At 39.2% G+C, this 113,004-nt stretch overlaps 2 protein-coding genes across 3 annotated transcripts; one reads left to right on the forward strand and one right to left on the reverse strand.

Annotated features, from left to right (window-relative positions):
* Positions 1 to 6,011: 6,011 nt before the first annotated feature.
* SMPX (small muscle protein X-linked) lies at positions 6,012 to 45,157 on the reverse strand. 2 transcript variants are annotated; one of them, XM_066313966.1, is made up of 5 exons: positions 44,992 to 45,157; positions 41,406 to 41,465; positions 36,305 to 36,394; positions 32,510 to 32,657; positions 6,012 to 6,210 (listed from the first exon to the last, which is right to left on the reverse strand). In XM_066313966.1, the coding sequence occupies exons 2-4, from the start codon at positions 41,442 to 41,444 to the stop codon at positions 32,523 to 32,525; spliced, it is 264 nt and encodes an 87-aa protein (XP_066170063.1). In that variant the 5' UTR covers positions 41,445 to 41,465; positions 44,992 to 45,157; the 3' UTR covers positions 6,012 to 6,210; positions 32,510 to 32,522. The 2 variants fall into 2 exon arrangements, with proteins under 2 accessions (XP_066170063.1, XP_066170062.1); XM_066313965.1 differs by having other exon boundaries at positions 45,012 to 45,156.
* Positions 45,158 to 55,545: 10,388 nt separating this feature from the next.
* Positions 55,546 to 96,414, forward strand: MBTPS2 (membrane bound transcription factor peptidase, site 2). Its single transcript, XM_066313962.1, has 11 exons — positions 55,546 to 55,785; positions 60,617 to 60,765; positions 62,495 to 62,633; positions 66,460 to 66,563; positions 68,946 to 69,073; positions 73,124 to 73,242; positions 74,091 to 74,271; positions 76,803 to 76,897; positions 79,101 to 79,296; positions 89,208 to 89,283; positions 90,614 to 96,414. Exons 1-11 carry the CDS (start codon positions 55,711 to 55,713, stop codon positions 90,834 to 90,836), a joined length of 1,485 nt encoding a protein of 494 aa, XP_066170059.1. The 5' UTR covers positions 55,546 to 55,710; the 3' UTR covers positions 90,837 to 96,414.
* The last annotated feature ends 16,590 nt before the right edge of the window (positions 96,415 to 113,004 follow it).

The following is a 113,004-nucleotide window of genomic DNA, read 5'->3' on the forward strand; positions in this document are numbered from 1 at the left end:
GAGATCTGAAATCACTCTTCTCCCTAACCTGTTTTTTAAAGCAGAAACCTACACCTAGACTGTCTTCTGCCTCTCAGCCCCACCTTGCACATCTCATTTTCTATGAGTTCATCCCACTTGCACTATTCTCCTGCAGTTGATGAGTTCATTTATTGTATTGGGTTTGCATGGCCTGGCTTTTGGTAGTGGGGGGGACACAGAGACAACTCTTGTCAGAACCTGCTGGAAGCTTCCACTATGTCTGGTAGAGCCAGTCCCTGGTGGCTCCAAAGATGGATGGGCCAAGGCCAGGCCAATTAGAGATGGTAGTGACACCTCTGTGATAACATATTTAAGAAATCAAAACAAAAGTTGTGGCACAGTTGTAATTTTCGGCCAGAAGAGTCAAGTGAGAACATGTGAGACAAACAACCCTGCAGATACCAAGGTCAATGAAGAAGGAGAGGCAGGAGGCGCCCAGATGCTGGAGTAGAGATTCCCCTGCAGCCCCTGGTGCAGCCCATGGTGGAGCAGCTGTGCCCCTGCAGCCCATGGAGGGCCATGGGGATGCAGAGATTCGCCTGCAGCCCGTGGAGGAGCCCCACACAGAGCGGGTGGATGCCAGAGGAGGCTGTGATCCTGTGGGAGGCCTGTGGAGAGAGGGGTCCTGCTCCCATGCTGGAGCAGCCTGTCCTTGGAGGACTGCACCCCGTGGTAGAGTGACCCACACCGCAGCAGTTTGAGGGGGATGGCTGTCCATGAGATGGATTCACATTGGAGAAGGTCATGGAGAACTGTCTGCTGTGGGAGGGACCCAGGGTGCAGCAGGGGGACGACTCCTCTCCCTGAGCAGCAGGAGAAGCCACAGGAGATGAACTGATCATAACTCCCATTCCCTGTCTCCTTGCACTGCTGGAGTAGGAGGAGGAGCTGAAAGGAGGGAGGAGTGCAGGGAAGGGTTTTTTTAAGGATTTACCTTACTTCTTATTATCCTGCTCTGGTTTTGTTAGCAATACATTCTCTTTATATCTCTAAGTTGAGCCCATTTTGCTCTTGATGGTATTTGGTGAGTGATCTCTCTCAGTCCTTACTTCAGCTCATGAACCCTTCATTATATTTTCTCTCCTCTGGCCAGCTGCACAGAAGAGTGAGTGGCTTTGGTGGGTCCCTGGCAGCTGGCCAGTGTCACCCCATGACATCTACTCAAATGGATCCTCGTCATGCCCAAAAATATGAGTGAATCCTACCCCTTGTGGCCAAACTTGCCTCACATGGTGATCAGCTATGTGTTAAGGATAGAAGATAATGTACCTCATCATTACAATGTTCAGTTCTGCTGCATGCTGACTTCGGCATTTCTTCTCCTGCCAGGGCTTGGATTGTCAGTCTCCTGTTGGAAGGGAGGTGTGTTATGGACCACTAAGACCCTGCAATTGCTCAGCTAGGAAAGCCTGAGATGGAAACGAAGAACCACTGTATCAGATGAAGATTACTCTCAACCAAAACCATTGCAGTACCTGTAAAAAACATTTACTATGTAAGCAGCACCTGTAAGAAAGACAAATTTAATTCCAGTTTCATTAAAGATACAGCAAAGGATTAAATCACTTTTTGCAGTATGACATCCAGACAGAATCAAATTTAATTAGTTACCAGACAAGATTTAGCATCCACCAGTGCTTAAGAAACCCACAGTTGGTATCAGGGCCAGAGAACTCTCACTTCATTTGCAGTCAGTCACCAGTCTTCTGCAGGATGCCTTTGAAAGCATCCACCTCACAGATTACTGCAAAGTAATGTAGTGGGAAGTAAATATAACATATGGATAGGTGTGTTTATTTATAAATGGCTTTAAACTTTTTCCAAAGACACAGCAAACAGTATTTTATCAGATTTGACTGATCTTATAGCCAACCCTCAGGTTTTTTTTCTCTACAGAATATTTTATCTTGGGGCTGCAGTATCTTTTGAGCATTGAAAAACTGGCTTTAGGGGAAGTTTTCTTTGTATTTATTCATGCACCAATAGTACTAGGCAGCCCATATACCAAAATTAGGATCTTTCTTCCAAATGCATTATTTAATCTGCAAAAACTCACTCAAATTAAATATGCACACATTAGAGAAACTGGGACTTAGTCACAAGGGCAAAAGAAAATTGTTTCAATATTTTGCCCCTAAAGCAAAAAAAAAGACACAATTCTTTTCCTTGGACCATCTTCCGTGATTCTCTTCTCTCAACATCAATTTTTTATAATAAAAAAATGGCCAAAGTGCCAGATTTTTTAACGCATTCTCATAAATAATTTACAGACTGCATAAAACAAGAAACAAATAAAAGGACCTTCTCTATCACCCTTGTGAGTACACTGAGCATGGTCCTGGTGAGATGCCATTGGACTCAGTGAACTGTGTCTCTAGGCTTTGGTTTGGGGAACTCACATCCATGAACACAATTACATGTAACTACAGGTGTTTTACTGATACAGTATGTAAAGCAGTACAGTGGGGCCTTGCTTTTACTGCTTTTTTTTAAAAACTACTTGCTTTTACTACTAGCTTACATCATCACAGAAAAGACAAAACTGCCAGTTTAGTTCTATAATTCAAATTAATGCATAAATCCAAGACCCCAGAGTTTTAAGACAAATAACACTATTTGCCTCAGAAATGCAGAAACCATATAATCTTTTAACTGAAAGTGATTAAACCAGAGTAACCAATGGAGAAATATTGAAACTCCCCAAAATTTTCAGGTTACAGTAATAATTATTATTATTTTACCTCTATCTTTACTTCAAAGCTAAACGTGTTTAGATTTTTCTGTGCAGATAATCAGAAAAACCCTTAGGGTGTGATTTTGTTCACTGGCCAGTGGCTAAAACTCTCTTAATGTGTCAGGGTCCTGCTCTCTCATTAGACTAAAGCCTTTGCTGTGGGCACTGCATGATACCCATTTCTGTTTTTTCGAACAGAACATATTGTCACAACATTGTTGAACAATTTCTCTTAGATTAACAATTTTTTTTTTTTTTTTGCATTAAGACAAAAAAAAAAATTACAATGCAGAGCACTGGGTAGGGAGTTAACAAAAGAAACTCTCCCCCACCATTCATACCCAGTGCCTGGTGACACAGGGGCAGTCCTGTCCCTTTGATTTACTCTCACACCAGCACAATACAGAGACCAGGGCACAGAGGTGACACTGAAATCCAGGTATTTTGCTTTATATCATGAGTCCCACTCTGAACAGGTTAGGGATAGGGGCAGAGGGGAGCTTGTCTCTCTGGTTCAGCTGGAAGTGTTTGCTTGCAGCCATTCCTCTGGCTCCACTCTCTAGGGATGGTCATTAGGGAGGTCTGAATTGACACCTGCCAATGAGTTTGGCTCATACCCACAAAGACTCTCATGTGACCACAGGAAATGGGCATGATTTCAGTATGATCTGTTATCATGTATTTCTGTGCTTGTTCTTCATTGTAAGACCTCAATCCTTCCCTAAATTTGTGCCAAAATCTAACATCTGAGGGATAGAACTTGCCATGCCAGAAGTACTAGACTGCAGAACTACTGGGGGCATCTTTCACTGGTCTGTGTGTGTGCCCTACAGTCAGAACCTTTGATGCCTTAAATTTCAGCTTTCATGTTTTTCAGATTCTGTGCTGCCCAGGGGTGCAGTTCTGAGCCTCATAGTAAGTGTTAGCTCTCTTCACAGAGTAGGTAGATAAAACAATCCTTTTCCAGCTTGAGACCAAAGACAATGGTTTTCAGGCCCAAAAGCACAAACAAACTGAAGAGAGTAAACAAAAATGATGGAACTCTCCAATCTGAAGCTGTAATTGGACAATTAACCCCAATATGCAAATGGACCAAAACTTATAAAAGTGTGAGACTTTGTGACCAGTTATCCATTTTGGGTCTATCTTAGACGTAGCCCTGGCCAGGCTCTTGTGCTGCCCAGAGTGTATCCTTTAAGAGCGTATCCTTTAAGACCTTTTAATAAATACCTACTTTATTCTCTTACCACTGTCTAGTCTCTGTTCCAGGTCAGCCTTCCCAAGGCATCATCTTCAATATGGTAAGATGAAAAATAACTTCACTAGCACAAGATGGCTCAGACCAGTTGTAAACCCTTTTCTAGCTGAGACACAGAGAGTCATAACAGCTTTTCTTCCTAGTATTTGGCTGCTAATTTCATTTTTTATTAAGGATTTCTTGCAGTCCTAAGGCTTAACTCAGGGTTCTCACTGATGCCCACTCACCATTAGCAGTCAGCCTCAAGGGAGTGTAAAATTTTCATTTAAAAGAAAAACAAAGCTTAGAAAAAGTATTCTTTTCCTCTGACTGGTCCCTCCCCACTCCAAAGATGTTTCAGTGGTCCCTGGTGTTACCCCTCCATTTGGAAGCAAGGATTTGAAATCTGGCAAAAGAACCACACTTCTCTGTCAGGGATGGGATTTTTTTTCTTTCACATAGACATTCAGGTATGAAGACTGGGATGTGGCAGCAACTCTCTTCATCCCCTGGAATTTCCACTATGAAGTGTCCTAACTATAAAAGGAGGGAGGAAATGAGTCTTTACCTTTCCCCAGTTCTCTGAAATAAATATTTTTGAAGTGAGTAAAGAAAGCAAAAGCCAAGGCCTTGACTCATCTCACCTTTGGTGTGGTTTTGGATCAGGGGATTATGTCTTTTCTCCTTTTTATCATTTCCATACTGGTGGGAACGATACAGTCCAGTATCACTGACTGATAATGCAGTGTTGGGAAAAATTGCTCACTTTTGATTGAACAGACATGTTAACCTCCTCGGGATGTAAATGAAAGGTGCTCCTGATGCATTCCATCTCTTGACATTTCCATTTCAACCTGTCCTTCAGGGATGTTCACCTCCAGGAAATGCATTAAGGGAAATCAGAGCATATAAGGACGAAGCAGGATAGTAAGCAATGTTGATACTACATATTCAAAGTAAAAAATACAAGAATGTAATTTTAATTGAGTTGCAGAGAATACAGCTCCTTTCTAATTTCCTGTATGAAGTAATGCAAATATATGGAAACTTAAAATTCAAAAATCATTTCAGTTAGCTCTTGTATTATCTGATAGAGCAAACAAGAATTAAATGAATGTCATTGTAAGTAATATTCAACTTGAAATCTGTTTTCTAACCAGAATAATTATCTTTATTTTATTTGAATAAACAAGAGCCAGGCAGAGAGTTTCAGAGTATGTAGAATAGTTTAAATTAACATTAGAAGAATATTATTAAAAACAGCTTCTCATATCTCTTTACAGTAAGTAACATAAAAGAGACCAAGGAGACACAGTGTATTAAATTTCTCTAACAATAAGATCTCGTTTCCAAAAATAGAATATGCAACAAACAGTCTTCTTTTATGTACAGTCCATATAATGCAAGCATCAAGGATTAATCACTCCGTGTAAAGAGGTGCTGTGATCATACATTACTTTTGCCCAGCATCCGTATTACAGTGTCCCCTTTTCATTTGAGCTTTTGAAGATAATGATCCTTCAAGATATATTCATGAACATGTTCCATCAAGGCTGGATGACTCTTTATTTGAATAAGGGTTGCAGATTTTCTGTCAGCTACCTCGCATCTTGTATATTCATTGCATGAAGGTGATGCATAAGTATCAGAACAACAGTGCATTTTAGTTTCTGGAGGAAAAGAAACACTTTGCCTCTGCAACAAAAGCTCAGCTCACCAGAAAGACCTTTTAAGATTTTAATTTCCTTTATAACACATGATACATGATTCCTCTTCTATAACTAGGAAGTCACTACAGGACAAAAAATGTTATATTCCTCATTTATTCTGCATTTTGAGAAGTCATTTAAAAACTCTTTTGTACACATTGAGACTTTTCAAAAATAAAGAAACCAAATTAATCAAAAATAATGATGTAATTTTTTAAAGTTTTTTCTACTTTTGCTCAAATTTCAAATTACACCTCTCCCCATTCTCAGGTCAAAATCATTCCTGCACATACACATATTCATTGCTAGCTGTTTTGTTTTATTTCAGCACGCACTACTTTCCTATGTTAAACAAAATGGACAACAAGAGAGCATTGATATAAATGTACAAAGAAGATACTTCCTATGGGGTATTGAAGAGTTGGGAAGTTCATAGTCTTCATACAAATATATAAAATATTTGAAAATTTCTCCACTCATTGGAATCCATTCAGTTTCACTTGTCAGACCTGTGCGACAAATACAAGACCAGAAATTAATCATTATCAGTGCACCCACGGGTATTTTCAGATCATGCAGAAAAGCTGTGAGGGGGAGGACACTCCCCACCTCCTCACACCTGCAATTTTTCCTGTGCTGACAGCACTTGTTTACAGCCCAGCTCAGGGAATACAAATCTTGGTGATCCACTAGCTTTTCCCACTTACTCTCCAGGTCTCTGTCCGACAAAGCTTCATGATTCTGCCAAGACTTCAGGCCTTTAAAGCCTTGAGTTTTGCCCTTGGCAGAGGGTGCTGCGGCTCTGCCCCACCCCGCTGCCCACCTCAGCCACCCTGCAGGCTGTGGGAGATGGGCAGCTCCAGCCCTGCACAGACCCTGAGTGGGACTGAGCCCCAGGAAAGCCCTGCCACTGCTCCAGCAAGCACAGGAGGCAAATCCTGCCACGTGGCCACGTTGCAGGGTGTAGGGATGCATCAGTTCATAAAAATCAAAACGGTATTTAATTTTACCATTAAATACTACTTATGGATATATACATATATATGTCTGTGGATTTTTGATGTTTTTTTAAACTGCTTTGGTTATCCTCTTCTCTTGTCTTTTCTGTTCTGCCCATTAGAGTCCTCAGTTTGGTGAGATTCCATCCAAATCGAATAGTCCTGGGGAATTTTCAGCCTCTCTTCTTTTGGTAGAGTATATCTTCCTGTAACAACTTTTGTCACAGCTCCAATTCTCCCCTATTTTTGCTTTAGTTCTCGTGACTGGCCAGCACTGAGGACAGTATTCTAGGCATAGTAGCAAAGTATTTTCTGTGTTCTTTTCATAAATCCCACCGATTTATTTATTTATCTAAAGCAAGATTGGGAGGGGCACCTAACTTCTGACTGGCAAATGATGAGCAATTTCCCTTGACCTGTCCACTGTGACTCTTTCCTGCATAGTTTGAAGCCCAGCTTAAGGCTTATTTCTGTTCTCTTTGAAGTTAAAAACTACCATGGTTGCTATTGATATAAGTGATTCCAGACAGTGCAATATTGAAAACCTTAAAACAAGTTTTGCAATTAACTTTCAAAAGGTCAAGACACTAACTTTCTCAGCCTATATGTTTAATCAACTAAGGTGTAAGTATTTGAGGGGGAGAAATATGTCTACTTTTGGTAAGTTTCATGGAACTTATGAACCTTGAACAAATACTTAGAAAACAGAGAAAAAGTCACAGGACAGAACAAAAAATGACAACTTTCTATATCTCACAGTGTGTTACATGAAGGGAGTTTTTGCTCCTGAGCACATGCAGGCTGTGCACATTTGAGCAAACAGTGGAGGGACTTTCTAAAAGCTGGGATTGCTCAGCTTTCAGAAGAATCTCTTCCCTTGAGAAGACAGGTGCTATTAAGAGAAGCTCTGCATGGCTTAAACTGCATGGCATGACAGCTTGAAAGTGATGGCAACCTTTAAATAAAGAAGTCAAATGTTAATTTATTTGTCTTGAAAGAAAGTGAGAGGGTGCCATTGCCCATAGTGAAGCAGCCGTAACACCACATGTAGTGCTACCAACACTCTCTGTGGCCACTAGCAACCAAACCATGTAGCCATCCCATAGCTGGGCTCACTGAGACAATGCCCTGTTCTGTTTCAGCTGAAATTTCCTTCCAGTCAGGTAATTTCAGGTATTTCTCTTTCTGATCTCAAAAACAAAATCCAGCTTCAGGGCTGTATTTGATGGCTCCCTGGGATACACACATACATGTAATCCTGTCCTATATAATTACCTCCTGCCTACACAAGTTCTCCATGTACTTCAGCATTCAGGATTATTCTCCTTTCTCTTTCAAACTCTTCTGTGCCTGTTCCTGAGTATCACAGGGTGGCTGTTTTCAAGTGGTATGTGAATAAAACATTGCTGGCTATGACTGAACTCGAGGGCTCAAGCCTGGGATCAGGAGAAAGAGTGTGCAGGGCACAGCTGACAACTCTGAGCCCAGTGTGGTCCTCAGCATCACAAGTGTTTTCTGATCCTTCTGCTGCAAGAGGCCAATGACAGGTTCTGCCTCCAAACACATCGTGGGCAGATTATGGCACAATGGGCAGCTGTAGGTTTTGTTTTGGTTTCTTGTTGTTGTTTGTTTTTTGTGGTTTTTTTTTTTTTTTTTTTTTTTTTTTTTTTGTTTTTTTTTGTTTTGTGTTTTGTTTTGTTTTGTTTTGTTTTTGGTTTGGTTTGTTTGGTTGTTTTTTTTACCTTTCTAGCAGATTCAGCATCTTAGATTTAAGATTGTATTTTCTGCAGATGTCACTCTGAAGGAGATATCTGCCATGCATGGGAGCTCCATGCTTGTCTTCTTTAAGTGGCTTAGCCTTTTCTTATTTCCTGAGTTCCTAATGACAGCCATCCTGTGCTGGGTACATCAAGCCCCCAAGGATCGTGGTAATACAAAGAAGATGGGTACAAAGCCCTTGGGCACAAAAAGGATGGAGACAAACTTCCCTCACTGTGCCAAGTGACAAGAAAGGAGACAACAGGCACAAATTGAAATACAGGGAATTTCATTAAATAGGAAATGAAACTTCTTTTACCATCAGGGTGGTCAAACACTAGTCCAGGATGCCCAGGAAGGCTGTGGAGACTCCATTCTTGGAGATATTCAAACCCTGACTGGACATGGCCATGAGCAATGGCCTGAGCAATGGCCTGAGCAGGACATTGGACTGGATGTTTTCCTGAGGTGGTCTTGAGGCTCAGGTAGTCTCTAAGTCTGGCAGAGGTTTTCTTTGTCCCAGGGGAAGCTGTCCTCTACTCATGAGGGCCAAGGTGGATTCATGGGCCATGTGCAAGGCCCCTCTTGCCCCTGCCTCACTGTGGAGCCATCAGTGAGTTTACAAACTAAAACAGCAAGGTGTTATAAACAATATTACTGTGTTGCTAATAAGACAAGTAATCTGGTTGACGGGATTGCTTTTGGTCACTTGCTCCATTTTTTCAAATACTTCATTGTCCTTTCTTTGTTTCTTCATAGTTGCCACGTCTTTGACCTTCAGCTCCCACTGAAATCAATATCAATATCCCTTAATACCTTCCTGACCTCAGGGCTGGAATGTCCAAACTGGCATTGTATCCCATCCAGCCAAGCAAGCACCTCTCTTCTTTCCTCCTTCCATGACACAGGTCTCTGACTAGGCAATGGGCCAAAAGACCTGCTGTGTCCAGTTCTTTCAGTCTAGGACAGAACTGGGACACAGCAGCTCTAACCAAAGGAAACCCAGTCATCTAGGAGACCATGTGCCTACAAGATTAGCTAGTTAGGAGGAGGAGAAATAAAAACCAGAAACCCAGGACCCCTGCCACTTGCCATTCAAAAGATGCAAAAATCAAATTGCCACAGTGATAAATCTTTCCTTAGGGTTCAGATGATGAGGAAAATCAAGCCCATTTTTCTCAAATTTTGTCTAAAGCATGCTGCTCGCAAGTGGTGCTATTTTAACACCTGGTAACTATTATCTTTCTCTCAGGTATACTCTCTGCTCTCTAGTTGCTTATAATTACTACCTGAGCTCCCTTTGCAGTCAGTGGACCCTCTATTATCTCCCTGTGATGCTCTAATCCACTCAGACCTCCCACTGGCCAGCTCCAATTCTCCCTGTCCCAGCTCCCAAAGGCACGTTATTTTTAGAGCACAAACTCCTCCAGAGATCAATGGGAGCCTGTAAACTCAAAAATAGGTTGCTTATGGTACATTAATAATCCCCACAGCTATGTTCTCTGGTGATTCTTTCAGCTGCTGCAGGTTATCACCAGACTCCCTCACTGCTCCAATCAACCTTGCACTGAACAACACTCAGCCATTTAAAAAAACCAGAATATACTCGAGAGCAAATGCTTAAATGTTGTCCTGATTAAGGGTGGACATAAGCACATCCTTAGGAACACTTTGAATCATGGAATTAGAGGGTTTTTCAGCCCTCAAGACCTTCTGCATTCCCTGAGTGAGAATCTGCAAGGCTATGATTGCAGTTGGTTGGATGCCAGTGTCAGCCTCTGGAATAAAAAAGACTGGATCCCTGAGGTTTCTGACCACAGAAAAAAGCAGTAGATGTTTTTATATAAGAAATTATTTAATGTATGTGCTGTTCAACACAGATGCAACTTCAAAAACAAATGCAAATTAAGAAATAAATTGCAAAATCTCACTATTTTTTTCCTTTTTCAAAATTACGGTTTTTAATGCTGCATCTCCCTTTTATTCTCTGAAAACACCCAACTAGTTAATAGCAAGCAGACAAAATATTTATTCCTAAAAAACACTAGTGATTCCAGTTGTTATTGTATTCTGTTCTTAGAGAGCATGCTACATGAAAGAAGAAGAAACATGGAATCCATTCAGATTTTGGATGTATCTCCACATACACAATAAAGTTACTACATTTAGTGCTAATATCATATAATTAAAGAACATGCATGAATCACCTGGGCACTAAATAATTTTTTCCTCATTTCAATAGTTTCCAGCCCTATATATTTAACCCCAAAATTCTGTTAAGGCATCCTCTTTTATGAGAAGTAACTTTACACAGGAGAAAACAGACATTAGCACTTCAAAGAAGATCAGTGATTATAGCAAGTGCACCAAGGTTCGGTAAATGCCTCCCACTCAACAAGCTTCCAAAGTGAACGACCACATGATGTTTACTCCTCACCAGAACCCATTTATAGATCTCTTACTCACCACTATCTCAGTCATAAATACAACCCTCAAAAAGAGGCAGCAAGGAGCCCTCTATTTGGGAGCAGACAAAGAGTTCAGAGTTGGAGATCTGGCCCTTGTCTTCACAATACTGTTCAGCCAGGCTGTGGATCATGATTTAGCTCATCCACACTCTAAAGATTTCAAACTGGAAGTATTTTTTACATACCATGTGAACTGCACACAGACAACAGGTATGGCTGCTGGAAGAAAATTCTGAACCAATTGGAAAAATTGATAAAAAGGGCTAAAAAATGCCCCTTCAAAAGTGCAACTGGGAAATGGAGGTAATGACTTCTTATGGAATTAAGAGGCCTAGGAAAGAGTTTTGTTCCCATTATGTCATTTAAAAGACATCTGGCCATTCCCAGCAAATAGCAGAGTGGGAATGAAAGGGGTATCAGTTACAGTAAGGTAAGAAGGGGACAGAGGTCATGAACGTCTGTTAGTCTGGAGCAGAATTAGCCTAGAATTACAAACACACTGCTCTACAGAGGGAAAAACCTGGGCAAAAGGTAAATCCAGGGACATGTCTCCTTTCATTGCTCTAGTGAATTGTCAAAGTGAAATAAAGCCAGACTATCTCTTTAGACTCTCTAATTCTCCCACACATCTGGTAAAAGCCTTGACCTTTTGGAGGCAGTGACCTGGAGTGCCAGTGGATCTGTTCTAATTCCTCTCTCCTCACTTCCCTTTGACGGGCAGCACTTGTTACAACCACCTTCTCCATGCAACTTCTTTAATATTTATATCACATCGAGATCACTGTCCACACAGATGCCAGAGGAAGCAGTAGGAAGTCAGATGTGCTCCAGGTTAACATATTAATACTGCGATGGAATGCCAGAGAGACGTTTTAAGTTGCAAAGGGGAGTTTCATCCCTTGACTCCTTTCCAAAGATATCTGATTGACTAAATGAAAGATCCTGCTTTAAATTAAATTATGCTTTCCTGCATGGTTTTTTAAAAATATTTCAACACATTTGTTATATTTCTGTCAGGATAATGAGAGCAACTCTCATATAGCTGAGCATATATCATATGTCTTTTAAAATATGTTTTCTCTCATTTATATTTTCTGGGCATTGTTCCTGTGAAATACTGGAAAGATAAACATTTATGCTTTTTTAAAAACTTATTTTTAACTTCTTTTTTTTCCCTTTACCTACAGTCAATAAAAATATGTCAGAAAACAGCTGAAAATGGAAATGTAGGTTGCACATACACCTACATGCAGGGTTTTGAAGCAAAAAGAGAAAGGTCAGAATTTTTATTCTTTCAGTTTTTCTGACAAAGAATGCTAGGCAAAAAATATTTTCAACCAAAACGCAAAAAGAATCTTTTTAATAACAAACTTTGCTGTCTTCACTATGAAGAAATTATTGAAAGCCATATGCTCCTTTTGACATAGATATGTCCGTCCTCTTATTTACATCTCAGTTCAGGCGCTGTGACATGGGGAGTGAAGGAGAGTTTTGATCCTTTCACTGTGTGCAGCTTGCTAGTGCACACACAAAGGAGCTGCAGCCAAGGGCTGTGTAACAGCAGGTCTACTCAGACACAATAGACCCTTTTATTTAAGTCAGGGAAAGTCAGGTGGAAACATTCCTCCTGTTATACTGTTATCAAAATTTCTTGTTACCTGCTCAGACACAAAGCTTTGACACCAAAGGAACTTGCAAAAGAGACACAATTTTACTCAGTGGTTCTGAAATGACACCTGTCAAATAGAAGTCTTTCAGATCAACATAAATTCTAAATTTTTGTTCTCTGAAAGACCTAATGTCCATAAAGACATGATACTTTATGCATACTTTAGTTTTTTATTATTTTTTTTTTGTAAGTGCAACTCAATGCTGATGATCCACATGTATGTGGTCCAAGATGTTGCAATAAATTGCAGTTTCAAAAGTGAAGAAACCCCCCCCACCTCAGATATCAGCATTTCTAGTGAAAAGTAAACAAGTATCCTTACCTCTTGACTTGTACTAATTCAAGACTTTTGGGATTTGTAGTGTGTTACAAACACTACAACCTCTAGAGCATGGAAATATATTCTGAACTTCCACATCTCTTTAGACTTACCGCATATAATTTTAATTTTGTTTGGGCATTTCTTGGCTGAGATAAGAAACCTGCCTAAAATGTTATGCTGGGCTGCCAGTTCTCATTTACATGAAGTAGAACCCTAATGAGCATGGGGTTTTTTAGCTAATGAATTCACTGCAAATGCTGATATAAATACATTGTCTATAAAGATAAAAACCAACAGTTTCTTAAAGCTGGCAAAGCATATCTTGAAGTTTATCATATCTGAGTTGTTCATAAAGAGACAATTTTAAAGGACTGATTATGCAGAGCACTTTGAAATGTTATTACAAAGAAAACCCTATACAAATTCTGGTATATTCTCTGTTATTGGTATTATTACTACTTCTGCAATGACTTTTTCTGGAGCTACCCTTTACATTTTCCCTCCATACTGTACAGGCTTTAAAGCACAGTGGCTGTAACAGATGCTTACCCCACACAAAATGCGAGTTTTCATTTTAATTTTCTGCTTTTCATTAACATTTTCACCACAAATTCTTGTAACTTAAAGTGTCTCCCCTATAAAAAGATTTTGCAGACCCATCTTCAGTGACTTTGGGACTGTATGAGATAATTTGTGATTCATAATGGCTAGCAAAGATTAAGCAGTATACACCATATGCTGTGATTAAATTTGTTGATAAAGAGCTGCAGTGGCTCTTTTTACCTCTGTTAATGAGAACTATACTGCAGCACTTTCTACCTTTTAAATTAGTGTCTTCTGAAGGATAAAAAAAACAAAAAAAAGCTTTTCTTTTCCAGCACTTTAGTAAGCTCTGCCAAGTCCATGCAGGTGTGTACCTATAATTATTTTACTGTGCAATTATTTATCAATATAAATTGTGAGTTTATGTTCAGTGGTTCTCATTCACCTATACAACCTCTGTTAAAAAGCATTTGTTTCCAGTGCAGGCATCACTCAAGAGCTCGGTCACAGCTGTCAGGTATCATCCTGACCATATTAGCAAGTACACCCAAATAGTCTGTTAATGAAGCCAAATGACTTAAAGAGCTTAAGTAGCAAAAAGTTTATGTTGGTGAGATTAGAGAGGGATTTCTTGGACAGTTTGGTTGTATTTCATTTTCATTCCCCATAACAGCAAACAGTGAAACTTCATTAATTACCATTGTAGCAAATTCATCAGTAAGGAAACCAAAACCTAATGGCTGATCCTGCAAAGTGTTTATTACCTCCTTTGAGGTGCAACAAATCCTATTGATTTCTCCAATGATAACCAAATCCACTCCACTGCTTGCAGGCACAGGGTGGAAAACAGCCAGTAGCAATACACCTGGGTGGTGGCATGGTATAAAAGAGAAAAGAGGTTGCTAGGAGCCCTTATGGACTGGTAACTGTGACGTCTACAAGGCAAAGATCTATAGAGAGGGCACCAGGAAAAGCACTAGTACAAATACAATAATGATTGGTAAAATATTCAGTTGAGAAAAACAGACAAACAAACAAACAAACAAAAACCCAAATTAACTATAAAAATATTAAAAGAGGAAGTCAAAAAAAGCTGTGACATCTAAAACAATGGGACATCTTTCTTGTACTGAGAGTAGTGATGCAAATATGAAATTCACCCTCTGAGAGTTAATTGCCTGACTGAGGTTTCTCAGCCAGGGCATGTCTCTGAAAACAAAATTTCCAGCTAGGAGAAAATGTATATGGTGATGAGTGTTCTTGCTGCAGAGGCTCCCTACAGTCAGCACTTGGCAGCCCACCACGGAGATGACGTGGGGAAAATACCTCAGAGGTTGTCTGCAGCTGAAGTACAAAGGCAAGAACATGATTACTGGTACTGAACTCTGTAACCTGGATCAAACATGGTCAAATTATTATACAGCCAAAACACGGAATTCCTGGATTGCTTCAAAAGTGACTTGTGAGTGTAGGGGCCACAGCCTTTGGACTGGATCATGAGGGTTCCCACCGGAAGCATTAGAGCTCCAAAAAGCCAAACCATCTCACATCCTACGTAGGAAAGCAGGATCAAGGGGACCAAAGCCATTTTGCACCTCTCAAGCCCTCTCTGCCTGCTCCAGTGGCAGCCCCACTCTGTCCTGTGGAAGCCTCAGCCCAGCAGTGCCTTGGCCAGAGACCCAGCACAGAGAGACCCAAGAGCAGGAGCTGTGCCTGCCAGAGGAGCAGGACGTTTGGTGAGGCATCTCCCAGCCTTGTAAACCCTCCAGCTGCCTGGGCTGTGAAATTCCAAAATGGTCCTAATGGCTTTTGCGTCTGCACCAGACCCACAGCATCAAGGTTTGAACAACAAGCTGCTGAACAACAGCTGTTGCAAATACTTAGAAATCTTATTTGGGGTGGACAGAAAGCTGGAAATCTAACAAATCAAAGCTTCTTGAGAAAAGTGATTTAGTTTAAAAATTTGGATTCATTCTCAGGAAACTGAAGATCCCCAGATATTCTGTGCTTTTCTGGGAAAATTCAGGCCACCCAGTTTTGTTTTTCTAGAAAAATATTTGATTTGGGAAGGCTGAAATTTGGAGGAAGATGATGTTATTTTCTACTGACATTTTTATGGTAGGGTAGAGACTCTTCCAGGTGAATCCTTTCAGCAGTCTTACTGCAGTCCCTCAAAGAGCGCAAAAAAAGCCATTGTAGGAGTGGGCTATCACCCTCAAGATTGTGCTGCCTCATGCCATATGGACTCTAAAATGCACAACTGTGCTACATAACTAAATTATGAACAATGATTTTCAAGCTGTTTTGTACAAAAGAGGTTCTGGAGGAAGGCACTGGCCTTGGACTTCGTTTATGCTGGCACTTCATTTGTGCTGGCTCTCCAATCAAATATTAAAGCTTTACCCGAAAATATGTATTAAACAGTCTCAGAAATCCAAGTGCAGCCTATCACACAACAAAATGCTGCTGCTGGAAAGGTTCTATGATTTCACACCCGAATGCTCATGTCTTTTGCTATTGTCATGCTGGCTGCCATTTAAAACTCCTGATAAGCTGGCATTTTCTCCAGAGACACACTCCCACTGCTAGGCAACACTGCTTCATGCCTGCATGGTTTTCACATACAGAGAAGGGTTGAAATATTGTTTGTGTTTTTTAAATTAAAAAATGGTAAGCAAAAGGTTAAGAAATTATTTTTGCTGGAGATGGTAGAGCTGCAGGGACAAAGACTGGAAGCAAATATTTGGCACACTGCTGATTCCTGAGTCCATCACTAACAGCATTTCTGAAGTGCCACTGATCTTTGTTGACAGCTGACTTTTGTGGAGTCAATGGCTTTTTCTTTCTCCAAAAATTGAGGAACTCAATGATAAAAAGTACATATTAAAATAATATTGAGTTGATAAATGACTCACATAAGCATCAGTTAATTAGTGAAGACTGAACACGAAACCTAATAGTGGTTATTCATATTCAAATATTAAGATATCAATACCAAGTTTTCTTTCCCCTATACTTTAAGTGAGGTAGGCTACTTCAGAGACTTACTGGTATGTAGAAAAGATGATTCAGCATTGCTGTGCTTGTTTTGTACCCACACATAATTTTGTAGCTATGAGATGGTATGAGGAAAATTGTTATGAATCATAAAATTCAGGCAACACAATATAAGGCAGACTGTACAGTATGTTAATTCATGTGCAATGACAAACACATAAACACTCACCCTTACCTTCCATACTGCTTGATTTTTCACTTCCTATCAGACTTTAATATTGCCTGAAGATTTTTACTTCATTACCCATAAGAATTCACGTATTTTCTAGGATCCAAGCTCTGCCACTGATTTTTTATTGCAAATACTTTCTATTTTCGTGCAGCTTTAATGGTTGAGAAGAAAGGTCTAAGCACTGGGTGTTGACTGGTTAGACTTTCAAAAGCCATACATTCAGACTTTGCCAAGGCAGACTGTTGTCTTATGTTTGTCCCTGAAAAACAGTCATTTCTAAATCCAACATTAAATGTGCCTATGTTTAAAAAAAGTTTTATAAAACAAAGTCTGATCATGTGTATCCTGAAGGTAATTGATTTTTGGGGTTGTTTGTATATGCTTACTTTGGGGTTCAAATTATATATATATTTATATCATGACAGTTTATGAATTTCAAGTTCAAGGGCAGTGAAATTAGAAGCAAACAGCATCCTGGTGTACTGCAAACATGCTCTTTCTTCCTTCAGTGAAGCAAAAGGTGAAATGACAAGAGAATTATCAGGTTGGATAATTACTGGAGAAAAAGCCGAGTTTGGTTGATTTGTTGCTTGAGAGTTGGCATGGGCCGAGGTTGCTGAAATTTATTTAAAATGCAATGAGTTTTTGTACCTTAGAGTATGCCAAGAGTCAAAATGGTCCAACATTTTTCTGATGGAACATTACTCCACTGGGAAAGTTTTGTGCTTTGAAAATATAACTTTTTATGGAAACATTTGGCTTTCAGCAATTCTCCTGATGCAACACTGAGCATGACTGATCTGGCCAGTTTTGTATCCCAGCAGCTGCCCAAGAGACTGGTGCTGCTCTTTGACTTTGGGGGCTTCCAAGGGTCATCAATTTCAGGTCTGACAGACTCAAAACCCCTAATCCCTGTCCAACACTCCTAACATTCAGAAGCTGTTGGACATAGCTTCCCAAATCAGAGGAGAAATATCCTGTTTTTTGAAACTGTAAATAGTATGGTTTAACCCTAGTTATTCCTGCTCCCTTGTGGTTCAGCTGAGGGCAGGGCCTAAATCTGCAGTGTAACATAAACTTGGCATTCCCAAACTGGTCCCACAGCCTCTGCCTCATCTCAGTCTCCTGCTGCATTCATCTGCACCTTCATCCAAGTGTGTGATGCCAAACACTTTGATGCTGCCCCTCAAGATTAATTTTGACAACTACAAGCTCTAAAAATGAGCTGTATACCCAGTTTCCCCCAGGATCAAAGACTGACCCGTAGGAAGTGAAAAATTATTTTTGTGAATGGGTCAGAAGCCAAGCCCCGTATAGATGGTAAGCAGTACTCACACATAACAATAATGATAACAATTATAATAAAACCCTATTTGGCCCACAGTGATTTCTAGTACACAATAAGACACAATTCATGGCACAAAAATTTGAGACAAATGGAAGGATAAGCAAAAGACAGCTCAATTATATTTGGTATAATAATCAGCAGACTTACAGTAGGAGCTGCTTGACTGCTGACACACAGCAATGACTATTATTTTTATGCAGCAGGCTTCCTGAGCCCTCCCAGGGCAGTGTTTTGGAAGCATTTAGCTGATTAAACACGTAAGCCCCTAGGAGTGAAGCACTTAGCATTTCTTTGGGAAGCTGAGGAGATACCTAATTGCAGGTTTACAGAGCTCAAAGTACTTTAGAAGCTTGCCCTCTAGTTTCCCTGAAGAGTTATTGCCACGATGCAGTATTTACTGATGTATTTTGACTGGGATTTATCTCACTTTAACAGTTTCTTGCCATCCTTTTTTTTTTTTCACCAAAAAAATAAAATTAAAAAAAAATTAGTCCAAATCCACATCCTACCAACAATCAACAGTGCAAATAAACTAGAGTCACCATTAACCCTTTGGGCAATGTTCTGTACTAAATCATTTTATCAATAGAGTTGACAAAACCACAATTCATTTGGAAACTAGTGCTTGAGAAAATAGAGTCTTTATTAACGGCAAACCCAGAAGCATGAGAAGACAAAAGACTGTCAGAAAAGAGTCTTCTGCAATTTTAGCACTTCAGATTGCTGAAGCAGCTGAAGGACACACTGTTCCTTTACATAACTACTTAGGAGAGGCAGGGGAAAGTAAAACAACCACATTTCTGTGGTAGCCAGGGAAACACAGAAGAGCAGCAGCACAACCTACCTGCTTCTGCTATTGGAATTAAAGGGAAAAAATGCAGCAGTGTAACCTCTACAGACCCTTTTTGAACAGAGAGCAGCTGCCCCTTTGATCTGCCACTCTAGGGAGGAGGGATCCCCCTGCAGATGCTCCCCTGCTGCTGCCTGAAGTGCTCCCCACTTTAAAACTAAACTGCAATTAAAGCTATAAAGAGAATTCACTTCAGAAATGTCCTAGAGCTGAACGTGAGGGCTTTGCCAGGATCTGTGTTTGGAATCCTCAGGAAAGAAACATAGCTCTGCTGTAATTTCAGCTCTTTCAGGAGTTTTCATGGGCACTTGGATAGTTTGAGGCTCTGTGAGAGCAGCACACACAGTTGTGTATTGCTCTGCTACTGAAAGAGAAGATGTGCTCAGAGACACCAGCCAGCTGGAGTGACATTTAGTGGTCCTTGCTGGGCTCTGAAGGCAGGGGAAGTTAATTCTTCTCAACTATGAGGCTGGTGTGGAGCCAGGTAGCTCCTCAGTACAGCTCCACTGCAGGAACAAGGATGGGCAGCATGGGGGTGTTGGGGCTGGGGCCAGCCAAGGGCTGCTGAACCTGAAGAAATCCCTATCCTTAAACTCTCTAAGACTCATTTCTTTTCTCTCAATGCATTAGCAGCAAGCTTTGTGATCTTGAAGACCCCGAGAAGAGGCTCCTCTCCAAGAAAGAAAATAGAAATCTCAACTATCTCTATTTGGGCAGCAATATCCAATTTGTTCATCATGAATTCTGCCTGTTCTGCCCAGTCTGTACTGGAAATAACCCACATTTGACTCTCTGTGCTAGTTACAGCTTCTAAAAATGCTACTTTCTCCTGGTCATATGGCTTCTTCTCACAGAATTCATAATGTATGAGTGAGTGTTGTTCCATATAAATATAGTGTACATGTGATATGCCTACAAATAATATCACAGCACAACTGAACGTGGTACTAATCATCCACCTGTTTTCTTTCAATATAACCCTGGCACGTGCAATAAAAAGAGAGGGCCTGAAACAGTGGTCACATCCCTGCAAATATACTCACAGATGAGACAGAAGTTGGCTATGGTTTTATTTTCAATACATTTAAATCAAGACTTAGTGGTCTCTGTGCATTTTGCAAATACTTTTCCTGAAATTCTTAGCATTTTGTATGAAGCAAAATACATTGAAAAATATAGGAAATGGGAGGAAAAGGAAGGGTTGCTAAGAAAATCATTGCCAACTCAAAACCCAACATAGTTTTTCCATAACCCACATTCTCTGCAGCCTGTTCTGCATATTTAAGTCTCATCCTAGGTTTTATAGCTGCTTTGCCATGGAAAAGTGAGAGTTCTTAATCAGCTCTGGAAATTTGACAGCCGTCTTGCACCTAACCCAGAGGATCTCCTCAGAGATGGAGAAGCACGAAGCCAAGATATCATGTACAGGCTGTTAATTTAACTTGGCATGTTACTGACTGCATTAGAAAACTGTGTATTCTGACATCTGGTTCCATGCAGGATATGCTCAGTTCTTCACATTATATCACTTCTTCAAAGCTACTTCAGGTACTGGGGCAGTCTGTCTCTGCCTTTGGACAAGTAGCTTAATATTTGATACATAAATCTACAGTACACGTGTAGTTTTTTTTCACATCAGTAACCATTATATATATATATGCACACACATACATGCTGTGTTTATAAAATTTTGTCATTTATTAGAGCTTCAAAGGTAAGCCCATCCTTTGCCAAGGAATACATAGGTTTCTTTAAAACATAAATGAAAGTGTTACAACATGTTGCCTGTCTGTTAATACTTGATTTGCAATCTGTGACAGGTGAGCATTTAGAAATGAGTTATTAGGATTGACTGGAAGACATATGGGAGAACTAAACTTTCTCACGGCACCATGTTTCAAACCAGAAAATTGTTTTTTGACTAAACAAATTGAAAAGGAAAAAAATATGTTTCCACAGAGAAATAGAAGTAAAAGCTGAGAGGAATCACCCACTGTCAAAATACAGACACCAGAGACCAACTATATTTTGGTTTTGAATTTGCTGGCCATGATTTACAGTTTCTGTGGAAAAGATTTCTTTTGCTCAGCTCAGCAGAAAGGCTCCTCTCAGAGCGTGTGCAGCAGCTCCTGCTGGAGCACAGCTGTACCAGCACAGCTGCTGGATCTGACTGCAGAGAGACAGAGCCCCATTCACTGTTAGCAGTGAGCAATACACAACGTGAAGGTTCAAAACTGGAGTGTGATTCTGAGATGCACTTAAGTGATTTATGAGCACAGTTCCCACTGAGTGGCCTCGGGATTGAGCTCCTTACCACTGGAGGACAGTCCCAGCAATTTGGATGCCTCACGTGCAAATGGGATGCAGGTACTTAAACCCAAAATTTTGGTCCTCAAAACCATGAACCAGCTACACCTTAACCTCAAACTGTGCTCATGACCATCTAAAATCACCTGACTTTAAATAACCCTGCTCATCTGAGTACCAGGGAGATGAGTAAACCCGAGCAGCACCCAGAAGCTTGGTGTGTTTCCACAACGATTGTCCTCCTCAGCACCTACATAACTGCATCAGACTGTTCAAAAACATAGCAGTAGCCATCCTGGTTTCTCTCAAATCACAGTTTGAGGAGACTGTTGCTACACAAATTAGCCTTTAGACATGGTACACAGCAATCCACAGGCCAAGGCACATGGAAGCAAATTTCCCTACTGCCAGTTGAGCTCCACATTGCTAAGCTGCCATCAGGCTGACTTGTCTACAGATTAATTTTAATTTGCTTCTGCACAGCATCTGAGCTTTAGCTCGAAGTCTAGAAAGGGCCCCCCTGCCAAGGTAGTCTGCAGTCTCCAGGGACTCAAGAATTGTGGGGTTTAATCCTTTTGAGGCAAAGAAAGACCTGACCTGGTTTATTCATGCTTCCCAGCTGTGTATGTGTGTGATAATCACTGAGCCAAGGCAGAAGGGAGAGGCCACCAGCACATCCCTTCTCTTGCATGTTTGCAAATTTTTCACTTGCTTTTAAAAAAGTTGGAGTGTATCTGAAGGAGATAGTTCACACTGTTTACCCAGAGTGATGGGAAATGTCTCCTGGCTTAACTGAGGATATTGCTGAAGCCCCAGGGGAAAAAAATCTGATTGTTTTAATTTTTTTTTCTGTTAGCTATGTCTAAACAGCTTTCCACACAAGCTTCACCATGCTGCTTGCAGAAGAGTCTCAAGGGTTCATAACAGCACATGCAAAACCATCTTGTTGAGATGGCAGAAGTGTGGGTTTCCGCAGGGCAGAAAGTTTCTGAAGGGACCTGTGGGATCAGAGGCACTGAGGACTGTGGGTGAGACCTGACTCTTTACCTCCATTTTCCTCTCTCTGTAACCTTGTACATCTCTTTACAGCCAATTTCCTGTTGGGAGGAACCAGGACTTCTCCCTGAGCAATGCTAGAGCACCCTGGCAGGGGAAGACAACACTGGCCTTTCATCCATCCCTTGGGATACAGCAACTGAGGCAAGGGCAGTGCCATAGTGTGGGCAACTGCTGTCCACTGCTGCCTGCCTGCCCTCAGGGTCTGAGACACTTCAGCTCCCCTTTTTTAGTGATGAAGCCAGCAAGCCAGTAAATGTTTCCAGAAGCTGGAGTTCAGGCAGCTGCTCCCTCTGGTAGATCATGCAAGAGGATCACCAGAGAATCACCTCCATGGCAAAGAGCACTTGGAGGCACAGAGATGAAGTGTTGCCTCAAGTTTGTCTGCTTTTCACTGTTTGTATTTTGTTCTCACGCAGCTTCAAGTAAACTATGTATGTTTTTAGAAGATTATCTTTGTTTACATACTTCTCCTCTCTAGGAGGAGAAAGATGATTGATGGTGATGTTCACCAACAAGGTCGAAGAGATGGCTACCTGTGTAGCCAATCTTGGCCTGTCTGTAAAATTGTATATATTATGGAGTCAGAAAAATAAAGTAGAAGTTTTCCTTCTTGACCTCCTGTTGGCCTGCCTCGTCCTTTCATGCTCCTAACAGCAGCCGCACGTGTGACCCTCTGTCACAATGAAGGGTCTCTCTGGGGCAGATCAGAACACAGCAGTGCAATGTGTTGTTCTGCCATCATCCATGGCTTTCTGGAGCTGCCTGCATCATTCTGCTCAACATGGATCTGTCCATATGCTGTTAATAAAATTCCAGCCACTGTGGAGGGATGTGAAGGAATGCTCCATTGGCTCAAGATATGCTACTGCCATTGCACATGATTTTCATACCATGGGCTTGCCTTGATGAAAATGGCTAAGATGCCAAAAATCTCACTGCAGATGGAGCCCCAAGGACTTGACTTTGCTGAAGATTGGTTCATTTTTAGCTCAAAAATGAGGCTCTTGACCCCAGGTCATCACAAGCTTCTCTGAGAGCCAGCCTCCACTCATCTCTGTGGTGTCTATTAAAGCAAGGCATTGCAGAAGTTGGAGTTGATCACCCTATTTCTCATACTCAAGATTTTTCAATTTCAACCAAACTGCAGATAAATTCACACTTGGACATGGCCCAGAAAGCTACTGTTTATCAACAGAGTGATGTTCTGTGGTCTGGTTTAACACAGGTTTGGCCAGGTTCTTGTTCTCTACATATGTAAGGCAGAGCACAAACATGGTTTGTGACAGACTGAAGATTCGCAAGCTCAGCAGTGACTTGGGTGTTGTCTGCTAATGTGTTGAACTGTAGTAACTGGGACAGACAACACCTAGCTGCAGAGTTAATTTGCCCCAGAGTAATTAATCACATATAGGATAGCATATCAATTCTGTTCCAGAATAAAAATTTTAGAAACATATAAAAAGCAGAAGGAGATGCAGTACTACATTATTTGTTGTTGTTTTTTTGTTTTTTTTTTTTTAATGAAGGGCTTAAACTAAAAAAAGGGTACATGTGTGATATACCCATCTGGACTCACTTTACTCTCAGCAAAATGGACTGAAAAACTGAAAATATGCCTTGTCTTCACAGAGAGAGTTCTTCTTTTCTTGAAAACTAAAAGAGAGACATATTACATATTTTTCAAAAATAAATGCTTCCATTCAAAGCCTGAAGAGACAGATCAATTCAAATCTTTTCAGACAAAACCACAAAACCAAGGAAATTGAGAAATTCAAAATTAAAAGGTTTGAGATCCTTCATTAAGTATTTAATGGAGGTCTGAGATCCTTCATTAATTTTAGCAGAGGACATACTCTATCCCATCTTTGCCAGTCTTTGGGAGGGATACTGCACTCAAGAGCAGAGTGATTTATAAATAGAGAAAAACTGAAGGTGTTCTTTTTCCCGTATTCTGCCTATTTTAGCTCGAATATTCCATTTCAAGTCTTTGTATATGCATCTTCTTCCATTTCAGTACATACTTGTGCTGGTTTCGCCTTCCCCATAAAGGCAGCACGTTTCAAATCTTTGAAACAGCAGCACCCAGTTATTGTCATCATCCTCCCCTCAGAACAGGAGCAGTTTGGCTTTGGGGGAAGCTTTTTGTTCTTTGATGTGTCCTGGGTAAAAGCGATGCGAGCAGCCCTGCTGTCCCTTTGCGCAGAGCACGGCCAGCGCCCGCTCCTGCCCTAAGGGCATCCAGGGCCATTAGGGCTCCGAGATTGCTCTCTGTGCCCTCAAAGCCTCCGCCAATCCACGTAAGAGTGACAGCAATTTTAAGGCAAGGTGTGCTCCAAGGCAATAAATGAGAACAAAAACCCAGGAAGAGCTAAAAGCTGAAGGACTCAATTTATTTCTTTTATCCATTGAATGACTGAATTATTAAATGGATGAATGACTGAATTATTAAATGGGAAGCAATGCTTCTTCAACTTTATCAAGGTGGGGGAGTAAGTTCTGAGCACCAAGACTGAGGGCTGTATTCTGCTTTTATGGAACCCATGTCTGTATGTGAACCTCAGTCAATTGCAGTCAGAAGCAAATACAGTCCTACTGTTATAACCAGTAAATGTCAGAACAAAAAAAAAAAAAAAAAAAAAACAACAGGCATTATACTTGTTCCCAAGTCGAAGTAAAGGTTAGTTCAGCTGAGTCTGCTTTCAGCTAGCTACAATCTGCAGCAAATCAAATTTGAAAAAGGAATTATGACCAACACTGAGAATAAAACTAGTATATATTTCTGCAGGAAAATGCTCATTTATGCTGTGTACTTTGTTCACATGGAAATACAGTGTATTTGAGACTCCTTTGGCAAATCAAAGGGGAATTAGGAGGTTAAACCAGCAGCAGATAGATTGTTGGATAAACCCCAACAACACTGGAAGCTTAGTATTTCCTCAGTAGTGTTGACAATGGGGCAACAGATCTTGGGATCAGTGTCGTGGTGAGCTCTAGGTACATACGATGTTCTACCTAGCACACAGTGAGCTCAAACACTACAAAATGTTATTCTCTGAAGAAATTTGCAAGCAAGTGTGAAACAGAGGTAGCCTTGGCACTAAAAAAAGCTACATTTTTCAAAAGAAGACACACCAGGAGCAATTTGGTGGCTGAAGCAGGTGTAGTCCTGAGTACAAAACAGTGCTTGGGACACTTGCAGATGGCCTGCTCCTGGACAGGGGTCACAAGGCATGCCCCATCGAGCTAGTTCTGCAAGAGATGGCAAAGTACAGTAATGCAGTAATTTATGTGGATTTTAAGCACAAGGCTGTGAGAACATAATTAGGTAGTCTTCTATCAAATGAAATGAATAAAAACTATAAAATAAAATGATGAGGCACTAAATTTAGAAGAAAATTCGTTTGATTATCACATCAGAGCTGAGATATTTCAGATCATACTGTCAGCTTAATTGGCCACAATTTATGTAGATTTGATAAAACTATCTGAGCTGTTACTAACGTGGGAAGTCACACTTCATGTATTCCAAAGCAGTTAGCCTTTTCACTCTGATGTAGCACTCGAAAACCTTGTGCTGAACACATTTTGAACCACATAAGGTGGGAATTACTGGAATAGTTTATTATTTGGTGTTTCTGATGATTTTTGTCATTACAGTGTCTGATTGCTCCAGGCATACTTAACACTGGCAGGACAGTTTCCAGGAACAGAGAAACAGCATTGCTCTCATCTCACTCATACCTCTCTAACAGTGATCAGTATGATCCTGTTCCTGCTCTCCAGTTTCTAATGCCCACAGTTCCCTGGTTACAACTAGTTCTGCACGGATCTACATGCACATGACTTGGGATAGATATCTTTCAAGTCACAGCACCTTCTCCTAAATACTTGGACCTGTTCACAAAGCAAATAACTGAAGTTTAAAGGATTCCTGATATCCTAAGGTTCTAAGATTTCCAAGGGGAGTACATCACAGTGGTACCTCTTGTTAGATGCTGTAGTTTATGGGCTAACTCTTAACACATCTGGTAGAGATAAGCAAAAAAAAGCCTGTTGACTGTATTCCTTCTTCACACTTCACTGCCCCCTCAACATCCGGTATCTTCAGGAGGCCTCCTGCCTTTCTGAGCTCCTTTTGAGATATGCCACCCCAGAAATTGCATCTCACTCAGGCAACCGAGTGTAAAGTTTATTTTTTATGAAAATCTGTCAAGAACAGCACCAATGAAAAGAGAGGGGTTATTTTTTTTTATAAAAGAGTCTAACAAGCACTCAGGACTAAGTAATCAACAGAACGACCACAGAGAAGCAGTTATTAAATAGCAGTGACCTATGAAAATTTTCAGCTTTCAAACAAAACTCTTGGACCTTTCTTCCAGAAATGGTTCTTACTTGAGAACAAAGCAGAGATTTGTAGGCCCACATTTCTAGCATTGGAATTATTTTCTTACTTTAGGGGCATTAATGTTTTAAAGTGAGAAGTTCAACGAACATATTTCTCCTGCCTGTGTGTAGAGGCCTGTTCATCTCCATGTGTCTGCAAACTCTCTTGTGTATGGTGTAGATAGAGCAGTAAGTAACATACTCATCTACTAAAAATTAGGAGAGACTTCTTCAACTTATTAATTTGTGCTTGTCTCTTCCAGAAATAAAAAGCTCTGCTTGAATATACAGTTTCGAAATAAAAGATTTTCTTCCATATATTTTGTTTTGAAAAAATACAAGCATCTGTTCCTGTAGTTTGCTTTGAAGCAAAATGTTTTCTGATTCTTCAGTGTTTGTTTTGAAGTTATTAATCAGTTTTCAAAACCACAAAGCATAATCTTTTCCTAACTAGATTATGTAGAAGAAAATTGTGAGAAAAATTGTGCTGGTTTGGCTGAGGTGGAGTTAATTTTCTTCACAGTGGCTGGTATGGGGCTAAATTGTGAATTTATGCTGAACCCAGGGCTGATAATACAGAGCTGTTTTTGTTATTGCTGAGCAGTTCTTACAAAGAACCAAGGCCTTTTCTGCTTTTCCTAGAGCCATGCTGGGAAGGGGCTTGGGGTGTCTGGGAGGTTGGGAGGGGACACAGCTGGGACAGGTGACCCCACTTGTCCAAAGGAATATCCCAGACCGTATGGCATCATGATCAGTAGATAGTGGGGGGAAGAAGGAGGAAAAGGAGACATTTGGAGTGATGGAGTTTGTCTTCCCAAGTCACTGATATGTGCAATGGAGCCCTGCTCTCCTGGAGATGGCTGAAGTCCTGCCTGCCCTTGGGAAGAAATAAGATGCAAGCACTAAACTGTGTGTCAGAGCAGGGACACCAGGAGAGGCAAATGGCTGCTGTTAACTGAGGGGCAACTTAAGAGCAATATATAGCAGGAAACTATAATTAAAGCTTTAGTGGGCAAAGTTATAATGTGCATTTTTAGGCCTGGGTAATCAAAAAATTTTTCTATGTAAATAATTAATAGCAACACCAAGGAACATATTGTGTGTATGGATATAAAATCTTTATTCCCTAAGGAACTTCTGTTAGGGTTTTTTCCCCTTTATTTTTTCTCCAAGTGATGCCAATCTCAGAAGCTGCTCTGCTGGCAAAATTTCTCATTTTATGCAGGGCAGAATTCTCTGCATAATGCAAAGGCTAAGCTGCTCTAGGAAGCTTTTGCCAGTTCTTCAGCCTTCAAAATACAGTTCCCTTGCTTCTGTAACCTGAAAATGGAATTACCTTCTGCAATCAAACCACTCTTCCCAGCAGAGCTCCAGGTAAAGACAACAATTTTTCTGCAAGTACTGCATCAGATGGTGAGAAACCATCTCATCAACATTGTGAAGGGGATCCTGACAATTCCTTTCTCCAAACACAACCAGAACATGATGCTGGGAGTGCTGCCCTAATGTCCATGACAGACTGTTTGTAACTTCAAGACCTTTTTGCCTTTTGAGAAATTCTTTTACTAAGAAAGTCTTCTCAAGAGGAAATAACTAGACCACTACAGCTGAAGGTTTAGGTCCTCTGGAACCAAAGTCCAGCATTTAGATTCCATGGCCCTTTACCGTAAAAAGATTTGTTACACAGCCCTCCACACTTCAGGACACAAAAGGTGAAGGGATACAGAATGAAGAATGGCCATGAGCTGCAGAAGTAACTGGCTGCCATTATCTGTATTCCCAGGTGAAATGCCAGTTTGTGCTCAGGCCCATTTTCAAGTACAATCACCATCCTAGTTATCACACGAGATATCACAACAACTGGCAATGAATCTCAGTCACAGCAGGCTCCATTTGCCACAAACTAAATGCTTCCTTACCATTACTTATTCAATAGGGCATATATTTTTAGTGTATGATATTTTGCTACTATTTTATTTTGCATATTCTTCACTTCTGTACATGTAGAAATGTCCAGGTGTGAAGGGAGCAGAAAAAAATATTGTAGATGGAAAAAAGGGAAATGAATCATAACTCACATTGCATATTAAAACATCATCTACAGGTGTGGAAGAAAAAAATCTTTATGACAAAGTAGAGTATGCTAATTAGCTAATTATAGATGATAGACCAGATCCCCATAAGGGATAACTACAGGAATATCTTAACTGAGGAGCACTTGATGACCTTCAGTGGATCCAGCTTCATGACATCTCCCTAATTGCATTCCTCCCACAAACTGTTATACTCACAACTATGATCTTAGCATTCTATTCATGTTTCCTAATTTGGCAAAGAGCAAGACCAAAGATACTAAACAGAAGTTTTACTCTAAAGCACAAATTATCTAGAAATGGGTTTGCAAATAATGACCCAATCTACTGCTTTGCAAGTTTCTTATTTTTGCTGCTGGGTTTGCATGCTGAACTGAACAAGAAAACATGGATCAAAATTAAAACAAAACTGATCATGTTAGCTTGCAATTGACTGAAACTAACCATGATATCTCACAATACAGGAGGTAATGTTGGAAATAGCTGCTGTGCTTGTAAAAGCTTTGATATTTGTGGCATCTTTAAGTGTAGTTTTGATTTTTTTTTATTGTATCCTATTACAGGATCACAGAATAATGGAAATTATCCAGAGTATTTGGAGAGTTATTCTGTTTCAAGTAGGTATTTCCTACAGACTACCACAAGAAAGAAAATAATACTATCAAAGGGAAATCCCACATTACTGAGTATCTGAGAAGATTGTAGTACTGATGTAAGAGAGAATTAATTTTCAAACTGTGAAAACCAAAGAATATCCTCATCTATCAGTACACATTCTGCACAGGCATATTCTATTGACCAGTCAGTTCACTATTCTTTTGAGATCATCACATCCAAAGGATGATCTCTAACCCCTTCTTGTAGGTGGAGCACAGTATCAGGCAGATGTGAGTGAGAAATTTTTGCAGACTGAGACAATCTTCTCTGATTTCCATGATCAATCATAAGACAGCTCCCTGACAATATCACATTTTATACAAGGCTTCAGGCCATGACTTAATCACCAGATCTGATTAATGTCCTCTTATAGGAGACAGTCCTTAGATTTAGTATCATTCAAGATTACTGGATGTGGCACATGATTCATTTACATCTAAATTTTATGTGGAGTTGTCCTGGGTTGTAGTTTAGGATGTATTCTATCACCATCTTCAGTTAATGGCCCATCAATGCCTTGTGCATGACTCAGAGATAACTCCCTCCGGGAGTTATCTCTCTCTTTAATGGGCCATCAAGGAGCCCCTGTATGACTCATCATCCCATTGTGAGATGCTCTGCCAAGGGGAGGAGCCAAGCATTCTCACCTGGATATAAGCTGGGATTTGGGACAGTAGAAGCAGCCCTCACCCACTGGATTCCCAGAGGACCGGAGCTACCAGACCTTTCTACGAGATCACTGCTTCAGGAAGACCACCTCACCTGGACCGCTTCCATCACCTTCTATTCTGCCTCTGTCAGTGGTCTTTTTTTTTTTTAATTACTGTATTTATTTTATTTTATCATTTTCCCCCTTTTCTTCTAATTAAATTGCATTTCTGATTTGGAGCCTCTCACTCGGTTTGTTTTCAAACCACAACAGGAATTCATGCACATGCTCAGTTCTACACAACATCCAAACTCACAGGCTCCAGTACTGTACCTACAACTACTGTAGAAATTAGATTTTCAGATATGACCTGTGACTGGACTACTCAAAATCTGTATCACTGTCAGAACCTGATAACCAGTACCTCAAAAGAAGGACAGAGACAGAAGTTACTTCATAATTACCTCCCTGCTTTCAAGATGCCCTTTACTTTGCTGACATTTCTGTAGAAAAACTTTTGAGTAAACATCTGACCATGCCCTAAATGTTTCTGTCAGATTCTCAGTAAGGTAATTACCAAAAAACTTTTAAATGTTAAAAATAGCAATCATCTGAGCATAAATATAGGGCTAAATTTACGTTGAAATATCTCTTACAGGAAAAAACCTCTTTAAAGCCTCACATTAAAAATTCATATTTCTCTGGGCAGTGCTTTAGTGAAATGACTAAAATGTTACATTTTACAAAATGTTATTCCGCCCCCCCCCAAGTTTCCTGAAGAGAAAGACTCTGTTGCATCTTTAAAATATCAGGAACATTATGACACAGCAGGGTAAAGCAAGAAAAGACTCAACAGTCTTTCCAGCATAAATGGCACATCTATGCTGTACATAAAAAACAAGTTAATGATGCAGTGTGCACTGGGGTAATTCACTCAAATTATACACCATTTCTTTTAAGATTCCTGCTTCTTAGCACTTCTGCATTCCCAGAATCCCTTTGCATTGCTTTCTGTTTTCCTCTGTTCTTCATTTATATTTCTGTGCAGTAAATTCCAGATGATTTTCTCCTGCTCAACTTAACTCCTCTGACTCTCTTCAGGATAAAAAGGATTTATCAATCAGTATGCACAACTAGCAATTCAGGTGAATATTACGTGACACAACTATCTTACTGTAGCCAGGGTGGGGATTTTTTTGTACTAAGACTCCTCTGTACATCTGAATTTCCATTGTAAGTGCCTGACGCATCTTTACTGACTCAGGCTTTTCAAAGGAAGTCAGAGGATAATTTCATGGACAGAAATTATCATTAATTTCTGTAACAATTTTTTTTTCTGTAACACATTAATTTTCTGTTCAAAACGTAGAACAACAGAGGCTTATGAGTCTTGCTTGAAATCAGATATAAATTATTCAGAAGTTGGCTCTGAAGCGCTGAATATTTTCTTTTAAATAAAATGATCATGAAATCATAGAGTGGTTTGGGTTGGAAGGGATCTTTAAAGGTCATCTAGTCCAACCCCTCTGCAATAAGCAGAGTCATTTTCCAGTAGATGAGGTAGCTCAGAGCCTCATCCAGCCTGATCTTCAATGTTTACAGGGATGGGGCATTCAACACCTCTCTGGGCAACCTGGTCCAGTGTTTCATCACCTTCACTGCAAAAAATGTCTTCCTTGTATCTAGTCTGAACCTAATGTCCTCAAATTTAGAGCCATTCCTCATTATCCTATGACAAGACCTACTGGAAATTCTGTCCCCATCTTTTCTGTAAGCCCTCTTTAAGTACTGGAAGGTCACAGTGAGGTCTGCCCAGGCAACCTCACTCTCTCAGTCTGTGTTTCATAGAGATGCTCCTTCACCTTTGTCACCCTCCTCTGGATTCACTCCAAGAGGTCCATGTCCTTCCTGTGCTGGACTACAGCAAGTCCTTGAGTGACACAAACAGCATTGAGTATGTTTGTGTCATCAAATGCATGGACACATTAGTATGTCAATTTTGAAATACATAAGCAAATTATTATCAAATAACTAATGTTCCAAAGGAGCTTTTTAAAAATATTGGCCTACTTGTCCATCACTGCAATACATTTACTTGCATTGTAAAACATTCACTTGTAGTTAGTCTGTAAAAATACAAGCTCTATATTTTGCAAAACTAGAACTTTTGCTTTTGAAGCAATATGTTATTTTTAAAGTGGCTTCAAGATTCTAAATACACTGAATTTTTAATATGTTGAAAAGACTACTTCAGGCTGGTTGATGGGTGCCATATATAATCGGATATAGTCTGCAACATGATCTATGTTTGAAATAAGAGAAAATCCCAATTAATACTTTTAATATTTTTTCTTTGAATTATAGGGTGTGACTCCAGGTCCACTGAAGTAATTCAAAACCCATCTTTTTATTAGAGAGGTTTCTGGATCAGCCTGCTTCTCCTAGAGCCATGCAGAGAACCTCTCTTTTACTCACCTGCTTTTTCCAGCTACTGTTCAGCTTTGGGGACATATTTCAGCTCACTCTTTATGTTCTGAATCTCTGACAAGTTGACAGCAGGACCTGGAAGTTTCTTAGCTCCTGGGAGCAGTTTCTTCTGTTTCTCCTCCTCTGCAGGAACATTCTGCAGAAAAGGACACCAGTGACCTTCCTGCTGCAATAGCATTCTCTTGAACACGAGCACAGATCAGTTATGTGAAAAACAGGAAATCATATTTTTATACTAAAGGCAATCCCAGTGGAAAATGGGGTGGAGGTATGCAGAGATAGGTTATTTTGTTGGTTGTTGTCTAAAATGTCTAAAACATTCTAAAAAGAATAGAAGATGCTCAGTGTAGAAGAATGAGGATTAGAATGGGTAAGAATTTACAGTGCCAGGGAATTAGTAGAAAATAACTGACTGGAGAATTAAAGGCAACTCCAAGTCCTTCATATTTTAGATGACAAAAAATTAGAAGAACCATTTTTATTATCTAATTCCTTTGAGAGTTCCACAGTTGCCAGACACTTGGAGAGGAAGATCATCACTCATTTGTGCAGCTCTGGGAAAGAGCTATGGTAGTAGGTTATGCACTCCAAAAGCTCCATGCAAGATCAATGTGAGTTGAAATTTAACTTTTCATAACCTCAGTTACAAGACCAGAAGGATTTTTGTCATTTTATGTTTGAATTAGGGTGGTGCTGCATGGCTATTTTGCTGACACAGTAAAAATGCCAGTTAAATAACAGCAATTACACAAGAGTGAGCAACTCAGTTAATTTCCCAATGGACCACAGTTTTTCAGTCCTTGGTACTTCCTCAGCTGTACTATTGCTTCTAGGTGAGTAGAGCAGGTATTTTAGAGCATTTCTACTCTAGACTGGGTAATATTTTGAAGGAGTAGACTTCCAGACATGAGTTTACTGTTGTCCTAGCCTGTTGTTTATTTTATAAAGCTGGCACACAGGACGACTCAAGTACATTCATAGATTAATTTATATTTTATTACAAATGATTTCATTATTAAATTATTTTTCATTTATGATTACTCTAAATGTTCTCGTCATGGGCTTTTTAGAGTTCTATCATTATTTAGATTTATTAGCCAACCTTCTTGAAAAGGTGCATTAACCATGAAAAGTCAGTTCTTAATATTGCACTTATTTTTTAAAGTTCCAACATTACTTGTCAAATACTATTGGCCACTTTTTTTTTCTCTGCTGACTAATGGACTACATGCTAATCAGGAAGAAGACTTTGACATGTCAAGTAGCAAACAAACAAGGTATTGTAAAAAATTGATCTCTTCTTCCTATCTGATCTTTCTTAAGATCACTGGATATAGGAAAAGGACTTTCTTAAGATCACCAGATATAAGAAAATGGAAGTGATAATTTTATTTCTTGGCTTGATAGACTTGTATTATCTTTTCTCACATTTTGGCCAATACACTAGCCAATACTACTACTACTGTTTAGCCAATACTACTACACTGGCCAATACACTATTGTTTTTGCTAGATCATTTCAAATCCCAGCCAGTAATTCAGCCCAAGATACTGCATGTGCTGCGTGATTTCTGGTTTAATGATCTAACATCCTGAAAAAGTAGCAAAGTACAGAAGGATAATAAGTAAATTGATACAGAAGCTGTTTGGAAGGATTCACAAAATTGTATCACCAGTCAAAGATGCCAGGAGTTTATAATGTTTCCTTTGACAGTTCTCCTAGCTAACCTGAATAATCAGGGTAAACAAGCACTCCCTGAAGTCCGTAGTGTTTATTAGTATGTAGCAGAAACTATGTAAAGAATACGATTTCAAGGCATACCATTGCACCAAGGTGCAATACCATTCCTCTTGTAAAACAAGTGGTGCAAGCTTTGCCCACGTTTTGGAGACTTTGTGCTCCACAAATTGCTGTCAGCGTTCCCTTCCAGCCTCAGGTGTTTCCTATTTATGGCTTCACCACTCTCTGTATCACTCACTCCATGTGCAACACACAGCTGAGATTAGACTATGGCCTTCAGTTTTATGGAAGGAAGCCTGAAGAATGACTTGAATATACAAAAAGGGTTAAAAAATAAGAGCATGGGAATGCTCTGACTGATGAAGAATTCTTTTCTGTAATTCCCACACTCCACTTTTTTCATGCTAACATGTCTGCTCCACTGAACTTCAAAAATATACATTCGTATCTGACTCCACCACCCCTTTGAGGAAGATCTATATTCTTCTCCTATGTCAAGGCTTTAAAATACAGTGGAAAATGCACTGTTAGCAGAACTTGCATCCATCAAAAACTGCTCTGAAAAATCATGAGCTGTATGGCATAACTTATGGCAAAACCTAACAAGATGAGAAAATTGAAATGACAAGTTTACTGGTAGTATTTTTATTCTATTCTTCTAACAAGATCTGTTTCTGTAGTGTTTAATCCCATTGGTTTGGTTGAGTACTGCCATAAAACCTGAGCCAAGAACTTCCATAATATCTGTCTCATACAGAGTGCTCATGTAGCTGAGAAACAAAGCAACATTCAATTGCCCAAACAAATGTAACTATCAGCACCAGTCATTTATTTTATTTCTCAAACACTACTAGAATTCACACAGGCTATATTAGTTTCTGTTTAATAACATGCACTTCTTCACCAGTTTAATTACTGCAGAGAGGATATGCTTTGATTTCTTTCCAAGGAAGAAACCCACAATATATGTCCAAAGTAATTTTGTGTGTTTGTTTTTTAAATCTTCTTAAGAGCCAAGTCAGCCTAGGTTTGATTACTTCAGGAAAGTGCTCTGTAAAAACAGGACCGTTTATATCAAAAGATGGCAAAATTCAGGGAAAAAAATCTGACTGAGACAGAAAAGGAAGAATTGGCTCTTAGGTAGCCTTTCCTGCTCTTGACTGTGAGGAGCAGTGGGACCTCTGGCCCAGCAGGATGAGTTCTCACGTGAGGATTATGAATCCAAACTAAATCAACTGGCCAGGAAACCTGGAGCACCATCTTTTTTATCTTGCTTGGAGTATCTACTACTACCTTTTCTTCCACTGTTGGTGTTAAGAGTCTCATTTAATGAGTTAATGGTAAATAAGAAGCTTAAAAATAATTCAGAAATATGATATCTGTGTTTAATCATAGCCTTTGTGATCAATGTTAGTTACAGTATAAACCAAATTTTATATTCAAAATTCAGTGTTAAACACTTCCTGTAAACTACAAGCATGAAAATACAGAACTCAGTCTAAAATGGAGTATTTTCACCTCTGGACAGGTAAATGGGTTCAGAACTTCTGTTTTAACTTGAAAGTGTCTTAACATTAATTTTCTTCTTATTGCTAAACCCTCCAAAAATGGTTGTGTTTGAAAACCTGTTCCAATACTGTTAAGCTGTGACAATAAATCACACCACAGGGGGACAGGTAGCAGCAAAGTCTTCCAAAGCCTTGCTCTAACTTTTCCTGCTGTATCTCATCAGCTCCCATCTAGACAAATACTGCTGGTGAAATCCTGGCTCTCTCTCCTGACAGCAGATATCATCCCACTGGGGAAGCAGAGCTACATACCTTCCAGTTTATACTCCTTTAGGTGCCTCGGCACCAAAAGCAGAACAATTTAAACAATTTAAACAATTTAAGTGTTAGTAAGTTGCCATTTATTTCCATGAATGATCAGTGCACACCCTAAGAGTGGTGTGCAGAGCTATAAGATCACTTTCAAGGCTTCTTTTCATTTTAAGACAGAGATTCTCCTCAGAAAAAAAAAATCAAAAACCTCTTTTTTGCTTACCTCCTCCACTTCTTCGGGTGTAAGTTCTTTTCTTTTATGAGGGTGACCTGCACCAGGTCGAAATGCTCCCATAGGGATGTTAATATTAGCCTGTAAGAAGGAAATTGTGATACATTTAATAGTGACTGATAAATAAAGATACGGTTGGTAAAGGGCAAAACTCAAAAGAAGTGGGACAAGAATACAGAAATTATCATGGTTTCCAAGCACTTATGTCTTCAGTGTAAGCACCATCACACCATTCCTGTGGATAGAGAAATGTTTTGATCTCCATTTTAAAGGGAGAATGTGAAAAAACAAACTAGAAAGCTGTTGAACTCTTCATTTTAGACTAACGCTTCCTGATTTCACTGGACTTTAGCAAATTAGTACTGGACACTAAAGTGTCTTTAGGCACCTGGGTCTGCTTCAGTTTGGTCAAGGTCAAACAGAAAGTGAGTGCCAAAAGCAACATTTAAGTGTAAATCATGCAAATCCTTCAATAACACCCAGTCACTCTGCATTCTCCAATGACACCAGCTTTCACCTCACTTAATCACAGGTATCTTAGAAGGGAAGCCTGCCCTGAGTCAGCTTAAGCCATAAGTATTTAAAATGTGATTTTACCAACAAAATTTACTCATGGTTGCTACAAACTGCAAATACTTAAACCAGCTCTAGCACTGGGCAGACCACTGGCCCCTGGCTTCTGCACACTCCCTCCAGAATGAAACTCACACAACTGTCTTTTCTCTGGGGAAGAAAGACAGTGGCCGTAACATAACTGGGGCTGATAACAGATACCTTAAAAGTAAAGGTTTTGGGGAATAGAATGGGACAAAACACTGCTTAGGAAAGTGCAGTTGAAAAGTATCCATTTCCCAATGTGACCCAGCCAAGATTATTTTAAAAGTCAAATGGCATGATCAACTAAATGCACCATTTATACTTATTCTTATCTCGTGATCTGAGAAGAGAAGCTGCTCTTAGGAAATGTCATCAAAATATCATGACTCCCACTGGCAAAACCAGGGGGTGAATTGGTAATGTTATGGAGCGGAAGCAGAGAACCTTCTAACAGCAAGCTCTGTTCTTGTCCTTTACCATCTGACTGATCTGCACTAAATGAAGACAAATAATCCCATCCTTCTGCTCCAGGTATGGTCTTTCAGATCGTGCCCCACTTGGGCAAGCACATGAAAACAGCCCACAGTTTTCAGTAACAACTGTTCTGACAGCTGTAATCAAATGATGAGCAGATTAAGAATCCATCTGCCAAGAAATGAATGCATTTCCCTGTATTCTACTTACCTGTTTCCCATTATCTTATTTATGGAAGATGATGCTGTAATTTCAGTAGGGCTGCCAAATATCTGAAGTTCACAGACAACCAGGTATTTGTTTCATAAAGCTTTCTCACTGGGCATTAGTTCAGATATTGTGAAACTTTTCACCCGTGCTTTTAAGTTCCCAGGAGACAGGGCATTTTCAGCTTCACAGTTCCTAACTCATTCTTTCATTTTTGAGTGGAAAAAAACCAGCTTTGCTGTTTCTAATTTTATGTAATTGCCCCACCAAGCTCTGGTATCTCCAGGCAGCTTTGATTTTTAGAATAGGAAACTTGTCTGCAAATTACAGCTAGCATGGTCATACAAGTTTGCAGAGTTGAAATTTTAAGAGATATCTCTCCTTGTGGTGCTTATCCTGAGCTTGGACATTCCTTCCCCTTGGAGGCAGCCAAAGCAGAAGCCAGCATCTCATGGAAGACTACAGCCCTTGCATTTCCCACTGTGATTGACAGACCAGCTGTGACTAAAAGTGGTTCAGAAAGCAAAAAAATGAACCACTAAGTCCCAGACTGCTAATTAAATTCAAAAAACCACTCTTTGGTCTGCTTCAGCACTTTCCCAGCAATCTGTGTCACATGAAAGCAGTTTGTACTTTTTAATCTGCACTAGGGATATTCACGTCAGAGTTCGGGCAAGAAGTGAGCAGTCATGACATAAAAACGTGGTAAAATGAGCATCCTTTAAGACATAGTTAAAAACTGTCTGGATCTGATAACACATAGTGTAAATAACAATATTTCCAGTATGAAATGAAAATATGACATTTCCAAACAATTCCTGACCACAGATACTTGAGCTGTAAAAGTCCTGAGGTGTAAATCTTAATCTAATGCTGGTCCTGTCTCAGAGATGAGCAGCTCTATAATGGGTGGACCAAATTCTGTACACCAGCACAGCTCTGCTGATCTTGTGATCAGCACAAGTTCACAATTTTGTTTTAAAAATATGTTTCAAGGCTTTTATCACATGTAAGTTGAGATGGAGATATGACCCTAGGGGATCTCCATCCAGTAAAATGCTAAATAGGAAATTTTAAGTTCCAGACTCTGAAAATCCTAAATTACTATTGCTTTAGACAGATTTTCTATGTGTGATTGTTATGTTTAACCATCCTAATTATGAAAACTATTGAGTTTGTCTCTTCCTTTGTTTGAAGGGCCTACCATACTGTGTGCCATTGCAGTTTCTGCAATGACTGGGTAGGTATGTGCACCAATGAACTCTTCTGGGGTTCTTCTGAACAGACCAAAGGAAAAATACCTGTAAAATGACATAGTAATATATTGCTGGTTTGACTCAATTGAACTGGTACTTAGAGATTTTTTTGGTGTGCTCTTATTTCTGTTTAGTAGAGAGAGGCTACTAAGGTTAGGATACAACTGATGCAGCTGTGCATGAGTTGAGGACTATTATGGGTAAGTCCTTCATAGCATCACAGCCATTTCTGGTTGTCCAGATGGATGACTGAGTAATCCAGAAAGACATTTCTGTATAAAAATATTTAATTAAAAAAAAAAAAAAATAAGAAGGAGAGAAAGAGACAAAGAAAGAGAGAGGAAGGAAGGAAGGAAGGAAGGAAGGAAGGAAGGAAGGAAGGAAGGAAGGAAGGAAGGAGAGAAAGAAAGAGAGAAAGAGAGAAAGAGAGAAAGAGAGAAAGAGAAAAAGAGAAAAAGAGAAAAAGAAAAAGAGAATGATAAAAAAAGAGAAAGAGAGAGAGAGAGAGAGAGAGAGAGAGAGAGAGAGAGAGAGAAAGAAAGAAAGAAAGAAAGAAAAGAAAGAAAGAAAGAAAGAAAGAAAGAAAGAAAGAAAGAAAGAAAGAAAGAAAGAAAGAAAGAAGCCATAGAGAAAATTTAATGAAATCCAGAAACAGCCAAACAACAAAAAACCGCTAGAAAGGTCCTCACAATTACCTCTGGGGAAGGCCAAGAGTGTTCAAAGATAAAATAACTTTCAGTCAGAGCTCTTCACAGCCTTTTACACAATGAGAAAAGGAGATCAGCAATTGTTTTCAGGAATCAACATACTTTGGTCCTCTATTGCCCCAAACTACTCTTGGGAACCAGTTTCTGCCTTTAATGGTCATACATCTGTATTTCATAGATATTGGGAAGTGAACATTTTTGTCTATATCTAGTACACTCAGAAAAAAGTCATTTCAGACATAGAGCACCCTGAAACATTTCAGTCAGTGAGGTGCCATTGCATTCATTGCTGCAGCATGATGTACATTCCCCAGGGCACGTCAGTCCTATTATACCAGCACACAATAGCAAAGGATCTTAATATATGAATCACAATGTATAAAAGTAATGTGACATTTTGAGTCATAGTTCTTATGCTCAAAGCGTAATAAGCATCAACTCAAGTGCAAGTCTCTCTACTAGAACCACTTATGGCACAATGCTTAATAGATATATTTTAAATTTTTGCTGTGATTTTCCTCATGATTCAAGTTACCCTTGCAAAAATTAAAGTTTCTTAAAATATTAAACTTCATGCTTAAATTTAATGCATTTTGTAAATGAACAACCTAGGAGCATTGTTTACATTTAGAAGTTGGAAGTCATCCTAGAAATAAAATGCAGCCTATCATTACATCTTTATGAAAAAAATGTAAACCAATTAATTCCTGAAAAACTTCCTATGGAGTTTAAATGCAAAATGTAAATAAAAACTTTTCAGCTATTAAAGATCTATACTTTTTAATAATGCTACAAACATCTCTACAGTCATTGTAACAGGGAGATGAAAATTTGAACTGAGTGAAATCACAGTTCTGTCAAAATGGCATTTTTTTTCTAATTTCAACAGAATTAGAGTACGTTAGTTTGCATGCCTATTTCAGTAGAATTGATGATAGAGATGATGATGATGACAAAGAGAATCTGCATTTTCACAGTGTCTTGTATTTTCAGCATGCTGCCTAGCCCCTGGGTGAGTAATCTTGATACTCCAATCCATTGCATTAGTATTATCTCAAGAAAACAGAGAACAGAGACTTCAGAGATTCCATTTTGTGTTTCTTATGTAAAGGCAACTTGAATTCGTAGTAAAATTTCATTGGAAGTGCATTTTACAATACACATGAGGATTCTCTAAGATTCTTCAGTTCAGAAGATATTTTGGCTTTTTGATAACATGAACTAAACACATTCTTCATGACATTACTTCATGATGATGTTGGGATAATTCTCCAGCTGTTTTTTTTACAAGTATGCAATAAGTAAATACCATTGAAGAGATATGTGGCAGACAAGAACCTTTCAAATTAAAAGATCAAGGTTTCTCTCATTTTCCTTTGGCTTCTAAATAAAATGCTCCTTAAACAATTATTTGAACTTCAGGGGTTTTCTCCTTTAGGAATGCAGCCATGAAAAACTTCACAATACCCATGCTATCTTTTTAGCCTAAAATTCTCCCAGCATTATATTGGCTTTGTGGAAAAATCTAATGGTTGCAGGAATTATTTTTAATTAACAGTTATACAGATGCATTACCACGTTTTGCTTAGATGATCCTCCAATAACCTAACACTGCAAAGACCATGCAAACAAGAGATTAATGAACCTATCTGATCCAGTTTTTTTATCAGCTCAGATCAAAAGATGATCTTCAGGTCACACATTTTCAGTGCTTTCATATCTACTGAGCTTTTCACTTTAACAGAATAACCCCAGCTAGCACTCCTATGGTGCTTTGTCTAAGTAAAAACGCAAAGCTATGGAGATTGAGATTTATTTTATTATATTAAAAATATAAATGCTATCTCTTACCTGAATGGCTTTGACATGTGATGCTGGTTGTTTTGACATTTTTACGACAGAGGCTTATCCCTGCAAGCAAAATTGGAAAGTGTTACAGGCTCTGACATTCTGATAGCTATGGAAGATAAGCTAGAACTTAACCCATGCTGCCTCTTGATAGGCTCCATTTCATCTACCCAGCTCCTGTTTCCATCTCAGTTTTCAAGTTGCTTAGTTATTCCTTCTGATATCAGAAGGAGACAGAACACCTGAGCTTCACCAATTAATCTTTCATAGTCACAAATGAAGCTATCTCTTTCACATTAAAAACAATAACGAGTAGAGATAAAGAATCTCTCAAACCTTAACAGCACTGTAAAATGAGTAAGAATTAAGGGAAGCTTTTGAGGATAAACAGTGTATGATTAGCCCTGTCACAGTATGTATGTGTGAATTATTAGAACTTTCAGTTTAAGCCTTCTCTCAAATAAAATGTAACTTGTTAGAAAATATTGATAAATGCAGACATAACTATTTTCTGACTCACAAATCCTTGCAAACCTTTAATGCCTGTGGACTGAAAGTGATGAAGATGGTCGGACAGAAAAGTTCTCCTTGACAATTGCTAGTGCACAAAGTAGCCTCCCTTCAAAGTTTTAGATCATATAGACTCATCAATTTTCTTTAGCAATAAGATATTGCTTTAGCAATATCTTTAGCAACAAGATAAAACAACATACTTTTTCATATAATTTTATGCAGATGGAGAAATATGGACTGATACAGTATTAATATATAACAGCAAAGAGAAATACACCAAAGTAAAAAGGAAGACATTTTATTAGCAGATTATTTGAAACACCTTCTCAGCCTTCTGTTCTCTCACTGAGAAGTTAGATTTTAACTGAACTAGGCTTTCATCAAAGTCTTGCTATTTAACAATTATAATATGAAGTAAGGTAATAATTCTAAAAGATGAGAAATTATTCACCAGAGAAGTCACTGATCACCACCAAACCACAACGCATTTTGATACTGTATTTAACCTTAGATAGGAAGTAATGAGAACAGAAATAAATGACATAGGAAAGAACAGTAGAAATACACTGAGAAATTAAAAGTGTGTCAAAGACTTAGGTACTCCAAACAGTATAACTGCCACACGAGGCAGTCCCAAAAAAACATAGATGAGTTGTAGCTTGGCTTCAACTTGGAATATCAGCAAGATCAGCTTGAAATCGTATTTTTGGGATTGAAGGCTTCCTCCTGCATATTGTCACATCAGTTTGATCTGTGTACGATACTGAGAAGAATTAAAAGTACAATGACCTGCCATTAGAGGTCTCCCTCTGGTCACACTCTCAGTTGCAAAAAGTGCTGTCCAAACGAACACAGCATTCAGTCAGAGGAAAATTATGTTCATAAATTGCTTTGGGTTTAAATTGCTTCCACTAAATTAATACATCAGAAAAAAATCCCACTGTGCAAAATAAAACCAACATTCCTTTAATGAGTTTTATACTATGATTTTGTATATTCAATCTTAAAAGGAGAGGGAGTTTAAAAAACTTCAGAATTCACTTTAGGGGATGTAATCTCAGCCACTGATGTTCATGGCAAAACTCAAACAGATTTCAAAAACACAAAAGGATTTACTACACTCTGTGTCCTTTATTTTTGAAAATCTTTATTAGGTGCATAAATAACTGTTCCATTGATCAGTGACTATATTCCAAAATAAACCCCAAACAATCCCCCAAGCGACTGGGAAGATAGGAGTCATAATACAGAATGTTTAATTAATTTTTAATCAACTTCTCATCTTTCTAATCAGAATGAAAAGTGGAAACAAAAGCACAGGAAAATAACATTAAACATTTTAAACACAGAGGATCTACTTTCCAAAGTCGGTCACAAAGAAATTCTTGCTAAGATGTGCATGCCTATGCATTGCAAAACCACCAATACACACCTCTTGGGCCACCAAGAGATAAATGGCAAGGATTTACCCTGAACCTCAGCTTTAAAATAAGCACAGCATTAGTGCTCCTCAGCGAGGTGCTCTGGGTTCACAAGCAGTCAGTGTTTGAAATTACTGCAATCAGACACCGGTTCCTAAAGAAGGATGCATGATACAATTGTGTAGGACTGCTTTTGGAGGAGGTGATTTTCCTACCAGACCGTGCTGTCCTCATTACCGCCAGAGAAATCAGGACAACAGCACTCTACTGAGTAAAAATAGATCTCTGGCTCTTTCCCTCCCTTCCCTGAATTTCCTTACAGAGCAGTACTGACCATCAATCACAGGACAACAAACCTTAGATTACAGAAGCATCCATTACAGAAGCATCCATTACAGAAGTGATTACTTAGTTTTTATAAATTCCTTTGTTCTTTCACCATGTGTCTCAGAGAGAGTCAAGAGTGCTGCACTGATGGTATTAAGTTATTTCTGGTATTCCAATCAGCTCGGCAAACTTGAAAAAATCCCACTTCACCCTCATTTCCACAGCAGGATTTCACATCTCTGGCAGGCAGAGAAATGCAGACACGCAGCCTGTATTCCCCCGTGTCTTTTTAGCCTCCCCACACCTTACCTTTTACCTTTTATGGGCTGCATGCTGAGCCAAACTTAGAAAGCAATGGCAACGTTAGTTCGATTTGGAGCTGGTTTATGGCAGCCTTCCCCTGCAAATTCCCTCGATTTGCAGTGAAAGTACTCATGAGCAGGACTACTTGTGAAATACAGGACTACTGCAGTGAAATAAATGAGTGTTTTGAAGCGAAACTTTGTAAAACAAAGGAACCTATCTTCTGTCCCTCTGCTAAAAATAATTTCTGACAGGGCTGCAGCAAGATAATAAGCTGATTTATTCAATTTGCTTTAAATACTATGAGATATCATAATGCCATCTTTTGTAATGCACACAAGAGATGTACAGTAGCACACAGACAACAGCAAGAGCCCTCCCCCTGCCCCAGCTGGAAGCTGTCCTCTCCCCCCACTGCATGCACGGCAACAAGCACAACGGGCGTTTTGGAGACAGAACTGCACTGTATTATCTTATTAAAAGGCTTTGACAGGAACTACACGACTGAGACCCAGCCAGTACAATGAAAGAAGAAAAACCCCTACTCTGCAGCTTTCAGCCTGTTACACGAAAACTTACTACAAGCTCTAGGCAAATGTGGTCACATTTTCTGTAACACATACACAATAATCTTCACTACAGTTGCCTGTTAAGCTTAGTGAAAGAAACCTCTCTTACATCAAAACCATAATGTAATATTTCACGAGCTATAAAAAACATATAGAAAACAACAGCCATCTGCCTATGTACTACAATATTTAAACTCATACACACTTCTTATGAGTCATGAGGTATTTAAGTGACTCTTTGTTTTAAATCTTTAGATTCTCACAGACTATGAAGCAATAGCAATCTGTTCTGAATACTCTGATACACTGATGAGACACTAAAATAGGCAGAAACCCACAACTATTGTAGTACACTCACAGCAATTACTAAAGAGTTTTCATGAGGGTCTTTCAAGATTTTAATTGACCCCTTCAAGATTAGCTAACTTATTTACTTATATAAAAAAAGTTCCAAACCGTCAAGTGAGTATGCACACCTCCTTTTGATGCTGAAATAGGTACCTTCTTCTACCAGCTGAGGTATTGACTGTGACCCTTTTAATGTGTCTGAAATAGCTCCGATGCTTTCAGCCTGGACGGCACTGAGTGCTGCTCCAGGCTGGAGTGGGTCTCAGCAGAGAAGCGAAGTGTAAAAGGGAATTCCTGTCATAGCTTCCAGTTGTTCTTCCTAAATATAGAGTTTGATTCACCCTGTAACTTGGTCCCCTGTGACACTTGACCATGGTAAAAGCAGGGCTCAACTGTCAAGCAGGAGGTGTTGAAGGAACACACCTTTAGGTCCTTTTCCTGCCCTCCCTCTCCCTGTCATCCCAGGCTTTTCCCAAGTGCCAGGCATACAGCAGTAGTAGGTAACATAGAACTCCTCCCATGGCATTTGGGGCAGTGTGTGCCTCCCTACAACACACAGAGAAGGAAATAATTATGAAGACGTAATTATGAAGAAATCACTTAGGAGGAACTATCTAGGGGAGGTGAATGACACACCAACGTGACCATATTGCTGCTGCTTTGGGCGCAAACTCACACAGCAGCTGCCCTGGGGGGCTGGCAGAGCCTTTCCCCCTGCAGGACAGCCCTGCTCACAGGGAAGGGCTCCTGTGCATGTGAGGCCATAGTGACCAGCTGCTGAGCCTGCAGGCATGGGCATGAAGAAAAGACAAGGGAGGAGTGTGTGTGTGTGTGTGTGTGTGTGTCTGTGTCTGTGTGTCTGTGTATGGGAGAGAGACAGAGAGTCGTTATAGCTCATGAAGGAAGTAAAACATTACACAGTTGTGCTCATGCTGGCTGGAGTATTGTGTTAGAGAGGGTTACTGATGGAGACCTCACAACAAGTTGTGTGTAGGGTATATCCTCAAGTTTCCACTTGCAGAAGTGCAGGTTCCTAGTCATCTGTGCATCCTGACAAGAATGAATTTCTCTCTTCCCCACTCCTCTGCTGCACCTGATCTCCACCAGACCCACAACAGCAATGGTGACAAGAGCAGAGTCATTACGGGCGGTAACTGTCAAGGATGTCCCTTGCCTTTCACTCATTTGACCAATGACCCTTTTCATTTCAAGTATCTCAAAGAGGAAGGTGATCAAGCAGGTTGCTTCATTAAGCCTGTTACTCACTCTCCACTGCCCTCTCTCCCAAAAATGTTGTCATCTGGAAGCTGATAAAGCTGATGACTTGCTCTGGGAGAGTGCTGACTACTTACAGCCACCCTCTTCCCAAGCAGCCACAAGAAGATGGATGGCACAGAACTAGGCACGTAACCAGGACATGCTTTGTGTAGGTCAGGACTGATGGATGTACACACAGCAATCAGCTCATTCCAAGGAGACCTCCATTCCTCAGAAAGGCCATTGCCAAAAATTTTGGTTTTGGCAGGCTGTTGCCTGTTGCCAAAAATTCTGAGGCGTGAGAGGACTACTGCACTTGAAACATGGTGGAGTTCCCAAGAGGGTTCACAGAGCTGTTCTTTGGCCAGAATAGAGCAGCCTGCAGTCAGCTGAAGGCCCAGCCTTCCAGGTGGTTGAGACCACACTAAAACAAAGCCAAAACCAGGTAAGTGACTCTACATACCTCCTTCTGAAGGTTCATACGTACAACAAAAGTACTAGAAGGCTATGGGAGAGGTGGTATATTTTGTAACACGGTCCTGTACATGAACTTATTTCAATTTATATTATTATAGTAATATTACAAACTAGCTTTTGAATACACAACTCTCTCTTGTATTTGCCATTAATTAAGCAAAGGTAGGCCATTGTTAAGATTTTATAATCTCTTCATCTTGAAAATATGCCTAAGAAATATCAGCTCAACACTGTTCCCTTCAACAAATTTTGACAGCAGTGCCAAGTAATCTAATAGTTTTAGTGATATGCAAACAAGAAAAGAGTGTCTAATCTACCTAACACCCAGTAACTATTACACCTGAACTGTATTAAATTGTGAGGATACAAGAAGTAAACTTAAATTTTATCACTAATATCCAGATCTGAGTAGATTTTGAAGGCAAAAAATAGTCACTCTTAGCATTATTTTGCAACATATCATTGCCTTTGGGTAACTTCTGGGATGCACAGCCCCATGACTTGCAGAGTCATCTGGTAAAAATACATGCAGAAGATGAATTAGTAAGTAAATAAGGAGGCATATGTGCATTTCAGATGATGGATTCAGTGTCTGGCAAGTTAGGGCCCTGTACATTGACACACATGGCATAAAAATATTATGTCTCTTGTACAGAGATCCAAATGATACAGTAGAAATGCATTTATTTGAAGTGTAAAATCCCAATATAGTTAAAAATAGACTTTTGTGGCATTGCTAGAAGCTTGTCTAATTAATATGCTTCCTGGCACAACTTACTAGTTTTGAAAGTGAAGTTGATAGTTAACAGAAATGTGTATGTGTCTTACTTCTCCACTGAGATATTTCACTGCATAATGTCAGAACTGTTTTTTTAAAGCTGTCACTGCTTAATACACTTACGTAAATGTTTTGCCTTTTGAGAAACCTCACGAGCATAGATAAAACTTCCCTGAGCATCCCAAAAGAATTTATCTTCCTATTGCAGTCCACAATGTTTTAGTGTAATGCAAACAGTGTAATACAGTTGAAAATGCACGTCCACACATAAGAAGTCATAACCTCAGCTCACTTGAAATAAGACTTCTTGGAAGTAAAAAGTTAAAAAATACATTTCTGGAATTTTGTTTTCTATTATCATATAGTAGCAACATATTATAGATCTTTAGCAATGTAAAGCTTTGCTTCTCTGTCTTAATCTCAGCTCCATAAATTACAGTTTATTATCAGGTAAGAATATTGGGTCCACAGTATTAAAGATTTGGCTAATTAATTCCTATTTTTACATTCATTTGCATTTTTATGAGGAATATGCAAACTAAAATTGCAGTCTAACTAGTATAACTATTCTCTTTAGTCAACAAACTGAAATTACTAGTTAAGATGTAAAATGCTATCAGACAGATTTATCAGAGGACTTATGCAGACGATCCTGAAGAAAAACCCTCTCAGCATCCATTTTCTAACTCGTTCAGGTTTTATTTGCATTCTTGGGCTCCTTCCCCTCAGTGAAGATGCATTCATGTAATAATGACTTGGCACATAGGCTTGATGAAAGGCAGAGACTTTTAGCAATGGTACCCAATCACGTGTGGTCAGACAGAACAATAGAAATTTAAAATACAGTGGAGCTATCAATTTTACCAGGCATCACAACCATTCCTATGCTTGATTTTAACAAAAAGCAGCTTTAAATCATTGATTGCAGAAAGAGTATCAAACCTCAACATTTTTTTTTTTCAGAAGAAAAATTGAGGAAGTTTCATCTACTGGTTGCATATGTCTTCCCATTTTGCCCAATCTCTATTTCTTAATGTCAAGAAAAAAACTCAAGCACCTGCTCTTGAGTTTCTATTTGTATAGTTATGCCAACAACAATAACATCAAGTTATTTAAACAGTGACATAAAATAGCATGCAAAAATGTTTGCTGTTATCTAGTAGGCAGGAAACCAATACAAAATATATCTAAATTAGCTGATTTTGTTTCTGTGGCATTTCTGGGCTGCTAAATATTAATTCAACTCCTGCATGCTCTCTTCCTTTTCCACAGAAAAGCATGATGATTATTATCCCAGACTATTCCATAGAGAAATAATTAGCCTTGTATTAAGGAGATGGTCTCATTAAAGGCTTGCAATGACCTTGTTCTGAATTTCAGAGTTACAGCATCATTAATAGTGTTGTTAGCATGATCCACAAATTTGTATTAAGTTCTGAAAACTGCGTTATGAATATAACCCATACAAATTCCAGAACACCATAGCTTTGACCACTATTACCCAAAAGCCATATCCTCTTGCTTTGTATCATGTAAAATTTCCAGTTACCCAAATGTTTTTGATAACTGAAATATCAAAATGATATTGATATGTATATTGATATATATCATATTGATATCAAGATGATGATGATGATGATGATGATGTACAAGCAACACATTTGTTTCCACTTGTCTCCTGGTAAATTTTAACTAGTAGATCTGGCGAAGCCGGTAGCATAAGAAAGAGCAAGGCTAATGGCAGACTTTGAATATGAAATTTAAATTACATGCTGATTTTTGTAAACATCCTGTCTACTGTAATGATTCAGAATTATTTGGAAAAGAAACAAAAAACATGACACTGCACCATCAGATACTGTTCTCAGCAATCAATTTTGACAAAACAGGAACTGACTAAATCACTGTTGAAACTTTCAACAGAGAGACTACTAACTACTTTCACAAATCAGGATAATTCAAGGAAGCATGTTCTATCTTTTTCAATCCCACCATACACTTACTTTAATGATGCTCATCCTTGTTAGCTGATCCTATCAGCTGTGCACTATTAGATCTTCTCAGATTAAGACCTTAGCTGACTGCAGCAAGGAATTTTGCAGTTGACTCAACCCAGAGATACATATGAGAACTGGGTACAGACAGGCAAAGGACTTGGGGACTCAGCACCACAGAAAGTGATCTATTTATCTGTTGTGATAAAGCATGACAAAAAATTGCAGCTATGGTCCCTTTGTGAGCGCAATCATCTCAAGTCTAACAAAGAGAACAATGACTAAATTCTGCTGATTTCTCATCTGAATGGCATATTGAGAGGAAAGAAATATAAGTTTACGACATTAAAAATCTGTCTGGTAGAAAGATGCACCCAGAACAAGTTAGATGAGGAAATGGGTTGGAGGAAGCAGAATTTCAAGGACATTATAAATAAATTAATGCCTTTAGATAAAAAGTTACCAAACTCAAGGACAACTGCATCAACCTGCTGAATTCTATGTGATTTGTCAGTTGCTATCTTTGGTTTGTACCTGCTGAACAGAAAATAGAAGATGGGTTAAATCATGGGTGCGAGGATTTTAAAAGTTTGAATTGATATCAGGACACTTACCTTAGTTGTCCAGAGTCATAAGGAAAAAATCCTGACCTTGTCACAACTCCAATGCTCTGAAGAAATAGAATTCATTAAAAATGAATGCTTTCCATGGTGAAGATATTAATAAACCTACTAGTCATACCTATCTATAAAGTAGTCAAACATGATCTCTATTAAATCTTACTTTTATTGAATCAAATCTGCAACAGAACCATTTTTCAATTATCTATGGCCTTCTGACATACAAATATTGCAATGCTCAGAGAGAAATTGCCAAAATAATTCAGTGCTGGCACAGAAAGGCAAGTCCTCCAGCTGCTCCACTGGGCAATGATGTTTTCTGATATCAAATTTCCAGGATCAAAAAGTGTTTCTCTTAGTAGAGATGAAGTAGTTTTTAAAATCTTCACATCTTATTTTACACCCATATGAGTAAGTGTTGTGGACCAGCAGTATCTTCTATACAAGGATAAAAACAAACATTGAAAAACAAACTGTATTAAGCTGCTTCACTCATTCTCCTCTGGCTGTGCAACACAAGCTCCTTAAAGCAGAGTTCAGTTCTCAAGATCTGCAGCTAAAAGGGAAGCTTGAAAATCATTTGTCTGGGAAATTACTTAATAGAACTGCAGGTTGCTCGGTGTTTCCTGTGAACACCAGCTATTGGTGAGGTACTGACTGTACTCTGACTAGAGTATCATGATGATGTTCCCTGATTTACTGCAGCCAACTCTCGAGTTATTTATTTTTATTAATAAGAAAGGAAATGTTCTTGGCTTAGACTCTTAGCACAAAGTGGTAAGGCAAACCCACAGTTTTGTCATGGATAGTTCACAGGTGCTCTGGCTGACAGGTGCAGAGTGGATTTGTAGTACTGGGACACCAGTTAACATTAGTTTACCCACTGTATGCAGTCACAAAGCTGCTCCCCTCTGTCCTTGAGGTAGAACAAAACCAGCGCTGGTCTAGCTGAGTGCCGTGCTGTATGATGAAGCAATTCAGGAGCTGCTTCAGCCATCTGTGCAGTCCAAGTGGACAGTTCTAGGGATATCCTCACTGCTTCATCCTGTGCAAGACAATCCTATTGCTCAGAACAGCCCAGTATATGCAGAGATGAATCCAGACTGGATGGGGCCCCGAGCAACCAGGTCTAGGGGAAGGTGATCCTGCCCACTGTGGGGGACTGGAACTAGATGTTTTTAAGGCCCAACGCAATCTATGCTTGCATGAAGAGTAATGCTTCAGGCTTTAACAGCCTACAAAATGATGAAATACACACTACTTTGTCTCAAACTGTTACCTCACTTTGGCTTGCTTATGCTAAGGGCACTTCTTTCCCCAGGGTTTAAGGCTGCCCCTACAGGTTTTGGGGTTCAAAGCTGATATGCAAATGTGCATTTATTTCAGGTACCAGTAGGCATGAAACAGTACCTGTTAAACTATTCAATTTATTTTGCTTTCAGCAGTAGAATAGCGGATTGTGTCCAAAGAGGCCTCACAGGTAATTTAAGGCAAAAAATAATCCCTCAAACCTTGAAACAATTGTTTGATATTATGGCCTTTCAAGGTCTCCTCTTTCAGTGACTAAGTCCTTATTTCCTGTAATTTAGGTAAACTCACTTTCATGGAGGTTTTTTACAACTTTTAAAGTTGCAGAGGGCTAACATAAGAGCTAATGCTGAAAAGCTGTTCTCCAGTAGATTTTCCTCATGTATAACTTCTAAATTATTACAGAGGATGCAACCAAGACTATAATCTAAAAATGGGTAACATAAACCTGAAACTAATATTTTTATGGAACTGTATTCTAGGATACTATTCAAGCCACATCTCTCAAGTTTCTCAATTTCCTTTGCTTTTCTTTAAAGTCTGATTCTTATTTCTCCTTGGAATGCAAAAGCTCTGGAAGATCTTCCTTTAGACATAATTCCAGGTGAGATTTGCCTAACACAGTTAATACAGACGGATAAACATGACAGCAAATAAGAAAAACGAATAATGTGTTTTGCTACAGAACAACACTGTGAGACAGCTGGTGAAAAAGCACGTACAACTATTGTTTTTTCCAGAATAATCTAGTAAATGCATATTTTTAGGAACACTTGTGATTTTCCTTTATCTATGTTTTCATGTGAATAGTGATTCTAGAACAAATTTCATTTGTTTTAAGAAGCAATATCCCACCTTTTCAGGGAGTATTTTTGGTAATCAGGTTAAATACTGCAAACAAATCCTGAACCTTAACAGAATATTTGACCTCATTTCTATTTAAATAAAGCAAGACTGTTTTATACTGTAATTGGAACATAAAACCACCCAAACCAATAAAATTGTGTAATGTTCTGCTCTTACATTTCTTAAGCAGAGCAAAAATGAAAAGATTTTTTTATTTTTCAGTTTAAAAATCACACATATAAGGTATCTACATAATTCCCACTGAGTTCCTCCCCTATACTGAGATTTTTTCATATAATAATATTAATAAGGTAATGAAAACATATTTTTCCTTCATACTTTTACAACCAATGCTACACATCTCTGTAGTGTGCCAGTCTCTGTATGTCTCCTCTTGCGTCTCAGATTTCTTCTTTATTCTGATCTCTTTATTTCATCCAGAAGCAATATCCTAACCTGCAGAAGTCCATAATGGACCACCTATTTCATCTTTTCCCATGGATTTCTTCTTTCATGCATTCTAGTCTATACTTTAAATTCTCAGGTAGGCTTGGAGGCTCATTCTGGAAACATTCCTGTACTCTGTGAAAGCACCCCTTCACTTCAAGTTACAGTGGCACACAAACACTTGCAGAATCACATTTTATCCTAGCAGTCCTTTCCTGTCCTTAGCTCATCGCTATGCACAACAACCTAGAGATGAAGACTACTCAGAATGTATCTAAAACCCCATTAGCTTTCCCCGAGGCTCAAACACTTATCCAATCAATTCATGTTCTGATTGCAGTGTCTTCAAACTGCAAAATTTACAACCTCTCCTCGACAAAATCAAAGTCTTAGCTGATTTTAGGTCTAAGCCTGTGATGAACTGCAATTGGCTACGATTTCCCTGAAGCCCTGAAAACTCCTCTAATATAAGGGATTTTAATAGTGCTCTTCAGGCTAGTTTTATTTTTATTTTGCGACGTCTTCTATGGCAGTATCTGAATAATCCCATATCTAGATCAAAGTTGAAGAGATTAATTATTAGACATACTGTTAACTAAGCTCAAGATAAATACACTTACTATGTCTAGAAAAAGATGCTTATGATACTAATGCCTAAATCACTAATGGAGTTCGATAATATCTTAATTAGTGTATTATTAACAGATTCGATTTGGTATTTACTTGATAAATTATCTTTAATCAGCAGTTGTTTGACAGCATTTTTTTTTCTGTCTAAACATTTTCTGTGGAGTTAAATACTCTTGTATGATGATTGATGTTTAAGCTTTTCCAACATTCTTCGATACTTGCCCTGCTGAGGTCCAGCCATGTCCTCCCCCGAGGCAGCCCTCAGCTGTGACTCCTGAACTGCTCTGGACACTGCACTCATGTGGTGATTGCAGGGCATTCTGCTCTGGCTACTGCTTCAGCTTCCTATCTGGCTCTAGGCAAAACCAAGCAAGAGTAAAATGTGTATCAGTGTCTGTGGTACCTCTTGAATCATTTTAAAGGGGAAATCTTCAGTCCTGCCAGCCCCAGTTTATTTTTGAAATGCAACTACTCCGTGTAACACGTCACAGTCCACAACAACTTAATTCCTTGGAAACAGGATAAACTTTGCCTCTCTGCCACAGGCAAAACACCTGCTCAAGTTACCCAAGTCAGAACACTGGGGCTGGCAATTCACTCAGAACATCCATCTTCTGCATTCTAGAAAATGCTTATTTTTGTGTTTTTCTTGAGATAAACTGTCCAGCAGTGAAATACAGGCTCTGTATTTTATTTTCCTTCCTCCTTTATTTTCATTTTTCACTTCCAATTTACATGAAAACTCAATAAAATTCAAGTCTGTATTTTTATGGTACACCAACCGAATGTAGAAGCAAAAATACAATAATGTTACAAAACCTGGTCACCAACTGGTTCATTTGAACATGTCCATTTTAGTTTGCTTTATTTCAGTGAGGGTGTGACACTAATAAAAGTACTCGTGTTCTTAACTGCTTGAATACAATTCCCCTCCATTTCTTCTGAAGACCACCACTGGCTTATAGTCTGTATACTTATATTAAATTCACGTTTGTCTACGGAACACCTTGAATTTTCAACCACAAAAGTGTAAACTATATTTGCATAATTTCTCAATGATTTGATAAATTTGTTAGATTGGGAACCAGTGCAGAAAAAGATCATTATCAGATCTCAATATTCTGTGACTGTTTTTAAGTCCTTTTAGATGCTAGGGACATCACAAAGTCCTCTATGTCAGTGCATAAGCTCAAATTCAGTTGCATGGATACAGTTCCTGTAATTCTTCAGATTTTATGTCCAAATGAATGTTCTCAAAAGGCATTTGTCAACATGGACAGCTTCCATCAAAAAGTAGGGTTGTTAGAATGCTGGAAAATCTAAACATAGGGGGGAAACAATCCCTGAGTTGAGATGAAAGACAAAGGAATTGAGTAGAGACAGAACAAGCGAAAGCCAGCATTCACGACTAGCTCAATTCCTGCTCTGCACCTGCAAATGCCAATGATGAGAGGCTGCCCAGGGCTGTTTTCTCTCATTTGCTGTGGAAGTCGAACACTGTAAATAATAAATGCTTCCTCCTCCTTTGCTTAGTTTTTATACCTGATGCTTCATGGTACGGAATATCCCTTTGGTTAATTTGGTTACAGCTGTCCCAGGATCATCTCTCAGGATCTTGCCCACCCCCAGCCCACTGATGGGAATAGTGTTGGAGAGACAGTATTGATGCTGTGCCAAACCCCTGTGTGTTATCAACACCTCTGTACCAATGCAAAGCAGTGCAGACGCCGAGAGAAAATTAATTCCACGTCAGCCAGACCCAACACAGGCACCCAGCCGGAGAATTGGCATTGACAGTGGCCTGCGAAAGAAACACAGGATCAGGAAGCATTTGCTTAAAAGCTATTCTCACAGGCAGCCTCACAGAATGATTTTGTTGTGCAACGAGGTCGATAGTAAATTTCTGACAGAACGACAGCGATTAAAGGGAATCCTGTTACTTTTTTGTTAGTGAAGCGCTTCCACAATGCGCTTTGATCCTGCCATCGCTAACGACTTTAATTCTCCCGCGCAGTTCCCTGCCCGTTGCACCGGCGCCTCTGCGAAGAACTCAGCGGTAACGTAGCCGAGGTAAATTCAGCCAGATGAGTAGGAACGGCCCCGACCTCCGCCCTGCCCTCATCCCGCACCGCCCTCAGCCAGGCCCTACCCTCATCCCGACCCCGCCTTGCCCTCAGCCCGACCCTACTCCCAGCTCGGCCCCGCCCCCAGCCCGGCCCAGCCCCCAGCCCCCTGGCCCTCAGCCCGCCCTGCCCTCAGCCCGGCCCCGCCCCTTACCCCCACTGCGCACGCGTCCCGACCCAACGCCCCGAACGCTGCCCCGCGCCCCGGCCCGTGACGTCATGTCGCCACCTGCCCTCGCTCGACGCGCTGCCCGGAAGCGTCCGCCCGGGCAGTAGAGCCGGTCGGAGAAAGGTTCCGGGCAGGTTGGGTTCCGGGGCTGCCCCGCTGAGGCGCGGCGCGGCCCGCGATGATCCCGGTGCCGGTGGTGGTGACCGTGCTGGGCGGCTGGTGCGCCGTGTACCTGGCGGACACGCTGCTCAAGGTGAGGGCCGAGGGCGCAGAGCCGGACGGGGCCGGGAGGAGGCAGCGGCAGCCCCGTTCCCCCCGCGCCGGGAGCCCCGGGCGGCCCAGGGGCCCGCGGCCGTGGCCGCGCTGGCGGAGGGGCCGCGCCGTGCCCGGGCCCTGCGCTCGCTCGGGCTGTGGGGCGATCCCGGCCCGCCGCCGGTCCCCGGCCCGGGCAGCCCCTGTTGTGCTTCCGCCCGCGCTGGGCTCTCGGCGCCTCCCAGGAGAGTGCGCGGGCTTCGGTCTGTGCGAAAGGACCGAAGCCGCGAAAAGTTAGGGGAAACAGCTTCTGATATATAGCTTAAGCGTTCCGTGGCATTTTAATGTGCTATCCGGAGTTTATTATTATGATATTAGCAAAACCTAAAAGACACGTTGTAAGTTTGCGGCGTAGAGTACGTGCTTTATAATGTTGTTCTCAAAAAAAAACCAAAACAAAACAAAAAAAAACCCAAAAACCACCAAACAAGTAATTAATATTTATTGTGACTGTGTTTAGTTTTACTGGAAAAAAATTAAGTTGAGACAGAACTCGATATTGAATGCTTTTTTAAAGAAATAAACTTTGATCCTCGGAGAGTGTTAGGAGGCTTTTTCCTCCTGATATAGGGGGGAAGGTTTGAAAAGAAAACGCACCAGGACATCATTTGTTACATCAGGGATGCGTCTGTGCATTGCTCAAGTTTCATTAAGTGGTGTGGAGTTGTTTGGGGCTTTTTTTAAAGATTCAGATTCTAAGATGTGATCAAAATTGCAAAGAATGCATGCAAAGTAGGCTGTGTGCTGGTTAAATATGAAGGAAAGTGAAATGAAACGTTTGATCTGTAATTTTTAATTTTACAGTCCAGAAGCTGCATCTGTTTCTGCCAAGGCAGATAAGGCTTAGTGATATGAAAGTACAAAATGTGCATTTTGTCACTCCCGTCACTGTAAAATATAGGAAGAAATACAAGAAAATTCAGGTTCTTAGAAAACTTGGAAAAGTGTCTCCCCCTACAGCGAACTCAAGAGCAAATGTAGCTCTGTTAATGATGAAAGCTGGTAATTGCAAAATATTAGTCTGTACATAACGACAATAACAAATACAGTCATTTACCTGAAGACTTCTCAAATTTTCTTGCAGCAAGTCTACGTTAAGTACTAAAAACAAACAAACCATTGTTTTGAAGCACGTGAGAAGATTGGCCAGGTACCAGAAGAACGTGCTCTGACTGCAGTGAGACACACCAGGAAGGTCAGCCAGGGGGCTGCTTCTCTTTTGGCAGCAGCTTTGTCTTGGTGAAGACTCTTGGGCTGTGAAGCAAGAGCTGAGCTCAGGTACCAGACCTGTTGTGCCATAATGCTGAGATCATTTGCATCTCTGACATTCTGAAGATCGCTTTCTGCATTAGACCATAAAATAATTCTCTTTTGTAAATAAGGAGAGCCACTGTATTTCTTGCAGCAGCAAGGGGGGAAAAAAAACCCCACAACCCTACATTGGAGCCTTCTTAATGCCTGATTTATGCTGAAAAAGAAGGGAGGATGCCTAGAATTCTATAGCAAGCATGAGAGTCCAGGAGTTAATTTTTAATTCTGATCTTTTAACTAAAAGTTGACCAAGGTTATGAATTGTCAGGAATTATGTGGGAGCCTGTTGAGTTTTGGTGAATTTACTGGTATATTTCATCTTGTACATCTCAGTTGTAGGTTTTACTGATAGTAACACAGTTGAAATGGAATTTGGATTAAATACCAGATTTATATAATTAGGAAGTTCAGGTTGCTTTTTTTTTCTGCTGGTTCACTAAATCTCCAGGACAGTTACAACCCAAGGCTGCTAGCAACCACAGCAAAATTGTACTGTTTAATTAATTGTACTGTTTAAATCTCAAATCACTTATAGTGTAATTACACCAAGAGGATGTACAGACCATGAGTGAAAAATGACGTGGGAACACTTTTCCATGTGTGATCCTGTGTGATATTTTTGGTGAGAGAATGATGTGTGCTGTAACTTGTAGTTAATGTTTATTCTGTAAACCTGTTCAATGTGCAATGGTTTTCAATCAGTTTGTTCCTTCACTGGTTTTGTTCAGATTTTAATTATTTTGTTTTGGCAGTCTGACTCTTAGACTACAGTATAGAAAGTATGACCGTGTATAAATGTATTTTTGCCCAGATAATCCACACATTATAATACTGCTAGATTTAAAAGATACATTTGTGTCAGGAAACTAAAGCTATGCCAAATCAAGCTGGAATTTTGAATGTTAAGTCCCTTTTGCTTCCCCTTATTGTACCACTGCCAGCAATGGTTTCATTGAAGCTTGGATTCTGTAAGAGGGAATCACTCAGACCCCTAAATTCCTTCTCCCTAGCATCCTAAGTCATCACATTTTATTCTGCCCAAGGGATCAGGAACGAGTGAAGGGTAGGAGATTGTCCCTCCCTCTCTGAGAAGTAATGGATGCATTAGACACATTCAGTCAGGGTTGGCTCTCAGCTTTTAACGTCAGGAAGCTGAAATGATTTACCAGCAAAGAAAAATGTTAAAGACTCCTGCTTGCTGGCAGGTACCTATGGAGCTCCTGGAGTATTTAGCAGATGTCCAGCATTTTAAAGGCTTGCATAAATAAATAGGTACTCCTTTTATAGTAAAACTAATCTAACAACAATCCTTTAGATCTTAAAGAAGCAGAGCCAAGGTCTGTGTGAAAGCAGCTTGAACTGAAGCACACCAGGGCATGAGGGTGTGTGTAAAATGTGCTGATCCCACTGGGATCGGGACAGAAGGAGCTAAACTTTGCAAAGAACTTTTTCATATGTTTGGCAAAAGTTTGCAGTAATTTATCATTAATAACATTTGCAGTCAGTGATCATGAATAACGTTTACTCAACTTGTGAGGAAAATACAAAAGGAAAAAAGTTTGGTACCTTTCTTTTCCACATTTGACAGCTGTATGGTCAGTTATTCTGTATTTCTCATGGAAAGCTTCATACTTATTTATGTCCTGCTGGGACAGTGGGGCTGTGATGTTGTTGGAATGAATTCGAAGGGATGAATTTGTGGCATTTCTAGGGAAGAAAGTGGAATTTGTATGGGATAAAAGGAACACAGTTTCAAGTGTCAGATCAGTGTATCTGATCTATTAGGATGGTTTTGAGGTTTTTTGAGTCTGTGAATGAATAGGATTTTTTCTTTAATTCACAAAAGATGGTTTCTCATATTAGAGGTACTTAATGATTTATTTGATTTTGTTCTTAATTATCTGGTAGATTATGTGAGGAGGTCTTTTTCTTTGTTTCCTTGGCTTATGTATCACTGATTGTGTACAAGTCTAATCACCTTTGTGATCTCTTCTGTTAAAATTGGCAAAAGCTGATATGATTGTGGACACTAAACTTCATGGTGCCATAGGGAGTGAGTGGTGTTGATGGGAGTGCATTTACAGTGAAAATTGCTGTTGGTACCCTCAGCTGACAGAACAAAAACACGGCTGCAATCGGTAAGGTGAAGAAGAAGGAGATGACCCAGAAATATATAGGCAGAAAGGATAAATGGTGTAATAGGTGATACATGAACAATGACTCAAGTAAAGAGGAAATTTGTTATTCGGAATAAACTTCTAGTGTTCAAATTTTAATTAATTTGACAAAATGAGAAAAGCTGTTAATAGAATTGTGCAGTATGAGATCCTCAACCCCTACCATCACTGTGGTGCAGGGCAAGAGGAATGCAAGGAATTGGCAAGTTCTAAATTTGTTCAAAGGACCACAGACAACAGCCAGAAACTTGTGAACTTCCTTGTGGGGGAGGAGAAGGGAGCCTGTTGTGAGCTACACATTTTGGATGTCTTCAGTAGGTGCTGCTGCTTGTGAGGGACCTGGGGAACAATGCTCCAGTTCAGACAGCTCCAAAGAGTTGTCTGGGTTGTGTTAGAGACACTCCTGCCTTGGGAACTGCTCAATGTCAAAAGGCTCAAGGTTCATCTGTGCTTTTCCTGACCTCTGAGTTCCTCTTTCCTCCAAGGAAAGCATTCCTTCATCTGGGATTCTGACACAGGCTTCCATGAAGCAGGTGACTAAATCCTATTGAGAATGCAGGTGCCATGAAGTAAAGTTAGCAGTTGCAAAACCCGTGTCTATTGACCTATAATTCAAGATAATGCTGCAGATACTCAGATTTCTCATCAAGAGAAATCTTTGAAACTACTAGAAGTATCTTCAAATGCTGGGAAGTTACCATAGTGAAACTGTTATTGCAATACAAATTTGATCTTTTTTTAATAGCCTGATCAGGTATTCCAGACCGTCTTTAGGCATAGTATTTGTGTTTGAAAAATACTTTAAGTAAGTTTTTATCCTTACTAACAGGTATCTGCAATACAGAGACATATCTTTATTAGAAAGTTTTTTTCCTCTGGAGACAAAAGCAGCATTTTTCATTATTGTAGTTTTTACAGTGTTTATTGGAATATAATTCCATGTTGAAAGAATACCATCAACTGCCTGTAGCCTTCTAAACAGCAAGTAGAACTACTGAAAGTGATTTAACTCTAGAAAAGATGATGCAAGACCTTGTTTGCCACATAACTCTGGATACCAAATCTCCCTCACAATCCTGCAGTTGTTGGAAATGACATCAAAACATCACAAGTGGCATAACCTTTTCATATTACATATCACACCTACCTGTATGTCACAATGTGAATAATGAATGTTGAAATTATACATCCGTTTTTATGTAAACAGGTCGCATTTACTGCTTGGTCACATTACAAAATCTCCCTAGAATGCTTTGGTGGAGCAGTTTTTCCATTGTTTTGCAGTCCTCCAACTCTCTGAAGGCGTCGTACGAGGACTGGCTGCTGACGTACGGCTTGAGCGTCTCTCCCTTTCACCTGCGGTGGCAAACTGCTCTCTTCAACCGCCAGTTCTACAGCTGGGGGAGATGGAAACCCAAGTTTCTCTACTTATGGTATCAGTCCAGCCTCTTTTTTCTTCTGTCAGATACAGAGTCAGCAACTGAACCACAGAGGTGCATTTCAGCATTAGAAGGGCAATGGGTAGGCATGGTTGTTTTAATAGGCTAATGATAAAACCAGTTAGAGTGGTTGCTCTAATTGCACTGTGCCAGTGTAAGTATTTATCCTCTGCTAAAAATGCATAAATGTAATGCAGGTTGCATATTGACATTCTGTAAAACTAGAAATCCTTAAACTGTTTTTACTTGTGGTTTGAACTATGCATAGTTGTGAAGAGTACAGCTATTACATGCAATACTAGATACAGAAGTAGGTCTGAAAGCAGCTGCTCAGATCCTAGTTCATTGCTAATGCTGTAGACTTAGCTCTCCCAATCACTAGAGTTTACGAAGTATTCAGAGACAGCTGTGATCCTGTAGTTAATCATTGCCCAGACATTCAGCAATGATACCTGCTCAGAAGCACCTTGCTTACCTTCTGTCTTTTATCTGCCTGCACCTTTCCATGCAAAGGTTGCACAGTGCTGGGAATGGTAGATAAGTAGAGTGGTTTAGTATGGGTGCTCCTGGACTGGTTTAGAAAACTCTTGTTCAGTTACCTTCCTAGCATTACTTTGTATCTGCTCGGAAAATATAAAATCAGTAAGGTTTGAATTTCTTTTCATTTCCTGTATTGCTACCCTCAGTGAGATTGTAATAAAAGAGAGGTCTGCTTCATACTGGTTTCTCTAGTATGTAATGATTTTGTGATAATCAGTCTGAAATAGCTCTATATCAATTACAATTTTTAATGTGTATAATTTATTACAGTATAATGTTTCCACTAGTCTCTTTAATTAACATTACAAGTCCATGTTCCTTAAAATAAATCTACTAATTCCCAGTGAGCTCCATTAAGGCTGTTAAGAGAGCAGTTATGCTGTTGTGAAAGGAAGAAGGGCTGGTAGTGAGGTGTTTCAGTTAGAAAAAAAAAAGTTATCACATCCTTCAACTATAGTTCAGTGTAAAATAGGAATAATGATATTAATGCTGAATAAAAAATTTATCACTAGGTGGAGTGACATGAATTGAAAATTTTTTCAACACTGATTTTAATGAAAAATTGGTGAGAAGAAGAATGTAGCTTAAGAAATTGGTGTTAATGTGGTCTTGCAGGTTTTTTAAAGAACAACTTTTTAGTTGTTCTTTAAAAAAAGATTCAGTCTCATTTATTCTTCAGCCCATTTTATTGTTTGTGAGAAAGATGCAAAATGGAGGTTTATACATATAAATACATAAGCTGCCCCATCACTTGATCCAGGTCTCTAAATATGTGATGCTGTGGTGCAACATGGGCAATTATACATTGTTAGTTATTTTTTACTTATTATGTATGTTAGTTCTATATTCATATAAATTTATATATTCATAGATACAGGCAGGTTACACGTACTGGGTAACTGAATAAAAGTATCTGAAATTTAATCAGGATATGGTTTGTATGTAAAACATTTATTAAACAAGGAGAATATATGTTACTAGTGTTATTATTGTATATTATTGTTATTAATTTCCTTTAGCATTTTTCTACTGTATTGTTGATGAATTGTGGTAGCATCAGGTAAGTTTTGCCCTGTGCTTTGTGTAATAACTCATGCTATCAAGCAGAGATTTACACAGCCAGAGGTGATACCCTTTTTCTCTTATGGCTGTGCATCGTTGAACTATTTGCTTCTCTCTGCAGGTTCAGCATAGGAATGGTGTTTGGAATAGCTGCTATGTTTGGCTCTGTTATCCTGCTGGGAAAGACCCTGCTGCAAACACTGGCCCAGATGCTCACCGAGGCTCCCAAAGCCCAGAATGACCGAATGCTGCAAGTTGTGGTAAGTGTTCCCTCCTCAGGCCTTTCTTTGAGAGCTGTGTACAGATCTAAAGCAGCTTCTTAATGGGGTATGAGTTGCTTAAATATTCCCATGCAAGAATAACCCAACTCCTGATGGTCATCTACATGAAAATATACTGGTTTTTTACCAGCCTTAAAAAATGAGAGAGTGGGTATAATAAAAGGGCAAATGAAGGCAAACATTTGGAAGAGTTTATATTAAAAATCCTCAGGAGTGGGAATTGGATAGTCAGTTTGAAAAGCCCTAAATTATAGTACTAAGAATAAAATTGTAGTACTAAGAATATAAAACGGTGTTAAGAACTTGTTTCCTGTGAGCCGTACAGTGTAGAGGCTCTGGTGACCTTAAAGCTTGCAGAGCTCATACATAATTGACAAGAAGACACAAGTTCTGTTTGTTTTAATACAATACGAAACCAGCAGTGGAAAAGGAAAGACCGGCAAAAAGTTTTGTGTGGTAGTTGAAGCAAAGAATCATTGGTGAGGAGGTATTTTTTGATTTTTCAAGGACTTGCGACCTAATTTACTATGTGAAATTTCAAGTGCTATTTCTGGCAGTATCTACTTAAAGTCCAATGATATATTTAATTGTTTTATGGATTTCTGGTGCTGAACAATATATTCTATGGTTGTAGTATGAAATGTATTTCACAGGATAAGAGAGATTGCAAATACTGTCTGTTTAATCTCTTCACAAGGCAGTAATGGAAGAACTGATATTGCCTTGCAACAGTTTTAACCTAGAAGGATCCCTAGTCACCTTTTTCATACCAAGACTGCAATCTGACCAAAATGTATGGTCATTTTCCAGAAATTCAAGAAGTCTTATGGGATTGCTCAGCCTTCTGCTACATGGCTTAGAGCAGAGGTGCATTTAAGTACTCAGCTATTCAACTGAACAGATGTTGAGAATTGTGTGCAGACACAATAGACCTTCCTGTAAGCACGAAACTGACAGCATGCAGCTATTACAAAATGGCAGGAGTGCAGGAAGCCTGATTTAGCATATGGCATAAACTCAGTGCCTTTGGATGGCTGGGTCTGTTTCCCACAAGCAGAGTGAGTATATGGTCTGCAGTATGTGTTGGAAAAAGCAGGCAGTGAGACCTGAGGGAGAACTGCTGTCACTGCCACTGCTGTCCCCTGTCCAGAGCCTGCTCCTGAATTACCTCCAGGGGCAGACAGGAGTGGGCAGGGTGTGCATTCTGGAGGGCATAAGCTGAACATAAGACAGAAACTTTTGTAATTTACATTCCAATAGGATCTGTCCTAACCTTTCTGGAGTAAGGAAAGCCTTCTTTACATCTTCATTTTCTGAGGTCATTGTATGGATCCATCCACTTTTGTGACACCAGGATAAAGTGGTCATTGACAATATATTGCTCTTCGGAGAAAATAACAGAGACACAACCAAAGTAAAGATGAGCCTTTGGAATTAATCTGGTGTGAAATGGAACAACAAAAGTAGAAAAATAGCGTAATGTTCACAATTTCAATGTGGACTTGTTTTCTCAGTGACTACCTACTGGCAATATCCCTGCATTCAAACCAAGGATTGAGTGGCACTGAAAACAATTTAATAGATAGGGATAAAGTAATGTCATGGGTGGGGATAAGATTACTTCTCCTAAGTTGAGTTGTGGTTCTGTTCCTTTCTTACCTCATTCTTTCATTTATGAATGGTCATGGTTGTACAATTCTGCCTTTAGCAAGTTTCAGTATTCTTTCTAAGGGGAATATGCTAGTGTAAATTGACACCAAAAAGGGACTTACATGGTTCCAAAGAGGTGAAGAATGACTTAGGAGGACCTTCTCATTTAAATTATTTACTTGTATTTGACTGCCTGGAAGAAAGCGAATTAATTTATAAAAAAACAACAAAACCCCACTTCTTCCTTGTAAACTTAATTTTATCCTGTGGCATAAGGCTATTTAGCCTTTAGCCTCTGGGTGTGGAGAGAGGGAGAAACAGTTCAGCTTATATTTATGAAGATTTTTGTATGCTCCCTCTTTTGTTCAGTCATGTACTTGAGTCAAAATACCTGTCTGTAGGTAACTGGAACTTTTTCTCTTTAGCTGTCCCCTCTTGTGTTGGTTGCCTACTGACAAAGACAGGAAAGAGGCAGATTAGTTACAAGCAAAGGATCTTCTTTTACTAAAGGCATTTCCAGAAGGCCATAAAATACAAGACATTTTGCTTTTTAACAAAGTACTGCTATTGGTTTCAGAACCCTTCATGAGAGGTAGCTTCTGTTTTAGGTGAATCTTAAAATAGCTTCCTTGACGTAAAGTCTGAAAGCATCTGGTGCTGTGTTCTAGCAGGCTGTAGTCATGGTGGAATTGAGATGGCAACTCTTGCTGTTGCCATCTGTCCTCCCACTGCAGAGGCAGCACCATTGAAGTGATGCATTAGTGCCACCAGCTGATGCTGTTAATGCAAGCAGTGATGTTTAAGAAATGAGGTCTGGCTGTCTTTCATACTGTGAGGTACCACAGCTGAGCCTGTTAAGGTAAATACCTTGGTCACCTTCACACTCTGGACAGAATTCGTGAGGTGATTAACATTAATGAATCCTTTTGAAGGATTTACTTTAGCTAGATTGTCTCTTGTAGAGTTCTGCTGCATGGGTAGATAAATGCACATAAGTGAAGAATGTGCAAGACTGAACAAAGGTAGAGTCCAACCTACCTAGTTGGATGTGCAGCCTTTTGTTTTCCATGGTGCTGGTTTTTATAGAGTTCTAAAGACAGGCCAGGAGTTTTTCCCCACAGCATCTTTTTTGTGAGGCTGGATTCCGATTCAGGTTGTGTTCTCATCAGTTGTTAATGAGCATACTGGAATGCAATCTGCCTTGAGCAGAAGAAGCTATAGGTGTGACAAGAGAAATGCCCCAAAGCAAGCAGCAGAAGTGGCCTTGTCATCCCACTGCAGCCTAGCAGCTGAGTGGAATGGAACTGAGCAGGATGAAGGTCCATCAGGAAGAAGGAAGGGATGGTTCCTCATGCTTTGACTAGTGAGTGCTTTGAAGCCTGTCTGGAAGCAGTTGATGTCTCTGACAAGCACAGTGAAGAACCTGGGAGTGATGGGAATCCACAGCAACAGGAAGAATATGAGGGGCCTGCATATTATGTCTTAGGTAAATTGACATAGTATACTTATTTCAAGGTTGGGTTTTTTTGATGTTAAGTTGCCATGTGTAGACTACCAAAACCTGAAGAATAGATGAAAATTACCTTTTTTTTTTGTTTGACCCTGTAAACTGGGATAATCTTGAGATTTGTATAGGAGGAGACAAGGGTGGGACTGTTCAGCTGTCAACTCATTTTTTAATTTTCCATGCTCATACTCTTTAAAGTGCCAGACAATTTTTATTATTTTCTTTTGAAAGGTGGATCTTTACTATAGCTACATGACTCGCTGCAGGAAACTGTAAACTAATACTCACAGTGCCAAGCCTGTTTCATTTGAATGGAAGTTTGTGTATATTTTTATCAACTTCTCGAGCTTAATATAGAGTAGGACATGTTTGGTCAGAGATGTGGGGAATATATAGGGCAGGGAGAGGGCTTTTATGCTTGGAGAGCTATTTAACATTCAATGAAAGAATATATATTTAATATCTTTTAAAATACACTGAATAAGTTGGTAACAAAGGTGCAAACTGATCACACTGCATGAGAATAACCCCTGTTCTGTTGTGGATCTGAAGAAGTGAGTGAGAGCAGCAAATTTAGGAGCAGAATGATTTATCTTTGTACCTGTTTTCCTCCTGTGTTTTGTTTTGTTGTCATGCCCACATCAACAGGTGCCTGGTGTCAATTTGCCCATCAGCCAGCTGACCTATTTCTTCTCTGCAATCCTCATCAGCGGTGTGATACATGAAGTCGGCCATGGGGTGGCAGCTATTCGGTAATTTCTGTTTTGCTTTTCTCCTGCTCTGACAGCAAAGCCAAATATTCCAGAGCAGTTACTTGCTCGTGAATGTTGTTAGCACTGCTTTATCTAGAGACCTTGTTTAGTCTGTAATTCATAGCTTCCTTAGATTTGAAGTTTGGAACGGTGTACAAAGTAAGGATAGGGTTTTAATATAGTGTATATTATACAGATCATAAGAAAGGACTTCTGCTTTGTAAATACAGCATCAGATTTAAAACAATGGTTTTTAGTCCCCCTGTTTTCTTACACATCAATTTCATTTCTGCGCCTGCGGCACATGAAAAGAACTCATGTACTATTGCACAGTGAATACTTTAAAATAGATTTTTAATTGATTTGTTTAAACATAGCTTGTGAAATATGATATGAACAGGTTGAAGCAATAACTTGGTCAGATGTGATTTGCCCCTGTTAACCTCAGTGATGTATTAGTTTTGATCAAAGATTATATTTTTAATGTCCTTAACGATGATGATTACTTCACAAAAATTATTTGACATGTAACATCATTACTGTTAAATGCCACTTCAGCATAAGTAGTAATTACTGGGACTGATTTTCAGGTGTCCTCCACATTTCTCCTGGACAGTGTCATTATCTCTTTTTTGAGCATAAAGCCCTATGTTGTTTCTCTGATTTTCCTGATTGTAGGGAGTCATGACTGCATTTTAACCAATATACTACCTTTTTGTAACCCCAAAGGTTCTCACTCAAAGGGGTGGTTTGAGACCCTATGTGTTTCATATGCTCTGCTTGTATTTCAGCTTTCTTCCTTCAAATATTCACAGGGAGTTTTCTGTGGAGGATGAAGCTTTTGCTTATCCAATCACAAGAAGAAGCAACAAAATTTTCATTCTACTACATGTTGCTGGCAGACTGCAGAGAAGCTAGGAGTTACTACAGAGCTGTACTTAAGCACAAAGGAAGAATAATTATTTTATCTTAATGGTGTGTTCTCTTTTTCAAGGTCTAGAGCAAGGGCTTTGAATATTCAATTTTGGGTTATATTTTCATCGAAAAATTGTTTTCCAGCTATTTCCAGGGGAGGAATTAGTTGGTCCAATGTACATTGGCAGCCAACATTGCTTCTGCTGTTTTCTGCTTGACTTTTTTATTTTCCTTCTAGCACAGGTTGGGTCTATAGTGCTGTAACTGTAAATTGTCAGGGTTTCAACTTCACTAAAAAGCTGTGCTGTGGGCAAATTTTATTATTCTGGCAAGTCACTTAGCATTGAAATCTAATAGACTTTTGCCAACTTCAGTTCTAGAAAGCATTAGCTGTGAACTGTAAGAACTTAAACGTTTGAGCCTTAGCTTAGTCAAGGCTTGTCCAAACAAGTCTTTTTCCTCCTCCGTGTTTATTTTCTACCCAAGTTGTGAAATCCTGAATAGTCATTAAACTGCCTATTATTAATTGGCAGTATGAGATGAGTTAACTCCACAGTATTCGTGTGTGACTTAATTCTGAATAATTTTGTGCAATTCTTTGTCTTCTTTTGGTGTATATACACATTAAATAGATAAATATAAATAAGTAAAATGTTAGACTCAGTGTATTGTCTCAGTAAAGTTATGGGATTAGCTAATCTGTGCCTGATTTGTCTTGGAACATGATTTTGCCATGACTCTCTAAAGTCCCTTATGCAGTTTCTAGCTTCAAAAAACCTTAATGTATTTGTTCCAAAACATTGTATTTAAAAGTAATTGCAGAACCCGTGGAAAAAATATTATCTATATAATAGTGTCCGCTACTAATATATTTAAATAGAATCAAAGAGTGTTAAGGTTTGGAAGGGCATTAGCATTTGTCCTTTAACCTCTTGACTTGTGTTCATTTTTTCAGATGACATTTCCCTCATTTTTGTTGGTTCACAATATACTCTAAATTCCATTTAGGAGAAACAGAGGAATTAAAAATTCCAGAACTGTGAAAGTGTTCTTTAAAAGGAAAGTGATTGCTTCTTGCAAGTATTTTTACATAGAAGAGTTTGAAACTGCTTCCTATGGGCTGCCATTTTTTTACTTAAAAGAACAATTACACCAAATGTTGAAATGTATCTTAACATTAAAGTTAGGTAGGTTTTAAAAAAAATTTTTTTGTGTTATACCAGGAGACAGAAAAGAAGTTGAACTTAACCTTTGTGTTTTTACCAAACTTAAAAATGTGTGCTGTTTAGAAGAGGCAACTGCTGCAGAAAACATCCTTTAGTTTGATTATCTTTCAATTACTGAGAGTATATAAAAAAAAAATTAGTCATTCTTGTTGTCAAAAAATATGTGCTATGAGGAATCTCTCAGTTTTTCTTCTGTCTGTTTGCAGTTACACTGCTTCACTTCTCTTTTCTTCTTTTTAAGAGAACAAGTACGATTTAATGGATTTGGGATTTTTATCTTCATTGTCTATCCTGGAGCATTTGTTGACCTCTTCACAACTCACTTGCAGCTGATATCTCCTGTCCAGCAGTTAAGGATATTTTGTGCAGGTAATAGTTCGTGATTTTATATTAAATCTTTGCTTAGCTCCATTAATTAATCTAAGGCATCATTTGTGAATCTTTGATTGTGTATTTAAGGTTTAGAATGAATAAATACCAAAGCTTCTCTTTACCTAATGGGGGGATCCTTTTGTTCTGAACCTGTGTTGGCTTGTCAGAAAATCATTTGATCATTACTGTCCTTATTGAGCTGCTTTCTGAGCTAGAGATGTCAGTTTATGAGATCTTAAATGAGTGCCAATTTCCTGTCATGAAAAATATTATTGTATTCTAAATCCAATTCAGAATGGTTGTGCATAAGAAATTCCAGTTGTGTGGTTGGGGAAAAGCTGTGGTTTTTGATCTTGCTCTCATTAGAAAGAGCTCTTAACACCACGTGCAGAAGGTCCTTGGTCTTTTGTTTGTACCTTGTTTGGGATATTTCTGCACATTGTGTGGCCTAAGTAGCAGAACCTTGGAGCACAAACTAGAAAATACCCAGCCAGAATGGTGCTATGAGAACACAGCTTCCTGTCACAGGTCAGCATCCTTGAACAATTCACTGCATCTTTCTGCAGTAGGAGCAATCTGTTTTTCAATAGTATTGTGAATGATTTTCACTGACCTGTGAGTTGTGTTATTACACAGGTCACTGTGTTTTGATGTTGCCATCTGGAGGAAATAAAGGTTAAAACACAAACGTCCAAACAGAATCATAGCTTATGGTTCCACATAACCTCCAAATGTTTTTGAATTATGTTTTTTGAAGTGTCTGGCCACTGGGAAGTAGAGCCTGGTTGCTGTGAACTCATACTGAGACTGTTGCTCTGCCTGAACCACTTGTATGATTATTTCTTGAGACAAAGGTGGCCACTGAAGAGGTGAAATAGAGATAGAAAAGTTATCAGTCCTTGATAGTGGTGTTTCTCTGTTGCAGGCTAGCAGCCAGCCTGTTGTAATGTTTAGTTAAGGTTGTTTCTTGAATATTGTATCTAAAATATCAGCTAGAGGGTGGACATCTAGAAGCCTTTAGCAGGCATGTTTTCAAGTTTTCATAAATCAAGTAAATAATTACAAATGTTAGGTAAATAAACATATTGGATTCCAAATACCCAAATCAACAAAATCATTCACTACAATAGGCTAACTTTTATGAAGCTCTGTTTCTCAAATTAATCTGTTTTCATTCCCATTTACTGGGAACAGAGCTGAAAGAAAAGGCATACTGAATTTCAAACTGGTTTCCTTACATAGATTCCTGAGACATTATCTAGAAAAATAGAATTCTAAGCTGTAATATAAAATAATTGCTTGCATGTTTTGATGACGAGCAAACACCTGTAATAATTTTTCACGTTTCTTGGGAAAGCTGAAATAGGGGAGTACAAGGCAGGAGCAAACATGATGTGAGACTGGTCAGCATGAATGACTTCCTTTCAATTAGGTGTAACAAATAAACATATTTTTTTACAGTTTGCAATAGATGTTGTTATTTGTTATTGTTGTTGTTAAACGACTCAAAACCGGGATGGGAATGAGTAAATAAAATTTAATTTGAACCCATTAAAGTTACAAAGCAATGAGGGGAAGAGCTCTGGGAGCTTGATGGGACTCCTGCCCACCAGAGGCTCAGCATCTCCACCTGTTATACCCTGAGATTGTATCATCCTCATTAATATTAATGAGCAGACCTTATATGTCCTTCTGGCCCCTCACACAGTCTAAAGCTTTGCCCATAGGGTGTTTAATAATGATAAAATTATTAGAACTATGGTGTTTGATAATGATAAACTTCAATATTCAGTAAACAACCAATTTCTTTTATTTCTCAGAACAGTTGAATGAACCTATTCCTGGTGTTCAGAAATTTGAATTTAGAGAGACGTGCTCTCAGATATTTGTATAGCAGCTAAGTAACAGAACTAGACTAGAGGCCAATACCAAATATTCATTTGGTAGTCCAGCTATAGTCTGGAGATTAAAAAATATACTTTTTGTACAGCAGATGGCATCATATGTTCAAGAATAGGAAATGAGTGTTCTTGTAAGACTTGTGATATTTATAGCATAATTCCATGCCTACTAGATAGGTGAAAAGTGATTCTGTGCAGCATGTTCTTGTAATTAGTTTAAATATTTGTGTTACTTTCTGAGATAATTTGTAATGCATTTCATCTTGTCTTTCAACAGGAGTTAACTGTTTTTTGTTTTCTTTTTTAATTAACTAATAGTTAATAAATTATTTTAAGTGTTTTAGGGTTATTTAAAGTGTCCCTTTTTAAATGTAAAGAATAAGGATGAGGCTGTTTTAGCAAGATGAAGTAGAAGGTGGACTGAGCAGTGTGCCCCTACAGGTATTCTCATTTGGAGCATGTTTATTTTTCTGTGGATCACCCGGGATGAGTTTGAAACCTTTCTATTTTAGACTTTTTGCTGTATTCCACACAGCAAATGTTGTCAGTTTTGGTAGCAAGGCCCCTGTTTTCTAGCTGCCTGAAAGTATTCCTTGTCACTCTCTAGGAGTTCCATCACCTCTTTTTTATTATTATTATTTTAAGGGTTGGGTTTTTTTCACTTTACTCTGTGTAGTTGGAAAGAATTTTGTTTCCGTTTTACGTTTTTGTCTTTTGTTAAGCTGTTAAGCTGAAAAAATATTTTTATGATAAAAAGGTTAAAACAATAAACTTAAAATATTTACTCACTACTTCTGGATTTTATTGCAAATAAATGTGTGTATGTGAAATAAGGACAACTGATTACAAAAACATTTCCTCTATCTGAGTGCCTTTCCATGAGATACAATTAAAACTGTAGAAAGAAATTATTTTTAAAACATCTACCAGTGGAAATGGCAACAAACCATTGCTTCAAGAACTCCGAAAATGTCCCTCACTTCTGCAGCATTAGAAGTGTAAAAGAAGGTGAGATGAGATGTGGAGATAGTCAGGGTAAATAAATCTGCTATATGCTATGATTTCTGTGTTACAATAAAGATAGGTTTAATAGATTTTTAAATATATTTAGTTGAATTCCTGTGCTGTAACTGCACTGTAAGTAAAGAATTGAATTAAACTCCTCATAACAAGATGAAGCACTGTAAGTAGGAAATAAAGCCTCTTCAACACTGCAAAGTTCTCCTGCACTGTTCATACAAAACTTACGAATGTTTGTCTGAGAACACAAACTAAGTGAGAAAATCTGTGTAGTGCTGAATGTGGAAAGCCATAAAGCTTTGATGATGAACACCAGCTGTGTCTTATGATAGGGGCTCGTTGCTTCTTGTGGAGAACCGCATACTATAAAGATGGCAATTGCAAGTACATTCCCCAAAACAACGTGTCAGGAAATACTGATTGTACAGTTTGTTTCTTCATGGGATTTTAAGTCCATATTTTTTTGTAGAAGAAGCCTTTTTCTCAGATAATATTCTAAGTTCATTTGGCACATATGCATGTAGTAACTTTAATTGAAATCATGTAAGTTACCATCACAAATACTGAACTGCAGGTAAGTTTCAAACATCTTGCTCTCTAGGACAAACAGTATTTATTCAAAAGTAAACCCATTTATTGAGATTCTTCAACAGTTTATTGTTGAAGGTAGAAGGTAACACATAATACATATCATTCCACTTTCTTTTAATATTTATGATTGAGGACAACTCGGCAGATATAAACTGTATTTTAATAATTGATTCAGAAGCCCAGTTTTCCTTCTGGGCACACTGCCCTCTCATACTTAGAAAAGTAATGGTACATGAAATCTTAATCTGGTGGAATGGCACCTTGGAATGGATGTAGTGCTTTCCTTCTTTTCTGATAGTATAATTCTCAGGAGGTTAGAGATTTCTCTAAAATTCCCTTACAAAGTGGCATCATAGAAGTTAAAGTTTGTCATCTATGTACTCTCCTTTTATGCCTATGTTCACAACTTAACTTTTCATTTATTCTTACAGTAATAATTTCAGGAAAGTTAATTAGAAGGCAGGTGTAGGATCATTTAAAAACCAGCTTTTTGCTATTAGTGTTATTTAGAAACTTTTTTTTGCCTCTTTTTTAGGGGTGTGGCATAATTTTGTTCTTGGTGTTGCCAGTTTCATGGTGTTGTTTCTGCTGCCAGCCATTCTTTTCCCTTTCTATTATACGGGCGTTGGGGCACTTGTCACTGAGGTTTCAGAGGTAAGAAGGATATTTGCTATTTCCATATTATATGCTTTGTGACCTGAAATGTACCTGTATCTTTTATTATCACAATCAGATTTGGTCAGTGCAGCCCTTTGCGGAATTTAATATACTGAACTTCTTGCTTAAAGTTTTCCTTTCAGTCTTGTGTATCTCAGTATTAGTAAATAAAGGAACATGGTGTGAATAGTGATAGACTAATTAGCATACTATAAAGCTCTTGAGACATTTGAGATGAGTTTGCAGGTTTATTTCTGGGAGGTTTTAACTGTTTTTCAGTATTGGCACAAAGCAAATCTACTGGAAACTGCATTATCACTCCAGTTACTGCTATCTGTTTTTAATGTTAAAGATTATTTTAAGCTGATTTCCTTGTTTGGTCAGCTGGAAGAAAAGTAGAGATAGACTTCTGGGATTCTGGAGAGGAATGGTTTTTTTCTGACTTAACCAAATACAGCACAGTTGAACTGCAGAGCTGAAAAGATCCAATCTTTCTTGGATCTAAAAGTCAATTGATAAAACTCAGGAGGGAGTGGCATTTATAATGCTTTATTACCTTTGAAAGTGTAGGTACACCTGCTTTCATGATAAATTCAGAGTATTAAGTTAAGTTACTTGAACTTAATATGTTGTGGGTTTTCCTGCCATTTTGACCCGTTTCAAAATAATTACTCAAATTTGAAGATGTCTCCAAGACACTTGGAGACTTCCCTTTCCCTCCCCTTCCCCTCCCCCCCCATTTTTTAGTGTCTTAACCTAAAGATTTCATAGTATTCAGTAGAACTGTAAACTAATCTTTGTGATTTTAACTATAGTAACATGACTGACTTCACTGTTTTTCTCAGGATTCTCCTGCCAATGGACCAAGAGGTCTGTTTGTGGGAGACCTTGTCACTAACCTTCAAGACTGCCCAGTTTATAACGTGGAAGACTGGAATTCCTGTCTGGGAGACATTTCAGAGAAGTCACAGGTCGGCTACTGTGTAAGTGCAGCCACCCTACAGCAATTAAGCTTTCCAGCTAGAGGTATGACATAAGGTGCTCTCCTCATTATTTTGTATGCTAATTAATTTATATTTTAATTTTATCATGTCTCAAAGACTATTTTGGATTTAGAATTTGTTGCTGGGGTTAGATTTCTTGTAAGTCAAATCTGCTGTCCCATCTTAAGCAATTACCAATGTGCCATGCATGCTCTTTTGTGAAATCTGAAAGTGAGGGAGGGCTAGATACAGGAATTTCTCTTGTCTTTCAGTCATCCTGTAAAAGTATCCTGTATGATCTTAATAATAAAATTTGCTTCTTCTGCAGGATATTGCAGAACTTAGTTCTTAGCAGTAGTACAATTATTTCCTCCATTTTAAGTTCTGTAAAATGGATCAACTCAGTGATCTTTTGCAGATGTAAATTTCACATTTACTTCACTGCTTTGATCAGCATGACATTGCAAATTATATAATTTAACCCAATGATGTGCTTAATTACAGTCGTTTCTTTGGGTATGTCTCCCTATAGGATTTTGTGTCATTGCCCATAAACTCAGTTTTGTCTGGATTGCACATACTGCTTCTGGAAGTCAGTCTACCTCCTTCTGTTGCCTTTTATACATTAGCGTGCTTGTTGCTGTAAGGGCTTACCCCCAAGAAACCAAAAAAAACCCCCAAAAAACTAAAAAAAAACCCACCCAAAGAACCACCACAAAACAAAACAAAAAACCAAAAGCAACAAGAAAAAAAGAACGAACTAAACTAGAACAATAAACAAAATTGAGTAGAACAAAAAAGAGCAGTCAAGTAAATTGGCAGAGCGTCTTGTGACATATCCTGAAGCTCTCTGAAGTTTCTTTCATGCAAGCATTCATGGAAACTGAATTCCAGAGGTAAGGGGCTGCTGCTGAGCAAAGCCTATAGGATGCTATTCAGAGCTTTAAAATTGTCACTGCATTTTCCCATCATCCTGGAAATAAACAGGTCAGGCAACTTGACTGTCCATGGTTTTAATGCACTATAGTACTTTCATGAGCCTGAAAAAGTAATTTTTTTTTTTAAGTATGTAAAGAAAGTGATGTTATAGCTGGTAATAAGATAAATATTTAAACTGGAAACTAGTGCAGTGTGGGTAAGAACCTGTTATTAGAGGTCTGACAGTGTGGATTATACCTCTGAAGAGAAGTGCAACTTTGGCCTGTACTTTCAGCTGGGCAGGCATGGCAAGAACCAATTCTCAGATGTTGTAGGTACATATATCTTCAGATTCTGCTGTTCTCTGAAGTGTAGTTTCAGAGTCATGGGTAATAAAACTGTATATTCTGCAGATGGACCAGTCCTATTTAGATTGAAATACTAGAGGCTTAATCCTGGAGACTCAATATTGCTTCCAAGCCTGATTGCTGTATTGCGTTAGCAGCCCATTGTCCCACTGCTGCCTTCTAATCAGACCAGTCTGTCTGCATTTTCAGAGTCATAAGCCTCCAGCAGTGAGAAATATTCCTCTGAAATTAAATGAACTCTGTTTGGTCTCCAGCAGCTGTCATTCGTCAAAATCTTGACAGTTCACAACTTGATATAAATACAGAGTATTGATAAAAATGTATATAGCAAATGGACTCCATCTAGTTGACCATAAAACTAATGGAGAGTGAACTATCTGAGTATTGAAACTAGAGAAAAAACAATGCCCTAAGGATCTTCTTGAATTTAAAAAAAAAAAAGTGTTTTCAATGTAGTTTATAAGGAAACTAATTTCATGGTCATTTGCTATTCAAAAATATATGTGGTTTCTTAGCCTGAGGGTACTTGAAACAAGGTTTGCATGGTACAGTGCTTGCACCTGTAAGCCTCAGGCATAAAGCTCCATGTCAGTGGATTGCAGGTTATGCAGTGATAAATCAGCAACCAGTATCACAGGCTTGATCTACCTGAGGAAGAGACTGCAGCTGCTGTGATACAGACCCTTACCGTGACCATTCTTCTGTGTCTGTGTGTGTTTAAGCTGTTGTTGGACAGTATGTTAGGCTTAATTCATTTCAGGAGCATATGTACAAAGGTTCTTTACCAGACTAGTTTAAACCATGTTAAATCATGATTTAAAACATCGTTTATTCACTGCTGCAGCCTTCAAGGCTTGGAAAGCTTTCAGAATCTGAGTCTTGCAAAGGCTTTCATGATTTAAAAAGTATGTTTTGGGTCTTGGCCATTGCTGTAGCCAGCCAGTGAAATCACTACAGTAGTAGCTAACAAATTTCTATGCCAACCATTGGTGCGAGTTGGGGGCTATGCATATAAAAGTGTTTTGCAACTTGTAATGCCCAAAACATTGCAGTGGTAGATCCCCAGCATCTCAAGGAGCTTTATTAAGGTGGAAAAATCAGTATGTGATTCACTGAAATCACGTGACATTCATGCATATTGGTGGTGAAGCTTTATTTTCAGTTGAGCCTCAGCTAGGCTGTGTGAATAACTGTAATTCTTGAAGGCTGCAGGATGATTGTTTTACTTCATTCAAAGACTAATTTCTTCAGCAAATAATATTATGTGCTCTATGCCTGTGTTCTTTAGTCTACAGAAGACTTGATGGCACAGTTGAATGTTGTAGTAACAACAGCCTCACAGACATTTGCTTTTCATACAGCAATAAGTTGGACAGCAATCTGGTAAGTTACTTAAACTGCTAATTCTCTTTGGTAAATCTAAAATTTTTATATTAAATTAGTAATATTTACTGATAGTTATGCAGCATACTTAAGTGTTTAATAATATCCACAGTTTGTAATAAAGGTATGCATGTATTCTCCTAATTATGCTTAAAAAGCCACAAAATATTAGTTATAATTTTTTCCATAATCAAACAGGGGATCTCTGGAAGAATCATAAAAAAACTTAGCCACCTCATTCCTTTATGCAGAAAGACACCTCAGTCATTTTCAGTATTCTGGATGCACAATACTGGTAAGAAAAAAACAGCTTTTGAGAAGAAGGCAAAATTGCTTATTTTGGCATTTCAGTCCTTAAAGGTATTGAGCACTATAGGGAGAGCAGAGCCCTGGACTATCTGTTCAGTTATTTTGTCTGAAGCCAGCAGTGCTGCTCCCTAAATTAAAATAAAAACATGCAGGAGTTTCTCTAGCATCCTAGAGATTGCCTAGTTTCTCAGAACAAGGGCCCATACTTGAATTTTTTTCACCATGTTGATTTTCTTGTCATGCAGAAACATGAAGTTTCTCAGTAGGATTTTGACATACTCCCTTCTTAAAAGGGTTTAGCAGCATTCCAGTGCCTAAAGGGGCTACAAGAATGCTGGGGAGAGACTTTTAACAGAGGCATATAGTGACAGGACAGGGGAGAATGGCTTTAAACTGGAAGAGGGCAGGTTTAGATTAGACATTGAGCAGAAATTCTTTACTGTGAGGGTGGTGAGGCACTGGCACAGATGGTCCAGAGAAGCTGTGGGTGCCACATCCCTGGAAGTGTTGAAGGCCAGGCTGGATGGAGCTTTGAGCAGCCTGGTCGAGGGAAAGGTGTCCTTGCTCATGACTGGGGTTGGAATGAGTTATCTTAAGGTCCCTTCCAACCCAAGCCATTCTATGATTCTGTGAAAATACATCAATATTTGTTAAAATATGTGTTCCATACTGACAGTGATGGAATATTTCAGTTGGCTCTTTACAAGCAAAAGAGCACAAGTATCACCTGTGCAAACTTTTATACACATACCAGTTTGTTGTTGTTCTGACTCTAGTGATAAATACACAAAGAAATTAAAAAAAATTTGTTCCAAATCTGTTATACTTACAGTTTCTACAGTGGTAAACTTCCCACTCCAGGGTGTTTTTGTGGTATGTAACCACTAAGAGTTGAACACAATCCAGTGGTTCATTTGAAATATGGCAGTGGCAGCAAGATTTGATAAATCACTATCCATTTGAGCCCAGGCATTCTTAAGCTTGTAGCTGCTGCTTATGAAGAGAGAAGAAATAAAAGCATCAGAAAGCTTGAGACTTTGTGACTTTCAAGTGTCCTTAGACTGGCTGCGAGGTTTTGGACAGTTTTTTTAAATGATCTTTGCAATGCTATGCAGCAGTTTTTTAAAGTATGTCCTCTCCCTCATTAGAATAGAAAGAATTTGTATCAAGGTTAATGGTGAGGGTCTGGCATTCATGCATTTATGGCGAGTGCAGTGATCAGCCTGAGAAGGTAGAAATTACTTTTGTTTTTCCTCCTAAGGCAAACTGTAGATTAGGATTCCTTGCTTCTATTTATAGAACAAAAGGAAAAGTGTCACTGAGGTTTTTATGAGAGACATGAAGGGGAAAACTAATTTCCTGTTCCCTTGTGCTGTACTGTCTTTGGCCTGTGGGGAGCAAGAAAGATCTGGTCTGTCAGAGAGTGAGAGAGTGTTATAGGCAGGGATTGGGGCACAGCAGTGCATCGAGTCCTGTGTTCATCTTAGTTGAGAATGCTTTCTTAGCTACCACACATCTAGTGGGTTTGTTGGTTTATTTGCTAAAACTTCAGCTTGAACAGATAAGTCACTAGGATGTTAATATAGGCTCTATCCATTAGAAGTCACTGACCTATGTTTAGATTGCCATGATTTTTTGTTGTCTGTGTGTGTACTTTTCTAGAAATAGTTTACTTTTATTTTGGTGTATGTATCCTTCCTTCAAATATGGAATGACAAGCTGAATTTGTCAGGATTTGACAACAGAAAACTAGGGAAAAAAATCAGATTTCAGCTCTTCATGGGCTTATATCAGTGAGCATTTCTTTGCTTGAAAAGGAATATTTTGTTCCTTTTATTTTGATCTACTGGAAAATACCTTTACCTTTCATAACGATTTTGAATGCCCTTTGCAGTATGCCTGTCTGCCAGCGCGAAAAGTTATTGAAGCCAGCAAAGTTTGTCGAACCAACATGGACTGCCATAAGGACTTTGTTCCAAGCTTTTGTGTGACTCCTTCTTTGGAGAATCAAACAAGGCTAATCAGGGTAAAGCATCCACCCCATATTGACATGCTCTATGTAGGACACCCCATGCATCTTCAGTACACAGGTTGGTATTATTTATTGAAAGTTGAGCAAAAGCAATCTCTAATATGGATTCCTTTTTCTGCCTGCTTCAACAAGGTCTTGGAGTGCTTCTTAGTTAATTTTTTTAAAGCAGAATCCGTTTCTTGTTGCAGCCAGTGGAGAGCATGGACTACTCAGGCCTAAAATGAAATGTTCACAGTGCAATGAGTTATGAAGGTAATAGAAACCATATGTGATATGAGATGGTTGTTTTTCTAAAAAAGCATGAAAGAGCTATTTTTAGAACAAATCTTATTCAGGTTAGTCATAGGAACCAGGTACCTGCATTTTCCTAGCACTTGAATGTCTCAAAATGCTCTTGTAAAGTCTCTGGGGCACTTACTCCAATGCCTGGCCTGGAATATTAGCATGACTGCTTAATTACATGACTACTGAGCCACAAGTGTTATCACAACACAGTTTCTTTCTGATTTAATTTTTCATTTGACTGCTCTAAATTAAGTAACATATAAAATTTTAGTTCCTTACTTTGAAGTGGCTCTCCTTTGGACATCTTATATAGATAAAAAGTAGTTCTGCTCCTGAAGTGAGTATGGGAAGAATGAACAAATTCATCAACATCCTACTTGACAGCTTGAGTGGCGTGGTGAAAATTAGCTGCAGATGGGCTTTAAGAAGTTTGAAGTATTAAATTACTATCCCTTCCTGTGAGGAAGATATCTGTTTCTCACAGGCAGCTGAAACTCTCGGAGTGATTTTACCTCAAACACCTTGGAAGTATCTCCTTGGGAAGGCATTGTACTTTTCTGAATAAGCCTGGAATTAGGTATAAAGAGGTTTAGAAATAGCGATGAAATCTGATGGTGTAAATCCGTTAACATTCTTGGATACTGTATTTTTAGTTAATCCATCAGTCTCTATTTTCCCATACTGATAATTTAATACTCTGTGAGGAGTTATTTATTTCAACTTTTTTACAGTATACTCTCATTTAAGCCCAAAATAGCATCTCTTCATTTGTTATTTCTGGCCACATGCCATTTAAGAGGAAAACATTTTGCTCTTGTGTATTGCCTACAAACACTATTATATCTGATGATATTTATTTCAAAATATATTTTAAGAATAGAGTTTTATAATTATTCAGAATTCCTTTTCTTGGTCTTAAGCAGTGCAAACTATTGGTACTTAAGAACAGTTGATGTTGTTCTCTTTTCAATACACTTGGAAAGTAATGGAGTTTTCGTTGATGTTTTCCACTGCAGTAATTCTGCAGAATTGAACCTGCCAGTCTTTCAGAAGTCAGAAAATAGTGTTACTACATTTAAAGAAGTAGTTACTTTGTGAAAATGCTTTACTTTGTTTGCATACACATGTTGGAGTAGAATTTTAAAATGATTTGCACTTGGAATTGTGCACTGAATGTATTAATTTTAAAGCTAGAAGTTTGATTTTATTACACTTTGATTTTATTACCAGCTTTGCTGCAAATACAGTCTATGTTCTTATGTTCCCTTTGGAAAAACACCAGACCTAAAATGATAGGATCCTGGCTTGGGTAGCAGGCAGGCTGCTGTACCAGCCTAGAGTTTCATGCATTCCAATGAAACAACTTCTAAGTATTTCAGATGTAGCATTGCACTGTACAGGACTGGCGGAGGCAAACAGGTTTGGTGTGGGTTTGTTTTTTTTTTCTTCCAAAATGTGACAGATCAGAATGTGGTAACTGTTTTTTACAGTTAAAAAAAGGAAAATAATTTCTTCCTCTACTGTGTGAGCTTTGAAATAGGAATGAAATTTTTAGTTTTAGTGAAATGCCTTATTCTTTAGTGCGATCTTTCTGCCTGCAGGAAACATTACTTTTTAGAGTGGTGCTACATTTAATACACAACATAATATGAGAGTTGTAGTACTAGTGTGTACTATGACTATACTTTTTCTAGAAATGTCACTAAAGCAATGTTTGAATAACATTATAAAGTTATGCATGCATTATTTTCTGCTTAGGCTTCCGTTGTTGTCATGGTAGTCTTGATTTATGGAGAAACTGCAATTATTTCATATTTTCATTTGTAGATAACTTTCAGATTACATTTTTTTTTTAAAGTTTATTCATATTAGCTGCTTAGAAGAAATAGTCTCTACAGTTTATTTCTATTAAATCTTTCTGTTGCCTCAAATTAAAATATCCTAGCAAAAATGGTTTTGGTTGATATGGATGCTCTATATAGCACTTGTTTCCAGTATTTAAAAAATAGGAAAACTTTAAAGAATTATAATATCCTGAATGAATATACAGTAATAGAGATTTGGCCAAAACCAAAACAGAAGTATGATTAGGAGTGCATGTTGTTTGGGACAGACACATTGAGTAATGCTTTTACGTAGCATTCTTTCCGTACAAAGTATCTAATGTTGTCCAATATAAATTCATACTCTTGGTTCAATACACATGCTATTAAGTCTTTTAAAACTCTTTATATTGCAGGTCAGTTATGTTCTAGAGTCCCTTCTCTGTTGGACAGTTGATATGTAAAGTTGAAATGGAGGGTCCTGTCACTACTGCCATGCAAATTTGCAGTGTTTCTTCTTTATTACATATGAGGGGTTTTATTCCCTCATGTAATTTCTAATAGTGCAACATTTTTACTTCCTTCTCTGGTGCTTGTTCGTTGGGAAGAATCTGGTGACTAAGATTTATATTAGGAATTCACACTACTTGGGGAAAGATTATATCCCTGAATGTTACTCTTGCCCATCACAGACCAAAACCTCTAAGATTTTCTTCATGAAAAGAAGATGGAACGTACCTAGAAGATGATTTCCTCAAGCTTGACCAGTCTTCTATTTCTATTGTATCTGAGTCTTCTGAAAAAACCCTAGCATTTCCTTTGGGCAAGTTGATGAGCAACAACAGCCATAATCCATGGTGAAGGTCTTTCTGGTACAGCCTGTTCTCTCAGTATTTCCATGTCTGTTTACCCTTGTAGCTAAGGATGGTCCTTCATTTCTTTTAATCCAGGTTTAAAGGATTACATATACAGATCTTCTGGAGACCACACAGAAATATCTTATGCCATTGCTGTCTGTCTCCCCCATGGCATACATGCCTTTTCCCCCACGAAGAAATTTTGAAAAGCTCTTTGGTCAACCTAGTCTCCAAGTCATTTCCAATTAAAATTGTGTCTGTTGTGAATTCCTCTCAATATTTGCCAACACCATCTAGCATTAGCCAACAAAAGAAATGTTATTTCCAGGTCAAAGAATTGTTTAATTAGAGTGGGAAAACAATGACTGTTTTCTCTTATCCAGGCTCATTGCTGTTCACCTCTTCCCAGCAGTGTTTTTGAAGACAAGCCTGTAGAGCATATTTTCTGTAATTCTTTTGTTATTCTTCAGAGGACAGATTCCCCTACTGCCATTAGGTTTGGTCCATTACAACCACAAAATTCATTGCTTCATATTACAGTCTTTAGAGCTCAGTCCATCAACTTCCCGAAGAGTTTCTCTGTGTTTGGAGCTTGCTTCAGCAGCAAGGCTTGCAGTTTAGATCCATGTCTAGTGGCTGTCAGTGACAACAGTTTATTGTAACAAAGAGGGAAGATGATCAATGATCCATTCTCAATGTAGGCATAGTTTCAGGTTCAGGATGGTGACTTGGTAGTGGCCATTAGGTGTTTGTCAAGATGCAGTCAAGCTTTGAGACTACAGTGTTTTGCAGTGTGTGTCTTTTGAAACCTTTGAATACAATGGCTGTCTCAGCCATTTTGTTGTTTTGGCTCATGAACAGGAGTTTTGATCAGATGTTTTGATACCAGCCTTGAACTTGACAAGTTGTTTGCTTTGGATATCACTTGACCTGTGCATATAGGCAAACTGGGTAATGCAAGGCTGGAGAGCAGCCCTGCAGAAAGACATCTGAGTGTCTTGGTGAGTAGCAAGTTGAACATGAGCCAGCAGTGCCCTGGCAGCCAGGAGGGCCACCTGTGTCCTGGGGGCATCAGGGACAGCATCACCAGCTGGGCAAGGGTGGAGATTGTCCCGCTCTGCTCTGCACTGGGGCAGCCTCACCTTGAGTGCTGGGGGCAGTTTTGGGTGCCACAATATGAGAAAGATACAAAGCCATTAGAGAACATCCAGAGGAGAGCTACAAAGATGGTGAAGGGTCTAGACAGGGAACTATTTGAGGAGCAGCTGATGTCACTTGGCTTCCTCAGCCTGGAGGAAACCTCATCATGGTCTACAGCCTCATGAGGGGAAGTGGAGGGGTAGGCATTGATTTCTTCTCTGGTGGCCAGTGACAGGACCACAGGAAATGACCTGAAACTATTCCTGTTATCTGACCTAAACATCCCCTGGCAAAGGTTCTTCACCCAGAGAGTGGTCAGGCTCCCTAGGGAAGGGGTCATGACACCAAAGTTGACAGAGTTCAAGCAGCATTTGGACAATACTCTCGAGCATATGGTGTGACTCTTGGGGCTGTCCTTTGCAGGGCCAGGAGTTACACTTGATGATCCTTGTGAGTCCTTCCAACTCTAGATATTCGGCTACTATACAAATACTTGTGTGAAGACTGTCCCTTTTATTCAGACAAAACCCGATCCCTGAAGCTGTTGATTGTGTTTCTGTCAGCCCAACCCCTACCTTGGCAGGCTCACCTTCAGCTTTGTCTGGAGGGCTGGGCCAGTAGGTTTGGGGGTGGAGGGGGCTGTTTCTGTTGTGGCTGGGGCTGGGCGGTTCCCACAGCTGCTGAAGGACAGCCAAGGAGGGGCAGGGGAAGAGGGCCAGCTCAGGGATCAGATGTGTGAGTGTCTTAGGGCTATTGCGAGGCAGGTTCAGGTGAACTGCTCCGGCTGTCTGAGCCTGTGATCAGCCCAGTGCGTTCCTGCTGGTCTCCAGGGAGACGCCTGTGGAGAGAGGAGATGGCTAAGCTGCAGGTGAGACACAGGGACTCTCCTCCACAGCAGGGCCCAGAGCTGGCAGGGCTCACCACTGTGAGTGAAGCTGCTGGCAGATCTTGGCAGAGGCACCACCAAGCAGGGGGACTCCTCTGGGCAAGTTCACTGGTTAGCAGCAGGTGCCAATGCATTTCTTACTTTCTAGAGCAATACCACCCTCCACTCTTTTTCATCCTGACTTTGTTTTGCCTCTTCCTGTCACTCACACAAGCTACTCTTGTCCAGGCAGGCTCCGTTTGAGCAAACACTTGCCCCAGTCCAAGCAGGCTCCCCAGGAGAAGACCCAGAAAAAGAGGCTAGTTAAAGCTGCTGACAGCTGCAGAAGCCGCAGCAGAGTTTTTTGACCAATCACTGCTGCACAGCAGCCTGACTAGAAGTGCTTTGTGGCTGTGAGCTGCCTTTGAAGGAAGCAAAAGCTGTGGGGGTTTTAACGACTCACCGTTTCCTCTCACACCACCAGCAGATTGCAAGAGTGCCCATCAGTATCGCAGCTGGCAAGGCGACTAGGACTATCACTATGCCTATCATACAGCCTGCTCCTTGACAGAAAACACTTTCCATGTGCTCGTGGCCATTGGGCTCTTCTTTGGTCGTTTCTCCAGCTGGTTCTGCAGAGCAATTCAAAATGTTAGCTTGTGATCTGCCAGTTTACCACTTGTGAACTTGCAGAATGTTTGATATCACCAGAGTGTTCTCTGTTTTCCCCCTGGTGCTGGTCCTGGAAGCATGTTCCCACCCTTGGGGAATAGGTTCTCCCTCTGAACAGAACTCAAATCATCAGGAGGAGAGCACAGTGGGGAGCACTGCTGCTTGGCCGGTCACTCCTTTGATAAAAACTCATCAGGAAGTTCCACCTGCAACTCTGCCTCTCTGGGCCAGCTCCCACACCCCAGGGGGGGATAGAGTCAGGCCCTCACAGGAGACAATTGAGCCTTGCTCTCCCTGTCTGCCTTCTTCCCAGCCAGGGCACCCCTTGCAGCCACTCCCAGGTTTCAGGATGTATCTCCCCATAACGGACCCCAGCAGGACTGCTCAGTATACCTGAGTGCCTTGGGTCTGCTTGAGGAGATTCACCAGCTTTCTGTTTTTCTCCAGTCTTTGGCAGCACTTTGCAAAAGCAGACAGGTAAAACCTCAGCATGGCTCAGGCATGGAGGATGGGGAGGTTCCCTCTCACTTTCTTGCCCAATATGCGAGTCAGAATGCTGATCTGGACCTTAGCTCATGAGAGGGATCCTGCTTGGGGCCACTTTTGTGCTCTGGCAGTCTGGGTACTCAGGGCAAGCTCTGGGATGAAGCTGCAGGGGTAGCTATGTTTGTGCAAGGGTCCTGTTTTTCATTGCCTCTGCAATGGAATCCAGATGTCTTGAACCTAACACGCTTTCAGCTTAGTTGCTGATGTGACATGCAAGAGCGGGCACTGAGGAAAAAGCCTGCTGCCACACAGCCATCCTGTGCTGACCATAGGACAGCAATTACCGGCCATGCCAAGGGCTGACATTGGCCTTGGAATGAGCAACTTGCATTTCACATGGAGGGAAGATTAAAAGGTAAATGTACCTTCCTCCAACTGACTTACCTGAGGGATTATGCATATGCGTGATGACTGGAGATTTCTGCAAGCCATCAGCCTTGACATCTTAAAGAAAATTGCTCATTAATAAGCTGTTGACACATCAATAATTGTTCTTCCAAAGGAAAGGATATTGAGAACTTACATGCTTCAGGCTCGCCCAAGGGCTCCAAACCATCTTTCTGCCAAGCTGCCAGAGAATCTGCTAGAGAGTCAGCTAGAAGCAAGCACAGGGAAGTGTTTCCATTGCATGTTGGGATCTGTTTTTGTGTACAGAAGCACTGGATGGGGGTCAGGTGACAATGTGGAAGCCCGATGTCAGTGGATTGCCAGAGCTGCAGAGGAGGACCTGGGGTCCTCTGAGCTGGCAGCTCAACGCTCTTCAAACACAATGTGCAGCACCCCTGGAGGAGAGATGGACCCTTGGGACTTTATTAACAGGAGAGCGTTCACACAGAGGAAACCCTCACTAAAGCACTGGAGGAAAAAAACATTGGTGGGAAGACCCCACTAGCCCATGGAAGGCTGGAGCAGTGCTGGCAGCTTACCTGCTTCCTGTGATTTCTGTGGAGCGTCGTTGGCAGCCCCGGGATGAAGGGCCATCAGGAGAATGAGGAGGGAGAGGAAAAGACGGTGGACAAGGGCCATGGTCCCCCTTCCAACACACTGCTGCTGTTGCAGTCAGGGAGGGGGCTGAACACTTGGTTCTTATGGCCAGTGCAGTACCATGGGGCACTGTGACCTCATGGCGTCTTGCAGCCAGGGCAGGGCTGTGTGGGGATGGCACTCAGGGTGTTCATGGAGAGCTGCTGGAGGCTGTGCGACAGCCTCCCACAGCACTGTGGGGCTATGTGACCTCACAGCCCTGGAATGAGTGGGCAGACAGGGTGGAGCTGTGTGGGGATGGCACTCGGGTACTCCTGGGAAGCTGCCCTCCCAAGCAGGAGAGCAAATCCCTTAGGGCAGCTCCACCCTCGGGTTGGGACACAGCCTCCCCACTGTAGGATCAAGTACACCTACAAGTTTGCAGACAATGCCAAGCTGAGTGCTGCAGTTAGCACACCTGAAGGATGGAAAGCCATCCAGAGGGACCTGAACAAGCTTGAAAAGTACCTTCATGAGGTTCAATAAGACCAAGTGCAAGATCCTGCACCTGCACTGGGGTAAGCCTCAGTATCAAACTGCAGAAAACCATGGTATCTGCTTGTTTAACGGATGTAATTTTTAAAATAAGACTAAAAGAGCATTTTAATAAAATATTGTGTTTAGTTGAGTAATTCTGTGTGTAGAAGAGGTATAAGGGAAAAATATTGTATCTTCAGGGCTTTTTTTGTGATTCAACAGTTTTTTTACCATAATGCCTTGAATACTAAAAACTGCTAGACAAACACATAGAATATTTCAAAGAACTTTCCAGTTGTATCTATGATAAACAGTGTCTTATCATACTGGCTTTCTTCTAGAAAGAGATTAGGTACAATGAAGAAATTCTTCACTAAACATAGTGAGGCACTGAAACATGTTGCCCGTAGAAATGGTGGATGCCCTATCCCTGGTAGTGTTCAAGGCAAGGCTGGATGGGGTTTTGAGCAGCCTGGTCTAGGAGAAGCTGTTCCTGGCTATGCCAGGGAGGTTGGAACAAGGTAATGTTTAAGGTCCCTTCCTACCCAAATCATTCTATGATTCTGTGATTGACTTGGATACCTCTGACTTTCTGGTGGTGTCTAGGATTTCTGTCTGTTGTGTCTTTCACTCAGTCATCCAACAGATTTATTTTCTCTCAGTTCCCCTAAATCAAAAGTTGGTCTTAAGCTTTAAGCAAAAGCATGACTTTCAAGTACACTGGCTTGATAATGAAAAGTTTTCTGCTTGTTGCCACACCAAACCCATTCTTTTTGGTTCTCCTTGCTATCCGTATCTTTCCAGTCCATGGCATGTTTGCTGGCTGGACTTATCAGAAAGGCATCTATTAACAGAAGAAAAATATATTTATGTGACTGAATGGACTGGTTCTCTTCCTTATGTGACTCTAGAACTACTTTCCCTCAGCTTTGTTGCTGTGTCCTTGAATTCTTTATTGAACCTGAAGAAATCTGATCTCACTCTTAAGTAAGATATACTTAGCAGCCCTTTTGGTATGTTACATTCCCAGTATTCTCTTAGCCTAGGGTTAAACTGTTTCTTTCCCGAGGGATGTTTGAATTGAGTGGGATTTGAACTCTTGCCTTCAAACATCTCGGTGGAGGTATGTATTTCTTATGGCTATAACTGTTCTCCACACAGGTAGGAAAAATTTAGGCCATTGTGGTTGGCAACTCAATCTAAAGTTGTTCTTTAAAGACGGAGAGTGTTGGTGGTACTATGCAAGTTTATTCTCAAGATATTTTTCTAATTCTGCATTGATTTTCCCTAACCTCTTCCTTCTGGGGATAAGACCCCACTGTGCCTTCATTTTAGTAGAAAAAGTGTATTTCTTGCAGCTGTCACAGAATGGTTCTCAAATGGTCCCTGGTGCTGGCAGACCCAGAATGCTACCTGGATGGAATATCCCTGTAATAATAAAGTGTCTTCTGGCAGGTCTCAAACTACTGCACTTGCCTTGAAGAATCTCTCAAAAAGATTAGATATGCAGTCTACTGAAGCTTCATGTACACCTTCAGAAAACAGTGTGTACAATAATAATAAAGTACTCAAGATCAGGTCCTTGACACTGCAATTTTGCAGTCACTATTTTTAAGGATGCCAAGTCCCACCTCCCAGGTTTTTGAGTTGCACCAAGTTATATCTTGAAGTCACTTATCATTTGAACACAGAGGAGAAGTTCCTTATGTACTGGTGAACTGGTGTTGCATCATGCAGCTGTGCATCCCCTCATAGCCTTTGCTTTCTCAGAGGGACTGCAGAATTCTGCTCCCCATCTCCCCTGTTCCTGTACACCATGGGCTCAGCCTCAGGTCAGGGGAATTTTCTACAGGTATTGAGAGAGAAATTGTTTTTGGGTTTCAGAGAAAATACACGTGTGCACCCACAGTATGCATGTGGCCTGCATATGTTGAAAATGTCTGGTAGCTATAATCTTTTCTCTTTGAAAAATACTGGAATTGTACTGTGAGGTTTTTATGACTACAGATGCCTCTGAAAATATGTATTTTAAATCTAGTTTTACTGAAATACTAACTGTGCTTTGTGTAGTGAATTCACTGTGGTAGTGGCCATGTTTAAGAAAAATATAACAGCTGCACTCTTGTAAAAACAAAAAAAACAAGCAAACTTTTATTGAGATTGATTATTTGTCTTAGAAGAAGGTCATTTCACATGTGATTTTTCTGTAAAATTATAATCTAAATTTCACGATGTTATAACCCTGGAATGACTTCTCATGCTTTGTGTATTTTCATTTCAGTAAGTCTCAGCAGTTTTGTACCACGACAAAACTTTCTAAGTATCGATCTGCCGGTGGTGATAGAGACATTTTGCAAGTATCCTTTGAAGTATGTTTGTTCTTTTAAGGTAAAAAAGGAACTGTTCAGAATTTGGTGACCTAGCAAAATCTCAGTTGGATGTCATTTTAGACAGGATGCCTTGAAATATTTTTACAGACATTTGACATCTCTATTCCATCTCTGCATTGATTATTGTCCACATGCCAAGCTAAAAATGAAATCTCTCATTTTCTTGTGCTTAAGAGCATGTTTTTGATCAGTGCTATTTTAACTCTTGAGGGTGAGCCTTAACAGATGTGACAAGAAAGCCAAAGTAAGTCTGAATTTAAGTCAGGAAAAATGAGATGTTCTTGCTAGTTTTGCAGTGTCAGAGTTTTATTATTTTTGTGTCATTATACTGGACTAAATAACTGGATATGGTTGGTTTATTTTTTTTTTCTTCAAAAGAAAAGAAAATACCTATTCAAAACCCAGGATAATTTGGTTAACACTTGCTTATTAATGAACAAGATTCTATATATACACATACATATGGATTAGTAGACTTGAATATGGCTAGTCTAGGAATCTTTAGCCTTAGAAACTGAATAGTTTGTGCATGGCCATAGAATAATTAAACTGTTTTAGTTCAGTTTAATAACAAGTCCATAGAATCAGAGTAAAGGTACCACATAAGCTCCCTTTTTTTGGGAACACGTGAAGGTTCGTGCTGCCCAAGCTGCTTTCTGACTAATGTCTTCTTGCCTGGCTGTTTAGGATGGAGGTAGGTACTGCAGTTAGCAAGTCTTTAACCAACAGTAAAAATTACCTGCCTGTGCCTCATTCTCACATGCACACACATGCACAGAAATCCACTCAGCTTTTCTGGCTAACAGGTAAGCAGGAGAGATAAGTCAGATTTCTGATTATATTCTAGTCATTTACTAGGGAGTGTTTTGGAAAATATTCCTAATCATGATTTCATACTTGGGTCTAGAATACCTTCTTAGTTCAGCCATAGTGTCAGAGCTATAACCTTCCTGCAAAACAACACAAAGCAAGCAAAGAAGATGGTGATTTTGCTGTTTCTTGCTTTCACTCAAGTTGTGAAGAGTGCAGGTTTAAGTATCCAAAGTTAGCTCTTAAAAAATAAAAATCTATAAAGGCAATTCTCAGAGTGGGTATGTTACAGCATGAACTAATTTTATTAATATAATTTCTGTGAAACAGAATGGCAGCTAGAAAAATAGTCTTTGTATTTGTATCTCTCTCTGCATACTAGAAATGCAATACATGTATCTTCTTATTTTTTCTTTTTTCTTTTTTTTTTTAAACTTTTTAACGTATTCTCAGATACTCTTAATGAACCTTAACTACATTCAACCAGGTATCTCATCTCACTATCAGGAGCACTGGCAGTTATCAATGCTGTACCCTGCTTTGCTCTGGATGGTCAATGGATATTAAATTCCTTCCTGGAAGCCACACTAAGCTCCCTGATTGTAGAAAAACATAACAGAGAGCTTGTTGGCTTTTTGATTTTGCTTGCTGGTAGCGCACTTTTGGCTGCCAATGTTGCATTGGGACTTTGGATGGTGACGGCGCGATAGAACATTGGATATTCTTCCATCAAAGTACACAGAAATAATGAATCCATTACATTTTAAAATTTGTCCAGTACTGAGATCGAAATAATTCCCTTAAAATGACACTGAAAGAACAATCAACTGGGGATTGATGTTTTAATTTAAAACTTTACAACACCATGCCTGTGGTCATGGGAAATCTAATAGGAAAAAAGTAGGAGCCTTTTTTATTTGCTCTTTAAGCCCTATATTAATTTTAGAGAAATTGAATTTTAAGATTTCATAGGAAAAAATCAGACTTCATTAATTCAGATCTCAAAATAAGGGAGTTATTTTGCCTCAAACATTTGTAAAATGGGAGGAAAAAAACCAGTGTTATTTATAATTTAAATAATTCTCTGTGTGGGCTCTGATCATTTCTCAATCAGCATAGTCTTCAGTGACTTGTTTTGGGTTTTTTAGTCTGGTGTTCTACCAAACTGGATTCTAAGAGGCCCTAAAGTCTGGTCTCAAAGTAGGGAAAAGCTAGATAAATGCTCTACCATGTGTTAAAGGGGAGAGAGCAGCCATTTGGGTTAGTGGTGTTCCTTTTCACTGGGCCAAAATGACTGGAGGAATGTCGTCCTCAGGATGTAGATGAGAAGTGCCAATGTCTGCTAAAAGTGAAGCATGTGGGAGGATAACAAAGCCCACGTTTGTGTTGCTTACACTTTCAGGTGTATATTATCATACACAGCCGAAGTTTTTTTAAAGGCAATATTTGTCAGCAATAGCTACAAGATAACTGAAATTTAGTTTCTGAGTGCTGAAGTATGCTGTGCACAGTTTTCCTAAGTGATATGTAAAAGTTCATGGTGTTTTACTCAGAAAATAATACTGTATTCTACCTGTTCACAGTTGAAAGTGAAACCTATTTTTTTTTATGGTGTCTATCTTCTGATGCTATGCATGTAATATGTACAGTAAGTCACTGATGGTTTTCTGTATTTCAAAGGGTAATTTTATTTTGCTAGGATTCATTTTGTTCAAAGATAGCTAACAAAGATATTTAGCTGGTCTTAGATATGAATTATTTAGAGGAAGAATACGATTGTGACTTGAACTGTTTAAGCATTTGGCTTTGCTTTCTGAGATGAATACAGACCATATCACTGTTCTTAAATGAACAGTGGAAGAACAGTCAGTGTTTCACTGACTGAATTATGTCTGATATGCTTTGAAGTTCTTTAGGTCTGTACAAAACTAACGTTTTGTACCCAGTAGGATTGTATATTGAATGTCTTGTCCTCCTGTGATATATTGCCTAGTTTATATAAATTGGGTTCAGTCAGAGCCTTGCCTCAATATAGGCTGATATTTAAACAAAAATGCTCTGGTTTGGGAGCCTAAATGTTTGAAATAGGAAATTTTTGAAAAATACCTTGCAACTTCTGCTTCACACAGTGCTCCCCATAGGAGCTGCTCCAGCTCAGAATTCCTTTTCAGAAATGGTCTTTCCATCAGGAACTCAAGTGGAAACTAAGCTCACAGATCCTGACCTTCAGGGAGTACTGAAACATCCATGACCAGGTGAAATAGATTCTTTTGGCACTTGAGGTGAAAGCCTGGGTAATTTCAAAGTGGGGCTGAGCACAGTTCTTGGTGTTGCTGCACAAATTCATAACATTTGCCCACTGATCTGTGCTTTTGCACAGTAGCTTTCACACTTAAAGATGCACTCCTTTCTTAGGATGATGCAAGCAGTAATGAGAGACCATGTGTATTTATTTGTTGTTGGCTAGTTTACATCCCTTCTCAATGCTGCCACAAGCTGGGTAAGCCCTTGAAGTTCACCTCTGTGGGATTGCTGGCCCATGCCTCTCCTTTTCAGTCATTTCAACCCAGGCAAACTGGGACAGGTCCTGGTAGGAGAGAGTAAATCCTCCAATCCAGTGTGAGTTGGCCCCTTTGGGGACCATTAAAAGTAACACAAAGTGCAAGAAAGAAAAAACAAACTACACCCTGTAAGTCTTAACTTGTCATCACTCCTGGAAACATACAGAGGTTTCAGAGTAGCAGTTCGGATGGGCCACTCTGCCATCCCTCTGTGGACAGGGAGACAGGAGCAGCCTGGTCCTTGCAAAAAGCCTGGCTCTGAGGCTTTGTTCCAGACTGCTCTCTCACCTAAGTGGCTGTTTACTGATCTGAGCTCTTCTTTTCAGTGGCTCTATGACACTTTACTCTGTCTCATCCAAGCTACAGTGCAAAAAATTAATTTGCACTTAGAAGTTTTAATGTAGTTTAGTAAGACAGGATACTTACTTTCAAAACATGTCAAGTTTGATTTTTATTTATTAATGTTGACTACAATGGCTTGGAACAATCCTTGAGCATAGAGCCTCACTTGGAGACTTGGGCAACAGATTTAGAAAAATCCAAAGCTCTGAATTGACATGCACAAATTTTATCCGCTATAAAGAGGCTGGTAGACTGTTCCTGGTTTTTTAGTGTGCTACCAAAACATGAAGTTTTATCAAATTAGGCTAAAGCCAGTTTACTTTATGGTCACTGAAAGCCACTGTTTTACTAAGTAGAACTTCAGTCTGTGTCTGACCTCATAAGCAAGAAGAGGGTGGAGAAGACATTGCTCGTGGCTTTAACAGAACAGACACGCTAGTGTGCTGTAAATACCCTAGATATCTTGTATGGAAGAGAGTACCAGAAGTGCTTAAAAATAATTCATGAGTCCATTTTTCCATATGCTAAAATTCAACTGAGTAAGGGTTGATTTAGGTATGTATGAGTTCTTTAAATCAAGAGAGTATGAATCCCTGCACATCTCAGATTAGTGTGGACAAAGGTAATAGTTAGGTTGGACCGCTCTCTGAAGAAGTTGTTCAGTGGATCAATTTCATTCTCTGTAATCCTAGCATATGGATTGCATTCTGATAAGCATGTGCCATACATACATTTACTGGGAGGATTTTTCCTGGGGTTTTGGTCATTTATATAGCAATTGAAAACACAAAGGTACAGAGTGATTTTTGTGTGTTGGATTTTTACGGGAGTATTTCTGATGTGTGTTTTGTTTTTGTAAAAATAGGAAGTCTTTAAATTAAATCCTTCTACATCTTATTCTAATTAGCCCCTCAGAATCTTTAATACAGAATCCATCAATATAATTATAGGGATATTGACTGGACTATAAAACACAGCACTCTTAAAGATTGGATGGCTGCTACTATTTATGTATATACTATGCATTTTAAATCTGTATCAGATGGAAAAAGTAATGTCTAATATTCAGAAATGTTATACTTAGCTTTTGTTTGAAATTTTCCAGAAGAATTCCATAATTATAATCATTGTTCTACTTTGTTTTTTATGAAATTGTTTTTTATATCAGTAAGTATTTACACAGCATGTTCTGATAATGCATGATATGACATGAAAATTACTAACTCCTTAGCATGGGGGATGTTACATGCTCTTTGCTAACTTAGGAAATTAAAAACCTCTTGCTTCTGTACAAATTAAATGAAAGAGGCTTCACTAGAAAAAGTACAGACAAACTTGTGGATTAGTCATCCCAAATTATGAGCCACAGTGGAAGATTTGTTAACTCATCCTTCTTATTTAAATGAAACAACCATGTTGATAGTTTCTTTCAGTGATAATTCTACACTTGTGGATGTGTGTGTATACATACATTATAGATACATACATGGCCATAGGATGGATTAGTGCTTTTTTAGAGATAGCTTACAGTAGACCTCCATATTCTGCATTGTAGGCCTTTGTTTTACTTGTTCCTTCTCTCTGTGAATTCTATCTATGGTTTTCTCTGGATTTGAAGGTAAAAATTTATGTTTTCTTCCCATAAGGAATTTTTAACTTCTTTATTAACAGAAGACAAGTGATGGAGACATGATGTAACCATAGCTGCATGAGTTTTGTTCAGATTATGTTTGAAGTATGTTTCTTTCTGTGAAGCCTCAGCTACAAGCATGGTAAACACAGCTTTTTCAGGGCAACTAAAAAAGGTCAGCCTTGGGATTCATCACTCTCTTTCTGCTGCTGTTTGTGCTGTTCTGAAGAACTGGGATGAACAAGACTGTGTAGAGCATACTGAAGAAATAAAGTTTTCAGGACAGAACTCTCCATGGCATTCAAGGTTTCTTTTGCAGCTTTCTTTTAATAAGGATATGTTTCATTCAGTTTAGCACATCAGTGGTGTTCCCATAGCTTCCCATACATTTTTTCATGATGTCAAAGGGTGACCTGTAGGAATAGTTTTAGAATAAATTATGTATGTCTTACAAATTCAGAGCTTTCATACTGATCTGGATAGCACTAATGACAGATGAAGAAGGCTTATAAAGGTTTATACAGCCTAGTTGTTTTAAAAATATCTAGAGGTAAACTCTAGATATAGGTAGTTATTTGTAAAATATGCATTCTGTACACCTGCATTCAGACCAGTTTCTATAACCGGTCTTGCCTCAGCTTTGTTCTTGTAATCTTGTGAATAAGGAATCTTGAATCTTAGCACAGGTAAGAATCCAATGTTGGCAAATATTTTATAGCTTCTTTATCCTGAATTTCATGTAACACTTTTATTGATCAGTTATTTCATGTGGCTGAGTTACCAGGGATACACACCCTGCATCAGTGCAGCTTTTGGGAACATTGCACTGGGGACTGCCAGAAAACAGCAGCTCTGTGACTCCTGGTCCTTGGGCTCTTCCACTCCATCGTGTGAAGAGCAGATGGCAGCGTTGAAGGGCAGTGAAGGACTTCAGTTTATGGCAGCTTTATGAAACTTTCACACTGCTGACCTGGTGTGAAAGGACAGGAACAAAGAGCAGGATATGACACTGCAATTCCTCTCATTCCATTTACATTGTCATGAAACCTGAAAAGAACTTGTAATTAACATTTCAGAGCAGGAAGATATGTTTTCCAGCCCTTCACTGAATTGTTCAGTGACTGGTGGTCAAACTTTTTTCTTAACACTTTGTCATTCCTTCAATAAATAAATATGTGCTGAATAAGTAGCATGAGTAGCTGTAGCTTATTTTGTAAAATGGACTTGGATATTTCTCACCTTTAGATGTTTGTCCTGGGATGGTTTTTGCAGCATCATAGTATAACTGATCTTTATTGATACTGGGTTGAAAGTTTGGAGGCTATTTCCAAGCTGTTTGTTAATATTTTAAATTAATCTTTTCCTTACATGACATTGTTTGTAGATTTCATATACTCAGTTGATCTTATCTGAAGCCTGTCAATGGAATATGTATTGTTTAGGAATTCACTGTGGGTTTTTTTTTTTCCTCTACATGGCCTTATTTTTCACACTGACTCACAGCTGTGGAATGTTAGATTTCTAGACCCTTTGTTCCCACTATGCATTGTTCATGATCATGGGTTTTTTTAAAAAAATGGAAAAAAGAAAGCTTCATTTTGGAAATGTCAGCTAACAAATATATGGAACACTGAATAATGTATTGTGGTTTTGTTTTGCTTTTTTTCTCTATTTAATTAACCAAACAATAAGTATTGTTTTCTATGTATGATAAATGTATCCTGCAAATAAATTCATTGTCTGATTGTTGATGTACTTAAGTCTGTTTTTAAAAATAAGGTAGAGTGACATAATTCCTTATTAGTGGCAATTGCCATATTCTGTCATATATTCTTGTTCTCTTTGTATGTGATTCATATTCTCTCTCTGGGTATCAACAAGATGCACCATCCTTTTTAGTATCTGACCACCTTCTAAAAAAAATAGTAATAACTATCACTTTACTTTCCCCTATTTATCACCTTATCACAGTAATAGCTGAAGTATTTGACACTGGATGTCATCATCAGGGTAGCAAAACCACTGTTCTGGCCAGTCCTGTGTGAAGAACTTAAAATGTCAGATCTCCAAAGGTGAACTTACATGTGCCAGCCTTTGATTTGTTTATGCAGGCCAGTCCAGAGCTGGGCACATCCCCTGGCTGGCTCTGCACAGGTTCCCTTGGGTATCCAGGTGGTGTCTGGGCTGTGCTAGCACAGCATACCAGGGTACTTCAGCTCTGTGTGAGAGGGAAGTGTTGCTGCTCTGTTTCTTGGGCAAGCTCATCTGGAGCCAGCCAGGTTATTTGTTCTGAGAACTAAATCGTCCTTTGTTGCTTATTGGACACACTGTTACTTTATACAAGCAGAGCTGTTTCAGCAATTGTGGCTTTGTTCCCAGATAAAAGATTACCATGACAAATGGATACAAAGCACAGATTGGACACATTGGTAGGATTTCCCAGATAGGTTGCTATGCAGTTTTTGGAATTCTCTGAATTGCATTTTTCTGACACGAGGATATGCATTTTTTGTTTCCTCTTACCCATGTTAAAGGTAGATGTTAAAGATAGGGTTTTTTTTCTGAAGCATGTAAGCTTTTAGGAGAGGTCTGAGGTTTTTCATTTGGTTTGGAAAATGTTACCCTTTACTGTGAGTAGGTATGTTGCTCTTGTAGTCTGGAAAAACAGTCAGTTATATCCTAGTGTCATCCTGAGGAATGTTGCCTTATTCAGGAATGTAATTTCAGAGTAAAATTTAAAAAGAAACCCTGTATCTATGAGTCTTATTGCTGGTAACTTTGTAAATAAAGATAAATATAATTCTTCCTGTGATCATACCAGTGACAACCAAGGAGAAGCAGTCCTAAACATCTGCAGTAGATCTGTATGCACTTAACTCACTTAAATATTTTTAAAGTATTTTTAAGATATTTTGATGTGACCTACACAACAAAATATGATTTAAGGTTTGATTCTAATCTTGTGGTGGTAAACTGAGAGAATTCGCACCATTTATGAGGACTAAGCTCAAAAATGTCTTGTAGCTAGACTGAAATTTTCCACTTTTTAATCTCAGAAAGATGTGGGTCTAGTGTTTGCTTTCATACTTTTAAGGCTCTGGTATTGCTGAAATATAGTTGGAAATTCTTACCAATTATGTATATATTCTCTACATTTATGATTAGTTCTACCTCTTTTTAGTTCTTTGCAAGTATATTAGTGGCTGAATACTATGTCACTGCCACTTCTGTCTTGAAAACACACGGTCCTGTATCCTTTTTTATTGCCCCCTCAAAGGAATCTTTCAAACGGAAAAATATTTTTTCTTTTTTTTTTTTCTTTTTTTTTAATGTCATCCTTTTTATTTGCTATTGCATTACAGAAGTTCCTGTCCTTTTACCTTTCATGGCTCTTTGAAGACATCTGTTAAAATATTACCAGATATTGTTTTAAATTTCCCCAAACCAACTGAATTTGATTCAGTTGCCCACACAGGCATCTGGTGTGGTCTGAGATATCCTAAGGTGTTCTTAGGTTAAAAATCTGACTTGAAAGAACGTTTTGAAACTCATCCCCCACTTGTCTCCTTTTGTCTCCTGGTGGATGAGTCTCAGAGTTTCTAAGACCTACACATGGGGCTTCCAGATGTGGGTGAGACCCTACTGGAGATCAAAGACATTCTGGACCAGCTGCTGGATACTTGGAAAGGTACCTGAGGGCATTTTGTATCACACCAGATGCTTGCACGTGGGCAACAAATCAAGCCAAACAGATTACTTTTCTTCCTTGCATTTTTTTTCTTTTTGGCTGATGAATTACAGTAGACTATGAGTCTTTCTGAGTAAGCATATCTGACATAAAATTCATCTAAGGTTTCCTGTTAATGCAGAATAGTGTGATCCAGACTGTTGTAGAAAAGTCAGGCTAGCAGAATACATGCATTCTCCTCCTGCATTGACCTCAAGCCTGGAAGCAGCAGAAATTAGTGTTGCTGCCTTACCTACAGCAAAAAAAGAGGAAGGCTGATGTTATAAGGAAAACCCCATGAGCCTCAAGCTGTGGAGGCACCAGGCAGAGACAAGGCTGTTGAGGGGACTGTGATAATCTCTGCCAGGTGCTGCGATTCTGCATTTGACTGTTTTTTAACTTGCAGGAGAAAAGAAATGAGACTTGCAGTTAAGAACAGTATAAAGTCAGGGAAAGGAGAGATAGAGAGGTGGTTTGTTCATTTACAGGATCATTAATAACTCCACAGTAAGCATTTTTAGTACTTTTTTTTGTTGTTGTTGTTTTGGGTTTTTGTTTGTTTGTTTGTTTCCATTGAAGCATTCATAGAGCAGACCTGCAACTAGAACCAACAAACTTTCATCAGTGGTAGAAACACATCGGCAGTGAGAGCAGAGAGGCAATAAAAGCCTGTTCTTCTAGACGGCAGTTCAGGGTATTCAGACTAAAGAGTTGTGTCCTTCACCCTGAGGATGAGGACCAATCTGACTTTCAGTTAGTCTGGATGCAAAGTCAGAACTTTTTTCCTTCTGTTTCCACATTCCCCCTTCAGCATGAGTTAATCTTACAAATGCAATTACCAAGAGAATCAATTTTTTAAATGTTTTGCCCCTTGGCTTTGTTTTCATTCCTGCAGCTATTTGAATAACTAGCAGATACTTGGCCAAACCACCTGTATCTCTATCATTGCTGCAAAATCAACAAAGATTATGAATGTGCATTATAAACCATAAATTCCTGGACACTTGCCACTGGTTATACCAACGAATTTAATTTTCTTCTTCGCTTTTGACTGTTTACTGCTCTTTATTTGCTGCTTGAATTTATTCCCTGGAAATGTTCTGGCACTTGCAGTGCCAAATGTGGTGCAGTGCTGAAGGAAGGAAAAAATGAGCAACCCAAAACTTAATGCATAGTGTGCTTTTTACAACAAAAAAATTACAACAAAATTCACTGTTTCATTTAGTGAACCAACACAGATAAGAATATTTTGTCGTAGATTAAGGTTCTGGGTTTTTTTCAGCATTTAAATTCAAAGGTACTCCTAAGGAGAGCACTTGAGTAGTTAACCTGACTGGCCTCTGTGTACCCCTGACCTCTGCAATTAAATGGAGCTGAACCAGAAGGTAGACCAGAAGTTAAAATATTACTGTCATTGTTGAGAAAACTTCATTATATTATCAAATGGTAAATTTTCATAAAAATGCAGAAACCTATTGTTCAATTGAGATTTTAACTGGAACTGCACAATTTTCTAACCTCTTTTTTTTTTTTTTTTTTTCCATTGAAAATACCAAAAGCCATTCTGAAGAGAACATTTTAGCTTTCACTTAAAGGATTACTTAGAGAGGTTCTCTTTTAGCATATGCAAATGATGGTGTAAAAATAAAACCCCATCATTTAACGAAGTGATACTAAATGTGACACTAAATGTATAAATCACTCTGTTCTCATATATGTGGTCATGAAACCAAAACTGTTACATTCTGATGTAAAATAGCAAAAATAATCTAGAAAATTAATTGTCATGCAAGTTTAAAAAATAGTGATTTTTATTAATTACAAGTAAATAAATGAATTGAAGGGGAAAGCCCCTCAAATGAAGGCATTCTTCTAGATCAAAAAGGAGTTAAAAGGCAAAATAACCCTCTTGTCTTCTGCCATGGGTTTGTGTATACACACAGATATTAATTTGATAAGCCTTGGTTAACTTCTGCTGGCCTGCAGTAGCATCCGTTTAGATGAAAGTAATGATTGTTTGTGGCCTTAGAAGGCTGTGAACTACACAGGCTGTGGCTGCAGTGAAGTGGCACTGTCAAATCCATGAAACACAGCTTGCAGTGAAGAACAGTGGTTGAGCAGCTCTGGGCCTGGGATGTGAGGCCACCCTGCAGGACAGGGATCCATCCCGCTGTGCTCCCCTGTGTGACCTGCGGCACCTGCCAGGGCCAGCCAGTCCTAAGCAGGGGCTTAGGCCAGTGGATCTCACTAAGCTCTGCCATTAAGGTCTTTCTTACCTTGAGGTCAACAGCCCTCCAGAACCAGCTCAGATTTTTACCCAAAATAGCCCCGAGCTCTTCTGCACATGCCCAGCCCTGGCAGCAGAAGAGCTCATATACAACATCCTGGCTGGGTCTGGCAATGACATGTGCTGCTCCTCTGGCTTGAGAGGCTCAGCATAGCACTCAGTGTGGAATTTTATAATCCAGCGTCCCACAAAATGCAGCTAGGGTCAGTTCTGCCTTTGAAAATGCTGTGTGCAGGGGTGGGAGCAGGATGCAGCTGATGGGGAACAGCCTGGGTACAATCCAGTGTCTGTTTAGTGAACCACTAGACAGTTTATGTAATACTGCAGGTGAGTTCCAGGTTTTGGCCAGGACTTACTTAAAATCTCCAGGACAGAGCCATGAAGTTTCCAGGAATGTTTTAACTTGTGTCTTGGTTGTTGGGGTTTTTTTAATCTTTGCTGTATCAGCAGATGCATACAAACAATGTAAGAATGAGGTGTTTTCTTGCTGGAAAGAAATGTTAAAGAGATGCTGCCAATTTTAAGCTTTGGGGAGAAATGCTTTTATTTTAAAGAATAAAATTGCTTTAATATTTGAAAAGCTTTTCTGCTTTTCTACAGAATTTGCTGAAATACCTTTTCAACGTTTAAGAAAACACTTTAACTTTCTTCCAAGTCTAGGGACTGTGCAGCTTGGGCCATGGAAACTTATTAACAAAGGAGTTTGAAATGGGCTGTCTCCTCTTCAGCTGCTCCAAATGTTTGACCTTGTTGTATCAGCACCAGTTTAGTGCTGATAAAAGCTTGCTATTGTGTTGCTGTAAGGAAAGTCAGCTGTCTTAAGAACAGCTTAACTTATTAGTCAGTTGGGCATCTGAAACTAGAAATTTTTGCTTGTGCATCCCAGGCTTTGGAATACTGTCCTATGCAATCTAACACTGCAGCCAGATAATTAGACCTGATACCAGGAAATTGTAGGTCCAAATTAAACAGAGTCCTTGAAGTAGATCCTGAATATCATATGCATGTGAAAACAGAGCTAAATTGTGCATGAGCAATAAGACTTATCAATATGAAAACGTGAAGGACTCCTTTCTTCCATCCTCATTCAACACCGACATGATCTGGGTACACTGATGTTAGTGGGAAACATCCTGGCCCCATGTGGAGGGGAGTTAAAAGTGTTAAAGCGACAGCAGAATAAGGTGGCATGGCCTAAAGAACAGTGCCAGAACTGGACCTACTGAAGGAGGAAAACTGTTGCTTCAACCTAGAGAACGAAGCAAGGGGCTTCTGTTGTAGTTAATGCATTTTGCAAAGTTCTTTACTTCTGTAGTGTGAGATATAGCCCTATTCTTCAAGCACATCTTATATTGAAGCATAAGGATGTAGCAATCAAATGGAATTTGGAAGGTTTTTTTGCTTTGGGCTCTAACAAGCTTTTAAAGCTGCTTGTTGATTGAACAGACTGCTGCTATGAGGGGAGGAATTCAGGGACTGAACCCCACCTAGCTTGAGTCACTTGCTTTAGGCATCTGGAAAGTCACCCTAGCCTCTTTTTAGAGTTAACAAAGACAGACATACCACCACAGAGAAGCCTGAGGAGCACCAGGCTCTGGGGTTGCTCCTCAACCCACATACTACAGACCCAGCCTGGTGAGTAGCCAGGGCACAGCCTGCTGCACAGCCATGTTGCAGAAGGAACACATTAATAGATAGGATTGCTCAAAATACCTACACAGGCAGTACAGAGTCAAACAGAATAATGAGTGTTTGTTCCTACCCTGCCCTATTTTCTCTTTCTTTCCTCAGTCCATAGCACATTTAAGAATAAAAAGCTTTGTGTGAATAAACACTGGTTTGTGGCTGATTACTATACTCAAAAGGTCTTTATTCATGTGCACCACATTCCTCCAGAGAATGTTTTAGAACGTGTTCTAAAAATTGTAAGTATTGGTCTTAATCATTTACAATTCTAAAATATTTTAGTCTAGTAACACAATATCTCTTTTATATATGTGTGTGTCTTTAAGATTACTGAAACATGATGATGAATAATTTCTAACTGCTAGGTATCCAGAGCTAACAATCTCTTCTTATTTTTTAAAGTAACAATTACAATAAAAAGAGTTTTAAAAGTAAACAATAATGCTTAAATGTACTAATGATGAAGATGATAATGATTTAGAAATCAACCTATCTAGAACATGCTTAGAAATAAGCCAAATGTATGCTTGAAGACAGGCATCCTCAATTACAATGTGTGGCCTCTCATCATCCCCATCCACCTCCCACACCGTTCATCTCTGCTGTAGTTGTAAATAATCAATTTTTACCTTCAGAATTGCTCAGTAGCCTTTTCTCTGTCTTTCTGACAAGATCAAGCCTGAAGGCTGGAAAGCCAGTTGGAGATACAACCTCTCTGTCACAGCTGACTGCCACATCCATTCACTGGAGAGGGACTTTTCACAGTGACAGGACAAGAGGGAAAAGGTTTAAGTTGCAAATGGGCACATTTAGATTGTATATTAGGAAGGAATTCTTTACTGTGAGGGTGGTGAGGCACTGGAACGGGTTGTCCTAGTTGGGGATGTCTCTGGAACTGTTCCAGGCCAGATTGGATGGGGCTTTGAGCAACCTGGTCTAGTGGGAGGTGTCCCTGTCTATGGCAGGGGGGTTGGAATGAGATGATTTTTAAGGTCCCTTCCAACCCAAACCATTCTGTGATTCTATGATTACCAGTTTGACACTGAATTCACAACCTGTATTTCTTCTACCTCCTGCCTTTTCCAGCACCTCTCCCACCTCCTCACTTTGACTTCACTTTCTCACTAACAAATCCAGAACCAGATTGTGAAGTTATTAGTATCTGCCTCCCTTTGCTTTGTCAGTAATACATGATTTTTAAATGAAAAAGTGATAATTTCTCAACAAGCCATTCCTATGCAGTGAGGAGAAAGCAAAGGAGGAGCATGGCATCTGTGTTTTACTCTTGATTTAGCTGGGGACTTAATTAGCAAATGTATTTGTCAGACTTTCTGGCTTTTACATGTCTTTAAAAGAAATTACTATGGTGATATGACTGACAAGGACTCTGTAAAGAATGATGACTCCCTACATAATTATGTGTAGTTTGCCAGCTGTGGCAACTATTTGAAAGGCTGCACTTCTGGCCAGAGATTATTAGCTTATATATACCAGGTTACATACTTTCATACAATCTATTGCTTAATGCTTTATCTCCCTTGAGGGCATTAGAGATATTAGGCAAAAACCTGGATTCACATTGAGAGATGATTTGCTTTAGGAAGAAAGATGTTTTTACAGTGAATAAGCATTACATGCATCATGTAAAGATCCAGCCAAGATTCTGGAAAGCGACGACTGAATCTGGGTATGTTTCTAGAATTCTCAGTCTAAAGGATTTATTTTCCCAAGGCAAGAGAACAGAAAATGAAGTCTTTTAAAAAGACCCAACTTGCACACCAGAACCATTGCTTACCACACACTAACATTGGTGTTTCTATATGTGATTCTGATTTACTTCTGACTGAAAGATAAAATAAAATGGTTGGAAAATCTGAAGACAGGTGCTAGTAAGGGCACTAACCATATTATCACATGCAATCACGCTAGTTTCCTGGACAGCTGAAATAATAGCAGCCTGGTTTAGTGCCTTGGACCAGTTTCTGCTGGGTGACTGCACTTCACAATAAAGCTTGCAATACATCTGTCATCAGAATTGACAGCACCTTAAATGTGACACTGAATAACTACAGCAGGTGCTGAGAAAATCTCCACATCTGCCCAGGCTTGGTTTCACTTCTTGGAGAACCAGGGAGATGATGGTTTGTGTAACAGAATATTTCCAATATTAACGAACTGGACTAAGTTTTACAAGACCAGAATTAAACTTTCATCTCAGCCCATGTAAAAGAGGAACAATAATGTTTTTGGTGTTTTGCTGATCCCTTTTATTATCAGTATATGGATCATAAATAAAGGGAGTGTTGAAACGCCCTTTTCTGAGTGCAATGATGTGAGGATAAAGCTCTATTTGGAGAGAGGGGCTCCAAGTACTGATAGAACATGGTTTGAAAGTAGTGTGCATTGAAAAAGCTGGATTTTAGAAAAGAGATATTAGGTCTTAAACATGATCCCTGTCACACAGTCCAAACCCCAACAGCAGCATGCAGTTTGAAAATTAATTCAGTCAAGAAGTCAACAACGGGGCAGGCAAAGCAAAAAAAAAAGGCAGTTGTAAACAGCAGAGAAATCAGAAACTGATGGAATGAACATCCTACAAAGGACTCAGTAGGAGAGAATATAAACAATGGTATCAAACAGAATAAAATATGGTTTAGGAGAAGAAGTAAGGAAGAAGCACTGAGAACAAACAGTGCTTCATTCAGAACAGGTTGGGCAAAATTGGTTTGAATGGGAACATGGAGAAAGCTCTGCTGATTTCTAAATAACAGATAAAGATGTTGAAATAAATGAAAGATACTAAGGTAAATCAAGTATCAAAGAGGTATGGACAGAAGCAGGGCTGAAGTAGCATGCAGCAAATTAAAAACCAAGTTAATGTAGGGGAAATTGTTGGGATAGTATTGAAGAATAAGGCCTCCAGTCAGTAAAGATTTAAAGTGATGATCACAGAAAATAAAGAAGAGAGAAGGGAACTAGGGAACAGGAAGTTGAAAGGGGGAATGAGAGATGACTGGGACTTAAAACTGCAGAAAGGGTGTTAGGATTAAGGAGAGGTCATATAGATAGTCATTGCTTCTCTTTCATTCAGAGGTATTTTGAGTTTTTTTTAATTATTTCCTTGTCTACTTACTCATGCAGCACTTTTTGTATTCACACACCAGCTGAATTACATGGTTTTAAGATTCGTTATTTCAAACAGCTTGCAATATGACCTTAGGGGAGGTTTAAGGTTTTATAGCAACCTTCTACCTACTCACCACCTCTTCTCAGGAAATTTCCAGTTCATTCCTGCAATGACTGAAATCCTGCATGATAGCATCTCTACAAAGCCTTCAGAAACAGCACCAGGCCAAAATCGTCTTGTTTCTTCTCAGTTAGTATTCTCTCAAAAGTCAGTTTAATCCCACATATTTAGTGCTGCAAGCAAGCAATTTCAGAAAATTAAACTGGAATTTCCCTATGTGTTTATGACATGGCAGTAATGATAGATTTTTATTTGTAGTTAAATATTATCCTGCAGTGTTTACCAATTAAACATTCAAGGCACACAGGGAAAGTGATTGTGGGCTTGATTGAAAGCCAGATGAAGGGAGAAAATGTCATCGATTCAGCTGTGGTTTAGAATTGATAATACCAGCCCAGAGAATGATTTGTGAGTAAATGTGGGCATTTCACTAATACACAGGAAGTGTGAATGCTTGCTTTTAAGGGCTGGAACACTTATGAGACATTTAACATCTAAATAGTTTATAAATAGAGTCTGTGTTGCTTTCAGCAGAAGGATATACTGGAGATGTGTTAGTGGAGGCTACCATTCAGACAGACTGCACCTAATCCAGGCAATGGAATATGCCATGCAGGATGGATGTCATATGAATAGGACCACTCTGGCACTCACATGCACTATCCCCTAAGGTTGAGCTCCATGAATTATAAAGTTTGAAGGCTTACTAAGAGAAGTAAGCCCAAAGGTAATGCTATTCACAAGATATAATTTGACCAGAAATATTATCTACAAGCACAGAACTATGGTCTCTTTCCCATCAAAAACTACCATTTACATTGTGAACAAAACACAGGGAAAAAACTTAATTTTTTAAAGTGAGATATTAATGAATGAGAAAGAGAAACAGTAGGAAAACCATAGAATGGTTAAGGCTGGAAAAGACCTTTGAGATCATCAAGTCCAACCATCAACCTAGTGCCACCACCATGTTCAACATTCAACCATGCTCTCCAGTGCCCTACACATGTATTATTTGAACATTTCCAGGGATGGTGACTCCAACACTTCCCTATCTAGCCTGTTTCAATGCCTTACAATGCTTTCAGTGGAGAATTTTTTTTTCCTAATATCCAATCTAAAACACCCCTGGTGCAACTCTAAACCATTTCATATTGTCCTGTCACTTGCTACCTGGGAGAAGAGACCGACCCCCACCTGGCTCCAACCTCCTTTCAACTTGTTCAAGAGAGCAATAAGGTCTCCCCAGAGACTCTTTCTCCAGGCTAAAAAACCCCAACTCTCTCAGATGCTCATCACAAGACTTGTCCTCCAGACCCTTCACCAGCTCTATTTCTCTTCTCTGGACTCACCCCAGCACCTCAAATCTAATTGAAAGTAAAGCAAATTTGTTGCAGAGTAGTCAGTAGTCCAAACAGCCCTTTATGCAGGTAATAATGGGCTTGCTCTCTTGTCCAGAAATCAAAGAAATTTTTCAGAGTCCCTTGAGTTAATCCTGCAAAACCATAATCACGTGGTCTCATAACTAGAAAGGATCCAACACTAGAAATGCTGACAAGAAAATATTTCCAGGGAAGAATACTTAAAGAATAAAGAATAAAGTGCTTACTAGTATTTCCTCTGACCATCTTGGATTCCTCCTGCAGCTCTATTGCAGCCCCTCTCACATGTTCCCATGGGATTGTTTCCATACCAGAAGGAAGCACTACAGCAAGTACTGTGCCTGGGGATCAGAGGGACCCCAACATCACTACTCAAGCCTGGTTTATGACAGGATAAGCTGTTATCTCCAAGGGCCAAGTCTTTTAATCCATCTATATAGTTTCAATGCAGGACAGTGTGTGGGAAAGCAGAGCTGGGTGCTGCTTCTACGCTCCTGCAGTGCTGCAGCCAGCAAAGGCTCCACGCTGAGTCTGGCTGCACTGAGCTGCCCATAACACAAAGGAAAACTGGCCCATCCACCAGGAGAGCCCTGGGCTCCTTGTGCAGTGGCTCTCAGTGGCACAGTGTACCCATGTCAGAGTGAAATCAAATCTGTGGAAAAGTTTTCTGAAAGAACCAAGTCAGGCAACTGCATAATTTGTTCCAAGAAGTGTGCATGACATATTGGTTCAGTTTTACAGCTTTGTTTGACATACCCAAAAGTGGCTGTCACACAGAAAATGTATTTTGTCTTTTCCTGAGCCATTTTTGTTGCAAAATCTGTTTTTCAGCATTCGTTGGTCAAAAAATGAATTCATACACTTTCTCATTAGTTCCCACACACTTCCTAAGCAAAAAAGTAAAAGTTAAAGGCTGGCAGTACAGTATTGTTTATTGTTACGTGGGGCTCTGTCAGTTTGAGTATGTGATGAAGAGAAAGAAATACAATAGTGCACAATTTAAAACAGGAATCAGGAAGAAAATATAATCCAAGAGTTTCATTTCAGCATTCTCAAATATCTTTTTGAATCGGTGTCTTTTGGCATTGGCAAGACACCAGCTTGAGCTCTTTTAGTACAATGAAACACAGTATCATTGATTATGACAGATGTAGCCCTTGAAAACAGGGCAAAATAGGGAAAAAAGGTCAGGAAGTAGTGAGCACTCAGAACACAGCAGCTTGAATTCATCAGAGAGCAAAAACAAGGCCACCATATCACTGCCTAGATCAGAAGAGAAACCTAACCAGGATTTCTAGTACCCTGCAGGTATGACAATACATTCTTTTCCTCTTACAGCTTAACCCCTGCATAGTAGCAATCCCAAAACACTGAAAGCATAGGAGCCAGACCAAACCAAATTACCCACCATTTGCTTTAGGTCATAAAAGTAATCTGTCAAGTTTTAATTGAAAAAATAAAATGTTTCCTCACCAGAAATTCTAATGACATTACCTATTCACTTACATTTTTAATTTTGCATGTCATGCTGATAATGTTGGGATTGGGAAATGACAGGAAACAAAATAGCTACTTGCTGTTATTTCAGGATCCACACACTCACAAAAGTAAGACCCTGAACTGATAAACTTAAAAATAGGAAAATAAAATTGCATATTATTCCATAAGATACTTGAAGTTCTTAGATTAGAGAACACTGAACAGCCTTCCTTCATGTAGCTGAACAATCTTTCTCTGTTGAAGCAACTGGCATCTCCAGTGCCTATGCTTTGACATAAATCTCATCAAGGGAGTTTTTTGCTTCCAGTTTTGTCCAGACAGAGGAAATTAATGGCAATTTGAATTCTGTATAAAAAATTATTTTTCCCTGTCTCTTTTTCCAAATCTGCATGTCTTTCACCATTTTCAGCCCAAAAGTCAAAATAGATATGGTACTCAAAAGTCCTGTCTTTGAAAATTATCCTCAGGTGTTACCAGTACCTGCAGGTTCTACTGGAAATCCCCTTAAAAATTTGAAAATCTTTCCTCTCACGATTTCCATCTCTCACCTCTTTGAAGAAAATCTTTCAGAATTCTGATGCTGGGAAGAAAAAAAACAAAAACCGCCTACATTTAAACTTTGCCTATAGTAAGTATTTATATCTGATTACTTTTCTGATTTTATTGTATTTGAGGTTAATGTTGCTGCCAATAATAGTCATTATATAAGTGTTGCAGCCAAAACCTCTAAGCAAACTACGGTATCTTTTGAACAACCACTTGCTCATTGACAATATCTTTACATGCCATTCTGTGTTCATCAGAAGTTCTTTCAGTTTAAAATTAACAGAGTAAAGAAGAAACCCTAAAAAAGTCTAAACCAACTTATTAAAAAAACTGGATAATGTAATAAAGACTGTGTAAGGAATCACTCAAATAATGTAAAGCAAATAATAATATAAGGCAAAAAATAAAGAACTATGATGGAAAATTTGTGTAGAATACCATGTATGTTATTCCCAAGAGGAATTTAGAGCTACCTGTTGAATTTTTATTTTTTAAAATGTCACAGCTGAAACAATTTTCATCCTCATGGGTATACAAACAGAGAAAGGAAGTACTGTTACCACCAATTTTTGGGAGGAATAATCATTAGCAACTTAAGAATTAAAACACTGATCTCCTGATTCCTAACCTACTGCTCTAGTTTCTCTCAAAGTACCAGCTGAGATATTTTAGTAAAAACTGAGCTGGTACCAGTGGGGACTAACTTCTGCAATCAAGATATCTTACCTGACAAACTTCTGAGTTGCAAGCAACATATGTTTTCTGATGTTTCCAACAGGCTGTTTCAGGCTGAAAATTTTTATGTCAATTCCAAAAGGCACTTTGCTGTAATTACTGCCAGTTACTACTTTATTGAGTTCTGGTGAAGTTTTGGTAACAGATTGTAATACATTATTATTGTGTTACCTTGTTAATGGGGTCAGTATTTTTACATAGGTTTTGGAGCTACTAGACTAGCTACTAGACTTTTGTCTGTCTCTCCAAATTTGGTTTATCTGGTTTAGCTCTAATTGTGAGAGTAGATGAGCTATAGATCAATAACTTTGGATTATATTCTTGAATCTACATTTTGGTTTACATTGCATTGAAAAAACATACAAATTTATGATTAGATGTTACCTGACAACCTGTTAGAGGAATTGACTGTGAAAAACCGCGAAGTCTTTCACAAAGTCATTTCAACTTTTTTTCTGTGATGTTATTTAATGAACTCAAAGATGGTCTGACAGCAAATAAAATGAGATCATGGCCAGCTGAGTTGATCAGTATTATCTTACTGTATTGTTTTTTCTCCTGGAAAACTCATCTCTCTTTCCTAAGCACATGCTGTTTCTTATTTACAATAGAAAATGGAGAAGTTTGTACAAAAGTTTCTCCTAAGGAGAAAACTTGAAAAAAAGTAACTGTGGTTCTCATCCCCACAAGGCAATTCTTATTTCCTGTTGAGAGTATCACTGAATAGAAAGAAATTAATTCAATCTGTTCAAAGCACTCCACAAATGTGGAATTCACCTGAACTGATCATAGGCAACAGATAGAAGCAGAACACATTATATCTGATCTGGTTTAAAATGCAGATGAGGTAAATACATCTTAAAACTGGCTCTCTGCTCTTTCTGAATGCAGTCAAGACAACCAGATCAAATACAGGAGAATGCAACAGCTGCTCTGCACTGGCACCTTGGCCTGTTTACACAGGCACCTTTCTTTAATCTGGAAATCTCTTTGCAGAAGAGACCATTCTCTGACTTGGAATTCGTATTGCACTCGCAATCAAAAGGTTCACTCATGACAGGCACAATGGTAATACCTCATCTCACAATGAGAAAGCTGAACTCATCAACAAAGTAATACCCTCATAGAGTTCTGAAGGGTTGAGTTGAGTTTATGACTTAATTGTAGCTAGTATGAGTTATTGGTATGTATTTAAGCATTTTGTTCATCCTCCTTGGTTTTTATATTTTGAATGCTGTTACATACAACTCTGCCTGGGAAGTCAAATGACCAGGTAAAAAAAGAATATTGGTCTAACCTTGTCTGCAGTGCATCAGACAAATACTGACATTCTGGCTGCCTTGAAGGTAGCATTAAGTCTGTCTTTGACTTCAGTGCCAACAGAATTTCATGTAAGAAGCCCTGAATGCAATATGTAATACAGATATGAGAATAAAATTCACACTATCATTTATCAGCATTTCTCACAGACTGAATGCTGAGGCATCATCACTCAAAAGAGAATTGGAAGAGGTAACTAAAAGGAACAACTTTATGAGAAATAATATTGCAAAACATGCATATAAAGTACATATTACTGATGTCTAGTTAAGGTGAAACATCTTTTCTATTGTGGGGTTTTTTTACACTCCCTCTCTTTTGTTCATCTGTTCTACTGCCTCCATGCTGTCTGGATGAATTCATTACTCTAATTTTAATCAATTTACCATCCATTCTTCTCTCTGCAGGGATTCCCTGCCTCCATAAAAAATTTGATCAGAAAGAATATTAATTTCTTCATGTCAAGAGAGGTTAAGAGTACAAATGATCACTCCACATATATTTTTCCCTGATGTAAAGAGTTTTACAACGTATAAAAGAAATTCTTTTACCCTGATCAGGTTGTTTACAGCTTGCTATAACATTTACATTGTTTCAATTGTAGCTGCTAATCTTTGTCATAAGAAAGGAGAATGGTGTCCACTGGATACAGAGTGCAGTGATGAAAAAGAGGGGATTTACCAATTCAGTGTGTTTTCTAGGGGTGACATCTTCCTGAAGTCACCTGCATACCATGGGAAATTATAATCAATAGACAGGATGCTGTAACTTGAAGGGATTGGGGAAACCTGTGCACTACTGGTTTTGTGACAGTAATTACTAGGAAATATAAACAAAACAGAAGGAGAACAGAAAAAAACCCAACCAAACAAACACAAAAACCACGAAGCAAACAATCAAAACTAGCTTAACCTAATAGAAAAATTATTCTGACAACAGAAACTTGTACTGCTGGTGGAAACAAGGGCTATCCTAAAGTCACACACAGCCACCCCTAGCACTGGTTATCCGACTCACCTGAGCTTGCTGTCATTCTGCTTTGTGTGCAGGGAAATGAGGCATCAGAAGCCAGTTTTTTCTGTTGTGTTGTTTTTGATTGTGAACCGCAGGTCCTGTTCTGTACTCTGTAAGTGACCACCTGGGAGTGGTTTAGATATTCTAACACGCTGATGCAGCCATCAGACATAACTTTAATAGTTTAGGTCATAAAAGAAGACTAGTAGTGGCAGGCCCTGTCAGTGCCTGAGGAGGTGCATCCAGAGAACGTGACAGGCATGATAGAAGGTGGATAAGCCAGGCAACTCCTTTGATTGCTATCCAAGATTATGATCATCTGATGTGGAACTAGGAATCACCTGATGAGCTGCCCATGGGATCAGATGATGACTGGGGACAAAGCAAATAGGGGAGATCATCTGATAGGAGTTTTAAAAAAGGTTCCTCAAAGGCTATTTTTAAACACCAAGAGGGAGTTCTTATAGGATATAATTGTTCTGAGAGATGACACAGATGTTAGGGAAAAGCTTGATCAAATGTTGCTGCATCATGTGGTGAGTTCACAGGGAAGACTGTGGTTGGGATGGACAAGCAGTGTTCATCTAGCCTCTCCTTGTATTTGGTTTTGGGGTGAGGAAATACTCATTAGGATTCTGGGGAATTCTGTCAACTGGTCAAACATCTATAGAGAAACACAGAAAGAAACTCTGTCAGGTCTGTGGCATTTTGGCAGTTAGGAAAAAACCTTAACCCCAAACCTCCCATTAGGTAAGAGGTAAACATGGGCTAAGCTTAGAGAATGCTGCTGGGAAGGCAAAGGCAAGAAAGGGTCTGTAAGTGGTTTCTGTAGCTACTTCTCAGTGTTACCAAAATAATTCGTTAGTTTCTGTCAAGATTGAAACCTGCTTAGTAAATGTTT

The sequence above is a fragment of the Sylvia atricapilla genome, chromosome 2 (assembly GCF_009819655.1).
Source record: "Sylvia atricapilla isolate bSylAtr1 chromosome 2, bSylAtr1.pri, whole genome shotgun sequence".
NCBI classification, from domain to species: Eukaryota; Metazoa; Chordata; class Aves; order Passeriformes; family Sylviidae; genus Sylvia; species Sylvia atricapilla.

Coding starts and splice junctions, on each gene's coding strand:
- SMPX (XM_066313966.1), bottom strand. CDS start 41,444: ATGTCAAAACAACCAGCATCACATGTCAAAGCCATTCAG. Junction 36,395..41,405: donor CACATGTCAAAGCCATTCAG/GTAAGAGATAGC, acceptor TCCTTCTTACAG/GCTAATATTAACATCCCTAT. Junction 32,658..36,304: donor CACCCGAAGAAGTGGAGGAG/GTAAGCAAAAAA, acceptor CCTTTTCTGCAG/AATGTTCCTGCAGAGGAGGA.
- MBTPS2 (XM_066313962.1), top strand. CDS start 55,711: ATGATCCCGGTGCCGGTGGTGGTGACCGTGCTGGGCGGCTGGTGCGCC. Junction 60,766..62,494: donor CCCAAGTTTCTCTACTTATG/GTATCAGTCCAG, acceptor TTCTCTCTGCAG/GTTCAGCATAGGAATGGTGT. Junction 66,564..68,945: donor CATGGGGTGGCAGCTATTCG/GTAATTTCTGTT, acceptor CTTCTTTTTAAG/AGAACAAGTACGATTTAATG.